This window comes from Moschus berezovskii, chromosome 7 (assembly GCF_049115385.1).
Source record: "Moschus berezovskii isolate FMDL1 chromosome 7, NW_MosBer_1.0, whole genome shotgun sequence".
NCBI lineage: Eukaryota > Metazoa > Chordata > Mammalia > Artiodactyla > Moschidae > Moschus > Moschus berezovskii.
In genome coordinates, this window is record NC_142466.1 from 92,957,175 (window position 1) to 93,079,586 (window position 122,412).

The 122,412-nt window shown below is 40.3% G+C and overlaps 2 protein-coding genes across 3 annotated transcripts; both read left to right on the top strand.

The window, feature by feature from the left end:
* Positions 1 to 4,098: 4,098 nt before the first annotated feature.
* On the top strand, positions 4,099 to 63,566 carry ZNF169 (zinc finger protein 169). Of its 2 annotated transcripts, none has more exons than XM_088838155.1 (5): positions 4,099 to 4,177; positions 15,065 to 15,150; positions 42,956 to 43,082; positions 43,569 to 43,664; positions 61,546 to 63,566. In XM_088838155.1, exons 2-5 carry the CDS (start codon positions 15,073 to 15,075, stop codon positions 63,090 to 63,092), a joined length of 1,848 nt encoding a protein of 615 aa, XP_088694281.1. In that variant the 5' UTR covers positions 4,099 to 4,177; positions 15,065 to 15,072; the 3' UTR covers positions 63,093 to 63,566. The 2 variants fall into 2 exon arrangements, with proteins under 2 accessions (XP_088694281.1, XP_088694282.1); XM_088838156.1 differs by having other exon boundaries at positions 61,549 to 63,566.
* Positions 63,567 to 87,186: 23,620 nt separating this feature from the next.
* LOC129557182 (spermatogenesis-associated protein 31A3) lies at positions 87,187 to 93,424 on the top strand. The gene is made up of 4 exons (XM_088837729.1): positions 87,187 to 87,375; positions 88,128 to 88,185; positions 88,748 to 88,808; positions 89,083 to 93,424. Exons 1-4 carry the CDS (start codon positions 87,190 to 87,192, stop codon positions 93,422 to 93,424), a joined length of 4,647 nt encoding a protein of 1,548 aa, XP_088693855.1. The 5' UTR covers positions 87,187 to 87,189.
* The last annotated feature ends 28,988 nt before the right edge of the window (positions 93,425 to 122,412 follow it).

Sequence of the window (122,412 nt, forward strand, 5' to 3'; positions counted from 1 at the left end):
TGTAGCCTGCCAGGCTCTGTCCATGGGGTTCTCCAGGTGAGGATCCTGGAGTGGGTTGCCATTTCCTTCTCTAAAGGATGTTCCCGACCCGGGAATTGAACCCTGGCCTCCTTCATTGCAGGCAGATTCTTTACCAACTGATCTATGAGGGAAGCCCCTTCAAAGCTTAAGCCACCAATAATGTTTACAGAAATGTCCTTTTCTCTCTAAACAGGAGACTCAGTCACTTCAGCTGGATTTCAGTCCAGACAGATGAGAGAGATCCACCAAGGAGTATGAACATACTTGTTCTGGCACTGTAGTCTTGAGTCATTTGTTTTTCATTGGTTGCTGCTTTAGTGTAATGCATGTAAAGACCTTCCATACCACAAAATGGTTTTCAAAATAATTTACATTTCACATTAGATCTCTGATATCTCTTTTATTTTTTTCAATTTACCAAGATTGTTTATTTTCCAATGTGCTGGTCCATGGCAGTGTGTTCTCAGTGAATTTATTAATCAAGGTACTATCCAATTAAAAACTTTCTCCAAAAGTCATCTTAGCAAAGGTAATTTAAATTCTACATTTCTACTTAACCTAACCTTGCATTGTGACTTGTGAGAAGACCCTGCTAGTGAGAAAAAAAGATCATTAGATGCTATTATTAATCACAGGAAAATAATTCAAATATGCCTTACTTTATCAATCAGTGGGTCAAAAACACATTACTGTGGGTAGATACTAAAGTTCTGTTTAACAAATTTGTAACATTAATTCCCAGGTGTTAAAGCTTTATATTTGTTTTGTGAACTAGCTTAATTTTCCCCAAATAACTATTTTTCTCAAGCTTACCAAATTGATTTGAAATCTCATTTTTCAATTTTCCTCCTTCTCTCCCTTCCTGGTTACTTTATTGACTTTCCCTTTAGTACCATTTAGCTGATTTGCATTACTGTCACATTATCATTGTATATTAAAATGATAATAGTAGAGGAAATTGGGTTTTATTATTAACCACCATTTTTGTTCTTTTTTAAAAATTTATTTTGTTATTGAAGGATAATTGCTTTACAGAATTTTGTTGTTTTCTGTCAAATCTCAACATGAATTAGCAATAAGTATACATATATCCCCTCCCTTTTGAACCTCTCTCCCATCTCCCGCCCCATCCCACTCCTTTAGATTGATACAGAGCCCTTGTTTGAGTTTCCTGAGCCATAAATTCCCGTTGGCATTCTATTTTACATACGGTAATGTAAGTTTCCATGTTACTCTTCCCACACATCTCACCCTCTCCTCCCCTCTCCCCACGTCCATAAGTCTGTTCTCTATGTCTGTGTCTCCATTGATGCCCTGTAAATAAATTCTTCAGGACCATCTTTCTAGATTCTGTATATATGAATTAGAATATGCATATTCTAGATAATAATATTTATAGTATTAAAAATAATGATAGTCTATTATATATAAATAATGTAATATTATCATTATTATAAATACATACTTATCTTTCTCTTTCTGACTCACTTCACTCTGTATAATAGGTTCTGTGTTCATCCACCTCATCAGAACTGACTCAAATGTGTTCCTTTTTATGCTGAGTAATATTCCATTGTGTATATGTATCACAACTTCTTTATCCATTCATCTGTCGATGGACATCTAGGTTGCTTCCATGTTCTAGCTACTGTAAATAGTGCTGCAAAGAACAGTGGGATACATGTGTCTTTTTCAGTTTTGGTTTCCTCAGGCTATATGCCTAGGAGTCGGATTCCTGGGTCATACAGTGGTTTTATTCCTAGTTTTTAAAGGAATCTCCATACCGTCTTCCATAGTGGCTGTATCAATTTACATTCCTACCAACAATGCAGCTTCCCTGGTGGCTCAGAGGTTAAAGTGTCTGCCTCCAATGTGGGAGACCCGGGTTAGATCCCTGGGTCGGGAAGATCCCCTGGAGAAGGAAACGGTAACCCACTCCAGTATTCTTCCCTGGAGAATCCCATGGACAGAGAAGCCTGGTAGGCTACAGTCCACGGGGTCGCATAGAGTCGGACACGACTGAGCGACAAAACGGAACGAAACGGAACCAACAATGCAAGAGCTTTCCCTTTTCTCCACACCCTCTCCAGCATTTATTGTTTGTAGACTTTTTGATGATGGCCATTCTGACTGGTATTTACCACCATTTTTCAATAAGTATCATCAATATAGTCATCCAAATAAATATTAGAATTACTTTGTGCTGTCAAAATATATGCAAATGCTCTTTTAATTGAATTATTTTAAAGTTACTGCTCATTTTATGGAAAACCTTGAATTTAGCCTTCTTTGAGATTTTATTTATATAAGAATATGTATATTTCTGCTTATAGGATTCATGTAAAAATGAAAGTGACAACTTTAAAGATTTCTGAAACATATTTTACATACTTCTCCCCTAAATTTAACATAAAGATTTTCTCAATCAAGCATTTTGGCCTAATTTTGCCCCTGTCATTGTGGCAAAAATCCTTGGGAGTACTTTGATTCCTTGTCATGTGACTATGAAGATTTCCACTCTGGCAGGTACAGGCACTATTCCTGGCCTTATGTGTGCTCAGGTATTTTCCAATAATCTTTTCAGTTTCTTTCCTGGGAGTTGCACCCCTGCATGTTGGTAGGCACTCAACTGATACTTGAGGAAGAAGTTTCTCCACTCTGATTTCCCTTTTCTGTCCTGTGACCTGAAATTTCTCAAGGCTAACCTGGCTCCTTACCCGTTTCTCAGGGTCCATTGCTGTTCATTGTCTTATGTCCAATGTCTTCAGAAGTGTCATTTCACATATTTCATTCTTTTTAAAGTTGTTTTAGGCAAGAGGTTAAATCTGGTTCCCATTACTTCCTTTTGAGTATATAGTAAATAGGAAGTAATTTGAAAACATTTTGGTCAAATTTCTAGAAAAAGCGTATGTCTGTTTATAAATACTTCAAAATGTTTTTAAGCTTCCTACTCTGTTACATCTAATCAGGAGATTTTTTGTATTAGTAAAATAATTTTAATTTTAGTTATTATAGCTTTAAATGTCTTCAAGCTTAGTTTTTCTTCTAATCATTATTATTATTAATAAACTTCAGAATTTTCCTGTTTAAAAAAGGAAAAATGCCAAGACTTTTGGCATATTTGAGAAGTACATTCATTACACGCTGTTATTAAAATATAAAAACATTCGGGCGAATCTGTAGTATGAAGGACAGGTACACATCCAGGTGACTAAAAACTAACAGGACCCTTCATTTAAAAAAACAAAGTTAAAAAAGGAAGGTTTTAGTGCTCACTTGAATAACCCTTATCATATACCTGAAAGTCACATTGACTTTAATTGTGCTAAATCGCTTCAGTCAGGCGACTCTGTGCGACCCTATGGACTGCAGCCCGCCAGGCTCCTCTGTCCATGGAATTCTCCAGGCAAGAATACTGGAGTGGGTTGCCCCATGCCCTTCTCCAGGGAATCTTCCCAACCTAGGGATGAAACGCACGCCTCTTACATCTAACCTGCACTGACAGAGGGTTCTTTACCACTAGTGCCAGCTGGGAAACCCCATGAAGATGGAGGTGCCAGGGATTGAAACAGGGATCTAATAAAAGCGAAACACACACTCCACCACAAAGCCACCAACCACCACCCCCACATCTTGTCTACTCTGTAAACTTGTGTATGGTGCTAAGTCGCTCAGTCGTGTCCGACTCTTTGCGACCCCAGCGCGCCAGGCTCCTCTGTCCATGTAGATTCTCCAGACCACAATACTGAAGTGGGATGCCATGCCCTTTTCCAGGGGATCTTCGGAACCCAGGAATCGAGCCCAGGTCTCCCGCATTTCCGCCCGAGCCACCAGGGAAGCTCTTGTCTAGTTTTTCACAATTTCTCCTAGGGCCCAAGTAACTGTAATTCTGAAACTTGAGCGAGAAAGTACTACATTTGAAGAGCCAGGTCCAGTTGGGAGTCATGCCCTCGCCCGGGGGTAGTGTGGGTAGTGTAGTCCAGCGCCCCTAGCTCACTGAGCGCGGTCTTGAGCTCTGGAGCGTTTAGGGTTGTGACATCTCGCGCCCCGGGGAATTTTGGGTATTGTAGTCCCCGCCCCGAGGTGTTGTGGGTAGGGTATTTCCGAGCCGCGCTGTCGTCTTTTTGGACGTGGTGACAGTCTTTCAGCGCTTGTGGTGAGCTATCCCGCCTCTGGCTGCTGAGTCCGAGGGATAAAGACTCTGGAAAGCCGGGAGAGGGCGGGCGGGTTTGGTACGCCCTGTCCGCGGGTTCTTTGAGGTTTGAATTTTTTTTTCCCACGGGGTCAGGCGCGATCCACCTCGGAGGAGCTGTTGGCAGAGGTCTCGGGTCGCTCAGTGTCCAGCGGTGCTGGGTACTCAGCGCCCTTCCTGAGCGGTCGAGACTGGTGCGGGTGGCTTGGGGGGACACAAGTAACCTTTGTCAGGAGCAGACGTCCCCATTGCTTGAGCGCGTGCCTTGGACATTCTTCCTGGGTGTTAACTGGGGGAGCGCAGCTGGATGATTCCTACCTGGCGATGGAGGCGCCGCTTGGCCCCAAGGACCTAAGTTTTGCGGGGAGGATTCGCATGGGGCAGACACTCAGACTTACTGACTGACGATGGTGGTGGGGGTAACTTGGGTCAGCGGCCTCGGGCCCCACGGGCTCTTGGGGGAGTTGGAAGGGCCCGGTGGGAGTCAGACACCCCGCGTTTGTGTGGGGCACCTTTGTGCTCACATCTGCGACTTCTCCCGAAGTTGTCTGACTCCTCCTCTGGTGCTGGGGCTCTTCCAGCAGTTTGGAGTGGAGCCCACAGGGCAGGAAACTGTTCAAGCCATAGGGGACTGGTGGGCTGACTCCCTGAATTACTGGGGATGAGAGAGTGAGGACGTACAGACTTAAGTTTTATTTTAAATTTTGCTTTATGAAAACATTGTAAACATGCACAGAAGTAGCTGTGATGTCTCCTGAATTCATCACACAGATTCACTTCTTAAGGAAAGCCCTGTTCTTTACTTCCCCAAATCTGCAACCTCAGGTGTATATCTCTTTGGGCATTTCCTCTCCCTGGGGGCCTATGTCAGGCCTGTTGTGGGAGCCCTGGCCTCCATGGGAAGAGTTCACATACAGGTCTGCTTGTATGTGAGTGTCCTTGGGCAAAGTACTGAACCTCCAGGAGCTGTTGGGAGTGTGGAAAGAGGTAAAACAGGGGTCTGGTACGTGTTAATATAATGCTCATTCTGTTTTTACTAACCTTTATAGGCACATAGAAGATTAATGTCATGCTGGATTATCAGCATAACATTAGAGAAAACTTGTTCTAAAACCCATTTCCCAATTCTGTCCCTTGTATTCCTTGTTCTTCTCTTCCATGCCTGTATCTGATACCTTACTTTAGTGAAGTGCTCCCCAGCTGCAGGCTTGGGGGTTTCCAGTCCACTGTCTGAACTGGGATAGAATACTGAGGCTGGAACTACTTTTCTTGTACCAGGTTTTGCCTTGGAGCGGTCTGCTCCCTAACATTCAGAGGGGACTGCCTGTTAGAGAGGAGAGGGTTCCTAGGGGCCTGGCCGACCTGCCTCAGACGATAGCACTTCTTTGTTATATTCTTATGGTGTCTTTGGTAGTAAAGGAGGGTGTGACTTTGATATCTTATGCCAAAGTCATATCTTCTCTCGGGCACAGAGCGGCAGGTGATTTCCCAGGAAGAGAGGCTTGTTCTTGACGGAGTACATTCCTGCACAGCCGTCCTGGGGCACATTCCTCTGCTGTCATTCAGGTCTTTCCATCTTCACAGCTGTTCCTGCATTGTTGCTCTCCCCATCCATTCACACTGCTGTATTCTCAGGACCTTGGAGTGCTGGCAAAACAGTGATGGTGAGAAGTACTGTTTTGAGAGCAACAGTCCTGTGTGGTCAGTGTGCTTTCTAAGTTAAGTGTTAGTTGCTCAGTTGTGTCCGACTCTTTGAGACCCCATGGACTGTAGCCCTCCAGGCTCCTCTGTCCATGGAATTCTCCAGGCAAGAATGTTGGAGTGGGTAGCAATTCCCTTCTTTAGAAGATCTTCCCAAACCAGGGATCGAACCCAGGTCTCCTGCACTGCAGGCAGATTCTTTACCGTCTGAACCACCAGGGAAGCCCAAGTTTTATTTTATTTTTTTTTAACTTAATGATTGTGATTAAATTAAAATGATTTAACTTAGTGATTATGCTTCTGTGTCTCTTTTCTACTCTGTCATTTTTTTTTACTTCATGAATTTTTTCCAGACTGTGACTTGACTTTTTATTTTCTTGCTAGTATCTTTTACAGAACAGAATTTTAAAAATCTTAACAGAATCCAACTTACCATTTTTTCTTTTTTCTTTCATGAATTGTGTTTTTGCTGTCATATGTGAAGAGACATTGCCAAGTCCCCAGTCATCTAAATTTTTTCCCATGTTATTTTCCAGGAGTTTTATAGTTTCATGCTTTACCTTTAAGTCTGTTATCCATTTTAAGTTGATTTTTGTGGAAGACATAAGGCCTGTGTATGTGGAAGTTCCCTTGTTTCAGTACTGCCATTTAATGAAAAGATAGTCTGTTCTCCACTGAAGTTTTTCTTGCTCTGTTGACTTTATTTCTGTGTGCTCTATTCTGTTCCATTGATCTGTTTGTCTATTTTTTTTTAATTTATTTTTTGCCAATACCACACATTTAATTCCTGTAGCTTTATAGTAAGTTTAGAATCTAGTCATGCCAGTCTTCTGACTTTGTTATTCTTCAGTATTGTGTTGTCTCTTTTTGGTCACTTGCCTTTCCATATAAACTTTAGAACCAGTTTGTTGATACCGTCAAAGTAACTTGCTAGAATTTTGATGGATCGAATGTATAGATCAAGTTGGAAAGAACTGATGTTTTAACAATATCAAGTCTACCTATCCATAGTATGGACTATCCATTGTTTTAGAGCTTTGATTTTTTTCAGCAGAGTTTTGTAGTTTTCCTCATGTATATCTTCTACAAAATTTTAAAAGATTTATATCTAAGTATTTCGTTTTTCTGGGTGCTACTGTAATGTTTTTTATTTCAAATTCCATCTGTTCATGGCTGGTATATAGGAAAGCAGTTGATTTTTGTATATTAATCTTCTGTCCTGAAGCTTTGATATAATCATATGTTCTAGAAAGAAATCTTGGATTTTCTACATAGACAGTTGGAGTTCCCTGGTGGCTCAGTCAGTAAAGAATCCACCTGCAATGCAGGAAACCTGGGCTTGATCCCTGGGGTCAGAAAGATCCTCTGGAGAAGGCAATTGCAACCCATTCTAGTATTCTTACCTGGAAAATTCCATGGACAGGGGAACCTGCGGGCTATAGTGCCATGGGGTCACAAAGAGTCAGACATGACTTAGTGACTGAACACTACCACCACATAGACAATCAAGTCACCTTCAGAAAAGACAGTTTTATTTCTTCTTTCCTAGTCAGTATACCTGTTAGTTCCTTTTTTTGTCTTCTTACTTTAGCCTGGAATTCCAGCATGATGTTGAATAGGATTGGTGAAAGGTGACATTCTTGCCTCGTTTCTGATCTTAATGGGATAGCATCTAGTTTCTCACTGTTAAATGCTGTTAGTTGTAGATTTTAACTTTTTTAAGCACAGCAACAGTTATTTGCAGAGAGTATCAGCACAGCCTATCTTTAACCTAAGCCTAACAAAATTAACATTGATTCTTTAATGTCATCTAATATTTCATCAGTGTTCATATTTCCTTGATTGCCTCCAAAATGTCTAAATAAGGTCCACACGTGGCATTTGAATATCTCTTCAGTCTCCTTTTATTCCATAAGACCTTTCTCTTTTTATACTATTAACTTGTTGAAGTCTTAACATTTAAAAAAATTGCAAGTTATGTCATTTTACTCTCAGCACTTCAGCTTCATTTCTTAATAATGATTTGTTTTTCTCTGTATCCAGAATATCATGATCTTACCTAACGATATTCACAATAATTCTCTAACATCACCTAATACCCAGTTCATTTGAATTGGCCTTCAAAGTTCCCAAAATGTTTTTCAGTTCGTTTGTGCAGATCCCTAGTGGCTCAGATGGTAAAGAATCTGCCTGCAGTGAAGGAGACTGGAGTTCGATACCTGGGTTGGAAAGATTGCCTGGAGAAGGGAATGGCAACCCACTCCAGTATTCTTGCCTGGGAAATCCCATGTACAGAGGAGCCTGGTGGGCTACAGTCCATGGAGTCGCAAAGAGTTGGACACAACTGGGCCACTAACACATTCACTTTCACTTGTGTGGATTAGTCAGTCGAGGCTAATAGATGACATCTGAAGAATGATGTTTATTTCTTAAGTTGATTTGTGTTAAGGAAAATCTCCCCTCTAAAAAATTTTGTCGTGAAATTGACTTGCTGAAGACCTAGGGTAGTTTATGACTGTCCATTCTTACGTTCAAATATCACATTTCAAATCTTGGGTATATAAGTGGAGGGGAAGGAAGAGCCAGGTTATGGCTTCTATCTTGCTTCAAATTTCTCTCCAAATCTACATTCTGTCTGAACTGTAGTGCCCTTTCTGTTTTGAATTTCCTAGGCCTTGTCATTAGGGCTGATGTGGATGGAGAAGTTCTGTTTTTACTATGCTAAGTCACCATTTCTCACCATGAATGCTCACCTGTGGGCACTATGAGACCCTTTCCTCTTAATAGAGTCCATAAAGTGACTTAATAGAGTCTTACCCAGTTGGAAGGGCTGTGAGCTTCATTTGCCAACTGGAGATTGGGGCTGAACCTGCCACTGGTCCAGCTCTAAGGGCCTTATGTATAGGACACTGGTTAAGAATGGGCAACTCTCTGGAGTGGGAGCACTGAACTGCTCCCACTCCAGGACACTAGATTGCCAGAGAACTCCTGATCCCAGGGAGTACTAATTACTGAGAACTCCCGCGAAGGCTTCCACCTCTGTCCAAGACCTGACGTCACCTAACAGCTGGCAACACACAGTGCAGGATGCCTCACCCAAATAAGAAGCATGATGAAAACACAAACCCAGTCATCAGCAGACAGGCTTCCCACAGACACTCCCCCCAAAGGCACTTCACATAGCTCTTCCCATCAGAGGGAAAAAAAACTCACTTCCTCCCACCAGAATGTAGGTACAAGTCCCTCCAAATAAGAAGCTTACCCAAACTGCTGGAGCAATCTCAACCACCAAGAGCAGAGACCAAAAGGAAGAAGAACTATGATTCTAAAACCTGGGGAAAGGAGACTTCAAATCAGTAAGTTAGAAAAAAAAAAAGAAAAGACAGAGAAATATTGCACAAATGAAGGAGCAAGTTCAAAACTCAAATAAGGAGGAAATAAGCAAACTACCTGAAAAGAGTAATGGTAATAAAGATGATCCAAAACCTTGGAAATAGAGAAAATGCAAGAATCAGTTAACACATTCAATAAGGACTTAGAGAAAATAAAGAATAAACAGACACAAGCAAAACACTTACTGAAAAATACTCAGGAAGGGATCAATAGTAGAATAACTGAGGCAGAACAACAGATAAGGGAATTGGAAGATAGAATGGTAGAAATAACTGCTGAAGAGCAGAGTAAGGGAAAAAGGATGAAATGAGTAGAGGGTAGTCTCAGAGACACTTGGTCAAATATTAAATGCATAAACATTCAAATTATAGGGGTCCCAGAAGAAGAGAAAAGAAAGGGTCTGAGAAAATTTTTGAAATGATTATAGTTGAACATTTTCCTAACATGGGTAGGGAAATAGTCCATCAAGTCTAAGAAGCCCAGAGAGTCCCATTAAGGCTAAACCCAAGGAGAAACATACCAAGACATATACTAATCAGACTAGCAAAGATTAAACACAATATTAAAAGCAACAAGGGAAAAGCAGTGAGTAACATACAAAGGAAATTCCATATGATTAACAGCTGATCTTTCAGCAGAAACTCTGCAGGGCAGAAAGGAATGACAGGATACACTTAAAGTGCTGAAAGGGAAAAATATACAACCAAGATTACTTTACCCAGCAAGGATCTCATTGAATATTGATGGAGAAATCAAAAGCTAAAGACAAGCAAAAGTTAAGAGAACTTAGCACCACCAAACTAGCTTTACAGCAAATGTTAAAGGGACTTCTATAGGCAGGAAACATAAGGGAAGGGAGACCTACAAAAACCCAAAACAATTAAGAAAATGCCAGTGGGGTATATATATATATAAATAGTTACTTTAAATGGATTAAATGCTCCACCCAAAAGACACAGACTGGCTGCTGCTGCTGCTGAGTCACTTCAGTCGTGTCCGATTCTGTGTAAATGGACACAAAAACAAGACTCATGTATGCGGTCTATAGGACACCCATTTTGGACCTGGAAACACATACAGACTGAAAGTGAGAGGATGGAAAAAGATATTCCATGCCAATGGAAATAAAAAGAAAAGTAGAGTAGCAATTCTCAAATCAGATAAACCATGAAATAAAGAATATTATTAATATAAAAGGAAGGACACTGTATGATGATCAAGGGATCAATCCAAGAAGACATAAAAATTGTAAGTACTTATGTACCCAACATAGGAGCATATTGATACATAAGACGAACACTAACAGACATAAAAGGGGAAATTGACAGTAATACAATAATTGTAGGGGACTTTAACACCCCACTTACACCAATGGACAGATCATCAAAACAGAAAATTAATAAGGAAATATAAGCCTTAAATGACACATTAGACCAGTTGGACCTAATTGAAAATTTTAGGACATTGTATTTAAATACAGAAGAATACACTTCTCAAGTGCACATGGAACATTTTCCAGGATAGACCACATCTTGGGTCACCAATCAAACCTTGGTAAATTTAAGAAAATTGATATAGTATGAAGCATCTTTTCTGATCACACTGCTATGAGACTAGATACTAATTACTGGAGAAAAATTGTAAAAAGCACAAATGTATTCAGATTAAACAATATATTTCTAAATAACCAACAGGTTACTGAAGAAATAAAAGGGGAAATAAAACAATTCCTCAGTTCAGTTCAGTCGCTCAGTCATGTCTGACTCTTTGCAACTCCATGAATCACAGCACGCCAGGCCTCCCTGTCCGTCACCAACTCCTGGAGTTCACTCAAACTCACGTCCATCGAGTCGGTGATGCCATCCAGCCATCTCATTCTCTGTCGTCCTCTTCTCCTCCTGCCCCAATCCCTCCTAGCATCAGAGTCTTTTTCAGTGAGTCAACTCTTCACATGAGGTGACCCAAGTATTGGAATTTCAGCTTCAGCATCAGTCCTTCCAATGAACACCCAGGACTGATCTCCTTTAGGATGGACTGGTTGGATCTCCTTGCAGTCCAAGAGACTCTCAAGAGTCTTCTCCAACACCACAGTTCAAAAACATCAATTCTTCGGCGCTCAGCTTTCTTCACAGTCCAACTCTCACATCCATAACGTGACCACTGGAAAAACCATAGCCTTGACTAGATGGACCTTGTTGGCAAAGTAATGTCTCTGCTTTTTAATATGCTATCTAGGTTGGTCATAACTTTCCTTTCAAGAAGTAAGTGTCTTTTAATTTCATGGCTGCAATCAGCACCTGCAGTGATTTTGGAGCCCCCAAAAATAAAGTCTGACACTGTTTCCACTGTTTCTCCGTGAAACAAATAACAGAGACATGACTCAAAACCTATAGTATGCAACAAAAGTGATTCTAAGAAGGAAGTTTATAGCAATACAATCTTACCTCAAGAAATAAGAAAAACATCAAATAGACAACCTAATTTACACATAAAACAACTGGAAAAAGAAGAACCAAAAAACCCCCAAGTTAGTAGAAGGAAAGAAGTCATAAAGATCGAGTAGAAATTAATGAAAAGAGATGAAGAAAACAGTAGTAAAGATTAATAAAACTAAAAGCTGATTCTTTGAGAAGATAAAATTTATAAACCACGAACCAGACTCATCAAGCAAAAAAGGAAGAAGCCTCAAATCAACAAAATTAGAAATGAAAAAGGAGAGGTTACAGCAGACAATGCAGAAATACAAAGAATCATGAGACTATTACAAACAACTGTATGCCAGTAAAATGGACAACCTGAAGAAATGGACAGATTCTTAGAAAAGTTTAACTTTCCGAGACTGAACCAGGAAGAAATAGAAAATTATGGACAACCTTTCGCAAACACTGAAATTGAAATTGTGAGAAGAAATCTCCCAAAAAACAAAAGCCTAAGGCAAGATGGCTTCACAAGTGAATTCTGTCAAATATTTAGAGAAGAGCTAATGCCTGTTCTTAAACTCTTCCGAAAAATTGCAGAGGAAGAAAAACGTACAAACTCATTCTGCGAGGCCACCAATACCTTGATACCAAAACCAGATAATGACATCACACAGAAAGAAAATTACAGGCCAATATCACTGATGAACATAGATGCAAAAATCCTCAACATAATAACATCCACATATGATAAACCCACAGCAAACATTATCCTCAATGGTGAAAAACTGAAAGCATTTCCTCTAAGACTAGGAACAAGACAATGGGTGCCCACTCTTGCCGTTAATATTCAACATAGTTTTGGAAGTCCTAGCCATGGCAAACAGAGAAGAAAAAGAAAAGGAATCTAGAATTGGAAAAGAAGTAAAACTCTTACTGTTTGAAGACGATGTGATACTATACATAGAAAAGCTTAAAGATACTATCAGAAAATTGCTAGACCTAATCAGTGAAATTAGTAAATTTGCAGGATATAAAATTAAGACACAGAAGTCAGTTGTATTCCTCTACACTAACAATGAAAAGTCAGAAAGAAATTAAGGAATCAATCCCATTTATCATTGCAACAAAAAGAACAAAATACCTAGGAATAAACCTACCTAGGAAGACAAAAGAGCTGTATACAGAAAACTGTAGGACACTGATGAAAGAAATCAAAGATGACCTAAACAGATGGAGAGATATGTCATGCTCCTGGATTGGAAGAATCAGTATTGTGATAATGACTATACCACCCAAAGCAGTCTACAGATTCAGTGCAATTCTGATCAAACTACTAATGGCATTTTTCACAGAAGTAGAACAAAATGTCTCACAATTCATATGCAAACACAGAATTCCCTGAATAGCCAAAGCAATCTTGAGAAAGAAGAATGGAGCTGGAGGAATCAACCTTCCTGACTTCAGACTATACTACAAAGTACAGTCATCAAGACAATATCGTGCTGGCACAAAAACAGAAACACAGACCAATGGCACAAGATAGAAAGCCCAGAAATAGATCCATGCACCTATGGACACCTTAATTTTGATAAAGGAGGCAAGAATATACAGTGGAGAAGAGATAGTTTCTTTAATAAGTGGAGCCGGGAAATCTGGACAGTTATGTGTAAAAGAATGACATTAGAACTCTTCCTAACATCATACACAAAGATAAACTTGCAATGGGTCAAAGATCTAAAGGTAAGACCAAAAACTATAAAACTCTTAAAGGAAAACATAGGCAGAACACTCTATGACATAAATCACAGCAAGATCCTCCATGACCCACCTTCTAGAGTAATGGAAATTAAAATATAAACAAGTGGGGCCTGATTAAACTTAAAAGCTTTTCACAGCAAAGGAAACAATAAACAAGATGAGAAGACAACCTTCAGAATGGGAGAAAATAATGGCAGATGAAGTAACTGACAAAGGATTAATCTCCAAAATGTATAAGCAGCTCAAACAACTCATTATCAGAAAAGCAAACAGCCCAATCAAATAGTGGGTAGAAGACCTAAACAGACATTTCTCCAAAGAAGACAAACAGGTGGCTAATAAACACATGGAAAGATGCTCAACATCCCTTATTATTAGAGAAATGTAAATCAAAACTACAATGAGGTATCATTTCACACTGGTCATCAAAAAAACCTGCAGTCAATAAATGCTGGAGAGGATGTGGAGAAAAAGGAGCTCTCTTGTACTATTAGTAGGAATATAAATTGATATAGCCACTATGGAGAACAATATGGAAATTCCTTAAAAACTAGGAATAAAATTACCATATGACCCAACAATCCCACTATTGGACACACAGTGTGAGAAAGCCATAGTTGAAAAAGACACATGTACCCCAGTGTTCATTGCAGCACTATTTACAGTAGCTTGGACATGGAAGCAAAGTAGATGTCCATTGACAGATGAATGGATAATGAAGTTGTGGTACATATATACAATGGAATATTACTCAACCATAAAAAGGAACACATTTGAGTCAGTTCTAATGAGGTGGTTGAACTTTGAGCCTATTATACAGAGTGAAGTAAGTCAGAAAGAGAAAAACAAATATCATATATTAATGTGTATATATGAAATCTAGAAAGATGGCACTGATGTACCTGTTTGCAGGGCAGCAGTAGAGACACAGACATAGGGAACAGTCTTGTGGACAGAGTGGGGGAAGGAGAGGGTGGGACAAATTGAGAGAGTAGCACTGAAACATGCACATTACCATATATAAAACCCAGTGGGAGATTACTGTGTGACTCATCAAGCTCAAACATAATCTGTGACAACCTAAAAGGATGGGATTGGGTGGGATGTGGGAGGAGGTTCAAGACAGAGGGGACACATATATACCTGTGGCTGATTCATGTTGATGTATAGATGAAATCAACACAATATTGTAAAGCAATTAGCCTCCAATTTAAATAAATTTAAAAAAAACTCTGGAAAATGCCAATATAAGAAATCTTTGATGACAAAATGCAGATCAATGGCAATTGGGGAGGGGAGTGAAAGATTACAAAGGAGCGCATTTACTCACCTCAGTGTTGTGATGTTTTCACAGGTGTATAATATTTCAAACTTACTAAGCTGTGTACTTTAAATATGTGTATAATTGTGTGTTAAATATATGCCAATAAGACATAGTTTTTTAAATTAAAAAAAGAAGGGTGCCTCTGATGCCATCTTCAATCTGCTTTCCTTACCTCCTCCTTGCCTCTGCTAAACTGGGGGCTGGATAGATGGGTACTTCTCCCACACATCCCTTTCTTCTCTTCTCTTTCTCCAGCTCTGCCTATGCAACGAGTCTTCTCTAGGAAGAGCACTCACCAGACTAAGAACATGGCCCCAGGGCTCCTGACTACTAGGGATGAGGTGAGTCCTAAAATTTCTTCCTAGCTCTTATAGGATGGATCCATTTCTTTTATCTTGTCCTGGAGCTGCCTTGATGGTGTTAGGCTGTACCTAGCCCTGATCTTGGACGTGTGACTTGTCTTACCTGGAGCCTTTTCTCGTACTTCTCTGGTCCATTTATGAACTGTACATTCATCAAGTAGTAAATTGTCATCAGCACAGTTGAAACACAATCATGGTTATGTGCCCAGTGATTCCAGGGCATAAAAGAGTGAAGGAAAGCTTTCAAAAGAGGAGCTGCCTGAGCTGCCCCTGACAGATTTGGCAAGTTGAAGAGCTGAAGGAATGTATTTTTGTGAGAATGTGACTGGAAGCCTAGCACATCTCTGAGACCAGGATCTGCAGGCTGTCCCTCATCATATGGGAAGCTTGGAGCAGTCTGCGGTCTTTTGTTACATCAGTTTTCTCTGTGTAGAGGTGAGGATGCTGACCTGTTGTCTGCTGGTGATTCATGAGTAGCTATAATTTGACTGGCCCCATGCTTTATATTTCTCGGAGAAGGCAATGGCAAGCCACTCCAGTACTCTTGCCTAGAAAATCCCATGGATGGAGGAGCCTGGTAGGCTGCAGTCCATGGGGTCGCGAAGAGTCGGACACGACTGAGCGACTTCACTTTCATTTTTCACTTTCACACATTGGAGAAGGAAATGGCAACCCACTCCAGTGTTCTTGCCTGGAGAATCCCAGGGACGGGGGAGCCTGGTGGGCTGCCGTCTGTGGGGTCACACAGAGTCGGACACGACTGAAGTGACTGAGCAGCAGCAGCAGCAGCATGCTTTATATTTAAACGAGTTTTCCACACTTAAAAATTGGAGGAATACACCTAAGTCCTGAGTCCACATTCTTGGTGCATATGACAAATAGCTGGAACCAAACAGCATCCCCATGGTGTAGTTACAGCCTCTCGTGCCCCTTGACCCCGTGGCTGAAGTGCCTGCTTCATTCACTCATTCCTTACCTCGGCTCTGAAGGTTTTGCTTTTACCCACTCTTGCGTCTGAATGGAAGTAGTTCAACCAGAATCCTGAAATCCAGGCTGAGGAGTTTGGGCTTGAACTTGGAACGAGTTAGGTTTGAAGGATTTTGAGAAGTTTATCATAAGTAGTAATTGAATGAATATATGTCCTAAAGGAAAGATTTTCTAATCCCTAAGACTAGGCAGCTTGTGACCTTGACATAATCAAATGGAGTTAACATTTACTGACTGCCTAAGCAAACACTCGGAGAAGGCAATGGCAAGCCACTCCAGTACTCTTGCCTAGAAAATCCCATGGACAGAGGAGCCTGGTAGGCTGCAGTCCATGGGGTCGCTACGAGTCAGACATGACTGAGCGACTTCACTTTCACTTTTCACTTTCACACATTGGAGAAGGAAATGGCAACCCACTCCAGTGTTCTTGCCTGGAGAATCCCAGGGACGGGGGAGCCTGGTGGGCTTCTGTCTGTGGGGTCACACAGAGTCGGACACGACTGAAGTGACTTAGCAGCAGCAAAAAAACACCAGGTGGGATACTTCTGTTGATTATTATCCATTACAAAAAATAGTGTCAGTTGGTCTAATTAAATTTTGTGTTGCCTGTCGTAAAAAATATGACAAGTGTAAAATTTTTCTGTTAGATCTGAACTTGCTCTTAATGCTGAGCTCATATGGTAAGTATTTGCCTGTTATTGTATCAGTTAAAAGTACTTGATTTTGATGTTATCAGATACCACTGAGGGCTGTATGTCCCTCAATTGTCAAATCTTTTATATGAGAGAAAATGTTATGCAGTACATGCAATTCAGAATGTTTTCTAAGGTGTTTGTGGGGGGAATTTCTTTTATAGGTTTCTCTTTACCATTACTGATGTTAATAGAGAAACATTCTTGGACAAAATGGAACATTACTTTCCTGCCCCTTCCTGTGGGATCCTTAGCACACCCTGAACCATATCCTGTCTATGACCATCATCTCTCAATATACATTTTTTTCCTTTTATTCATTAAAAATTGATCCCAGGGCATGAGCATCTGAGAAGCTTTTTTTTTAATTTTAAATTTTTTACTTTTTTTTAATTGTGAAAGTATGATAACACATTCACAGGAGACTTGGAAAATACAGAACAATGTTACATGTAGTTCTACTATATAATTATTTTTTTAAGTAGAGAAGATTTTTAGTTGCAGTTTCAAACTCTCATAAATTAATAGAATATAGAGTAGTAGAGGGCTTCCCTGGTGGCTCAGAGGTTAAAACGTCTGCGAAGGGTATAGTTGACCTGAAAAGCACTGTGAACCAATTCAGCATAATTGAAATTTATACAATTTTCACACAATAGTAGGATACAAATTCTATTCAAGTTCCTATAAACTGTAAAGTTGGAGACATTGGAACATATCCAGGGACATAAAACAAGGTGCCACAATTTCATGGTCTAAAAATTTTGAATTCATGCAGAGTCTATTCTCTTATCACTGTGGAATTATGTTAGAAACTGATATCAAATGATATTTGAAAATAGCATATTTTCAGGTTCCATGTGACATTTATCAGGAGAGATCTTTGACTTAGCCATCAAAAGCCTCAATAAAGTTAGACTGAAAAAAAAACAGAGGATGATTGCAGAGAAGAAAGTATTTACATGAGAAATTAGTATCAAAATGAGAAATTAATATTGAAGATACTTTAAACAAAATCCCATGTATTTTGAAATTGAATGTTCACTTTTAAATGATGGGTATATCTAAGAAGCCATAACCAGGAAAATTAGAAAATATTTGTAATAGAATAAAAATGAAAAGGGAATTTACCAGAATTTTTTGCATGCAGCTGAAGCTGCTCATTGCTGAAGCCTGGCTTGGAGAATTTTGAGCATGATTTTACTAGCGTGTGAGATGTGTGTAATTGTGCGGTAGTTTGAGCATTCTTTGGCATTGCCTTTCTTTGGGATTGTAATGAAAACTGACCTTTTCCAGTCCTGTGGCCACTGCTGAGTTTTCCAAATTTGCTGGCATATTGAGTGCAGCACTTTCACAGCATCATCTTTCAGAATTTGAAATAGCTCAACTGTAATTCCATCACCTCCACTAGCTTTGTTCGTAGTGAATACATGAACCATGAACTTCCAGATGTTCAAGCTGGTTTTAGAAAAGGCAGAGGAACCAGAGATCAAATTGCCGACATCTGCTGGATCATGGAAAAAGCAAGAGAGTTCCAGGAAAACATCTATTTCTGCTTTATTGACTATGCCAAAGCCTTTGACTGTGTGGATCACAATAGACTGTGGAAAGTTCTTCAGGAGATGGGAATACCAGACCACCTGACCTGCCTCTTGAGAAACCTGTATGCAGGTCAGGAAGCAACAGTTAGAACTGGACATGGAACAACAGACTGGTTCCAAATAGGAAAAGGAGTACGTCAAGGTTGTGTATTGTCACCCTGCTTATTTAACTTCTATGCAGAGAACATCATGAGGAATGCTGGGCTGGAAGAAGCACAAGCTGAATCAAGATTGCTGGGAGAAATATCAATAACCTCAGATATGCAGATGACACCACCCTTATGGCAGAAAGTGAAGAGGAACTCAAAAGCCTCTTGATGAAAGTGAAAGAGGAGAGTGAAAAGGTTGGCTTGAAGCTCAACATTCAGAAAACAAAGATCATGGCATCTGGTCCCATCACTTCATGGGAAATAGATGGAAAAACAGTGGAAACAGTGTCAGACTTATTTTTCTGGGCTCCAGAATCACTGCAGATGCTGATTGCAGCCATGAAATTAAAAGATGCTTACTCCTTGTAAGGAAAGTTATGACCAACCTAGATAGCATATTAAAAAGCAGAGACATTACTTTGCCAACAAAGGTCTGTCTAGTCAAGGCTATCGTTTTTCCAGTAGTCATGTATGGATGTGAGAGTTGGACAGTGAAGAAAGCTGAGCGCCGAAGAATTGATGTTTTTGAACTGTGGTGTTGGAGAAGACTCTTGAGAGTCCCTTGGAGTGCAAGGAGATCCAACCAGTCCATCCTAAAGGAGATCAGTCCTGGGTGTTCATTGGAAGGACTGATGCTAAAGCTGAAACTCTAATACTTTGGCCACCTCATGCGACTAGTTGACTCACTGGAAAAGACTCTGATGCTGGGAGGGATTGGGGGTGGGAGGAGAAGGGGGCGACAGAGAATGAGATGGCTGGATGGCATCACTGACTCGATGGATGTGTTTGAGTGAACTCTGGGAGTTGGTGATGGACAGGGAGGCCTGGCGTGCTGTGATTCATGGGGTCGCAAAGAGTTGGACATGACTGAGCGACTGAACTGAACTGAACTGACTGAAGCTGCTCAATGCAATTAAATACAATGTGAAGTCTTGAATAAGGTATGAAAACAAATAATGGATAGTAGCATAAAATTTTGTGAAATTTGAACAAAATCTGTGCTTTAGTTAATAATACTGTATCACATATTCTGTATAATAGCATATCACTTATGCTACATAATCACAATAGTAAAAAATGTTTATCAGTTTTCATAGTCAATAGCCAGACAAAAAATAAAAGATAATTTACAGTTGCAAGCCACAATGGAAACATGATTAACCTAGCAATAGGAAATACTTACATATTTGGTGGGTTAAGTAGAGTGATGTGATAAGTGGAAGTACAAACATGCACATGTTCTCCTCTGTCCTGACTGTAGATGTCTTTTGGTTGGTGCAATTAATCAGTTTACATTTAAGGTAATTATTGGTATGTGTGATCCTATTATCACTTCCTTAATTATTTTGGGCTCATTTTCTGTAGGCATTTTCCTTCTCATGTTTTCTTGCTAGAGAAGTTCCTTTAGTATTTGTTGTAAAGCTGATTTGGTGGTGCTGAATTCTCTTAACTTTTGCTTGTCTGGAAAGATTTTGATTTCTCCGTCAAATCTGAAGGAGAGTCTTGCTGGTAGGTTCTGCCCTTTCATCACTTTAAATACATCATGTCATTCCCTTCTGGCTTGTAGAGTTTCTTTTGAGAAATCAGCTGATAACCTTATGGGAGTTCCCTTGTATGTTATTTGTTGTTTTTTCTTTGTTGCTTTTAATATTTTGTATTTGTCTTTAATTGTTGTCAGTTTGATTACTATGTTGTCTCAGTGTGCTCCTCCTTGGGTTTATCCTGCTGGGGATGCTCTGTGCTTCCTGGACTTGGTTTACTATTCTCTTTCCCATGTGAGGGATATCTTCAGCTGTTATCTCTTCAAATAGTTTCTGAGGTCCTTTCCCTCTTCTCCTTCTGGGACCCCAATAATGTGAATGTTGGTATATTTAATGTTGTCCCAGAGGCTGTTAGGCTGTCTTCATTTCTTTTCATTTTTTTTTCTATATTCTGTTTTGTGGCAGTGATTTCTACCATTCTGTCCTCTAGGTCACTTATCCGTTCTTCTGCCTCAGTTATTCTGCTCTTGAGTTCTTCTAGTGAATTGTTCGTCTGAGTTTGTTCTTTAGTTCTTTGATAAGTATTTCTTGCATCTTCTCAATCTTTGCTTCCATTCTTTTTCTGAGATTCTAGATCATCTTCACTGTCAATATTCTGAATTTTTTTTGGTGGAAGGTTGCCTATCTCCTTCATTTGGTTGTTTTTCTGGAACTTTATCTTGTCCCTTCATCTGGGACAAAACCTTCTGCTTTTTAATCCTGGTTAACTTTCTAGCTACTGTGAGATTGTAATTCTTGTTTCTTCTGTCTGCCCTCTGATGGAAGAGGCTGAGAGGCTTGTATCAGCTTCCTGATGGGAGAGACTGATGGTGAGAAAAACTGGGTCTTGCTCTGGTGGGCAGAGGCATTCTTTCAGTTCAGTTCAGTCGCTCAGTCGTGTCCGACTCTTTTCGACCCCGTGAATCACAGCGTGCCAGGCCTCCCTGTCCATCACCAACTCCCACTTTGGCCACCTCATGCGATGAGGCATTCTTAGTAAAACTTTAATCCAATTATCTGCTGATGGGTGGGGTTTGGCCTGAGGCAGCTCAGCCCTGGGGTCTGTGGACTCTGTTGTAGGGTTAATGGCGACCTCCAAGAGGACTTAGGCCAAAGGACCTCTTACAGGACTCCTGCTGCCTTTGCCCCCATCCTTATGGTTAGCCACTGCTGACCCACACCTCCACAGCAAACCCTTCAACACAAGCAAGTCACTGTTCCTTTTCCCTGGGTTTTGGCATGTACAAGATTTTGTGTCCTCCCAGAGTGGAGTCTTTGAATCCTCCAGTCCTGTGGAAGTCCTGTAATTGAATCCCACTGACCTTCAAAATCAGATTCGCTGCAGATTCCCAGTTCCTTTGCTGGATCCCCAGGCTGGGAATCCGGATGTTGTGCTCAGAACTGTCACAACAGTGGGAAAACTTCTTTGGTAATATCATTCTCCAGATTGTTGGTCACCCACCTAATGGGTATGGGATTTGATTTTGTGTTTGTGCTCTTCCTGCCATCTAGTTGTGGCTTATTCTTTGTCTCTGGACATGGGATATCTTTTTTTGGTGAGTTCCAACATCCTCCTGTTGATGGTTGTTCAACAGCTAGTTGTGATTTTGGTGCTTTGGCAGGACTGAGCAGCTTTGGTTTTAAGAAGTTTCCATACTTGCAGATATAGGGCACTCATAACATACTTGTTTCATAAAGGGACCTGATCTTAACTTACTCTGAAAGAAAAAAGAACAATGGATTTGTTTTGTTGGTTTGTTTTGCTGTTTGTTATTTGAGACATAGAAATTTACATATTTTCAGTTCAGTTCAGTCGCTCAGTCATGTCCGACTCTTTGTGACCTCATGGACTACAGCATACCAAGCTTCCCTGTCCATCAACAACTCCCGGAGCTTACTCAAACTCATGTCCATTGAGTTGGTGATGCCATCCAACCATCTCATCCTCTGTTGCCCCTTCTCCTGCCTTCAGTCTTTCCCAGCATCAGGGTCTTTTCCAAGGAGTCAGTTCTTTGCATCAGATAGCCGAAGTATTGGAGTGTCAGTTTCAGGATCAGTCCTTCTAATGAATATTCAGGACTGATTTCCTTTAGGACTGACTGATTTGATCTCCTTGCAGTCCAAGGGACTCTCAAGAATTTTCTCCAACACCACAGCTCAAAAGCATCAATTCCTTGGCACTCTGCTTTCTTTATAGTCCAACTCTCACATCCATACATGACTACTGGAAAAACCATAGATTTGACTAGACAGACCTTTGTCGGCAAAGTAATGTCTCTGCTTTCTAATATGCTCTCTAGGTTGGTTATAACTTTTCTTCCAAGGAGCAAGCGTCTTTTAATTTCATGGCGGCAGTCACCATCTGCAGTGATTTTGGAACCCCCAAAATAGTCTCTCACTGTTTCCATTGTTTCCCTGTCTATTTGCCATGAAGTGATGTGACTGGATGACATGATCTTCGTTTTTTGGATGTAGAGTTTTAAGCCAACTTTTCCACTCCCCTCTTTCATTTTCCTCAGGAGACTCTTTAGCTCTTCTTCGCTTTATGCCATAAGGGTAGTGTCATCTGTGTAACTGAGGTTACTGATATTTCTCCCAGCAATCTTGATTCCAGATTGTGCTTCATCCATCCCAGCATTTCACATGATGTACTCTGCATATAAGTTAAATAAGCAGGGTGACAATATACAGCCTTGATGTACTCCTTTCCCAATTTGGAACCAGTCTGCTGTTCCCTGTCCCGTTCTAACTATTGCTTCTTGACCTGCATACAGATTTCTCAGGAGGCAGGTTAGGTGGTATGGTATTCCTATCTCTTGAAGAATTTTCCGCAGTTTGTTGTGATCCACACAGTCAAAGGCTTTGGTGTAATCAGTAAATCAGAAGTAGAATTTTTTTTTTGAATTCTCTTGTTTTCTCGATGATCCAACAGATGTTGGTAATTTGATCTCTGGTTCCTCTGCCTTTTCTAAATCCAGCCTGAACATCTGAAAGTTCATGGTTCACATACTGTTGAAGCCTGGCTTGGAGAATTTTGAGCATTACTTTACTAGTGTGTGAGATAGTGCAATTGTGCAGTAGTTTGAACATTCTTTGGTATTGCCTTTCTTTGGGATTGGAATGAAAAGTGACCTTTTCCAGTCCTGTGGCCACTGCTGAGTTTTCCAAATTTGCTGGCATATTGAGTGCAGCACTTTCACAGCATCATCTTTTAGGATTTGAAATAGCTCAACTGGAATTCCATCACCTCCACTAGCTTTGTTCATAGTGATGCTTCCTAAGGCCCACTTGACTTCACACTCCAGGATGTCAGGCTGTAGGTGAGTGATCACAGCATCGTGGTTATCTGGGTCATGAAGATCTTTTTGTATATTTCTTCTGTGTATTCTGGCCACCTCTGCTGGAGGAGAAGGGGACGACCGAGAATGAGATGGCTGGATGGCATCACCGACTCTGTGGACATGAGTTTGAGTGTACTCCGGGAGTTGGTGATGGACAGGGAGGCCTGGCGTGCTGTGATTCATGGGGTCGCGGAGAGTTGGACACGACTGACCGACTGAACTGAACTGAACTGAACTGCTTAATATCTTCTGCTTCTGTTAGGTTCATACCATTTCTGTCCTTTACTGTGCCCATCTTTACATGAAATGTTCCTTTGGTATCTCTAACTTTCTTGAAGAGATCTCTAGTCTTTCCCATTCTATTGCTTTCCTCTATTGTTTTACATTGATCACTGAGGAAGGCTTTCTCTTCTCTCTTTGCTATTCTTTGGAACTCTGCATTTAAATGGGATATCTTTCTTTTTCTCCTTTGCCTTTAGCTTCTCTTATATTCTCAGCTATTTGTAAGTCCTCCTCAAACAACCATTTTGCCTTTTTGCATTTCTTTTTCTTGGGGATGGTCTAGATCACTGCCTCCTATACAAGGGCACTAACCTCTGTCCATACTTCTTCAGGCACTCTATCAGATCTAATCCCTTGAATCTGCTTGTCACTTCCACTGTATAATCGTAAGAGATTTGATTACATATTTTAGGTTCTCTAAATTGCATTTTCAGTTACTTTTTTTTAGGTCAGTTCTGAATTACATAGAATTTTCTGATCTGTATATAATGACATTTAGACATTTTCCTATGGGCTTTTGCCTGAGAGGAGAAATTGGAATATGCATTAAGATTGTGACATAGAAGGGGGCTGTATGTATGGGCTACTAACTAGTAAGAAATTAACAATCTTTTATTTAGTCTTAAAAAAAATTGTTTTGATTATCTATTGTGTGCAGGAGCCTTTGATGGTCTACAGACAGTGTGACCTACAACACATCTTCCATTCTTGCAAGACTCCCAACTTATTTAGGGGTTTACCTATCATGGGAATTAAACATTTTGAAAAGTTTTCATTGAGATATAAATGGCAATAAAATTTGCCTTTTTAAAGGGTGCAATTCACTAGCATTTAGTATATTCACAAAGTTGTGGAACCTTCACCACTGTCTAATTCCATAATGTTTTCAGACCCCTCCCACCTCAGAGGTGGAGAAAGAAATGGCAGCTCACTCCAGTATTCTGCCTAGAGTATCCTGTGGATGGAGCCTGGTGGGCTGCTGTCCATAGCGTCACACAGAGTTGGACACGACTGAAGCAACTGTGAATGCATGCATGCATTGGAGAAGGAAATGGCAACCCACTCCAGTATTCTTGCCTGGAGAATCCCAGGGACAGAGGAACCTGGTGGGCTGCCGTCTATGGGGTCGTACAGAGTCGGACGCGACTGAAGCAACTTAGCAGCAGCACTCCAGAGAAATCCTGGACTCATTAGGAGTCACTACCCATTCTCCCCTCCCCCAGCTCTTGACAACCAATCTATTTTTATACATTTGGTTGTTCTGGATGTTGCATGTAAATAGAATCATATAATATTTGGTGTTTTGTGGCTGTTTTCTTTCACTTAGCATAATATTTTCAAGATCCAGCCACATTGTAGCCCAAACCAGTAATACTTCATTCTTCTTTAAGGTTGAATAATATTCGATTGTATGGATATAAGCCATTTTGTTTACTCATTTATCAATTGATGGATATTTCAATTATTCCTGTCACTAGAATTTAATTAATATTTTTGGTCTGTGTGCATCTGACAAGTTTTAATGATAAAATTATAGTATTTTAAAACTATAATGTAGTGACTACATCACTGCTAAGTCACTTCAGTCATGTCCGACTCTTTGCAACTATACCACTATCATACCTTTAAAGTGAAGAAATCACAAACATTCACATTCAAATCAATGACTACAGGTTAAATCATTAATAGATTTTCACTATTACATCCCACTGTTTCTCAGTCATTAGAAATTTAACCTGTTCTTAATGTTTCAGAATTGTTTCTATGGGAAATTTTATTCATGAAGTGAATTTTGGACTTACCACAAAATATGGCCTGGTGAAGAGAGATGAGTGTTTTAAATCATATGAGTTACAATTCTTTTTTTTTCTTTTTCTTTTTTTTATAAAATTTAATAAATGGTACAAAGCACAATGCCATAAACATTAACAGTTAAAATATCACCAAATGAAAAAAATACTATAGAATACACAGTTGCAAAAAGCTACATTAAGTTATTTTACAACTGCCTCAAGCTGCAAAAAGAAAAAAAAACCAATGCCTTACCTAAGTTATCCCTCTCTCAAAATAATGCCATTTATATTATAAATCACGAACTCCCCATCAAAAGATGGGAACTGCTTTTGTTAATTCATATATATATATGACTGTATCACTTTGTTATACACCTGAAACAAACACAACACTATAAATAAAATATAGTACAATATAAAATAAAAATAAGTAACAGATCTTTGGGGCTTTACACCGAGTTAGAGTTCCTATCAGAGGGACAACAGCACCACAGCCGCACTGAATCCTCATGAAGGAGGCACACGAATGACTGGCTTACAAGAGTTACAGGAATGTGAGCTGCTCACTTCCCAGAAACTACAGCTCACAGAAAACCAACAGAGTTATATAGCAGAGTTATAGCAGAGTATCTGTGGTTTTTTATCTGCTTTTAAAACCATCGACAAGATGCTCTAACACCTCTGCTCTCTATTCTACTACCACTAGCTTTCCTTTCCCTCCTGCCAGATGTTTTTCTCTTCCCAGATCATAGGCTTTCTCCCTTTCCTTCTTAGGGCATCTGTGTTTCCTTTCTCCCTACACGCCTCATCTTGATTTTCAGCCCTCTGCTTTTTCCATGTCTATTCTGAATCTTACTCATGTTTTAAATTTAATTTTTCTTTTACTTAAATATTTTTGTTTTGGCTATACTTGGACTTCATTGTGGTACACAGGCTGTTTGGTGCATTGGCTTTTTCTAGTTGCAGAGTATGGACTTAGTTGCCCTGTGGTTGTGGGAGCTTAGTTCCCTGACCAGGGATCAAACCTGTGTCCCCTGCATTGGGAGGCAGATTTATAACCAGGGAAATCTCTAGATTTCTACTAGACCACCAGGAAAGTTCCTAAAATTTAATTTTTTTTTTTGATATTACGTACCATAATTCACCCTGTGGATTAAAATTCCAGACAAGGACTTTAAAGTCTCTATATTAACTATGCTTAGTGAGGAAAGGAAAATAGCATTATCAACTATCAGATAAAATCAACTGCTAGACAAAGGAAAAGAAGAACATTTTGAAATGATAAAGAGGTCACGTCATCAGGAGGACATAACAGTTATGTGTGTATATAATTATTCAAAATAGCAAAACTTCAAAATAAGTGCCAGAATTAAAGGGAGAAAACGAGTAATTGCTAGGACAACGAGGTAAAATTTAGTAAAGACATAGATAATCTGAAGAAAACTAGCAACTGTGTTATCCTGGTTGATAGTTATAGAACACATCACCCTACAACTGCAGAATACACATTCTTTTCAAGTACATTTGGTATGCTCACCAAAATAGACTACATGGGGTTCTGTAAAGGAAATCTTAACAAATATAAAAAGATGTAAAGAATATAAAATATATATTCTGTGACTAAGAGAATTGTGTTAGAAATCAACAATAAGATATACAAGTAAATTTCAAATATTGGAAATTAATACATTCCTTACTATTCTTACATCAAAGAAGAAATTTTAAGAGAAATTAGAGAATATTTCAAACAGACTGATGATGGAAATACAACTTATGAACTTGTGGGAGGCTAACTGAGTAGTTCTACCTTGCCAGTCTTCCAGCAGTTTCTCCATCACTCTTGGGGCTAGCCCCACGCCTAGTGTCCAACTTGAAGACCCATGAAGTGTCCCTAGAGGGACTGAGAGGAAGACAGTATTGCCAATTGGGCCCCCATATTTTCTCTGCCTTTTCACTTTCTGTTCCTTATTGTGGAAGCTCAGGGTCTGTAATAAGCACTGAGGACATGCAAGTAGGCTTAGTAGTTGGGAATTTACTGGAACAAATACCCCAGAGCCATCACCTGCTTGCTTTCTTAGACTTGGATAGAGGCAGCTTCTTTTAGCCACAGTGCTAGCTTGCCAATCGGCTGATAAGCCACTTTGGACTTCATCTATATTTCTTGTTATCAGGCACATTGGGCCAAAACCCAAGGTCTCCTTTGCTTAATGAGGAAGAGAACTTCAAGACAGAAACATCATAGGCTCTGCCTTTAATGGACTAATATTGAATAGAAAATTCATGTATACAACATAAAACAGGAAATTCTTCAATAAAGATGAAGACAACCATCTTATTTTGTGAAAGAAGAAATCTCAGATAATGAATTTCTTCTTGGTACTACTGGGAATGGTCTTGAGGCATTGTCCTTGGGAGCCCAGTTTGGGGAAAGCTTATAACGCTGGCTTAGGTTATGTTTCTCCAAGACCTTCCCTGAGAAACTCTTTTATTTCTGGCAAGTGACCAGGTCTCCCAAAATTCTTCAGTAACAAGAACCAAGGGATTTGATGAGTGTAAGATCAGTCTAAACTCAGACTTTCCTACAAGGAGAGTGATACTTCAGGAAGAAGAACGCACATTTGTGGAAATGTGTCATTTATGGCAGAGGCTTCAGATTCAGTTATGAGCTCAGGCAACATCAGAAAATTCATTCTGGTGAGAACCTTATATGTGTGATAATGGAAGTAAATGCTTCATTGAAAGCTCAAAACTTACTCAATATCAGAGGATTCATTCTCACTTGTAAAGAGAGAAACTTTACAAGTGTACTGAATATTTTAAAAGCATCAGTCAAAATTCTGATCTTCCACATTAGCAATTTCACACCAGAGAGAAACCCTATGGATGTCACAGTGTAGGAAAAGAAAGGATTCACATCCATCTCATATCTCTTTCAGCACTGGGTGGGCAGGGCCCTTTGAGCTCAAAGGGGTAACTCTGCCTCTGTGGCTCTTTGAGAGGCTCTGATGTAAGCGAAGAGTGGCAGCCTTGTCCCTTGGCCTGTGGTGGGATTGGCAGCCCTGATAATTTATGAATAGCCTTTCTTTCCTTGAAGGATAATGCATGTTCACATTCTTCCTATCCCATCCCATTTTAAACTGCCTGCCTACTGACTCTCCATGAGGAAGCCCTGGCACAAAAACTTTAAATCAACTATCTTAAATATTCATGAAGAACTAAAGGAAGCCGAGGACATGGAATGAAAAGAACTAAGTCAACAATATTTGAACAAATAGAGAATATCAATAAAGAGAATTTATAAAAGAGAACCATATAGAAGTCTTAGAGCTGCAAGTTCAATAACTGAACTGAAAAATTCATTATAGGGATTCAACAACATATTTAAACAAGGAAAATGAAGTCTGTGCCACTTGGAAATACTTCAATTGAAGTTACCCATTCTGAGGAACAGAAAGAAAAGATTAGGAAAATATGAACAGTTCTTGAAAGACCTGTGTGACACCATCAGGTTTACTCTACATACACATAATGGAAATTGCAGAAGGAAAGAAGAGAGAAAATTTCAAGAAATAATATCCAGAAACTTCCCATGTTTGATGAAAGACATAAATCTATACATCCAAGACACTCAACAAACTCCAAGTAAGATAAACTAAAAAAAAAAAAAGAAAAAAAATCCACACTAGGACATATTAGTCAAATTGTCAAAACCCAAAGACAGAATTTTGAAAACAGCAAGTAAGAAGTTGTTTGTTACCTGCAAAAGACCCTAAAATAGATTAACAGACAATTTTTCATTAGAGCCCATGGAGGCCACCAGTCAGTGGGATCACATATTTTAAATCTCAAAAGAAACTCTGTCAACTAAGAATTCTGTATCTGGCAAGTTATTCTTGAAGAATGAAGGATAAATCAAGATGTTAATTTAAACAAAACCTGAGAGAGCTCATTAATGATAGACCTGCTCTATAAAGATCCTGAACCAAAAAAACAAAACTTCAGGCTGAACTGAAAATGCACTAGGTAGTTACTCTAAACCATTAGAAAGAGAAGTGAATACTAGTGCATAAGCTAGTATAAAAGCCAGTATTATTGTGCTTTTTTGTGTATTTTATGACTTCCGCTTTTTCTATATGGTTTCAGGCAAACACAGAAAGTATATATCTTTATTAGTGAGCATACACGGTATAAAGATGTAATCTTGGACAATTACAAAATAAGGGAAGAGGGATGGAAAAATATAGAAAATAAGGGGATAAAGGTGAAAAAAACACAAGAAAATAAATATTTTAAAAGGCAGCAGTGGAGGAATTGAGGAACAAAAGACATACACAGAAAACAAATGGCTAAATGGCAAAGGTAAATCCTTCCTTTTCAATAAACACATTCAATGTAAGTAGTATAAAATCCCCAGTCAGAAGGCCTAGGTTAGCAGTTTGGATTTAAAAAAGAAAAACAAGATCTATGTGTGGCTGTCTATAAGAGACTTACTTTAGATATATAGATATAAAGAGGTTGAAAGTAAAACAATGGAAAAGATGTTTCATACTAATAGTAACCAAAAAAAGAGCTGAGATATCTGTATTGAGACAAAGTAGATTTTAAATTAGGAAAAGATAACAAGATGAAGAAAGATATCATATATTGATAAAAGGTTTACTACAGAAAGAAGATATAATGATTATAATATATATCAATACATACAAAATATATGGAATAACAATGGACAGAATTGAGAGAGAAAATTGTTATACAAAAATGGTTGATGAGTTTAATACTCAGCTTTGTATACTGCATAGGGCAGCCAGATAGGAGATCAATAAGGAAAAATAGAGCTTGAATTACACTATAAATCAATGGCACCTAACATGTATAGAACACACCACCCAACAACAATAAAATATATATTCCACTCAAGTGCACATGGAACATTTTCCAGGACAGACCATATCTTAGGCCACAGGTAAGTCAGTCAGTCAGTCTTAAGTTTGAAATGATTAAAATCTTACAAAGTGACTTTTCTGTTCACAGTGGAATGAAACTAGAAATGAATAACAGAATTTTGGAAAATTCACAAATATGTGGAAACTAAGTAGGACGCTCTTAAACAACTAATGTATCAAAGAAGAAAAGTCACATAAAGAAAATACTGTGGGAGAAAAATGGAAATTAAAACATGACATACCCAAACTTATGGAATATGGTAAAAGCAGTGCTTAGAGGTAAATTTATAACTGTAAATGCATATATTAAAGGAGAACTTAAATTAATAACGTAACTATATAGCCTGTGTAACTAGAAAAAGAAGCACCAAGTAAACCCAGGCTAGCAGAAGGAAGAGAAATAACAAAAGTTAGAGCAAAGACAAATAGAGAATAGAAAAATGACAGAGAAATCAAGAAAACCTAGAGTTGGTTCGTTAAAATGATCAACTAAATTGACTAACAAAAAAGGATAACTCAAGTTACTCTAATCAGAAATCAGAAATTGAAAACTTTATTATCAATTTTTTAAAAATATAAAGAATTGTAAGGGAATACTGTTAACAGATATGCTGCCCAAGGTGAAATGAACACATTTTGAGACATACATATTTCTATCTAAACTGCCTCAGGAAAGAATCAAAATTATGAATAGATCTATAACTAATGAGAATATTGGATCAGTAATTTAAAAAAAACTCCCAACAGAGAAAAGCTCACAATGAGATGGCTTCAGTTATTAATTCTACTAAATATATAAATAAGAGTTAACACAAATCTTTCTCAAACTATTCCAAAATATTGGAGAGGACACTTCATATCTAATTCTGTGACAAATTGCTCTGACTCCAGAGGTCTCTGACAAACAGTCTACAAGAAAACTACAAGCTAATATTCCTTATTAATATAGGGACAAAAATCTTGACCAAGATGCTCTCAAAGTGAATCCAGCAGCATATTAGACCAATAGAGGTTTACAATGTGTTTCAGAATATTAATATCCTATAGTACACTGCATTCAGAGAATAAAGTATAAAAACTGCATGAACATTTCACTTGATGACAAAAAAGCATTTGGCAAAATTCAGCACTCTTTTCATGATAAAAACATTCAGTAAACTAGGAATAGATGAAAACTTCAACATGATAAAGGCCTTATGAAAAATCTACACTAATATTATTCTTACTGGTAAAAGACTGAAAACTTTTCCCTGAAGAACAGTACAAGATAAGGATGTCAGCTTTTGCCACTTCTGTTCATCATAGTACTGACAGTTCTAGCCATAATTAGGCAGAAAAAGAAAAGATCCAAATTGGAAAAGAAGTAAAATTATATCTTCACTGAAGATATTATCTCAAATCTATACAACAATCCACAAAAAAGTTGTTAGAGCTGATAAAGTAATTCAGCAAAGTTTCAGTACACAAAATCAACACACAAAAGTCAGTTGTATCTATTTGTTTCCAAAGACCTATTCAAACAGGAAATATTTTTTAAAATTCCATTTATAATAGCATCAAAAATAATAAAATGTTCTGCTATAAATTTAACCAAAGAGTCAAAATAAGTGTTCACTGAGAAGTGCAAAACATTGCTAAAATTAAAGAAGACCTAAGTAAATGGAAAGACTTCCCATGTTTATAGATTGGAAGACAATATTCCTGCACAGACAGTAATATCCAAAGTGATCTATGGATTCAATTCCGTCCCTCTCAAAATATCTTTCATGTTTTATATAAATAGAAAAAAAAAATCCTAAAATTCATTTGAAATCTCATAGGACCCTGAAGTTGAAAGAATCTTGAAAGGGAAAAGAAAATTGAAGGGCTCACTCTGCTTGATTTCAGTACTTAGTACCAAGCTACAGTGACAAAAGTGTCATACTGCCATAAGTATAAACATATAGATTAGTGGAATAGAACTGAGAGCTTAGCAAAATATCTCTTACATATGGTCAATTGATTTTTGACAAGGATGCCAAGACTATTCAGTTGAAAAAGAACAGTCTATACAAGTGGTGCTTGGACAACTGGATATCCACAACTAAAAGAACACACTTGAGATAAATGAAAAATTAAAAAGCCTCTGCAAAGAAAAAGAAGATACAATGAATCAGCATGTAGAAATTTCAGAACTGAGAAATATGTACCTAAAAGAAAAAACTCAATAGATCGGCTTAACAGCAGGTTAGAGGTAACAGAGAATTATTGAATTAGAAGACAGAATAATAGAAATTACCCAGTCTGTGCAACAGGGAGAAAATATAGTGGGAAAAAGATGAACAGTCTCAAGAACTGTGAGAGTATAACAAAATATCTTAACATTTGTATTACCACAGTTCTAGAAGAAGAAGGAAAGGGCAGGGTTGAAAAAGTATTAGAATAATTAGTGGCTGAAAAGTTCCTAAATTTGGCAAGAGACCTACAGATTCAAAAAGTTGAGTATATCCCAAACATGATAAGCCCCACTGAAATCCATGCCAAGACACATTATAATGAAGCTGTTGAAGACTAAAAATGAAGAAAACATCTTGAAATCAGCTGGAGAAAAATAACACATTTCTTACTTTGCCGACCAAGGTCCGTCTAGTCAAGGCAATGGTTTTTCCCGTGGTCATGTATGGATGTGAGAGTTGGACTGTGAAGAAAGCTGATCGCCGAAGAATCGATGCTTTTGAACTGTGGTGTTGGAGAAGACTCTTGAGAGTCCCTTATACTGCAAGGAGATCCAACCAGTCCATTCTAAAGGAGATCAATCCTGGATGTTCATTGGAGGGACTGATGCTAAAGCTGAAACTCCAATACTTTGGCCACCTCATGAGACGAGTTGACTCACTGGAAAAGACTCTGATGCTGGGAAAGGTTGGGGGCGGGAGGAGAAGGGGACGACGGAGAATGAGATGGCTGGATGGCATCACCGATTCTGTGGACATGAGTTTGAGTGAACTCCGGGAGTTGGTGATGGACAGGGAGGCCTGGCGTGCTGTGATTCATGGGGTCGCGGAGAGTCGGACACGACTGAGCGACTGAACTGAACTGAACTGAACTACAGGGGAAGAAAATCACTGGAATGATAGTGAATTTCTCATCAGAAATGACAGAGGCTAGATGGAAAGTGATGCAATTTTCCAGGTGCTGAAAGAAAAGAATTATAAACCCTGAATCCTATATGAAATAAAAATATTTTTCAGAAATGAAGGGAAATCAGGACATTCTTAGGTAAAGGAAAACTCAGAATTTGTCTCCAGCAGATGAGGAAAGGCAATTTTATAAACAAAAAGGAAACCTTGGAACATCTGTGTGCAGTAAAATGTTAACATAGCAGTCTGTCCTTAGAAAGGATTATCCTTTGGCTAGAATGGGAATCTTGTATTTTAGGTGGATTGGCACCATTCCCAGAGCTAATAGGAATGGCTCTCTGTGCCTGCTGCTGCTGCTGCTAAGTCGCTTCAGTCGTGTCTGACTCTGTGTGACCCCATCGACGGCAGCCCACCAGGCTCCCCCGTCCCTGGGATTCTCCAGGCAAGAACACTGGAGTGGGTTGCCATTTCCTTCTCCAATGCATGAAAGTGAAAAGTGAAAGTGAAGCCACTCAGTCGTGTCCGACTCTTAGGGACCCCATGGACTGCAGCCTACCAGGCTCCTCTGTCCATAGGATTTTCCAGGCAAGAGTACTGGAGTGGGGTGCCATTGCCTTCAGTTCAGTTCAGTCGCTCAGTCGTGTCCGACTCTCCGCGACCCCATGAATCACAGCATGCCAGGCCTCCCTGTCCATCACCAACTCCTGGCGTTCACTCAAACTCATGTCCACAGAGTCAGTGATGCCATCCAGCCATCTCATTCTCTGTCGTCCCCTTCTCCTCCCGCTCCCAACCTTTCCCAGCATCAGACTCTTTTCCAGTGAGTCAACTCGTCTCATGAGGTGGCCAAAGTATTGGAGTTTCAGCTTTAGCATCAGTCCTTCCAATGAACACCCAGGATCGATCTCCCTTAGAATGAAGATGATTCTAAATGTATATAGAAGTAAACACTTAAGAAAAGGACAATTTAAACAGAAAGGACAAGAGGATATAATGGGAGGTAAAGTTTCCATACTTCAAACTGGTAAAATGATAATACAAGTAGACCAATAAGTTATGTATATATATAAAATGTAGCACCTAGAGCAACTACTAAAAAATCTATACAAAGAGGTACACTAAAAAACAATATAGATAAAAGAGAACGTTAAAAAAATAATTCTAGTAACCGACAATAAAGTTATGACCAACCTTGATAGTATATTAAAAAGCAGAGACATTACTTTGCCAACAAAGGTCCGTCTAGTCAAGGCTATAGTTTTTCCCGTGGTCATGTATGGATGCGAGAGTTGGACTGTGAAGAAAGCTGATCGCTGAAGAATTGATGCTTTTGAACTGTGGTGTTGGAGAAGACTCTTGAGAGTCCCATGGACTGCAAAGAGATCCAACCAGTCCATTCTAAAGGAGATCAATCCTGGGTGTTCATTGTAAGGACTGATGCTAAAGCTGAAACTGCAATACTTTGGCCACCTCATGCGACGAGGTGACTCACTGGAAAAGACTCTGATGCTGGGAAAGGTTGGGGGCGGGAGGAGAAGGGGACGACTGAGAATGAGATGGCTGGATGGCATCACTGACTCTGTGGACATGAGTTTGAGTGAACTCCGGGAGTTGGTGATGGACAGGGAGGCCTGGTGTGCTGTGATTCATGGGGTCGCGGAGAGTCAGACACGACTGAGCGGCTGAACTGAACTGAACTGAAGAAAACATAAGCAGAGGGAACAAAATTAAAATGGTCTAAATACACCAACTAAGAGAGACTGACATTAAAAAAGATTCTATATGCTATCTCAATGAAGCATCAAATGTAACAGAATAGGCAGGTTAGAAAAAGAAGGATTAAAAAGAAGATAAAAAAGATTAAAAAGACTTTAATAAAGATAAAGATTTTAATTTTAATAAAGATAAAAAAGATTTAAAAAAGATTAAAAAGAAGATGCAGACATTAGTCAAAGGAAAGCAAGGGTACCTATATTAATATCAACTGGAAAAGACTCTGATGCTGGGAGTGATTGGGGGTGGGAGGAGACGGGGACAACAGAGGATGAGATGGCTGGATGGCATCACCGACTCGATGGACATGAGTTTGAGTGAACTCTGGGAGTTGGTGATGGACAGGGAGGCCTGGTGTGCTGTGATTCATGGGGTCGCGGAGAGTCAGACACGACTGAACAGCTGAACTGAACTGAACTGAAGAAAACATAAGCAGAGGAAACAAAATTAAAATGGTCTAAATACACCGACTAAGAGAGACTGACATTAAAAAAGATTCTATATGCTATCTCAATGAAGCATCAAATGTAACAGAATAGGCAGGTTAGAAAAAGAAGGATTAAAAAGAAGATAAAAAAGATTAAAAAGACTTTAATAAAGATAAAGATTTTAATTTTAATAAAGATAAAAAAGATTTAAAAAAGATTAAAAAGAAGATGCAGACATTAGTCAAAGGAAAGCAAGGGTACCTATATTAATATCAACTGGAAAAGACTCTGATGCTGGGAGTGATTGGGGGTGGGAGGAGACGGGGACAACAGAGGATGAGATGGCTGGATGGCATCACCGACTCGATGGACATGAGTTTGAGTGAACTCCAGGAGTTGGTGATGGACAGTGAGGCCTGGCGTGCTGTGATTCATTGGGTCACAAAAAGTCGGACACGACTGAGCAACTGAACTGAAGATAGACTTCAAAGAAAATTATCAGACACAGAGAACGATAAGTGGATCACTTCACCAGGGAGACATTGGGGTCCTTAATGTGTATTCATCAGCTTACCCCATGGCTCAGTGGTAAAGAATCCACCTGCAATTCAGGGGAGATACGGGTTTGATCCCTGCTTGGGAAGATCCCCTGGAGGAGGAAATGGCATCCCACTCCAGTATTCTTGCCTGAAACTCCCCATGGGCAGAGGAGCCTGGTGGGCTAGTCCAAGGGGTTGGAAAGAGTTGGACACAACTAAATGACTAAGCACCAGTGTATATGCATCAAATAACTGACCTTCAAAAGATGTGAAGGTCATATAACCCTGTATAAGAGACTGCAAAAGAGACATAGGCATTTAGAACAGTCTTTGGGACTCTGTGGGAGAGGGTGAAGGTGGAATGATTGGAGAGAATGGAATTGTAGCATGTATATTATCATAAGTGACCAGTCCAGGTTCGACGCATAAATTTTCCTCTGTTCATTTCTTTGCATTTGTGCTTTTTTAATAAAAAACTGAAAGGAGAAATAGACAAATCAACAATAAGAGATTTCAACACTTTTCTGTCAATGTTATAGAGAATAATTAGGCCCAAATCAGTAAGAGCTCAATGCCATCAACCAATAGAATTGAATCAACATTTATAGAACATTTCACCTAACAATAGCAAAATGCATATTCTTACAGTTAACCTGGCATTTCCAAGGGTTCCATATCCGCAGAGTCAACCAATTGCTGATCAAAAATTAAAAAAAAAAAAATTTTTTTTGGAAAGTTCCAAAGAGAAAAATTTGAATTTTCTGTGACTGGCAACTGCTTACATAGCATTGACATTGTGTTAATCATTATAAGTAATCTAGAGATGACTTAAAGTATATAGGAGGATGTGTGTAGGTTACATGCAAATACCATGCTGTTTTATATAGGGGACTTGGGCATCTGTAGATTTTGAGGGGGTTCTGGAACCACTTCTCCGTGAGTGCTGAGGAATGACTGTACCAACATAGACATTTCCTGGGCTCAAAACAACACATAAGACACAATAATTTGTTTACCTTAAAATTTTTTTAAATTTAAATTGAATGAAATATGTTGTTTGACCACAATTGAATCAAACTTGACATCAATAAGAGAAAGTTAACAGAAAAATCTCTATAAACCCTTAGAAAATAACAACCTTCTAAATAATCTGTTCACCAAAAGTGATGTCTCTGGAGAAATCAAACATGCATAAAAGTGAACGAAAAGGAAAATAGGAGATATCAAAGTATGTGGGATGCAGCTAAAGCAGTCATGAGAGAAAAACTTGTAGCATTAAATGTATATGTGAGAAAACAGGAAGTCTTAAGTTGATAATCTAGGCTTCAAAATGGCTGTCTGAGGAGGCCTTACAAATATCTGTGAAAAGAATAGAAGCGAAAAGCAAAGGAGAAAAGGAAAGATATACCCATTTGAATGCAGAGTTCCAAAGAATAGCAAGGAGAGATAAGAAAGCCTTCCTCAGTGATCAATGCAAAGAAATAGAGGAAACAACAGAATAGGAAAAACAAGAGATCTCGTCAAGAAAATTAGAGATACCAAGGGAACATTTCATGTAAAGATGGGCTCGATAAAGGATAGAAATGGTATGGATCTAACAGAAACAAAAGATATTAAGAAGAGGTGGCCAGAATACACAGAAGAACTATACAAAAAAGATCTTCACGACCCAGATAATCATGATGGTGTGATCACTCACCTAGAGCCAGACATCCTGGAATGTGAAGTCAAGTGGGCCTTAGAAAGCATCACTATGAACGCAGGTAGTGGAGGTGATGGAATTCCAGTTGAGCTATTTCAAATCCTAAAAGATGATGCTGTGAAAGTGCTGCACTCAATATGCCAGCAAATTTGGAAAACTCAGCAGTGGCCACAGAACTGGAAAAGGTCAGTTTTCATTCCAATCCCAAAGAAAAGCAATGCCAAAGAATGTTCAAACTACCGCACAATTGTACTCATCTCACATGCTAGTAAAGTCATGCTCAAAATTCTCCAAGCCAGGCATCAGCAATACATGAACTGTGAACTTCCAGATGTTCAAGCAAGTTTTAGAAAAGGCAGAGGAACCAGAGATCAAATTGCCAACATTCGCTGGATCATCAAAAAAGCAAGAGAATACCAGAAAAACATCTATTTCTGCTTTATTGACTATGCCAAAGCCTTGGATCACAGTAAACTGTGGAAAATTCTGAAAGAGATAGGAATACCAGACCTCCTGACCTGCCTCTTGTGAAACCTGTATGCAGATCAGGAAGCAACAGTTAGAACTGGACATGGAACAACAGACTGGTTCCAAATAGGAAAAGGAGTCAAGGCTGTATATTGTCACCCTGCTTATTTAACTTATATGCAGAGTACATCATGAAAAATGCTGGTCTGGATGAAGCACAAGCTGGAATCAAGATTGCCAGGAGAAATATCAATAACCTCATATATGCAGATGACACCACCCTTATGACAGAAAGAGAAGAACTAAAGAGCCTCTTGATGAAAGTGAAAGAGGAGAGTGAAAAGGTTGGCTTAAAGCTCAACATTCAGAAAACTAAGATCATGGCATCTGGTCCCATCACTTCATGGCAGATAGATGGGGAAAGGAAACAGTGGCTGACTTAATTTTTCTGGGCTCCAGAATCACTGCAGATGCTGATTGTAGCAATGAAATTAAAAGACGCTTACTCCTTGGAAGGAAAATTATGACCAACCTAGACAGCATATTGAAAAGCAGAGACATTACTTTGCCAACAAAGGTCCGTCAAGTCAAGGCTATGGTTTTTCCAGTGGTCATGTATGGTTGTGAGAGTTGGACTATAAAGAAGGCTGAGCACCAAAGAATTGATGCTTTTGAACTGTGGTGTTGGAGAAGACTCTTGAGAGTCTCTTGGGCTGCAAGGAGATCCAACCAGTCCATCGTAAAGGAGACCAGTCCTGTGTTTTCATTGGAAGGACTGATGTTGAAGCTGAAACTCCAGTATTTTGGCCACCTGATGAGAAGTGCTGACTCATTTGAAAAGACCCTGATGCTGAGAAAGATTGAAGGTAGGAGGGGAAGGGGACGACAGAGGATGAGATAACCATCACCAACTCAATGGGTAAACTCCGGGAGTTGGTATGGATGGGGAGGCCTGGCGTGCTGCAGTTCATGGCGTCGCAAAGAGCTGGACACGACTGAGCGACTGAACTGACCTGAATCTAGGCTTCTGCCCCAAGAAAAATGAGAGCAAAATAAAGTCAGAGGAGCAAATGGAAGGAAATGATAGTGAGAAAGGCAGAAAAAAGAATAGAGAAATAAATAATAAAATTGTCAAAACTTGGAAAGAAGACTAAAGGAGTAGACACAAATTGTCAGTATCAGAAGTGAAACAGGAGTTATTACTACATACTCTGTAGCCATCAACAGAATGTCCACCCATACATTTGGCAACTTAGTTGAAAAGGGACTGGTTTCCTTGAAAAACATAAACTATTGTACTTTAACTCGACCAGTATGGAATAGATAATTTGAACAGTGCTATAATTATTAGCCAAACCATGGAAACAACCTCAGTTGTTGACAATCTAAATGTCCATCAATGGATGAATGGACATCCATTCATCCATTGATGAATATATGCATATGTGTACATACATGCAATGAAATATTATTTTCAGCCATAAGAAATCTTGTCACTTGCAACAACATAGATGGATCTTGTGGGCATCATGCTAAAAGAAAATAAGTCAAAGAAAGACAAATACTGTATGCTGTTACTTATATATCTTTAGAAAAGAAGAAAAGGTTACTTATAGAGAACAGACTGGTGTTGGTGGTAGAGGGAAGGTGGGGGGTGGGTGAAATGAGTAAGAGGGGTCAAAAGGTATAAACTTCCAGTTATAAAGTGAATGTCATGGGAATGTACTGTACATCATGGTGACTGCAATTAGTTATGTTGTGTTGTATAAAACACTTGTATGAAAGTTGCTAAAAGAATAGATCTTAAAAATTCTCATCGGAAGAAAAAGAGTTTTGTAACTATGTGTGGTGATGCATGTTAACTAGATTTATTGTGGTGATCATTCTGCAATATCTACAAATATCAAGTCACATTGTAAACCTGAAACTAATAGAATGTGATATACCAGTTATACCTCAATTAAAAAATATGATAAAAGTAAAAAAAAAAACCAAAAAGATAGTTCCGTTTATAATTAAATAAACCCCCACAAAAGAAATGTATAGGCCCAGGTGATTTTACTGCAGAATCTGCCAAATTTTTAAAGGACTCTTAAACACCAATGCTACATGATTTTTTTTCAGAAAATAGGAACATTTCTTAATTCACTTTGTGAAGCAGATATTATGCAGGTAATAAAATTGGACAAAAACAATAGAAAAAATGAAAACTATAGGTCAACATCTCTCATGAATATAGACATGAAAATCCTTAAATTTATTATGCAGATTAAATTCAACAATATGTAGAAATAATTGTATACCGTTATCAAGCATGGTTTATTCCAGGGACACAAGACTGGCTCTGTATTTGTAACTTAATCAGTATAATCCCTCATATTAGCATGCTAAAGAAGAAAAAGCATGTGATTATATCAGTTGATGCATTATAGTCATTTGGCAGAATACAATAAACATTTTGGGAAATGTAAAAAACACCTTACGATAGAAACAGGAACTCCTTTACTTGGTTAGGGACATCTACAAAAAAATTTGTAAGTAGGATTATTCTTATTTTTTTAAATATAAACATATACTTAATATAAAATGTTCACCATTTTAAAATGTCCAGTTCAGTGGCATTGTTTATTCACACCATTATGCAGTCATCACCATTCATTTCCAGAACTTCTTCATCTTCCCAGACTGAAACTATCCATTATATAATAACTACCCGTTCCTAGCCCACTCCCCCTCCCAGCCCCTGGTAACCTCTGTTTTACTTTGTCTCCATGAATTTGCCTATTTCAGGTACCTGCTGTAAGTGGAATCAAACAATATTTGTCATTTGTGACTGGTTTATTTCACTTAGCATAATGTTTTCAAGGCTAATCTCTTGATTTAGCATGTATCAGAATTTCTTTCCTTTTTAAGGCTGAATTATGTACAGTTATGTGTATATATGTACTACATTTTCTTATCTGTTTGTCTGTTGGTGGACATTAGGGTTGTTTCCACCTTTGGGCTATTGTGAATAATGCTGTTATGGACATTGGTGTATGAGTATATTGAATTCTTGCTTTTGATTCTTTGGGGGTATACACCCATGATTCAAACTGCTAGATCATATGATAAATTGAACTCTTTTTTTTATATATATATTTAACTTTTTGAGGAACTGCTAAACTCTTTCCCACAGAAACCACATCATTTTACTTTTCCCACAACAATAAACAGAGGTTCCAGTTTCTCCATGCATGTGTGCTCAGTCATGTCCGACTCTTTGTGACCCCATAGACTGTAGCCTGCCAGGCTCCTCTTTCCATGTAATTTTCCAGGCAGAAATACTGGAGTGGGTTGCCATTTCCTACTCCAATTATACTCCAGTTTCTCCACATCCTCCCAAAATGTTCTTTCCTGTTTCTTTGATAGTAGCTATCCTAAGAGTGTGATGTGGTATCTTTGTCGAGCAGTATTTTTAATGCTTTGAGACATTATGTTTCCTTCTCATATCAAGTACAAGGCAAGGATGTCTGTTCTTACCACTCTTATTCATTATTGTGCTAGAAGTTCTATAGTAAGGCAAGAACAGGAAATAAAATACATATAGATTGTAAGGAAAGAAATCTGCCCCTGTATGCAAATCTTCTGATTTTCTACATAGGAAATCTTAAGGAATCTAGGAGAAAAAAAAACTCCTAGAGGTAGTGAGTTCCACCAGGTTGCCAGATTCAGGATAAGCATACAGTTTATTACTGTATCATGGCAATTGTTCTGTATCATGAACAACTGGTCATTGAACTAAAAATACAGTACCATTAAAATCACTAAAAGAAGAAGAAGGAATTTTTAGGTATCAGTTTTTTAACAAAGTATATGTGAATTTGTATACTGAAAACCACAATAGCTATTGAAAGAAATCAAAGGACATCTCGGTAAATGGAGAGACATCTCATCTCATGTTCATAGATTTGAAGAGTCAACATGATAAAGATGTCAGTTCTTCCTAAATTGATATACAGGTTAATGTAAATCTTGTCCAAATTCCAGAAACATTTTTTAGTAGATACAGGTGAGATTATTCTAAAGTTTTTTATGGAAAGGCATATGCCTTAGAATAGCTAAAATAATCTTTTAAAATGAAGACTAAAGAAGGAAGAATCCATCTATCTGATTTCAAGACCTATGGTATAGCTGCATTAATCAAAACAGTGTTTTCCACAACATCATAGATTTAGAGATTGATAGAACAGAATAGAGAACCCCTGAATAGACCCCCCAGCAATGTGGGAAGAGGTTTAGTAGTCTTGAATACATGGCAAAGGATTCTGGTTGAAAGCAGGGTCTATGGATCTCCCCTAATGTCCCATGCCAGCCTTATTGCTGCTTCAGCCCTGGTTGGAAACTTAGGTTAAGTTGACTAGTGGGCTTGTGTGGTTTCTGGGTGAGCAAGGATATGTTTGTGTTATAGGCATTAATGGCCTTCAGGGATGTGGCTGTGGCCTTCACCCAGAAGGAGTGGAAGCTACTGAGTCCTGCACAGAGGACCCTGTATCGGGATGTAATGCTGGAGAACTACAGCCATATGGTGTCGCTGGGTAAGGATGACCTGTCCCATGTCTCAGACTCTGCCTGTAGGCCTCTTAAGATTTAATGGAGTAGCCACCATGCTTTTGGCTCAGAAAGAAGCATTTGTTTTCTCTATACCTCAGAGAATGTCTGGATTCTGTAGAGCTGGAAATGGTGAAGTTGTGCATGTGTGTGTATTTGTGTGATATGACACTGCATTTCTAGGCCCCTTCCAAGGCCAGTCCCTCCTCCAAAGTGATCTTACTGTGACGGCACAGTATTTGTATTCATTCAAGTACAGGGGAGAATCATATATTGCCTTTAGATCCAGGATTCCTCCCACCCTTTAGTCATCTTTTCTCAGCATTCAGAGAATCTTTGTCCCCATCCATGCCCCCTGCCTGGCTTTCCTACCTGCTTCTGAGTCATTGCATTCCCTGGCTGACTCTGAGTTCTGTGATAGCCTCGTAAGTCACTAACCAAAGGTCCCCTTGATTTTTTTCCCCTGTGAGTAGGAATTGCCTTTCCTAAACCGAAACTCATCATACAGCTGGAACAAGGAGACGAGCCCTGGAGAGAGGAGAGTGACTGTCTTCTGGACCTTTGTGCAGGTGAGTGGAAAACAGCAGGCAGGCAGGGTCAGGGCAGTGAGGTGCTCGGCAGCTGAGGAAAGAGGAGCATCTGTAAACTCCTGAGGAGGAAGCTCTTCCTCAGGCCTGCCTTCCGTGCCGTCCTGCTCAGCCCAGAGAGGGCTTCCCCGGCCCTCCCCTCTCTCCTCCCCAACAGAGCAGCATCCACTCACTTGGTGTCCCTTGTCCAGCACTTCTAGGATCTTCCCATTCTTGAACTTTTGTTAGTTGACCTGATCTTCAACTTAACACTTGTCCTCTGAGACTAAGTCATCTATCCCTGCTAGATTCTGTCCAGTTTTTATTTTTAAACTGGTAATGTTTTCATGCAGCAGTTCTACCGGTAAGTTCCCATAACTTTTGTTTCTTTTATGATGTGTCATTTAATATTATAACAGAGTGTGAAGAATTATACAATGAGTGCCAGTTTGCCTTCCATGCAGCCTAAGTGGTGGTGGTGGTTTAGTCGCTAAGTCACGTCAGACTCTTGCGACCCCATGGACTGTAGCCCACCAGGCTCCTCTGTCCATGGGATTTTCCAGTCAAGAATACTGTAGCAGTGTTCTGCTGAAAGTTTTCACTTTTGTCTCAGGTTCAAAGGATTTGTCAACAAAATAAGCTACTCATTATATACAAATAAATAATACAAATATTTATTAGAGAATTATCTGGCTTACTTTCAATAAACTAACATTGAAAGAAAAGTGAAAGAGAGAAGAGGATACATCACCAATTTGGGTTTTCACCAACATTCAGACTTAAACAGTACTGGGAAGTCCCATGTCACAGCTCATTTGGAGTCCCAGTTGGGAAAAGGTCCTAGGCAGAGTGTCTGCTCCGTGGGTAAGAGTTCAAAGATTGCATTTTGGGGTTCCCGTTTATAATCCCAGGATGCAAACAAGATGCTCATCATCAATCTGTGAGCAAATTGCAGTTCTTGCTTCCTGTTATGCTGTTTGTTTTGTCATGTAAATCTTGGAATGTTGTTAAGGTCAGGGCTTGGTTTGCCGGGCCCCCTCCAGGAGCTTAATAAGTTCCAAGATCTGCTCCCTATCGGTATCTGTCGTGTTTTTCTTCTGACACCCACAGCAGCAGTCAGGGCAGTGTCCAAGTAGGTCAGAAGCAAGGTCAGAGGCCCTCTCTGCTGTTTTGCCTCTGAAGCCTGGACAAGACTACTTCTATTTTATTTCTCTAACAAGTGGGTTGCCATTTTCTTCTCTAGAGTATCTTCCTGACCCAGGGATTGAACATGGGTCTCCTGCACTGCAGGCAGATTCTTTACTGACTGAGCTACCAGGGAAGCTTGCAGACTAAGAAATATACCATTATATAAGACCAGGTGATAGCCGATACCTTTCCTGGTTGTGTCCGGCTCCTTCGCCCCGCCTCTGAGAATCTGACTTCTCCATTAGCATGCCTATGACTGCCCTTAGCTTTTTTATCCCTTCAGTGGATCTTTTAACCATATAGAAAGTTCTTTTGCATGTTTGTAAACTTCTCTGCACATAGTACCATGTTGTATACCTCCTTCACCAGCTATATGTGAGATTCATATTAAAATGCACAAGTTTAGTTTATACTTTTATTTATTTTTTTTGTATCTATCCAGAATTTTTGTTTTATTTTTTTTCTTTCTTTCTTTCTTTATTTTTTTATTGGAGGCTAATTATTTTACAATATTATATTGGTTGGTTTTGCCATACATTGACATGAATCCGCCCTGGGTGTACATGAGTTCCCCCTTCCGAACCCCGCTCCCACCTCCCTCCTCCCTTTATCCTCCCTCTGGGTCATCCCCGCACACCAGCCCCGAGCATCCTGTAACATGCATCGACCCTGAACTTAGTTTATACTTTTAATATTTGTTATATATTGATTTCATTATATGAATATTTTAATGCAGTTGAATTATCATTTCTCTTTTGGACATTTGAGTTATTTCTAATTTTTGTCTATGAAATAATGTTGCTGTATATTCTTATTTCTTCCTTGGAAACGCATGCAAGAGTTTCTCTCAAGATGCATACCTAGGAACACAGAGACTGGTTCATGGGTGTAGGTAGCCTCAAACTGATTAGGTTATACCACATGTGTTCTGAAGCTGTTCAACGCCATATTACACTCCCAGCAGCACTGATGAGTTCCTGTTCCACAGTCTCACATTTTCCACCCATCTGTTTGGTTTGTGGTGAAATATCATAGGGATTTTGCTTTCCAGAGAGCGTGAGCACCTTTTCCTGTGTTGACTTGGTCATTGGTGTTTCATTTTCTGTGACTTGTCTGTTCAGGGTATGTTCCTACTTTTGATTTGGGCTATTTCTGTTATTGAACTATAGAAATTCCATATGCATTCTGGAAACATTTAGATCTTTAATCCAGGTGGAATTAATTATATGTGAGTGTTGGGAGGTAAGGATAAATTTCTGCCTTTTTTTTCATTCTTTTATTTTCAACATTCTTGGCATTTTATTTTTTGTTATTTATTTTTGCTGCTAAATACAACCATATATCTGTACTTGTACTTTATAGCAAACTCAATGCTTTTTTCTTTTAAAAAAAAGAACTATTATTAAACTATAATTATAATATGATAGAAAAACATTATTATGGTATAAGGTATGATACCTTATGCCAGGAGGTCTAAGTTATGATACCTTATGCCAGGAGGTATAAGGTAAAATTTGCTAAGTTTTGATATCTTCACAGTCATAAAACCACCACGATAATTCAAATTCTGAGCATACCTATCACTGCAGAGTTTCCTTGTGCCTCACTATAATTTCTGTCTCCTGCCCCTCCCTGTCCTCCCCTCCCTCCCTTACTCAGACAACCACTGACTGCTTTCTGTCATAGATTTGTTTTCATTTTTAGAATTCATATAAGTTAATCATGTTAATTCTTTCACCCAGTGTAATTATTTTGAATTTTATCCATAATGTTGGATGTATCAACAGTTCATTTATTTTAATTGCTGAGTAGTAATATAGATATCACAATTATTTAGCCATTCATGGGCTAAAGAAATTTCACTAGTCTCTAGTTTTGATGAATACAGATGAAGACTATATGAATATTCATGAAAAGTATTTGTGTAAGCATATGCTTTCATTTCTTTTGGATAAGCACCTGGGAGTGGAATGGCTGGGATGGATGATACAGGGTATATTTAATTTTTAATGAGACTCAGCAAGTAGCTGTACTATTTCACATTCCCACCAGCAGTGTGTGAGAGTTCCAAATGCTTCACATATTTGTCAACACTTGGCATTATGATTTTAATTTTAGACATTTTTATAACTGTGTGGTAGCATCTTATATGGTTTTACCTGACATTTTCTTAATGACTTGTGATGTTGATAGTCTTTTCAAGTGCTTATTTGCTGTCTGTATATCTTCTTTGGTGAAATGTTGTCTCAAATCTTTGGCCAATTTGAAAAGTTGGTTTCTTATGTTTTTATTGAATTTTGCAAGTTCTTCATATAATCTGTATAGAAGTCCATCATTTGATTTGTAAGTATTTTCTTTGTGGCTCGCTTTTTATCTTCTTAGTAGTGTTTTTTAATGAGAATTTCTTAGTTTTGGTGAAGTCCAAGTTTCAATTTTCCTCTCATGAATTTCACTTTTGGTGATTTACTTAGGAAATCTTTCCAAAATGAAGGCCAAAAAGAGTTTCATATATTTTTCCTTTTAAAAGTTTTATAATTTTTACTTTTCATTTAGATCTAAGTCTTATTTTGAGTAAATTTTTTTTATTTGATACCAGGTCTGGATTTAAGTACAACTTTTCTTTGTTTTTTTTTTTCTTTTGTATACAAATATCCAATTTTTCTAGCACTATTTATTGAAAAGACAACCCTTTCTTTGAATTTCCCGTGCACCTTTGTGTAAGTTAACTGTGTGTGGGTCTATATCTAATACATACTCTATTTTTTTCCACTTTTCTCTTTATCCATCTTGGTGTCAGTACCACATAGTCTTGATTACTGCAGCTTTGTAAGAAGTCTGGAATTTAGTATAAATCCTCAAAGGTTTTTCTTTTTTAAAGTTGTTTTACTTGTGCTAGATTCTTTGCATTTCCACGTGGATTTTAGAATCAGCTTGACAGTTTTCAACAAAATTCCTGTTGGAATATTGATTAGGATTGAGTTGAATCTACATCAATTTGAGGATAATATACATGTAAATTATATACTCTGTCATCCAGTACATGAACACAGTCCCTCTATTTTTATGGGACTTAATGTTTGTGTGCATTGTTTTATAGTTTTTTATACAAAGGACTTATGTATCTTATCAGATTTATCCCTGTTTCATATTTTTCATGCTGTTTAAAGTACTTTAAAATTTCAGTTGTTGATAGCATATAAAAATAAAATTAATTTATCTATTCTGATCTTGTATCTGGTAAACTTGCAAAACTTGTCATTCTCATAGTTTTGTAGATTCTATATGATTTTCTACATAAATGACTAATTATTTGTAAGTAAGTATACTTCATTTCTTTCCATTCTTTGTGTCTTTAATTTCTTTTTCTTGCCTCATTGCTCAGGCGAGAACATCAGTGCAATGATGAATTTAAATGGTGGTGAAAGTGGACATCCTTTTTTTGCTCCTGATCTTATGGGGAATGCTTTCCTCCTAAGTGTAAGTTTTATAGCTACTCTTCTTCAGCTTGACAAGCTTCCTTTCTATTCCTTGTTGATGAGTTTTTACTGGGAATGGATGTTGGATTTTGTCATTTTTTGGTGTTATCTTTACAGATGATCATTTTTCTTTTTTAGTCTTTTATTATAATTTAGTAAATTATACATTTTTGTTGTTAAATCAGCCTTTTATATCTGTTAATATAATGCACTGACATTCAAATTTTGTCAGTTTTACCTTCATTTTATGTGTATGTGTATATTTATTTAGTTCTTTGAAATTTTATATATGTACATTCATGTAACTACCACTGTATTCCAAGATACAGGACAGTTCTATCACAAGAATCCCCCTTCTGCTACCCTTTTATAGTCACAGCCTACACCCTCACTCTTCCCCTCTCCTCATCTGGCAACCACTAATCTGTTCTCTGTCTCTATAGTTTTGTCATTTCAAGGATGTTATATAAAAGAAGTCACATCATATGTTACCTTTGGAGATTGCTTTTTTTTTCTTTTGATAGCCATACAAATTGTTGTATGTACTAGTATTTTATTCCTTTTATTGTTGAGTAGCAGTCCATGGTGTGAATGTATCAATACTACAGTCTTTTAAAATTTTTATTTATTTTTTTACTTTACAATATTGTATTGGTTTTGCCATACATTGACATGAATCTGCCATGTCATGACATGTGTTCCCCATCCTGAACCCGCCTCCCACCTCCCTCCCCATCCCATTCCTCTGGGTCATTCCAGTATACCAGTTTGTTAAACCATTCAAGAACATTCGAGTTCTTTATATTTTTGGCTATTAAGAATTAAGTTGCTGTGGACATTTGTGTGTAGGTTTTTGTGTGAATGTATGGTTTTTGTTTCTGGCATAAATGCCCAAAAGTGCAAGTTGCTGGCCTATATGGTAAATATAGGTTTAGTTCTATAATAAAATACCATACTAATTTTCCAAAATGGCTATACCATTTTATATTCCCATCAGCAGTGTTTGAGTGATCCAGTTTTTCTGCATTTGTGTCAGGATTTGGTGTTAACACTGTTTTTTTTTTTTAATTTTAGCCATTTTATCAGATATCTAGCAGTATCTCCTTAGTTGGTGGGAGTAAGAAGTTTAGTACAAGCAGTTCGTCTCTAAGGAGAACTGAGTAGCTCAGCGTATCTGAGTAAGTTCACTGTAGCAAGGCTTTACTCTTCTTGCCAAGAGACTTGTATTCTCCCCATGGGTAGATTAAGAGCTTGTGAGCACCTGTTCATAGGTGGCTATTGCTGTCATTTTGTGAGGTCTTCCTGGCATGTCCTTAGCATCTACTTATTCTCCTCAGACAATCATTTTCCCTGAATGGTTGGCAGGTGTGAGTGTGTTTTAAGATCTAATCTAATCTGATCACCAAGTGGTTCTGGCAAAGACAGTATAACAAGTGGTGAAAGGAAAGGCATGGTTTCTTCCTAGGTTAGCTCATATTGGTGGTGGGCAGGCAGGGACCTACAGACTCAGGTCCAGGGTGTCCACTTGAGCATCTTTGGATACTGCAGTTTTAAAAGGGCCAACTTCTGACAGTTCATTTCAGCCTGGTGGGCACCATGAAAGTTGATTGGCCCAGGAATAATGGGTAGCATGAATATCATTAACTAGAGTTGTTTGTTTCTTTTAAGGTAGAATTTATTTACTGGAAATGCAACATTTAAAGTATACTAGTCTGTGAATTCAAACAACGTATATATCTCTGTAACACAAACTTTATCAAAATGCAGATTACTGTTATCCAGGTAGTTCCCTTGTGGCCCATCCCTGTAAACCCCTGCTCCCACCCCTCAGAGGCACCACTGTTTTTCTGATTTTATTTCACCATAGATTAATTTTGCCTGCTGTACAATTTTGCCTAAAGGGAATCATTTAATACTTTCTTTTTTGAGTAAGGCTTCTTTCAGTCAGTATATTTTTTAAGCGTCATCCATGCTGTGTTATACATCAGTACATCTGTTCTTTCTGTAACATCAAATAATGTACCATCATATGAATATATATTTATATGACTGTTTATCCATTCTCCTTGAGAGACACCTTGATGGCTTCCAGTTTTAAGTTGTTTTGAAAAAGATGCTGTTAATATTCTTATGGTAATTTTTTGCTTATTTTCAACAAACCTTTGTTTTCCATTTTCTTTGGATACATACCTAGGATGTACTAGTTTCCTAGGGTTGATTTAATAAATTACCACAAACTGAGAAGCTTAAAAAAAGAAATTTATTCTTTCACAGTTCAGAATCAACCTGTTGGTGGGGTTGGTTATTTCTGGAGGTTCTGAAAGGGAGTCTGTTCTGTGCCTCTGTCTTCACTTCTGGTGGTTGTTGGCACTCGTTAGTGTTCCTTGTCTTATAACAGCATCACTCTAATCTCTGCCTCTGTGATTATACAGCCTTCTTCCTTCTAAGTGTCTGTGTATCCAGATCTCCCTCTCCTTGTAAGGACACCAGTTACTGGATCAAAACTCAGTCTAATTGGAGTATAACCTCATCTTAACTTGATAACATCTGCGAAGACTCTTTCAAAATAAGGCCACATTCATATGTTCCAGGTTGACATTCATTTTGGTGGGATACTATTTAGTCCAGTACACTGAGTCATAGGGTAACTGTACATGCAGTTTTATAAGAAATGACTAGACCTTTTCCAAAGTGGTTGTACAGTTTCTCATTTCCATGATCAGCAAACACGTAAGAGTTCTTGTCACTTCACATCCTCCCCAATAGTTTTCATTTTATCTTTGGTGATGGATGTGTAGAGTTATCTCATAGGGGGTTTCCATTTTGCTCATGGTTAATACGTTGAGTCCTTCTGTGTGCTTTTTGATCTTTTATATATATCATATACTTTGTGAAGTATACATTCAAATATTTCTTCCAGTTTTTCTGCATTGATTTTCGTAATTAAATTTATGTGTTTTTAATTGAAGGATAATTGCTGTACAATATTGTGTTGGTTTCTGCCAAGCATCAGCATGAATCAGCCGTTGATACACCTCTGTCCCCCTCTTGAACCTCCCTCTCACCTCCCTCCCCGTCGTACCCCTCTAGGTTGTTACCATGCTCTATTTTGGGTTCCCCGAATAGATGGAAAAACAGTGGAAACAGTGTCAAACTTTATTTTTTTGGGCTCCAAAATCACTGCAGATGCTGATTGCAGCCATGAAATTAAAAGACACTTACTCCTTGGAAGGAAAGTTATGACCAACCTTGATAATATATTAAAAAGCAGAGACATTACTTTGCCAACAAAGGTCCGTCTAGTCAAGGCTATGGTTTTTCCCTTGGTCATGTATGGATGTGAGAGTTGGACTGTGAAGAAAGCTGATCGCCAAAGAATTGATGCTTTTGAACTGTCGTGTTGGAGAAGACTCTTGAGAGTTCCTTGTACCGCAAGGAGATCCAACCAGTCCATTCTAAGGGAGATCGATCCTGGGTGTTAATTGGAAAGACTGATGCTAAAGCTGAAACTGCAATACTTTGGCCACCTCATGCGACGAGTTGACTCACTGGAAAAGACTCTGATGCTGGGAAAGTTTGGGGGCGGGAGGAGAAGGGGACGACGGAGAATGAGATGGCTGGATGGCATCACCGACTCTGTGGACATGAGTTTGAGTGAACTCCGGGAGTTGGTGATGGACAGGGAGGCCTGGCGTGCTGTGATTCATGGGGTCGTGGAGAGTTGGACACGACTGAGCTAATGAACTGAACTGAACTGAACTGAATCACACCACAAATTCCCATTGGCTATCTGTTTTACATATGGTAATGTATTTGTTTCCGTGTGACTCTCTCCAACATTTCACCTCTCCTTACCGCCCCCCACCACCCGCATTATTTTTCATGATTGAGTTTTATGAATTCTTTATTAATCCTCGATACCAAGTCCATTGTCATTTGTACGTTTTGCAAACATCCTCTCAGTCTGAAGCTTTTGCGTTCATTTTCTTAACAATAACTTTTGATATTTTAATACTGAGGAAGTCTTTTTCTTTTCTTAAATTTTTTTGCCATTTGTATTTTCTTTTAAATGTTTTTAGTTTTAGCTGCTTGTATACTTAGATCTACAGTTCATCTTGAATTAACTTTTGTATATGGTGTGAGGCAGGAATCAAGGTTTTGTTTTGTTTTTTTTTCCATGTGGCTACGCAGTGGCTCTAGCCCCATTTGTTGAAATGTCTTGTATTTCTCTCATTGGATTGCTTTGTTGAATATCTAATCACTGACTAAAATTGGGTTTATTTTACACTCTCTCTGTTCTATTCCTTTGATTAGTATGTCCATCCTTAAACCAAACCATACTGTCTTTGCTACTGTAGGATCACTGACAATCTTAAAGTCCGGTAGTGTCAGTCTTCTTTTGTTTTTTTTTTTTTAGGGTTGCTTTGGATAGTCCTCTGCATTTCCACTTAAATTTTAGGATCAGTTTCTCATTTGCAAAAAGAAAGAAAAAAAGAAAACCTGGGTAGTGTTTATTTTGAGATTTTACTGTATCTATAGATAACTTGAGGTAGAAATTGCATCTTACCAAAATCAGCTCTTACAAGCCACTACCTAAATCTTTTCAAATTCATCTCAGCAAAATAAACATTTGTGAAATGCAGCTAAAGCAGAGTTTAGAAGAAAATTTATAGCCTTAAGTGCTTATTTTAGAAAAGGTCTATGATCAGTGACTTAAGAAGCTAGAAAAAGAACAAAGTAAATGCAAAGTGAGTGCAAGGAAAGGAATAAAGAAAATGAGAGCAAAAATCTGTGAAATATAACACTTTATTAGCAGAAAAACTTGCCAAGAAAATGTTTAATGTCTGAAAAGAAAATTATATATTGCTACTAAATTATATATTGTTGCATAGACTAATCAAGAGAAAAAGAAGACATAAATAATTCAAGAGTGAAGGGGGAAGTTACTACATATTCTTGATACTTTAAAAAGATACTAAGGGGATATTATGAACAAGTTTATGCTAACAAGTTTAACACCTTATATGAAATGAGTGAATTTTTGAAAAATAGTATGGATACAGGATGGGACAAAATCTGAATATAGTACATTTTTAAAGTAATTAAGTTGGTGGTGGATCCCCAAACCTGCACAAGTGATAAAAACATTCCATATTTAAAAAGAATTACACACCATGCCCAAATGGAATTTATTCTACATATGCAAAGCTCAGCATTAGAAACTCTGTACTATAGATTAGTCAATTTATATATCCTCTGATAGAAGCTTTCTCTCCAGCTCTCTTCCTTTCTTTTTAAGTCCTCAGCAAAGTCACATTTATCATTCATATTTCTTCCAGCAGTCTCTTCTTGCTTTTTCTAGTATGTACCTCAACTCTTTCAGCCTCTGTCACCTAGTTCCAAAGCCACTTCCACAAATTTTAGGTATTGCCTATAGCAGCATCCCACTTTTTGGTATCAAAAACAGTATTCGGGTTATTGAGTAACAGAACTGTTTGGATATGTGTGTACACATGCACACACACACACACACACAAGATGTATTATATGCAGTTGGCTCATGTGACTGTGGAGGCCGAGAAGTTCCAAGATCTACAGTTAGCAAAATGAAGACATATGAGAGTCCATGGTTCTCTCAGGCTCTCAGTCTCAACACCCAGGAAGAACTACTATATCAGATCAAGTGTGGTAGCAGGAAAAACAAAAACAGTTCCATCTGTCTCCTCTCTCCACCCATCCTCACATGTCCCAATTGGAAGGCAGTTAGCCTAGAAGAATTCCCTCTTATTTGGGAGTTGTTGTTCAGTCACTAAGTCATGTCTGACACTTTGAGACTCGTGGACTGCAGCACACCAAACTTCCCTGTCCTTCACTATCTCCCAGAGTTTCCTCAAACTCATGTCCATTGAGTCAGTGATGCCATCCAGTCTTCTCCAACACCCCAGTTCAAAAGCATCAGTTCTTCAGCGCTCAGCCTTCTTCATAGTCCAGCTCTCACATCCGTGCATGACTACTAGAAAAACCATAGCTTTGATGTCAGCAAAGTGATGTCTCTGGTTTTTAATATACTGTCTAGGTTTGTCATTGCTTTTTTCCAAGGAGCAAGTGTCATTTAATTTTGTCACTGTCTTCAGTGATTTTGGAGCCCCCAAAATAAAATGTTACTATTTCCACATTTGCCCCATCTATTTGCCATGAAGTAATGGGACTGGATGCCGTGATCATAGCTTTTTAAATGTTGAGTTTTAAGCCAGCTTTTTCACTCTCTTCTTTCACCCTGATCAAGAGGCTCTAAAGAGGCACTAAAGTGCCTCTTCACTTTCTGCCATTAGAGTGGTATCATCTGCATATCTGAGGTTGTTGATATTTCTTCTGACAATCTTGATTACATCTTGTTGAGTCATCCAGTACAGCATTTTTCATGATGTCCTCTGCATGTAAGTTAAATAAGCAGGGTGACAATATACAGCCTTGACGTACTGCTTTCTCAATTTTGAACCAGCCTGTTGTTCCATGTTTGGTTCTGACTGTTGCTTTTTGACCTACATACAGGTTTCTCTGGAGACCAGTAAGGTGGTCTGTTCTTCCATCTTTTTAAGAATTGCCACAGTTCATTGTGATCCACACAGTCAGAGGCTTTAATGTAGTCAATGAAGCAGAAGTAGATTTTTTTTTGGAATTCCCTTGCTTTTTCTATGATCCAACAGACATTGGCAATTTGATCTCTGATTCCTCTGCCTTTTCTAAGTCCAGCTTGTACATCTGGAAATTCTCGGTTCATGTTCTGCTGAAGCCTAACTTGAAGGATTTTGAGCATTACCTTGGGAGAGGGTCAGTCTTTTGTTCTACTCAGGCCTTTCAACTGCTTTACTCAGGCTTCCTATTTAAGTGTTCAGTTCAGTTCGGTTCAGTTCAGTCGCTCAGTCGTGTTCGACTCTTTGAGACCCATGAATCAGAGCACACCAGGCCTCCCTGTCCATCACCAACTCCCAGAGTTCACTCAAACTCATGTCCATAGAGTCAGTGATGCCATCCAGTCATCTCATTCTCTGTTGTCCCCGTCTCCTCCCGCCCCCAGTCCCTCCCAGCATCAGAGTCTTTTCCAGTGAGTCAACTCTTCGCATGAGGTGGCCAAAGTATTGCAGTTTCAGCTTTGGCATCAGTCCTTCCAATGAACACCCAGGATTGATCTCCTTTAGAATGGACTGGTTGGATCTCCTTTAACTCCAAGGAACTCTCAAGAGTCTTCTCCAGCACCACAGTTCAAAAGCATCAATTCTACGGCGATCAGCTTTCTTCACAGTCCAACTCTCACATCCATACATGACCATGGGAAAAACCATAGCATTGACTAAACGGACCTTGATTGACAAAGTAATGTCTCTGCTTTTAAATATGCTATCTAGGTTGGTTATAACTTTCCTTCCAAGGAGTAAGCGCCTTTTAATTTCATGGCTGCAATCAGCATCCGCAGTGATTTTAGAGCCCCCTAAAATAAAGTCTGACACTGTTTCCACTGTTTCCCCATCTATTTCCCATGAAGTGATGGGACCAGATGCCATGATCTTTGTTTTCTGAATGTTGAGCTTCAAGCCAACCTTTTCACTCTCCTCTTTCACTTTCATCAAGAGGCTTTTGAGTTCCTATTCACTTTCTGCCATAAGGGTGGTGTCATCTGCATAGAACTGTATAGAGCTTCTCCATCTTTGGCTACAAAGAATATAATCAGTCTGATTTCAGTTTTGACCATCTGGTGATGTCCATGTGTAGAGTCTTCTCTTGTGTTGTTGGAAGAGGGTGTTTGCTATGACCAGTGCATTCTCTTTGCAAAACTCTATTAGCCTTTGCCCTGATTCATTTCATGCTCCAAGGCCAAATTTGCCTGTTACTCCAGGTGTTTCTTGACTTCCTACTTTTGCATTCCAGTCCCCTATAATGAAAAGGACATCTTTTTTGGGTGTTAGTTCTAAAAGGTCTTGTAGGTCTTCATAGAACCATTCAACTTTGGCTTCTTCAGCATTACTGGTTGGGGCATAGACTTGGATTACTGTAATATTGAATGGTTTGCCTTGGAAACGAACAGAGATCATTCTGTCATTTTTAAGATTGCATCCAAGTACTACATTTTGGACTCTTTTGTAGACCATGATGGCTACTCCATTTCTTCTAAGGGATTCCTGCCCACAGTAGTAGATATAATGGTCATCTAAGTTAAATTCACCCATTCCAGTCCATTTTAGTTCACTGATTCCTAGAATGTCTACGTTCACTCTTGTTATCTCCTGTTTGACCACTTCCAATTTGCCTTGATTCATGGACCTAACATTCCAGGTTCCTATGCAATATTGCTCTTTACAGCATCGGACCTTGCTTCTGTCACCAGTCACATCCGCAACTGGGTATTGGTTTTGCTTTGGCTCCATCCCTTCATTCTTTCTGGAGTTATTTCTCCACTGATCTCCAGTAGCATACTGGGCACTTACCGACCTGGGGAATTCCTTATTCAGTATTCTATCATTTTGCCTTTTGATACTGTTCATGGGGTTCTCAAGGCAAGTATACTGAAGTGGTTTGCCATTCCCTTCTCCAGAGGACCACATTCTGTCAGACCTCTCCACCATGACTCGTCTGTCTTGGGTGGCCCCACATGGCATGGCTTAGTTTCATTGAGTTAGACAGGGCTGTGGTTCATGTGATCAGATCAGCTAGTTTTCTGTGATTATGATTTCTGCCCTATGATGTGTCTGCCCTCTGATGCCCCCTCGCAATACCTACCGTCTTATTTGGGTTTCTCTTACCTTGGTCGTAGCTCCAGCGCAACTGACCACGCGCAGAAGCGTGGCCAAGACGAGCTACTCCATGTCCAAGGTAAGGTACAGTGGCTGTGCTTTGCTGGAGCAGCTTTGAAGAGATATTTAAGTGTTAAAGTCTTCCAAAAACACCCTCACAGAAACACCCAGCTGCTGCTGCTGCTAAGTCGCTTCAGTCGTGTCTGACTCTGTGTGACCCCATAGACACCCAAATAGTGTTTAAATGTTTGGGCAGCCTGTGGCCAGAGCAGTTAATGCATGAAATTAACTATCACATATTTTAATATTTCTTTTATATTGTGTTAAAATCATAGAGATGGCATATTATGAAAGTTGTCTAGTTTCCAGGGATTAATTCAGATTCTTATCAAAAGTGTTTCCATTTTTCACATGTGGACCAAGTCTTAAAATTCTTTTAAGAGTTTAAAAGCAGTGAATGCACAGCATTCTTTCTTCTATTGTAATCCAGTACCTATGGCATCTGTTTAACTCACTGCTATAATTTTATTCCTTACAATTACAGCTGCAGAAGGAAAAATTTCTTTAAGAAGCCATTAGGCATGGCGTTTTTTTCTGTTTCCTTTGGGATGTTTGTTGAACATCCCAACATGGACAGTTGTTGAAATACTTATTGGTCTGAAAAATCAATTGGCATGAGAGTCAGTTCAGTTCAGTTCAGTTCAGTCGCTCAGTCGTGTCCGACTCTTTGTGACCCCATGAATCGCAGCACGCCAGGCCTCCCTGTCCATCACCAACTCCCGGAGTTCACCCAAACTCATGTCCATAGAGTCAGTGATGCCATCCAGCCATCCTATTCTCTGTCATCCCCTTCTCCTGTCCCCAGTCCCTCCTAGCATCAGGGTCTTTCCAGTGAGTCAACTCTGCATGAGGTATTGGATTTTCAGCCTCAGCATCAGTCCTTCCAATGAACACCCAGGATTGATCCCCTTTAGAATGGACTGGTTGGATCTCCTTGTAGTCCAAGGGACTCTCAGGAGTCTTCTCCAACACCACAGTTCAAAAGTATCAATTTTTCGGTGATCAGCTTTCTTCACAGTCCAACTCTCACATCCATACTTGACCACTGGAAAAACCATAGATGTGACTAGACAGACCTTTGTTGGCAAAGTAATGTCTCTGCTTTTGAATATGCTATCTAGGTTGGTCATGACTTTCCTTCCAAGGAGTAAGCGTCTTTTAATTTCATGGCTGCAGTCACCATCTGCAGTGATTTTGGAGGCCAAAAAATAAAGTCTGACACTGTTTCCACTGTTTCTCCATCTATTTCCCATGAAGTGATGGGACCAGATGCCATTATCTTAGTTTTCTGAATGTTGAGCTTGAAGCCAACTTTTTCACTCTCCTCTTTCACTTTTATCAAGAGGCCACTTTCTGCCATAAGAATGGTGTCATCTGCATATCTGAGGTTATTGATATTTCTTCTGGCAATCTTGATTCCAGCTTGTGCTTCATCCAGCCCAGCGTTTCTCATGATATACTCTGCATATAAGTTAAATAAGCAGGGTGACAATATACAGCCTTGACATACTCCTTTTCCTATTTGGAGCCAGTCTGTTGTTCCATGTCCAGTTCTAACTGTTGCTTCCTGACCTGCATGCAGGTTTCTCAAGAGGCAGGTCAGGTGGTCTGGTATTTCCATCTCTTTCAGAATTTTCCACAGTTTATTGTGATCCACATAGTCAAAGGCTTTGGCATACACAATAAAGCAGAAATAGATGTTTTTCTGGAACTCTCTTTGCTTTTTCAATGATCCAGCGGATGTTGGCCATTTGATCTCTGGTTCCTCTGCCGTTTCTAAGTTCAGTTTGAACATCTGGAAGTTCATGGTTCACGTATTGTTGAAGCCTGGCTTGGAGAATTTTGAGCATGACTTTACTAGCATGTACTGCTGTTGCTAAGTCGCTTCAGTCGTGTCCGACTCTGTGCAGCCCCATGGACTGTCAGGCAAGATTACTGGAGTGGGTTGCCGTTGCCTTCTTACTAGCAAGTGAGATGAGTGCAATTGTGCGGTAGTTTGAGCATTTTTTGGGATTGCCTTTCTTTGGGATTGGAATGAAAACTGACCTTTTCCAGTCTCGTGGCCACGGCTGAGTTTTCCAAATATGCTGGCATATTGAGGCAGCACTTTCACAACATCATCTTTCAGGATTTGAAATAACTCAACTGGAATTCCATCACCTCCACTAGCTTTGTTCGTAGTGATGTTTTCTAAGGCCCACTTGACTTCACATTCCAGGATGTCTGGCTCTAAGTGAGTGATCACACCACCATGATTATCTTGGTCATGAAGATCTTTTTTGTACAGTTCTTCTGTGTATTCTTGCCACCTCTTCTTAATATCTTCTACTTCTGTTAGGTTCATACCATTTCTGTCGTTTGTCAAGCCCATCTTTGCATGAAATGTTCCCTTGGTATCTCTAATTTTCTTGAAGAGATTTCATTAGTCAGGGCTATTTCACCGGATCCTCTAGATTATCATCACACACAAACACAATGAAGTTTACTGAATAGTTTGCTGAGGAGGAAGTGTAGGGCCTTTTACATGTTAGGCAGGACTTTCATGGCAGCTATTATTGTTAGTATTAAAAGCTGGCATCTTAGACAAGACGGAATGAGTAACTTTCTGTAAAAGGGTCAGATAGTAAATAATTTAGACTTTGTAGTCTATATGTTTTTTTGTTGCAACTGCTCACCTTTGCTTTTGTATGTGAAAGCTGCTATAGACACAACATAAAGATTGAATGTGGCTATGTCCAGTAGACTTCTTTACAAAACACGTGGTTGGCTGTAGTTTGCTGACCAATGTTGTTGATTCTTTGTAAAATACATCTCAATTTTGATTGGTGAAGAAAGAAACCTGTATGTCTGAAAGGCCTGGTGTACTGAGTTTATTTAAGGTTCATGGTAGTTTTAATCAGCTTCAGGTGGATAGAAGCAGGGTGATAGAACAAGGCATCCAAATTTGATATCTGCAAAAGTTATTTTAGGTGGAAAGTTTCCATTTATAACAATTTGTATTAAGAAAAAGCAAAACACTGAGAAGAGCAGGTCTTAGATTGATTGGGGTCACTGGGAGCCAAAATCATTTAAGGGGTTATAGCCCTAGACTCGGAGAAGGCAATGGCACCCCACTCCAGTACTCTTGCCTGGAAAATCCCATGGATGGAGGAGCCTGGTAGGCTCCAATCCATGGGGTCGCTAAAAGTTGGACACGACTAAGCGACTTCACTTTTACTTTTCACTGTCATGCATTGGAGAAGGAAATGGTAACCCACTCCAGTGTTCTTGCCTGGAAAATCCCAGGGACAGGGGAGCCTGGTGGGCTTCCGTCTATGGGGTCGCACAGAGTCGGACACGACTGAAGCGACTTAGCAGCAGCAGCAGCCCTAGACTATGTCTCCGTGTTTCACTGCCAAATCCACACACCATGTTAGAGGACCCAGCACATAACCCTCTAGGAAATACTTGTTTAGGACAGGGGAAACACCTTCCAGTTCACTTCCCACATGGATCTCTGACCTGTCCTCTATACTGCCTCCACTATGTAGTTCAGTTCAGTTGCTCAGTTGTGTCCGACTCTTTGTGACCCCATGAACTGAAGCACGCCAGGCCTCCCTGTCCATCACCAAATCCCAGAGTTTACCCAAACTCATGTCCATTAAGTCGATGATACCATCCATCCAACCATCTCATCCTCTGTCGTCCCCCTTCTCTTCCGCCTTCAATCTTTCCCAGCATCAGGGTCTTTTCAGATGAGTCAGTTCTTCCTATCAGGTGGCCAAAGTATTGGAGTTTCAGCTTCAACATCAGTCCTTCCAGTGAATATTCAGGACTGATTTCCTTTAGGATGGACTGGTTGGATCTCCTTGCTATCCAAGAGACTCTCAACAGTCTTCCCCAACACCACAGTTCAAAAGCATCAATTCTTTGGTGCTCAGCTTTCTTTATAGTCCAGCTGTAGAGTGACTCCCTTTTTGATGCCATCTTTTCTTATAGGAAAAGTCCCTAAAGAAATTTTTAATAAGTTATGTATTTCAGCTCTCAGTAAAAGCATATATTTGTAGATATTGTTTACACTGGTGTTAATGACTGTGGCTTATAGGATAATTGTATTGGGGGCACATGTATAACTCTGATGGCAGTGATGTATAGGGCTAGAGCTGCCTGTGATGCTTTCTTAAAACTCCTTAAGCTGGGCTGATACTTAGAGCTGGCTCATTATGTGGGTTTTATGTGTTGTAAAAGGTATGCATTAATATGTCACCATGGGTTAGAAGGAAGGTCTTTGAAGGAAGTCTTTGTGTGGGAGCACCTGAGAAATGAGAGCTAGACAAGTGTTAACCATCCACAAGATACCTTTGGTGATTTTGACTGACACTTTCTATCCAGCAGAACGAAGAACAGAATTCCAACCATGTCTCTCCTGCCCGGTGACTTTTTCCAGTCCACAGATCCTCCATCAGTATGTGCTCTGTGGTCACTCCCTTCAGATCTTCCCAGATTCATCTGCAAGCCACTTCCTACTAGAAGCTCCAAGCTCCTTGAATGACAAAGCAGAAGATGGAGAGAGAGAAGGCTCTGGCACTGTGTTTGGGAGGCTGCGGCTGAGTGGCACTTCAAGGGCATTTTTCAGCTCATCTCAACGTCAGCCAGTAGACCAGGGAGGCAATAACAGTGGAAAAATAGACCAGGGGATGATCTCTGATGAGGCAGATGCAGTATTGACAGAGACAAACATCTCGGAATCTGGAGCAGTCATATGTGAAAACTATAGACTAGGATTTAGCACAAAATCAAGCCTCTTTAGCCTCCAGAAGCATCATGTGTGCCCTGAATGTGGCAGAAACTTCTGCCAGAAGTCAGACCTCGTCAAACACCAGAGGACTCACACGGGAGAGAAGCCGTATAGTTGCAGAGAGTGTGGGCGAGGCTTTGGCCGCAAGTCCTCCCTCACCATACACCAGAGGAAGCACTCAGGGGAAAAGCCCTACCTGTGCAGGGAGTGTGGGCGACACTTCAGGTATACATCCTCCTTAACTAACCATAAGAGGATACACTCCGGGGAGAGACCCTTTGTATGTCAGCAGTGTGGGAGAGGCTTTCGCCAGAAGATCGCCCTCATCCTGCACCAGAGGACACACTTGGAAGAGAAGCCCTTTGTGTGTCCAGAGTGTGGAAGAGGCTTTTGCCAGAAGGCATCACTCCTTCAACACCATAGTTCGCATTCAGGTGAGAGGCCCTTCTCGTGCTTGGAGTGTGGGCGTGGCTTCAGGCAGCAGTCACTGCTCCTTAGTCACCAGGTCACACACTCAGGCGAGAAGCCTTATGTCTGTGCTGAGTGTGGGCACAGCTTTCGCCAGAAAGTCACCCTCATCAGACACCAGAGGACACACACAGGGGAGAAACCTTACCTGTGCTCCGAGTGTGGGCGTGGCTTTAGCCAGAAAGTCTCCCTTATGGGCCACCAGAGGACACACACAGGTGAGAAGCCTTATGTGTGCTCTGAGTGTGGGCGTGGCTTTGGTCAGAAGGTTACCCTCATCAGACACCAGAGGACACACACAGGGGAGAAGCCTTTTCTGTGTCCTGAGTGTGGACGTACCTTTGGCTTTAAGTCACTTCTCACCAGACACAAGAGGATACATTCAGGGGAGGAGGCTGATGTGTACAGAGTATGTGAGCAAAGACTTGGTCTGAAGATCCAACTTACCTCTGACCAGAGGACACACTCAGGAGAAAAGCCATGTGTGTGTGATGAGTGTGGACGCGGCTTTGGCTTCAAGTCTGCCCTCATCAGACACCAGCGGACACATTCAGGAGAGAAGCCATATGTGTGCAGGGAGTGTGGTCGTGGCTTTAGCCAGAAGTCTCACCTCCACAGGCATAGGAAAACCAAGTCTGGCCATCACCTCCTGCCACAGGAGCTGTTCTCTTGACATTTCCTTTCCTTCCCCATGAGTGTCTAGGTGGAAGAAATCACTAGGAAATGTTCCACTTCCCTTAAAATGGAGTTGAGAAAAAAAAGTTGCATTTTTTCAGTGATCATAAGATAGTTGATTTATGGTTTACTTCCTGCACTGGCAATGTGTTTTAATTTGCCAGGGCTGCCATAACAAAATACCACAGACTTGGTAGCTCAAAGAACAGAAGTTTATTTTCTCATAGTTCTGGAGACTTGAAGTCCAAGATCAATGTGTAGGCAGTTTGGCTTTTATCAAAGTCTTTCGCCTTGGCTTGCAGATGTTTGCATTCTTGCTGAGTCCTGAAATGGACATTTTTTGCCCTGTGTGTGCACTTTCCTTGTAACTCTTTCTCTTCTTTCTGAGGACACCAGCCATACTGGGTTAGGGCTTCACCCTATGACCTTGTAAAGGCCCTGTCATCAAATAAACTCATGACTTTATGTGTTATGTTATGACTTCAATATGTTAATTTGGGGGAACAATTCCGTCTTAACAACTCAGTCCTCTGGGCCTCCTATATTCACATTCTTCAAGTACAAAATACATTCACCCCAAATTAACAGCAGCAAAAGACTTAGCTCAATTCAACTTCATCTCTACATTCAAAATCTCACGTAAGTTTCATCTAAGTAGAGTGTGGATGAGACTAGAAGTGCATTTCATCCTTTCCAGCTGTGAACCAGACAAGTTATTTGCTTCCAAAATACAGTGATGGGACAGGCAGAGAATTCACATTCCCATTCTAAAAGTGGAAAGGATTGATTGGTCCCAAGCAAGTTTAAAACGTTACAAGGCAAATTCTATTAGTTTTTAAGGCATGAGAATGATCTCTGGTTGTATCTTCCGCCCTCTGGTCTGGCTGGTGTGGTAGAGGTGTATGTGGCCCACTGAAACCATGACCATACTGGCTCCCCAGACTTATAATGTCTGGGCCTATTTTGAAAATGGCAGACCTGCTGGTCTCTGTTTCACCTTTGGGGTCATTCTTTCCTCTTCTTGGTGGATAATGTAGTCAGATAGTTAGCTTTATTCTCCCGTCTTAGAATCCCAGAAGTCTAACAGCCTGCCTTCATTTTTTCCCATCTGTGTCACCTTTAGTTCTCCATCTGAGATGGCTGATTGCTTCCAAACTTAACTGTTTATTAAACCATGTCTAACTACACCATAGTATTCTTTACAGAACATGTTTCTCATTTTCTGCAACATAGATATCCATAGGCTGAGAATTTTCCAAATCTCCAAATTCTAGTTCTCAGAATTTTGTTTAACAGTTCCTTCATCTTTCTACTCTCACAGTTTACTGTAGCACTTTGCTTAGAAATCTCCTTAGCTAAAAATTTGTTGCTTATGTCACAATTTCTACTTTCCACAAAACACTGAAACACAGGCCAGGTTCTTTGCCGCTTTATAACAAGGATTGTCTTTCCTCCAATTTCCAGTAATATGTTCCTTATTTCTGGGACTGCACCAGAATCACTTTTAATGTCCATATTCCTACCAACAGTCTCTTTTAGACAATTAAGGCTTTTTGTAACAAGTACCTCAAACCTCTTCCAGCCTCTGCCCATCACCCAGTTCCAAAGCTATTCCTTATTTTCAGATATTACCCTCAGTACCAAAATTGTATTTGTTTGCTAAGACTGCCATTACAATACCAGAGGCTGGAATGACTAAGTGACAGAAATTTATTTTCTCAGTTATGGAGGCTGCAAGTCCATTAAGGTGTTGACAGGGTTGTTTTCTATTTAAGCCTCTCTCCTTGGCTTGCAGATGGCTGCCTTCTTGCTGTGTCATCATGAAGGTTTTCTTCTGTACATGTGCTGGAGAGAGAAAGTGAGCTCTGGTATCTCTTACTCTTATAAGGACACCAGCCCTATTGGATAAATACCTCATCCTATGCCACTGTTTAATCTTAATTACCTCCTTATAAGCCCTATGTCCAAATACTGGAGAGTTAGGGGTTCCCAGCCTGAGATGCTTGTACTGGCACTTCCTATCCTGAGACCCTTGTATGCACACTGACCGTGGCCAGTGAGGGCTGGGTATCAAGTCTTAGGCTTCAGAGGTCAGTCTCCAGGGAGAAGGCTGGGGTTGACTACCTTGAAGACAATCTGAGGGGGCTAGTATAGCACATTTGCAGCCCACTCCAGTGGGATTTCTCTTGCCTGGAAAATCCCATGGACGGAGGAGCCTGGTAGGCTGCAGTCCATGGGTCGCTAAGAGTCGGACACGACTGAGCGACTTCACTTTCATTCTTCACTTTCATGTATTGGGGAAGGAAATGGCAACCCACTCCAGTGTTCTTGCCTGGAGAATCCCAGGGATGGGGGAGCCTGGTGGACTGCCATCTCTGGGGTCCCACAGAGTCGGACATGACTGAAACGACTTAGCAGCAGCAGCAGGAAAAAGCTTGGCCCGCCAGAGAGGCAAAAGATCATTGTTGTTCAGTTTAGTTCAGTCACTCTGTCGTGCCTGACTCTTTGTGACCCCCATGGACTGCAGCACACCAGGCTTCCCTGTCCATCACCAACTCCCAGAACTTGCTCAAACTCATATCCATTCTGTCGGTGATGCCATCCAGCCATCTCATCTTCTGTTGTCCCCTTCTCCTCCTGCTTTCAATGTTTCCCAGCATCAGGGTCTATTCTAATGAGTCAGCTGTTCACATCAGGTAGCCAAAGTATTGGAGAAACATGCAACAGATGAAGGAGCATGGTAAAAGCCCACCAGACCAAACAGATGAAGAGTCTGTGGGTAGTCTACCCACAGGTAGAAGGCAGTCTACCTGAAAAAGAATTCAGAGTAATGATAGTGAAGATGATCCAAAGTCTTGGTATTAAAATGGAGACACAGTTATGGGTTGAAGAGATACAAGACATGTTTATCAAGGATTTAGAAGAAATAACAGACAATCAGCAATGAACAACAAAATGACTGAAATTAAAAGATACATTAGAGAGAACCAATAGCAGAATATAGCAGAAGAATGGTTAAGTGACCCGGAAGATAGAATGATGGAAATAATGGAAACAGAACAGAATAAAGAAAAAAGAATGAAAAAAAAATGACAGTCTCAGAGACCTCTGGGACAACATTAAGTACACCAATATTCAAATTATAGGGGTCCCAGAAAGAGAGAAAAAGGGTATGAGAAAATACTTGAGGAGATTCGAGTTGAAAATTTATCTCACATAAGAAAGGAAACAGCCAGCTTAAGTCCAGGAAACCCAGAGAGTCCTATAAAGGGTATACCCAAGGAGACACATGCCAAGATACATATTAATCAAACTAACAAAAATTAAATGCAAAAAAATGTTAAAAATCAACAAGGGAAAGAACAAATAGCATACAAGGGAATGCCTATAAGGTTAATAGCTGATATTTCAGCAGAAACTATTCAAGGCCAAAGGGGTGTACTTAGAGTGATGAAACGAAAATACCTACAAACAAGATTACCCAGCAAGGATTTCATTTGGATTTGATGGAGAAATCAAAAGCTTTACAGACAATCAAAAATTAAGAGAATTCAGCACCACACAACCAGCTTTACAACAAATGCTAGAGGAACTTCTGTAGATGGGACACATAATAGAAAAGACCTACAAAAACAAAAAACAATAAAGTAAATGCTAATAGGATCATACATATGAAGAATTACCTTAAACATAAATGGATTAAATGTTCCAACCAAAAGACACAGACTGGCTGAATGACTACAAAAACAAGACGCCTATATATGCTATCTACAAGAGACCCATTTCAGAGCTAGGGACCCATGCAGACTGAAAGTGAGGGACTGGAAAAAGACATTCCATGCCAACGGAAGTCAAAAAAAGAGGAGAGTAGCAATACTCAGATAAAACTGACTTTAAAATAAAGATCATTACAAAAGATAATGAAGGACACTACATGATGATCAAGGGATCAACAGAAGAAGAAGATATAACAATTATATACGCACAGGAGCACCTCAGATACTAGCAGTGGAATGCTAAAAGGGGAAATTGACAGTAACACAATCATAGTGGGGACTTTAACACCCTACTCACACTAATGGACAGATCATCCAGACAGAAAATTAATAAGGAAACACAAGCCTTAAATGACACACTGGTTCAGAGAACCTAATTGGTGTTTTCAGTATATTTCATCCAAAAACTGTAGAATACATCTTTTTCTCAAGTACACATTGAACATTTTCCAGGATAGATTACATCTTGGGTCACAAATCAAGCCTTGGTAAATTTAAGAAAATTGAAATTGTATCAAGCATTTTTGTCCGACCACAACAATATAAGATTAGATATCAATAATAGGGGGGAAAAGACTGTAAAAACACAAAACATATGGAGGCTAGACAATACACTTCTAAATAATCAAGTGGTCACTGAAGAAATCAAAGAGGAAGTTAAAAAATTACTGAGAAACAAATGACAGTGAAAACATTATAACTCAAAACCTAAGGGATGCAGTAAAAGCAGTGCTAAGAAGGAAGTTTAAGCAATAAAATCCTACCTCAGGAAATGAGAAAAATGTCAAATAGACAACCTAACTTTATGCCTAAAGCAACTAGAAAAAGAAGAGCAAAACCCCCACAAAGTTAGTATCAGGAAAGAAATCATAAATATCAGAGCAGAAATAAATGAAGAAATGAAGGAATTATTAACAAAGATCAATAAATCTAAAGACAGTTCTTTAAGATGATAAACAATATTGACAAACCATTAGCCAGACTCATCGAGGCAAAAAGGGAGAAGACAATAAAATTAGAAATTAAAAAGAAGTTACAACAGAAAAGGCAGAAATACAAAGGATGATAAGAGACTACTACAGGCAACTATATGCCAATAAAATAGACAACCTGGAAGAAATGGACAAATTCCCAGAACCACCTTCCTAGACTGAACCAGGAAGAAATGGAAAACATGAACAGACCAATCACAAGCACTGAGATTGAAACCGATCAAAAATCTTCCAGCAAACAAAAGTCCAGGGCCAGATGGCTTCACAGGCAAATTCCATCAAACATTTAGAGAAGAGATAACACCTATCCTGCTCAAACTGTTCCAGACAATTGCAGAGGGACAAACACTCCAAAACTCAGTCTGCGAGGCCAATATCACTCTGATTCCAAAACCAGGTAAAGATAAAGATATCACAAAAAAAGAAAATTACAGATCAGTTTCATCCATGATGAACATAGATGCAAAAATCCTCAACAAAATACTAGCGAACAGAAGCCAACAACACATTAAAAGGATCATTTACCATGATCAAATGGGGTTTATCCCAGGGATGTAAGGATACTTCAATATATGCAAATCAATCAATGTGATATACCATATTAACAAACTGGAAAAAACCAAAAACATATGATCATCTCTATAGATTCAGAGAAAGCACAAGACTATTATTCAATCTAATTTTGGAAGTCTTAGCCACAGCAATCAGAAATGAAAAAAAATAAAAGGCATTCAGATTAGAAAAGAAGTAAACTTCTCACTGTTTGCAGATATAGTTATACTATATGTAGAAAACCCTAAAGATGCCACCAGAAAATTACTAGAGCTGATTAATGAATTTAGTAAAGTCACAGGATACAAATTTAATACACAGAAATCCCTTGCAATCCTATACACTAACAATGAAAAATCAGAAAAAGAAATTAAGGAAACAATTTCACTTACCATTGCATCAAAAAGAATAAAATACCTCAGAATAAACCTACCTAAGGAGGCAAAAGACCTGTGTTCAGAAAACTATAAGATACTGATGAAAGAAATCAAAGATGACAAATAGGTGGAGAGATATACCATGTTCTTGGGTTAGAAGAATCAGTATTGTTAAAATGACTACACTATCCAAAGCAATCTACAAATACAAGTGCAATCTCTATCAAATTACCAATGGCATTTTTTTTTTAGCAGATTTAGAACAAAAATTTTATAATATATAGGGAAACACGAAAGAATCTAAATAGCCAAAGTAATCTTGAGAAAGAAAAATTGTGCTGAAAGAATCAGGCTTCCTGCCCTCAGATTATACTACCAAGCTGCAGTAATCAAAATTATTTTGTACTGGCACAAAAACAGAAATAAATCAATGCAACAAGATAGAAAACTCAGGTAAACCCACACACCTATGGTCACCTAATCAATGACAAAGGAGGCAAGCATATAAATGGGAAAAAACAAAAAGCAGTCTCTTTAATAACTGGTGCTAGGGAAACTGGACAGCTCCATGTAAAAGAATGAAATCAGAACATTCCCTAATACCATACACAAAAGTAAACTCAAAATGGATGAAAGATCTAAATTTAAGGCTGGATACTATGAAACTCTTAGAGGAAAATAGAGGCAGAACACTCTTTGATGTAAATCATAGCAAGATCTTTTTTTGACCCACCTTCTAGAGTAATGAAAATAAAAGCAAATGGGACTTAATTAAACTTAAAAGCCTTTATACAGCAAAGGAGACGGTAAACAAAATGAAAAGACAACTGTCAGAATGGGAGAAAATATTTGCAAATGAAGCAACCAACAAGGGACTAATCTCCAAAAGATAACAAATAACTCATGCTGCTCAATATAAAAAATACAACCCAATCAAAAAATGGGCAAAAGATCTAAAGAGATATTTCTCCAAAGATATACAGATGGTCTAAAAACACATACAAAGATGCTCAACATCACAAATTATTAGAGAAATTCTAACTAAAACTACAATGACATACCACCACATACCACCCAGAATTACCATTATTAAAATGTCTACAAATAGCAACTTCTGGAGGTGGTGTGGAGAAATGGGAACCCTCCTATAGTGTAGGTGGGAATGTAATTTAGTGCAGCCACTGTGGAAAACAGTATGCCTTAACAAAACAGAAAATACTTAATCCAAGGCCAGCAGATGGGAAAAAATAATAAATAATACAACATACATAAACAAAACAGAAAATAATAAAAGTCAATGAAAGCAAGAGTTGGTTCTGAGAAAATATCAACAGGTACCTCAAGATTGTGACACAAGAGACTCCTGAATTTCCCTCCTTCCATGGATGCACTGAATTTACAGCTACACACAGATCAGTTCCCTCTGAGAGAAGTTTAGAAATTGATTGAGTGACTCCTACACATTGGGCAACTGAGAAAATACCCACATGAAAATGTATAGTGGAGGGCAAGACACTGTAAACCCCACCCCAGAATAATGCCTTATAATCTTTCTGAAACCATCAACTCTCAGCCCCTTCCTGATCAGTAAAGTGGGCACATTTATAATGCCCCAGATTTTAAGCCTGTCACCTGAGGGACGGGCCCTCAAATCATCTAGCTCTGAGAACCAAAGGGCTTCCATTCAAAAGTCCCACAATGTTATAGCAAAGAAGCAATTGTTATTAGGTGCTTGAGCACTCCCTGTGGCTATTTCCTCAAATTTAGGGCAGAGGGAGCAGATTGCATTTGAGCTGAATCCTCCCCAGAGCCCCAAAGAGCCAGTGGGTACTTACCCTGCCCTCTTCCTCCATCTTGCTCCAACAATGAAACCAAATCTCCTGCATGTCCCTAAAAGGAACTTTCTACACGTTTATAATCCTGACTTTTAAAACTGCCACCTGAGGGATAGACTCCAAAATAACCTACCTCTGAAAGCCAGTGGAGCTTACATTCATGAATCCTATAGTACTGTAGCAAAGAAACAGTTTTTGAAAGGATGCTTAAAGACTCCCTGTAGTTTATACACCCAGGCCCAGCATGGAGGGAGAAAACAAAAATGCCCATCTCCCAGTTAGTCCCTGGAAGGAGTTTGTATATTTTTCTAGCTGCTGCTTGTGGTTTTGGCTTCTAGTCAGTCTGCATGTAGAAACTGACTGGGATCCTCCTGTAAGCCTGGTAAAGCTAGTGAGCTGTCTCCCCCAGCTCCAACAGTAAGACCAAGTGTTCATTTTCACTCCTGAAAGCTGGTCCACACATCTCACACCCCAATTTTCAACAACCACCGAAGGGACTAGCCCCCAAATCATGTAGCTCTGGGAGCTGACAAGGCTCATCATTCTTGAGTCCCTGGGACCACTAAAAACAAAGGCTATTTTATTTGGACACAAAAGCACTTGCAGCAACCATTTACCCTGGTTCAGCAAAAACTAAAGTGAAAGTGAAGTCACTCAGCCTTCTCCGACTCTTTGTGACCCCATGGACTGTAGCCTACCAGGCTCCTCAGTCGATGGAATTTTCCAGGCAAGAGTACTGGAGTGGGTTGCCATTTCCTTCTTAAAAACAAAGTCTATTTTATTTGGACACAAAAGCACTTGCAGCAACCATTTCCCCTGGTTCAGCAAAAAGTAAGTAAGCAAAAACGCCCAATTCCTGGATTCTTCTTGATAGAGGATAGACTGCACATATAATGTCCTGATTTTCCCAGTGTCTGCCTGATAATTGGGCTTCCAATTAACCTGCATCGGGGAGTTAAAGGGTCCAGGAGCCTAAACAGGCATAAGAATGTTTCCCACATCTTTGGGGACACTGATGAGTGTTGGCACACTCTCAACTATGGGAAGCCACTAAGGAAAAAGACAGGATTTGGTCATAAAACCTTTAGAGACAATCAGGAGCTCAGGCCAGGCTGATTATGGAGGTTCATCTCCTACACAAGGCCAATGTGTTAATACTGGGAAAAGTGGCTGTTTCATACAGAAACCAACACAGAAAATCAAGAAAAGTAAAGAAATGAGGATGTTTCAAACAAAATAACAAATCTCTAGGAACTCTCTTTAATGAAGCAGACGTAAGTGTTTTACCCAATAGAGAGTTCAAAATAATGGTAATAAAGATGCTTACTGAGGTCAGGAGAATAATGCATGAACAAGGTACGAATTTCAACAGAAAGAAAATGTTTTCAAAAAGTACGAAAAATAAATCACAGACATGAAAAACACAATAAATGAAGAACTCAACAGAGATGTTCATAAGTAGACCAGATTAAGTGGAAGAAAGAATCAGACAAGGCAGTGGAAATCATCCAATAAAAAGAGAGAAAAGAAAGAATGGAAGAAAGCAAAGATAACTTAAAGGTCACCGATTAGTGAACCAATGTAGGTATTCTAGGTCTTCAAGAAAGAAAAAGAGAGAAAAGGCAGAAAGCATATCAAAGAAATAGTGCCTGAAAATTTCCTTAATATGGAAGAAGAAAGAGATATCCAGATTAAGGAAGTCCAAAAAACTTCAAACAAGATTAATTCAAAGAGATCTACCCAGAGACACAGTATAATGAAATTATCAAATAGATGTGGAAACAGTGTCAGACTTTATTTTTGGGGGCTCCAAAATCACTGCAGATGCTGATTACAGCCGTGAAATTAAAAGACGCTTACTCCTTGGAAGGAAAGTTATGACCAACCTAGATAGCATATTAAAAAGCAGAGACATTACTTTGCCAACAAGGTCCATCTAGTCAAGGCTATGGTTTTTCCAGTGGTCATGTATGGATGTGAGAGTTGGACTGTGAAGAAAGCTGATTGCCAAAGAATTGATGCTTTTGAACTGTGGTGTTGGAGAAGACTCTTGAGAGTCCCTTGGACTGCAAGGAGATCCAACCAGTCCATTCTAAAGAAGATCAGTCCTGGGTTTTCATTGGAAGGACTGATGCTTAAGCTGAAACTCCAATACTTTGGCCACCTCATGTGAAGAGTTGACTGACGGGAAAAGACTCTGGTGCTGGGAGGGATTGAGGGCAGGAGGAGAAAGGGACGACAGAGAATGAGATGGCTGGATGGCATCACCAACTTGATGGACGTGAGTTTGAGTGAACTCCAGGAGTTGGTGATGGACAGGGAGGCCTGGAGTGCTGTTATGGGGTCGCAAAGAGTTGGACATGACTGAGTGACTGAACTGAACTGAACTGAAAGATAGAATCTTAAAAGCAACAAGAGAAAAGTGACTTTATACAAGGGAAACCTCATTAAGCCTATTAACAGATTTTTCAGCAGGAATGTTGCAGGCCGTTGGGAATGGGATGATTTAAAAAAAAAAACCTAAGAATACTCTACCCAGTAAACTTGTGCTTCAGAGTTGGAGAGACAGAATTTTCATAAACAAACAAAAGCTGAAAGAGCTTATATGAAAGTTGTTAAAGGGCATTCTTTATTCTGAAATGAAAGCATGTAAGTTAGGAATTTGAAAGCATATGAAAGTATAAAGCTCATGGGCAAATAATTAAATTCAGAATGATATTGTGATGGTTATGGTTAAATTTCTTAAAACTTGAAAGGTTAAAATACAAGAACAACTATAACTACAATACTTTGTTAATAAATACACAATATAAAAAGATGTAAATTGTGACATCAAAAGCATAAAATGAAGAGAGTGTAAAAATGTACATCTTTTTTACGTATTAATTTTCAAAATTAAGCTTATCATCTTAGCCTGTCATAAATATAAGATGTTGTATGTAAGCCTCATGATAACAAAGAATCAAAAACCTTTAGTAGATACCCAAAAGACAGGGACAAGAATCAAGGCATACCACAATAAAATCGTCGATTCAGAAAGGAAGACAGCAATGGAAGAGTAAAAGAATTACAAAAACCCAGAAGCAATTAAAATAATGGCATAAGCCCTTACCTATCAGTAATTCCTCTGTATGCAAATGGGTTAAATTCTTCCATTAAAAAATTTAGAGTTATTTTATGAATTAAAAAACAAGACCCAACTGTACAATGATAACAAGAGACTCACTTTAACTTTAATAACAGTAAAGGATGGAAAAAGATACATGATTATAATGAGAAATAAAAGAAAGCAGCGATAGCTATAATTAAATAGACTTGAAGTCAAACACTGTAACAAGAGACAAAGAAGGTCATTACATAATGATAAAGAATAAATTTACAAATTTTTACTCATCCAACATCAGAGTACCCTAAATATAGAAAGCAAATATTATTTCCTGACTTGAAGCAGGAAATAGGCAGTGATATAATACCGTGGGACTTCACTACCCAACTTTCAACAATGGACAGAACATCCCCCAAGAAAATCAATAAGGAAAAATTGGACTAAAACTACACATCAGATCAGATGAACCTAACAGACATATGCAGAACATTTCGTCCGATACCCCTGGAATACACATTCTTCTCAAGCATACATGGAATGCTAACCATGATAATGTGTTAGGTCACAAAAAAAGTCTTAACAAATTTAATATAATTGAAATTACTCTAACTTTCTTTTCCAACCACAATGATATGACAATCCATAACAGTAGGAAAGCCAGACATATCACAAATGTTTTTGTTGTTTAGTTGCTAAGTCATTTCCAACTCTTGTGACCCCATGAACTGTAGCCTGGCAGGCTCCTCTGTTCATGAAATTTCTTAGGCAATAATAACTGGAGTGGGTTGCCATTTCCTTCTCCAGGGGATATTCCTGACCCAGGAATCAAGTCCATGTCTCCTACATTATAGGTGGATTCTTTACTGCTGAACCACTAGAAAGCCCATCACAAATATACGGAGATTAAGAAAACATGTTCCTGAATGACAAAAGGGTTAAAAGAAAAATCAAAAGGAAATTGGAAAGATATTTTGAGACAAATAAAAATGAAATACAACATACTAAAACTTAAGTTCTAGAAAGCAAGTTTATAATGATGATAGTATACATTAAGAAAAAAGAAAACTCTCAAATAAGCAACCTAAGGACAACAACTAAGAACATCAAGGAACTAAACAATGAATTAAGCCGAATGTTATCAGAAAGAAGGAAATAAAAATCAAGGCAGCTGTAAATGAAAAAGGACTAAAAATACGAAGGGAAAGACTACTGAAGCTAAGAGCTGTGTTTTACAATTACGGTGTGTGTGTTGGCTTTTCAGACATAATTCTATTGCATATCAACAGACTGCAATATTGTATAAACATATCTTTAATATGCACTGGGGAACCCAAAAATTCATGTGGAGTGTTTTGTTGCAGTATTCACTTTATTTTTGTGGTCTGGAACCACACCTGTAATATCTCCAAGGTATGCCTGTACACAACGGAATATTATTCAACCTTTAAAACAGCAGTGCCCAATCTTTTTGGCACCAATTTTGTGGAAGACAGTTTTTTCACAGGCTGAGTGGGGGATGGTTTCAGGATGATTTAAACACATTACATTTACTATGCACTTTATTTCTATTATTACATTGTGATATATAATGAAATAATTATACAATTCACCATAATATAGAATCAGTGGGAACCCTGAGCTTGTTTTCCTGCAACTAGATGATCCTATCTGGGGGTGATGGGAGACAGAGACACCTGAAAGTGTGTTGCTTATGTCCAGTGTACTCCATGATCTTGTTTTGGTCGCTGTCACTGCAGAAAGCCCTGCGTCACAAAGATAGGATGTTGGAAATGGAAGCAGACTTTTCAGTGCTTTTGTGGCAATCTCAGTATATTCTGCCTTGACTTTAATCCAAAATGTATAGAGATTTGAAGTTGTCCCAAACATACATTTTCCCCTCTCTGGGTTGGCAGTTTATTTTTAAAAAGCACCCCAGTTATCTCATTGTCTTCCTTGTCCATTATTTTTCTTAACAGAACAAGTTACAAAAAATTGGGGAGGGGGTATAAATTATCTTTGCAGACTGACATACTTGCAGAGGACTCTTGAATAATGATGATGATTCAAAAGCTACTAGGTTTACTCTTGAATCAGGTGAAGAGCAAAGAACAACATAAGAAGGAATTTTGTTAACAGCTATCTTTTAATACAATATTGATTATGACAGTCCAGTGGTTACAATTACATTCATCATAAATCACTAAAATCACCTATTTGCTTATACACTGGAGATATCAGTGCAAGGAGTCATCTGAAGAGTGAAAACCAGAATTGGTAAGGCTCCTCTGGCAGTGTGATTCTGACACCAGTGGCTCCTGGCTCGGTCACCCTCACTTTGAGTCCTAGTCTTCTGTTTCCTCCAAGAGGGCAGAGCAGATCCCCAGCTTTTTCAGTTCTTCCACTAGCTCCCCGGTTCTGGTGCATCTACAGAAGAATGTCACCACCTCCCGCATGAACTTGCAGTTGAGGTACACTTGTGGAATGGTGAGCTGGTTGGAATTGTCTAATGCTTTGTGGGAGCTGGGGGTCGTCTAGCACATTGTAGGTTGTGGGATCTGCACCATGGCATTGCTGAAGTGGCACTGGGGCTGCTCTGGCATCCCCTTGAGAAAGACCACCACCTCGTCCTTCACCAATGTGTCCAGGTGCTCTGATGAGCTGCTGCCACCTAAGCTCATCACCTGCACACCTGGGGCCCTACAGGCCATCATCCACGCTGTGTACCCAGCGAAGCAGAGACTGCCTGGCTCAGGGATCCTCTCATCCCCACATGCTGGCCAGAGCCCTTAACTGCCCCAAACATACTTTTAAGGCTACTGTCATTTGTAATCTCAAGCAACTGATCCTCTTCTAGCATGGCCAAAATCAATTCAGCTGGTTTATTTACAAATGGACTGCAGATCCATTCCTTCCCAACTTGGGGATCATTTGTGGTTGGGAAATAATGCTCAAACCCTTTTGAAAGCTGAGATAGATGATCATGCACCATTTGGGAGAAAGAAGCCCTTGGCTCAATCTCTTTCAAAATCTCTGCTAATGTTTGAAACATGTTAAAAAAAAAAACCCGAAAAACAAAAACCAAATTTTCACCCCCATAACTGCTGTTGAACTTTGAATGCAGCCACTTTATCTGCTGACTTGAACAAGTTGTCATGCTCCCCTGAAGGGACAGATTGAGTTCATTGAGCAGGTTGAATATGTCACACAAGTGAGCAAGTTTTGTGGTCCATTCTGTGTCAGTGAAATATGCTGCCAGTGGTGACCATTTTTCTAAAAGAATTATTTGGAGAAGCTCTCATAACTCAAAAACTCTAGCCGGTGATATAACTTTAGAAAACCATCTCACATTTGTGTTTTAGAGAAGACATGTGTGCTCTGTGTCCGTCTCCTTACAGAGGTGTGTGATGTGAGTTAAGAGCCTGTATTTTAATATGGTTGATAATTTTAATCACATCCTGAAAAACACTGTTAATTTCAGGTGACGTTTTTCGGCTAGACAGTATTTCTTTATGCATGACGCAATGCTTAGGCTCACATTGAGAAGTGACCTTCTGACCGGAGTAGTGAAACCAAAAAGCCATCCAGTCACGGCAGCCACCCTGTCTGTGCCTGCATGCGTGAGTGCTTAGTCACTCAGTTGTGTCCAGCTCTTTGCAATCCCATGGGCCATAGCCTGCCAGGCTTCTCTATCCATGGGATTCCCAGGCAAGAATACTGGAGTTGGTTGCCATTTTCTACTCCATCTGTCTGTGCAAATACAGACACAAAATGACCAATTCAGTTTTCCTAATACATAATCAATCAAAGACTTGAATAGTTCTGCAGCTGTGGTGTTCATTTGCAACTAAAGGGCACATAACATATCCCCCTGCACATCCTCCTGAGAAACTACACAAAAACAAATGTTCTTGCCCAGCTGTCAACATCAGCCTACTTGTTAACCTGGGTTGTATACCACAGTGACTCATTGACCCTCTCTAACAACTGTACCTTACTATCCTCTGCTATTTCATCAATTCATCTAGTTATGGTGCTAGATGAAGAGGAATATGTGCCACATTTTGAACTGCATCCTCTCCTCAAACTTCATGACAAATGTCCTTAGCAGCAGACATGATCAACTCTTCACCAACAGTAAAGACCCTCATAACTTTAGCCACTAAGAATGATGCTCTCAGTGCAGACACATTTGATGAAGTGGTGGCCTTCAATAACTGCTTCTGTCCTTCATGCTCACATTTTGTTTTCTTTTGAAAAACTCCAAAGGCGTGTCTTTTAATGCAGAGTACTCAGTCTCCATTTGGCAAAGCAATTTTGAGGGTTTCATAGCTTTTTTGGATAGCCGGCCACTACATATTATACAAAGCAGGCTTGAAGAATGTGGACTGCCTGTTTTGCAATGAACCTGTAATTTAAGTAGGACTCTTGGTATTTTCTTTTAAATGTAGCTTTCTTTTTGTTGGCAGTCCTATTCTCTTCTGCCATCTCATCATTGGATCTTCCCCCTTCAAAGAAACTCCCCAGTAAATTTGTTTATTTCTCATTTTGGCTAGGGTTAGCTTCAGGGCTTAAAAAAACTGTGACTGAGACAAGTGTGCAGTGTGGGAAAGAGGCACGGATAGAAGTGGTAAATAAAATAATGGGTGGGATCCACATGAACTAAAATATGTGTCAGATTCTGACTTAAACCTGCCACCAGATGCAGCTGTATAACTGAAGTACATCAATTCATTTGCCACAGCTTAATTGCCGCTTGCTGCTCACTAATAGGGTTTTGGCATGAGTCTGCAAGCAATTGATTTAATATGGCCTCTGTGCAGTCAAAACTCTCTGCTAATGATAGGCTGTGTTTGTAGTTGCTCCCCAGCACTAGCATCACTGCCTCTGATCATCAGGTATTGGCTTCTCATAAGGAGCATGCAACGTAGATCCCTCACATGTGCAGTTCACAGTAGGGTTCTCGCTCCTATGGGAATCTAATGCCGCCACTGGTCTGACAGGAGGCAGAGCTCAGGCAGTAATGTGAACAATGAGGAGCAGCTATAAATACTGATAAAGTTTCTCTCACTCACCTGCCGCTCACCTCTCACTATGCAACTTGGTTCCTAACAGGCCACAGACTGTCTGGTTTGTGGCCTGGGAGTGGGAACCCCTGTTTTAAAAAGAAGAAAATCCTGCTATTTGTGACAGCTTGGATGAAACTGACAGAGATTATATTAAGTGAAATAAGCCAGATACAGAAAGACAAATACAAATACTGCATGATATCACTTTAATATGGAATACAAAACAGTCATAGAAGTGGGGTGCAGGATGGTAGTTGAGAGGAGACAGGGGATGGCAATATGGGCAGGTATTGATCAAGGAGCACAAAGTTTCAGGAAAAAATAGGTTCTGAAAATCTATTGTACAATGATATAGTAAACAATACTGTATGGTATACTTATAATTTTCTAAGACGGGATCGTAAGTGTTTGCACCAAAAATAAAGAAAATGGTGATTATATGAGATCAGTTGGCTTGATTGTGACGATTATTTTTAAAATGTATGTTTACATCAAAACATCAAGTTGTGTGTCTTAAATATATATTTTTATTTGTCGATTATACCTCACTAAAGATAGGAAGAAAGAAGAAATGAGGTACTGATTTATACTGTAATATGCATGAACACTGAAAATTATGCTGTGAAAGAAGTCAGACATAAATGGTCACATACTATGTGATTACATTTATCGATATATGAAATATCCAAATAGATGTATCTGCACAGACAGAAAACAGATTGGTGATTGCCCAGATGTTAGGTGAAAGAAGGAACAGAGTGTAACTGCTCCATGAGCAGGTTTCCTCTAAGGTAATAAAAGTGGTTTTGAACTAGAAAAAAGTAAGGATTACACCACACTGTGAATGTACTTGAAGCCATTTAACAAGTTGAAATGGTTGATTTATCTCAGTCAAAAAGTAAACCCTCTCCTCAAGTTACTTTTAGTTAGTTTACTGTGTCAGTGCAAGTTTTGCTATGAATTATATCTTTAACGGAACAAACAGCCTCCTTTCACTCCAAATAGAAGGTGGCAGAGCAGGAGGATGTGGAGTTTGCCTCTCCTCACAACTGCAGCATTAATGCATCACAGCAGTTCTCACAGAGCATCTATTAGGCACTGGAGTGGGGGACCTCAAACACCTAAGGGAGTGGGAGGGATCCCTGCACAGCCAGGCAGGATGTGGGGTAAAAGAGCGGAAAGAAAAGTGGAGGCAAGACGGGATCGGTGCCCGAGCGGTGCTGGGGAGGAAGAGAGGCTCCCACACCTGGAGGGGCCTTCTCACAGCAAAGGGGTCAGCAGGGAGTGAGAGGGACTCTGGCGGAGTTGTGGGGATCAGAGCGGAACTTGGAAAGTGGCTCCCCCCGACTGCTCAGGCCCCAGTGAGACTGCTAGGGTCCTGGGCCTGAGCCTCTTCTGGCCCTGAGTGAGAAAACTCACTCAGAGACCAAGGACCTGGCCAGCACTCCTATCCCAGGGGCTTTATAACCACCATGAGTGGTCTTGGAGGGGTCACACTGAATGCCTACCACTTGCTCAATATTGTATTTGATTTTACAGAGAAATAAGAGTCACATTAACATCCCTATTGCAGAAGGTATTCTTGTGATTTTGATAGTGAGCTTGCACTTAAAGAGCATTTTTAAAGTAAATCTTCCCAAATGTGATTATGAAAATGTGAATGTTTTTGGTCTTGTACATTCAATAATATGAAACTACAATGACTTAAGTAGTATGATTAAGGTAGGAAAAAATATTTCCTTTCTCCCTAAAAATGTGTCAGATAATTTGGGTTATAAAAACCTGGAATCATAAAGGCTGATGGTAAAAAACATGGATTGGGATAGCTCTAATTAGGTACTTTCTAGAATATTTTTCTTTCTTCTTTCTGAAGTATTTTAAGCTACAGAGAAGCTTGTTAACTATAATAGGGCTCATTGAAGGCAGATTATTCAGAAATGAGCAGGGCCCTGCCTGCCCTCAAGTGCACGTGTAGGAGAGATGTTCTCAGTTCAAGCCAGGCTCTCTGTGCCCTGAAATCTGGCTAAAGCTGCACAGTGCTATGAAGACAACTTATCAGGAGAGGATTGTGTACAGGAAAGCAACAGCGCATGGCTCTTAGGGACGATCACATTTCAGAAGCCAGGTAGTCTGGATTTGGCCTGGTCCCCAGTCCTGAGCAAGTTTGGAAACATCACAGAGTCTCTCAAATAATATGTTGTTTAAAAGTCTTTAAATTCTTATTTTATGTTTATTTTTAATTGGAGGATAATTGCTTTACAATATTATGTTGGCTTCTGTTATACAGAGTGAAATAAGTCAAAAAGCAAAACAATTTTCATATATTAGCACATATATATGGAATATATAACATAGAAAAATTGTACTGACGAACCTATTTGAGGGGCTGGAATAGAGATGAGACATGGAGAATAGACTTTGGACACAGTGGGGTAAGGAGAGGGTGGGACATTTTGGGAGAGTAGTATTGACATATTTACACTACCATGTGTAAAATAGTCAGTGGGAAGTTGCTCTGTAGGCACAGGGAGCTCAACCTGGTGCTCTGTGAAGCCTTTAAATTCTATACCAGCTCTGTAATTCTTTATTTACATTGTTGAATCAGTTTGCCACAATTTATTGTGTGACCTTTTGAAATCCTCATTAGGTTTCAGCAGCTTTGAACTTTTCACTTACCTTGACAGCAGAGCTCTACAAAGTTGTCTAATTAATGAAAAAGTCCATATAGAATGATAGCAGGTATCTTAAGAGACTGCCTATCTTAATGTTATTCATTGATTACTAAATTTATCTACCTGTGGTTAACCTTGTCAATGGTTAGCAAATATTATTTAGCAGAAAACATTCAGAAAACTAAGATCATGGCATCTGGTCCCGTCACTTCATGGGAAATAGATGGGGAAACAGTGGAAACAGTGTCAGACTTTATTTTTTTGGGCTCCAAAATCACTGCAGATGCTGATTGCAGCCATGAAATTAAAAGACGCTTGCTGCTTGGAAGGAAAGTTATGACCAACCTAGACAGCATATTAAAAAGCAGAGACATTGCTTTGCCAACCAAGGTCCGTCTAGTCAAGGCTATGGTTTTTCCCATGGTCATGTATGGATATGAGAGTTGGACTGTGAAGAAAGCTGATCGCCGTAGAATTGATACTTTTGAACTGTGGTGCTGGAGAAGACTCTTGAGAGTCCCTTGGACTGCAAGGAGATCCAACCAGTCCATTCTAAAGGAGATCAGTCCTGGGTGTTCATTGGAAGGACTGATGCTGAAGCTGAAACTCCAATACTTGGCCACCTCATGCGAAGAGTTGACTCACTGGAAAAGACTCTGATGCTTGGAGGGATTGGGGGCAGGAGGAGAAGGGGATGACAGAGGATGAGATGGCTGGATGGCATCACCGATTCGATGGACGTGAGTTTGAGTGAACTCTGGGAGTTGGTGATGGACAGGGAGGCCTGGCGTGCTGTGGTTCATGGGGTCGCAAAGTGTCAGACACAACTGAGCAACTGAACTGAACTGAACTGAATGTTTCTAATATAGTGCTTCAAAAATTACATTAAATTTCTGCCTTAGACCTTAAATTTATACCTTAAGGTATAATTTATACCTTAAATTAAGGTATAGTCTCCTGGTATAATTATTTTAAAATATTTATTTATTTGGCTTCATTGGGTCTTAGTTGTGGCACGCACACAAGATCCCTGTTACGTCGTGCAGGACCTTTCACTGTGGTGCACAGACTCTCTAGCAGTGGTACCAGGGCTCAGTAGTTGTGGCACACGGGTTTAATTGCTCCTCACATGTGCGATTTCAGATATTCAATCAGGTGTTGACCCCAAGTCCCTGCATTCCAAGGTAAATTCTTAACCACTAGACCACCATGGAAGTCCCCTGACATACTTTTTTTTCTGTTATTATTAAACTGGAGCAGGGCCTCATGTCCTCCACCTGCATTTTTTTTCTGTAAAAACAAAACAAACTTGAACTAAATAATAAGTTTAATCAGAGAAGTAAGAAAATGCAGAAACAAAGAGAAGTAATCCCAAAAAAAAAAAAAAAAGGACAAAATAACTATAGTTTAGTCAGTAAGCCAAGTCAAGTACTTTTAGTTTCTTCTCAAGGGCCATAGATAACATTCTGAGCCATATCCTGTGAGCTGTCTTATAAATACTGAAACCACTGCCAGGTAGAAGAAATCAGCTACATGATGACCAGACTGTAGCAATTACATAAGCTGCCACATTTCCGAGAATTGGCCTGAAGGGAAATGGGAACAAACTGATGCTGTAACTGAAGATTAACTGCACTTAAAACAGTCAAGATGACTCTGGTCGGACAACCACATGACAAATTTGAAGATGACTGTCAGAGCTGGCTGTCCTGTTTCTGCTTGTAGTCCCCTGCCTCTGTCTATGAAAGCTGTTGTCTACCGCTTGTCTGTGGGTGGGGGTGCCAGCCTTCAGACAGTAGTCCATCTTCTCCTACCCCTCTCCCCCCACCACCACCCTGGTTGCTGGCATCCAAAATAGAGCAAACTTTCCTTTACACTCATGTTGCATCTTTATTGGCTTTTGAGTGGCAAGCAGCTGGACCCCACTTTCAGTTACATTATGTTACCAATGATAAAATGACTGCCTCAAAGTTGAAGTAGTCTTGAATGGTTGAGCACTCTCAAAAAAAAACAAAAACAAAAAACCACACTTCTATATAGATTTCTTTTTCTTATTCGAGCACATTATTTTTTAATGATTTGTTTTGGAATAATTGTAGACAGACAGGAAGTTGCAAAATTAGGACAGAAAGGCCCCAAGTAATCTTCATCTAGTTCTCCTAATTGGTTACATTTTATGTAACAATAAGACACTATCAAAGCTAGGAAACTGATACTGAGACAATGTATGGGTGTGTTTTATAACATGTGTATTTAATAATATGTGTAGCCACCACCATGGCTTCCCTGGAGGCTCAGTGATAAAGGATCCATCTGCCAGTGTAGTATATGTGGGTTTGATCCCTGGGTCAAAGAGATTCCCTGTAGTAGGAAATGGCATCCCACTTCAGTATTCTTGCCTGGGAAATCTCATGGACGAAGGAACCTGGTGGGCTGCAATCCATGGTGTTGCCAAGAGTCGGGCATGACTGAGCACTTGATAAAGTCAACAAATAGAGAAACTCAATGAGGAACTGCAAATTATAAAAAAAGGAAACAAATATAAATTCTGGAATTCAAAACTACAGTAATTGAAATGGAAAATTGACTAGGGGTTCAATGGTGCATTTGAGATGGTAGAATAAAGACTTGGGGTTCAACAGTGCATTTGAGATGGTAGAATAAAGAATCCATAAATTTGAAGATGGATTAATAGAAATCAATGTAAAAAACAAAGAGAAAAGACTGAGGAAAAATGAGCTATGGGACCCATTAAGCACAGTAGCAAACACGGAAACAATCTCAAAACACAGAGAAAGAGGAAGAAGAAAAAATACGTATAGACATGCCTAAAGTCTTACCAAATCTGATGGAAAACATTAATCTACAGACTCAGTGTTTACCTCCAGTAAAATGAAAGCAAAAAGATACATCTAAGACACTTCCTGGTCAAAGTGTGGGAAAACCAAGGTAAACCCTTGGAGAAAAACTGTTCTCCATATACAAGAGAACCACAGTAAAATTAAACACTGACAGTCAGAAAAAGTAGAGGGAAGGCTGTGTGATGAAATATTCAAAGAGCTGAAAGAAAAATATTGTCAACCTGCGATTGCATGTCTAGAAAATCAACCCTTCAAAAAATAAAAATATTCCCAGATAAAAAAAGAGTTGGAGAATTTGAAGCTAGCAGTCCTACTTATAAATACTACTGAAGAAAGCTTTTTGAACTGAAAAAAAAAGAAGGTTGATTCTTAGATTTGAAAATGCTGGACTAGGCTTCCCTGATCCAGTGCATGGGATACAGATTTGATCCCTGCTCCAGGAATATCCCACATACCATGGATCAACTAAGCCCATGTGCCCCAACCTATTAACCCTGTTCTCTAGAGCCCAGGAATCACAGTTAGTGAGCCCACACACTGAAACTGAAACCGCAGTGCCCTGGAGCCTGTGCTCCACCACAAGAGAAGCCAGTACAACGAGAAGCCTGTGCAATGCAACTAGAGAGTAGCCCCTACATGCTGCACCTAGAGAAAAGCCCACGCAGGAACAAAGACTCAGCACAGACAAAAGTGAATAAATAAGCAAAGAAAATGATTAGAAACGAGAAAGTGATAGCTTGATTTGTTAAAGGTTATGTGTATATCAGTAGAGAATGTTCCAAAATTTTTTGTGGACTTTATTGATTTTAGAAATAAGGATGTTGGAAACGTATGAAAAATTTATTTGAAAGCTTAACTATTTTAATTTGTTTTATACTTCAAAGCTTTGTAGATTTCAAGAATTTTTTTTGTTTAATTTTTAAGTTCCTGTGGCCGAATATAGTGAACATTAACTGAAATTTTTAAAAAAATTAATGTTTTCAAAATTCACATGGCTTAAAAAGTATGATTAGATCCATACCAGAAATAGATACCAGAAGTAGAAGATATTAAGAAGAGGTGGCAAGAATACACGGAAGAACTATACAAAAAAGATCTTTATGACTCAGATAACCACAATGGTGTGATCACTCACCTGGAACCAGACATCCTGGGATGCAAAGTCAAGTGGGCCTTAGGAAGCATCACTATGAACAAAGTTAGCGGAGAGGATGGAATTCCAGTTGAGCTATTTCAAATCCTGAAAGATGATGCTGTGGAAGTGCTGCACTCAATATGCCAGCATATTTGGAAAACTCAGCAGTGGCCACAGGACTGGAAAAGGTCAATTTTCATTCCAATCCCAAGGAAAGGCAATGCCAAAGAATGTTCAAACTACCGCACAATTGCACTCATCTCACACACTAGCAAAGTAATGCTCAAAATTCTCCAAGCCAGGCTTCAACAGTACACGAGCTGTAAACTTCCAGATATTCAAGCTGGATTCAGGAAAGGCAAAGGAACCAGAGATCAAATTGCCAACATCTGTTGCATCATAGAAAAAACAAGAGAATTCCAGAAGAACATTGACTTCATTGACTACACCAAAGTCTTTGACTATGTGTATCACAACAAACTGTGGAAAATTCTTCAAGAGACAGGAATACCAGACCACCTGACCTGCCTCCTGAGAAATCTGTATGCAGGTCAAGAAGCAACAGTTAGAACTGGACATGGAACAACAGACTGGTTCCAAATTGGGAAAGGAGTACGTCAAGGCTGTATATTGTCATCCTGCTTATTTAACTTATATGCAGAGTACATCATGTGAAATGCTGAGCTGGATGAAGCACAAGCTGGAATCAAGATTGCAGGGAGAAATATCAATAAGCTCAGATACGCAGATGACACCACCGTTATGGTGACTGCAGCCATGAAATTAAAAAACTCTTGCTCTTTGGAAGAAAAACTATGACCAAACTAGACAGCATACTAAAAAGTACTGACAAAGGTCTGTCTAGTCAAAGCCATGATTTTTCCAGTAGTCATGTATGGATGTGAGAGTTGGACTATAAATATAAAGAAAGCTGAGTGCCAAAGAATTGATGCTTTTGAACTGTGGTGTTGGAGAAGACTCTTGAGAGTCCCTTGGCCTGCAAAGAGATCAAACCAGTCCATCCTAAAGGAAATCAGTCCTGAATATTCATTGGAAGGACTGATGCTGAAGCTGAAGCTCCAGTACTTTGGCTACCTGATGCAAAGAACTGACTCATTTGAAAAGACCCTGATGCTGGGAAAGATTGAAAGAGGGAGGAGAAGGGGATGACAGAGAATGAGATGGTTGAATGGTATAACCAACTCAATGGACATGAGTTTGAGGAAGCTCCGGAAGTTGGTGATGGACCAGGAAGCCTGGCATGCTGCAGTCCATGGGGTCTCAAAAAGTTGGACATGACTGAGCGACTGAACTGAACTGAACCGAAAGAAGTATGATAGAAATTTAAGTTCTATGTCTGGGTTGATGCAAAGCACTAATATTACCATGTGGAAAATTTGGAGTTACAAACAAGGGCATCCTGAGAGTAAAAATATCTGGGAACACTGTCTGAGTTCCAGATGGAATGAACTGACACTCGACTAAAATCTCTGCCTAACAGGATGAGAAGGTAGGATGCAAAGGCTCAGAGAAGGTAGATACATAAAGCTGAAAGGCTCAACGTTTGGGGAGGGACCAGGGTCCAGCCTCCTCCCCTCTCACTCCCTCCTCACCTTCAGGAGCCCTTTGTGACCAGACCACAGCTCTGTGATGTGGGCCTAGGACTTAAGTCCTCAAGCGCACACCCTGTGCTCAGTTGCCTGAGGGCAGCAGTGTGATACAGATGATGGAGAATGCTCTCTTTTTTCTGAAAAGCACTTTTGATATTTGGCTGAGCTCCTGTTCCACTGACTGGGTGATTGATACCATCCTTGCCTTTCTGATTGGACTGGGGATCTTTTTCCTGTTCCTTCCCTATCTTGAGAATAATCCATCCTTTCCACCTCCCAGGAAACATGGAAACATAAAGGTAAGGAACCCTTGGCACAGCTTCACAAGCACATGGTTCTCTCTTCTATTACTATTTCCACTTTTCTGAATTAGAGAGACCCCTGAGATGGGAAAGAATATGACATCTATTCTCAAGGAAGTATACAACATCATCCCTCTAGGGACAAACCAGGCTGGGAAGGGGATACAGTGAATACTAGGATTTCTAGCCAAAAGGTCTCAGACCAGTTGTGCAGGTGTGGTAGAGGGTCCAGGGAAAGTCCCAAACACAGTGACCAGGGGCTGATGGTTGGATACTGAGTTTACTCTAAACCAGAAGACAGACTCCTGAGCACCAGTTCATCAGCCGTGAACAGGTATCTTGGACGAGGGCTGATCTGAGGGCAGTGCCGAGGCCCTGAGAGCCTCAGAGAGGGGGCTGGAGTAGGGCCCTGGACTTGGGAAGCAAAGACCTACCTGATGGAGCTCAAATTCACCAATGGGTCTGAGAATGTGTGTTTCTTGAGTAGAGGAACAGTGACAAAGGAACCACGGTGAATCTCACGTTGAAAATCCTTCTTTATGTTCTTCAAAAAATTTATTTTTATTCCCTTTAAAAATGAGTAAAAGGAAAGAAAAAACAGAAAAAAACACAAACACAAAGAAAAAACACAAACTCTGCTGGTTAAATGTATAAAGTCATATTACGTATGGACACTGAGTGTCTGATGTCTGTCTAGAAAGGGGAGGATGAGAATGGGGTCCCAGGTCCTTGCTTTTTCTGTCTCTCAGCCTCAAATTGAGCCAAGGAGAAGGAGGAGGAGTCGGAAGAAAAATGGAGCTGTGAAGGGTAGGTTATGCCATTCAGCCCTGTGTGCCCTGGGTGTTACTCCCCACCCTCTCTGGCCCTGAGGGCCCAGCTCAATGGGTTCTGAGGAAACCAGTGGGCCCGCCCACCCCTCAGGAAACAGAACCCCCATGGAGGCTCCAGAGGAGCAGAGCAGAACACAGATACTTCCCAGATTCCATATGCAGAATGAAGCTGTGAGGGTCCTGGAAATGGGTGTGGCCCAGCAGGGATGTGTGGCCTGCGTTGGACCAATAGCACCTGGATTGGGAGGTGGGACCTCCAGGTCCAAGTGTGGACATATTAACTTTGCTCAGATTCATCTGCGAGGTGACCCCTGCCCATTCTCCTCCACGGAGGAATTGTGAGGGCAGCAGGAGGCAATGGATATGGAAGCATTTCCTGAGGTTCACCATCACTGTCAGGGACCCTTAGGCAGCCTTGGACCCTGCTGCCTGGACTCCAATCTCCCATGGTGTCCCTTTAAAGGAACAGTGCCCTCAGCCTCCTTTAAGACCCCTAGGCTGCTGCCTTCACCACCGTGACCCACTCTGCTGATTTTCAGCTTGCAGAGATTGCCGGAAAGAATTGGAAGAGGTCCGGGACCTGACTTCACTTCTGCAAACGTAAAGACTCTTCCCCTTCTCTCCTGGGTTCTTATTCCTCCCAGATCCTATGGTGTGATCCCAGGGCCACAGGCAGCCTGGGGCTGAGCTGGGAGGGGTGTCCTAGGGTGGGGGTATGGCAAAAACCCTAGTGTGATTGACAGCGGGAGCATTATGAAGTCAGCAGGGGGCTAGGGAAGGCTGTGGGCTGCAAATGTCCACCCTTGCCTGGCCTGCCCAGTCCTCCTGGCCCCAGGGGCTCCTGGCTGCAACTTGTGCCTCCTGTCTCCTGCAGCCACGTGGGGAGGTTCCCTGAAAAGGGTAACTTTCATCAGCTCTCCTCTCAAGATGCCCCTGGGAAGGTGTGCAAAGCACCTACTGGAGCCCACCAGCCATGCAGGGAAGAGACTACCCCCGCCATGTCCCCGGCTTCTCTGACTGAGCAGCCGCTACTTCAGGCCTCCACCCTTTCTTCAGACTCAGCTCCCTCCTCATTTTCTGTTCACTCCGATTCCTCCTTGAGTGCCTCTCGAATACCAGAGCCTTTCCTTCCCCTGGACAGACTTTCACCCCAGCCACTGGCTCTTTTTCCTACCCCACCATGCTCCCCTGATGCAGTGGCCTGCCCTGTACCTCCGACAGCCTCCTCTGTCCCACAGCCACCAGCCGCCATGCTGAGTCTCAGTCAGGGCAAATCCATGGCACTCCCACTGGGCACCATCTCATACAGGTCATCTCCACCCTCCCCTTGGAGACCAGCCATCTCAGGCCTAGTCCAGTCAAGCTGCCCCCTTTCAGCCCTATCTTGGTGGCAGGGGGCTGAAAAAACCTGGAGCTCCTCCACCGTGACACATTTTGAGTCCCAGCAAGAACACCTTTCCGGTCACCCAGCGGAGGCCTCATTTTGCGGAGACCTCACAAACAGACAAGTAGAGGCTGGTAGCCTCTCTTTTGTGAACCCGGATGTCCAGAAGCTGCTGGAGGTACTAATTACAAAGAGAGTAGAATTAAAGATTTGGAAGAAGAAAGGAAAGGAGGTGGAGGCAGGCTTGTGGATCATAAAAGGCAAACCAGAACAACTGGTTGGTCCCGAGAAGGCCCCATATCCTGGCACTTTGAGGGACCATCTACAGAAGACATGCAGCCACCTCTTCTGGGGTTTTCCTTTTCTGCACAGTGAGTCTCTGGTGGCTACTGTCACAGTACCTGGGTCTCCTTTGGAGTTACATCCTATCTTATTCAATGAACGCTCTAAGACCAAACCACTCCAAATTCCAGCTAAAGTAACATCACAACTGTCATTGGCCCAGCCCTTGACCTCCATTGTGGCCCAGGCACAACCCAGAACCTTGATTCCAACCATGGCCCAGTTTCAATCACCATCTCAGGGTCACATGGAGGCCCAGGCCCAACCCTTACCCTTGACTTCAAACCTGCCCCAATATCAGCCACAACCTTGGGTTTACTTGGAGACTCAGACCCGACCCCTACCCTTGACTTCATCTGTGCCCCATTGTCAAGCACAAACTCGGGCTCACATTCAGACCCAGGCCCAACCCCAACCCTTGTCTACAACCATACCCCAATGTCAACCATCATCTCGGGCTTACACGAAGACCCAGGTCCAACCCCTACCCTTGACTCCAACTATGCCCCATATTCAAGCACAAACTCGGGCTCACATTCAGACCCAGGCCCGACCCCAACCATTGTCAACAACCATACCCCAATGTCAACCATCATCTCGGGCTTACATGAAGACCCAGGTCCAACCCCTACCCTTGACTCCAACTATGCCCCATATTCAAGCACAAACTCGGGCTCACATTCAGACCCAGGCCCGACCCCAACCATTGTCAACAACCATATCCCAATGTCAATCATCACCTAGGTTTCAGTTAGAAACCACTGCTCATATCTCACCATCTCTTCCAATCCAACCATCTTCTTCTAAACCACAGATGAGGTACGGTGAAGTATCTTATACAACAGTCCAAAGTAAGGGACAAACTTCTGTTCCAAATGCAATTCAAAACCTGGAACATCACTTTTTGATAAAGCAATTAGAAAGTAGGAAAATTATACCCTCTGTGGCTAAAAGATATCAGCATGTCTTTAGTCAAGTCACCCCCAGCCGTTCCCAGGAGAGCAGGCCTTCCCAGGCCCACATCTCTGTTGCCACCCCTTTTGGGGATTTGATCAGCCCTGAGGTTCGGGAGAAACTGGAGCACCACCTTTCCAAAAGGTTCATGCAGCAACAGAGTGACCTGCCCTGCAGAATCCAAGCTTCTCAGAAAGTGATGCAGCCTCAGGGTGAATTCCCAAAGCTTTGTCCGGTACAGGCTAAGAAGGGGCCCTCAATACCCTCTGCAGTTCTAGGCAAAAGCAGCCAGGACACACAGAAGATGAGGTCCAGATCCTTGGCAATGGTCCCACCAGAGAAGGACCTTTGCCAGGATATACAACAAAGTGTGGGGAAGATCCTAAAAGATCTATACATGGTCTCAGCCAACACCACAGTGAAGGTTCCAAGAGTGAAGGCTGAGTCACAAAGAGAGTTGAGCCCAGACAGGAAGCATCCAGAAGATTTGGGAGTCCTTATGGGCGTGAACACTAAGCAGATTCAAGAGAGTCCAATCCCTGTGGGTGTCCATTGTTTGAGACTTGCTGCCAACCGCGTCGTAGACCTTTCTGGAGAGTCAAATGCTTATCAAGAAACAGAAAATCTAGATTCATCTCAGGATGGGGAAGCCTCCATGAACACCTTCCATGAGTCTCTTGTCCTCAGTTCTTATGTCCGACAGGAGTTGGAAGCATATCTTCTAAAATCTCGGGTGAAGCATATGTGGGGCTTACTCTTCAAGGTCCTCAAGTTCATCCTTTGCTTTAAATTGAGAAAGGCCCACTGCATACCCCTTCCAGGATCCACCTTGAAAGCTACTTGTGAATCTGGGGACCACTCAAAAGCCCAGTCTACAGATATCTTTGGAAAGCCACCTCAGCCCCAAGCTGGAAAGAGAATGGTAACAACTGAGGCAGCTGCCCCCATGGAGACTGCCGTCTGCACTCCCTCATGGGCCAGCGGGGAAACCCAGGGAGTCATGGGAGAACCCCTACCTGGTGGCATCCTTAAGCCCTCAGAGGTCCCTCTGACTAGACAGGGAGACAAGCCGCCACCTCAGACCCCTATGTACAACTTTGTGGGTAGAATCTGGCACAATGAGTGTATCATGGGGGCTGACAAAGGCAGCCTGGAGCCTTGGAGCAGTCCAAGTCCACCAATGGCCAGGAATGTGCCACAGGAGGAAGCTGGGGGATGGGCTTTCCCAGACTCCTACTCTAACGTGACAGTAGTGGAACTTGATGAAAGGTCCCAATCTCCCATGGAACAAGAGGCCATAGAGGGGGACTCTGGTTGGAAAAGTACTTTTGAACCTTGTTTGCTGATCAAATCACAAAGTAATAATATGGATTTGAGAAGATCACAGTTTCCAAAATTGAATAAATGCTTCTCATTGAATACACAGTCTGTTGCCTCAAGTCTAGAAGATCTACACTTTGATGCACAGTTTCCTAAGCTTGAGTGCCAAGGTTTCACAGAGAGGCAGAAACAGGCTCAAGGCCAGGCCACTGGCGTGCTCCTTCAAAACTGTGAAACTGGGGCCACTGGCACGCTTCTCAAAAACTGTCGCTCAGATATGTTCATTGCTGCAAACAACTTGGCTTCTCAGGAATCCCTGTCCTGTTCCCAGACCTCATCCAGTGGAGGCATGACCAATTCCCAGATGCTTGATGATGTTTCATCAACCGGAGGGAGCAGCCAGGGGCAGCAGGAGGCCCTAAGGTTGCAGCCCCAACGTACGTGCCAGAGCAAGAAGTTTGTCCCCACTGATGAAAGAGGGAATTACAGGAGGTCCAAACTAGGACAGCGTAAAAAAAGATTGGCAGAATGGAGGGCCTACCAGGCCCGCAGGATGAACCACTCTGGCCAGAAAAACGAATCAGCAGAGTCACTAAAAGGGAAGTCCCACCAGTTTACCTTGAAGAAGGGACAGGTTCCTTTAGAAAGCCACTTCAGAATATGGATTAAGCAGCTTCTGCAGTGGATTTCCCCCAATAAAAGCAAAAGACCTGAAGAGCACCTGCAACAAGGCAAGCCTGTAGCAGCCACTACAGACCACAGTAGCCACTACAGCAGCCACCAGACCCAGGAACCAGTCAAAAGGAGATTGATTACAGAGGACAGGACTGCTGAGGCTCAGGTTCTCATGACAGCTGTTGGAAATATCCTAAAGGAGAAGATGGTACTTCACTATAGACCTCATGCCTCAGAGTTAAATTGGTGCCAAAGAGAACTCTGGGCCCCTCTAGGTCCACATTACTGCTACCACAGGTTTTCCTCCTACAAAGAGCAAAGGAGAGTGGTGGGAGATACATCCTGCCATCACCAAGCTACCCCCATGGGCCACAGCTGTGCTAAAAACAGTGAGTGGACCAGTGCCAAGGGCATCACATGGGCCGTCCCACCCAGGGAGCCAGGTCCCCCTCTAGGCAGAGCTTGCCAGCATAGATCAAGAATGACAAGTGTCTCCAGCCATAGCCTCCACTGTCCGAGGCATTGTCTTTTTCAGAAATAAACCTCTTCTGATAAATCAGAACACGCTTGTCACAGCTTTCCTGGTAGGAAATCTCTTCTCCAAGAAAAAAAAATGCATACCATTCAGATAAAAATTTTTTCTCTCATGTTAGTACATCGTCTGTGTGCTAACGGCTTCTTCCTACCACAAATTTTATTGCTTCCTGAAATAATTATTGTTTCTCATGAGAAGGGGTAGCCTGTCTGTGCCGTTGGGGGAAGGAGAGGGATCAGGGTCCACTCTTCCCAGGTGCCAGCTTTATCTTCCAGATGGGACAGGGCCATGGAGGGAGGGTGACCGCAGTGTGGAGGCTCACCCTCATCCCAATTCCCTCACCGCACCTTCAGTTTCCACAATACCAGCGTTACGGAAATAAGCAACAGCATTCAGGACGTGTCAATGTGAACCAAACCTAAAGCCCTCCCCCTTCTCAGGATCCAGCTCAGTCCTCTCTCAATCTCTCTCTACCCCGAACTTGTGCAGCTGTAGGTGGGGCTTGGTCGAGGCCGAAATTCCCCCCAGGCTCCAGAAAGTGTCAGAGATAAGTTCACCTGTCAGAATGAGAGAGGAGTTTGGGGGCAGTGCTGGCTCTGAGACCAGGCTGTGAGAAATCTCTTCCCTATGTCATGGGGGGATAGATGACACTGCCCTGAAATCCCCTTCTTTCCTGGAAGGAGCTAGGATTGAGATTGGCCAGGAGCGTCACCCTCCCTCTGCCCTTCTTTTACTCTGGAGCAGTGGTGAGGACAAAGATCGTACATTCCCAGCTCTGAGGGTGTGTGGTGGGGAGCATGCATGCTCCTGAGGGTTCGTCCACCCCTGCCCTGGAGGAGAGGACAGCCCTGCTCACGGGACCCACCTCCCCTGGGGAAGGGAGGAAGTGTGTGTGTGCAGTCCCTTACCGTCTGGGGGGGTGGACACTGTGCCCCTAGGGTGGGCTACAGAGGAAGCAGGCTGGTGGCAGGGATGCCCACAGTGTGCAGTGTATTGCTGATCAGGCTCACAGTGTCAATTGATTTGCTGTTCTCACTGTTCACTGAACCCAGGGTATGCAAAGCTTGAGCTAAGAGGTTGGAAGAAGACTCGAGGAGCCATAGGAACTGCAGACACGTTTATTCTCTCCTGGCTGGCATGACAACCATAGCACAGCCTCTCTCCTGGCAGCTGTAGTGGCAGCCATAACACAACCATAACATCGCCATAACATAACTTCATATAACATAACCATGATACCACTCCAATGGAGCTCCAATACAGCAGCAGCCAGGGCTCTTGGTGAAGCTCATACTGGTGTACTGCACACAACCCTCATATAACATAACCATGGTGTCACTCCAGTCTAGCCCCCTGTACAGTAGCAGCCAGCGCTTTCATGGTAAAGCTCATACAAGTGTACTGCACAAAGCAGCCTGTGACTAAGCAAGTACCTCATGATGTGCATGCGCAGTGCTGTAAGTGATCTCAGCCATTATATAACCATGCAAAGTCATTGTGTACAGAGCATGGGGTAAGAGGGCTTGAGAGCATGGGGTGAGAGCACCTGATTGGTGCCATCTTGTTAATTTCTCCACATGCAGTGATCCAAGAGCCCTGGCATTCCACCACTGCCTACAGGCCCAGAGGAAAGAAGTTAGGAGCCTGGTGGCTCCTGGTGGCCCCACCCCAGAGTCTCCCCCTACTCCAGCTCCCAGAGGGATAGAGGGAGAACATATGGAGCTCCTCCACAGAGGGCCAGGCTCCCAGAGGTAGTGGAGCCTCCGAGAAGGGAAGCTTCACTTCTCCACAAATATAAATAATCAGTGTTCACAAGACCGGAAGCTTGGGACAGACTCTTGGTCTGTGACCTCTACCTACATGTGTGGCCCAAGGAGGCTTCCAGGGGAGAGGTGGGACTCAACAGGTCCAGGTACCATGCAAGAGTCATAGGAAGTCTCACCTGCTATCAGCCTTGCTCACCCCAGAGCCTGGAGTGGGAGGAGGCCAGCAGAGAGGATATGTCACCCACTGAGTGGAAAGTGACCTGTAGGTAGAAGGATGCCATCAGCTTACTTCCTTGGGCCTGTCCACACTGGAAAGTGGGGAGGCAGAAGCAGTTCCCTAGAGCAATTCATGACTGTGTCACAGTCATTCCTGCGATGGAGATACCTGCTCCAGGAGAGGCCCCTGATCCTTGAGGCAGCAGGAATGGCCCTGCCCTTATGCCTGTCAGGACCCCAACATGTGGGTCCTGGACCTGAGGTGTGGGGATCACTGGGAACAGGCCTGCTTGTGCTGCGGTTTCTCCCAAAAGCCAGGTCCTGCCTCTGGATCCCATCCTTTAGGGAGAGCACAGCAGTGGGGACTTAGCCAGTGCCTGAGGGAGGGGCTGGGACCCAGGCCACAGAATGCTCCCCCCAACTCTGGAGCTCAGGAGACAGTCTGGAGTTCCCCAGCATGGACCTTGTCTGGCTGCTGCTGGGTCCTCTCATAGGCGCCAAAACATGAGAGCTGGGGGTTGGGGGAGCTGGACCCCCAAGATACTTGTCCAAAGAAGTGACAAAGAAGGAACACAGAAAAGCAAAAAACAAGCAGGGGCAAGTCCCTTCATCCTTCTGCTGTCGTAGGGGAAGAAAGGCGACCAGTGGAGGTCCCCACACTGACCCCACACGGGGACCTCCCACACACCCATTCTGAGAAATCCCCCCCAGAGACTTCTCAGATCATCCCACAGAGACCTCTCTGAGACCTCCCACACACACCTAAGAACACAAGTGTTCTTTAGGCCTTGAGGATCCACCCCTGACAGGTCCTTCATGGTAGGTCTGATGTCACTTAACAAACTGACAGCACAGAAGAAGGACCATCAGCTGTTCCCTGACACCCCTTCCCCGAACTCTAAGACATCCAGGCACTGTTAGCATTTCCCCAAATGGGCTTCTGTGCTGGAGAAATGCTCATGATTTTTGACCTTTTGTAACCATTGCCTCTGAATAGAAGAATGACAACAGACCTGCACGTCTGTCCACAGATCTTCATTAGCCAGAGCTCTACCCCAAGACTTGTTGTTGTTGTCTAGTCACTAAGTCATGTCCAACTCTTTGCAACCCCATGTACTATAACCTGCCAAGCTCCTCTGTCCATGGGATTTCCCAGGCAAGAATACTGGGGTGGGTTGCCATTTCCTTCTCCAGGGGATCTTCCTGATCCAGGGATCGAAACCAAGTCTCCTGCATTGGCAGTCACTGAGCCACCACAGAAGCCTGCCCCACTGCTTAGTGAATCACAGATTTTAACTATGAATAAAATACTGTCAAGCTCCAATGAGAGAAAGTATCTTAGTCACTCCAGGGAGACGGGGTCAATATATATGTATATATATATTATTTCTTGGGATATCTGAACTGAATTTGGCAGATTTCTTTACTTGGAAACAAGGTAAAGACTTGCAGCAAATGCGCTCTAGGAATAAACCAACAAAGCATGTGGAGTCTCGCTCACCTCCAAGGGGGCTGTGCGACTAACACAATATTTTGTATGTAACAGCTTGTGTCAGGCTTGGGTTTTGTTTTATTTTTAAATGAAACAGGCTAAAGATTATGTGAAGATTTTTCAAAGGAATCATGTATCTGGCTATATTCTTTTTTTTTCCCCTCTGACAAGAATATACTTTTTTTTTTTTTCTTAAAATGTGGTAATGCCCTCAAATGGAATTAGGCCTATTTCCAAGATACGGCAAGGTCCTAATGTCCAGGTAACATAGATTAAACTGATGAACTATTTAGAAAGATTCATTTTTAAAAATAATTCTTTTAAAGTGTAGTTTCCAAAAGTGAAGCAGGTTCCATTTTACATTCACTACAGGGCTAAAAAAGGACGTTTTCTTTTAAATTGTGTGGAATCTTACAAAAGGTATCATTTAATCTAAGATTGATATATGTGTGTATGTGCTCAGTCATGTCTGACTCCTTGCAGTCCCATGTTCCATAGACTGTCAGGCTCCTCTGTCTGTGGAATTTTCCAGGCAGGAATACTGGAGTGGGTTGCCATTTCCTTCTCCAGGGGCTCTTCCCCCACACAGGGATTGAATCTGCATCTCCTGCCTCTCCTGCGTTGGCAGTGGATTCTTTACCAGTGCACCATCTGGGAATCATATGCTTGATATATACACATGACCTGATAAAATTGCCAGAAGGGACTTCTTCACTTCTGAATTGAAGAAAATGTACATAAATAATCAAAGTGTGCATTATAGTAAAAAAAGTGTACATAAATCACCAAAATTCTTACTTCGTATATTCAACCCTTTCCAAAGAGAGCATGTTAGTGATAATACATACATATTTCTTGTTGCTCATAAGCAACTAGATTTCTTTGCCTTGTTAAAATCTACTTTAATGATAACTGAAGAGTGTTAGTCATTGGTTAAGGCAGATTATCCATCAGGATGACAATATCACAATATCACAGTCCTTCCTCTAAGAGAAGCAAAGCTGACATGAGGGCTCTTTTGGCCTATTTATTTCAACAAAAATTCCCTTCTTGTATTTTCTATGATTTGCAAATTTATAACTAACGTTCTATTTTACTTCTTTACTAGCTCATTGAATCACAGCATGATGGAATGTGGTTGTTGATGTCCTTTAGTATTCTACTAGGTGGTATTTGTTTTGCAGTGAAAATTATGCAGTTAAGTTTCATGATCATAATAAAATGGGACAAAATGGAAAAAAATCCATATAGGAAATGCTTACAAAGTATATTATTTCCTTTTCAAGTTGACTGTCTTAACATTATTAGACTGATTATGATTCAGTCCTTTGAATTTAAGTTGAATAAACTGAAAACTGAAAACAGGCAAATGTTCATATTAAATAGTTCACTGAAATGACGTGTGAATGTGATTTTCCCTCCTTGATAATTCACAATTCAATAAACTGTGCAAAACTGCAATGAATAGTTGTGCAGTAAAGAAACATACCCATCAATAATTACATGTACCTCTGTCATATGTCGCTTCAGATGATTTGTGTGTCCGACTGCCATGGCATAAACTTGCACCTTTACCCTGGATGAAACCTTCAAGGGGATTTTATCAATTAAAAAAAAATTGTCAGTATTGCCAGACTTTATGGTCATCCATATTTTATTTTTAACAAGATTCACCTACATCAAATATTATAAATGTTTTACCATTTATTTTACCAAACTGCAAGTGATGCTAAAAAGCAAGATAATGGAGAAGATAACAAGTCTTTTGTTTTTGACATTTTTCACATGAAAACATGATTTCTAATCTACAGATAAAAGGCTGTCTCCACGACATTCAGAAACTCTTAAAAGTTTGGTTTTTAAATTGATTGATATTTAAAACAATTCTCACGGTGATTATAATGAACCAGGAATTCTAGGAAAAAAAAAAGCATGGAGGGTGGCAATTATGTGATGACCTCTTAATACTCTAAGGGGTAAATTTTTTCCCCCAAATTGGCAGAAAAGAAAAAAAAGAAAAGTAGTCGGTCTATCATATTAACCCTGAAGAGCTCCCCTTGATTGACTGCAATGCTATTTTCAGTTTCATACTTTTATTTTACCATGAACTCCCACAGGAAGTAGTTTTGGCAATGTTTCCAAATACATACAAGTACATTTTCTGCTCTACTCACACCATGGATACAATAGAGAACATCAAGGTCTGGATGATCCAGAAGCAAAAGAACTGCCTCTGTGAGGTCGGTCAGATTCATAATCTGGTGACTTTCATCCCCGAATTCTTCTGGGTTTCCAAAATATTAATTATGTTGTGACTTTTTAGTAAGTCCTTTCTAAACACCTGACATTCAGGTTTTTCAGGTCTCCTAACTCACGCTCTCCCATCTTCCAAAAGTTGTTGACTTATCTGTGTACTCTCTCTTTTTAGTTGGCTTTAGTTCAGTTCAGTTCAGTTCAGTCGCTCAGTCGTGTCCGACTCTCCGCGACCCCATGAATCACAGCACGCCAGGCCTCCCTGTCCATCACCAACTCCCGGAGTTCACTCAAACTCATCTCCACAGAGTCGGTGATGCCATCCAGCCATCTCATTCTCTGTCGTCCCCTTCTCCTCCCGCCCCCAATCCCTCCCAGCATCAGAGTCTTTTCCAGTGAGTCAACTCGTCGCATGAGGTGGCCAAAGTATTGCAGTTTCAGCTTTAGCATCAGTCCCTCCAATGAACACCCAGGACTGATCTCCTTTAGAATGGACTGGTTGGATCTCCTTGCAGTCCAAGGGACTCTCAAGAGTCTTCTCCAGCATCACAGTTCAAAAGCATCTATTCTTCAGCAGTCAGCTTTCTTCACAGTCCAACTCTCACATCCATACATGACACGGGAAAAACCATAGCCTTGACTAGACGGACCTTTGTTGGCAAAGTAATAGCAAGTTTCACTGAAACGCAAAGTTTACACATTCTTGATACGGCAGTGTAAACCGGAAGTCTCCAGGAGAAACGGAAGGAAGGGCGGAGGGAGAGAAGGAAGGAGGGGAAAGAGGGAGGGACCGAGGAAGAAGGGACGGAGGACAGAAGGGAGGTGAGGGAGGGAGGAACGAAGGGCTGGGTGAGAGGCCGAAACCGGCTACTGTCATTTTTCAAGGATCTGCCAAGTTTATAACTGAATCAAGTACCTTAGGAAAGAGGATTCTACAAATGATATTCCTTTCTCCTTATTACTGGCGTGTGAAACTGAAGAGTGCAGAATCTGTGATCTGAATCAAAAAGATAAAAATAAAGTTACCCATATCACTAAAATTTTATACAAGAACTAAATTGTTTCTTAAGTAACGCCAAAAAATTATATTTGTTAGACAAAAACATAGTAAAACTTAAATTCTCACAGTGCTGAAAAAATATTTTAGCATATTTAATAATATGCTAATAATTTATAATATTTAATAACTTAATAACATTAAAAATAATTTAAATCTATACTTTCAGTTTCTACAAACAAAATATAGGTATAGTTCATATACTTTACTTCGATTTGGTTATTTTAAAATCTGAGCCATAGCATACAGACTGCATAAAAGGAGAATATTAATCATGAACATGAACCATGAATTTGAAAGATATTTTCAGTAAATAGGTACATGAACAGAATCTTCAAAAGATTCTTTCTAACTTGTGCTAGAAATGTAGAAGAAGGGATGTAGGACTATAAATATGTAGAAATACATTTATTTTAGAGGGTTCAGCAAGATTTTGTGAATACGAATAATCTAAAAATAGGCTCAGGTAACTTAGATTACATTTCTTAAATTAGACTTAACAAGCATATAAAATTTAGCAGCCTATATGATATAAAATTTATATTTCCTAGGAAATAGTGGAAAACACATTTTTGAAATGGAAAGACTTGGGTGCTTACAGATGTTACTGAGGAATAAAGTTTGATTGTAAATGAAGGTGCTGCACAGTTGAGCAGAGCATATAAGTATGTAGACCTGAAGAATGGCAAACACCATGGAGAAAAAATTACAAAAAGAAACTGTAGTTCTCTGTGGCTCTCTTCTCCTGCCTTCAATCTCTCCCAGCATCAGGGTCTTTTCCGATGAGTCAGCTCTTTGCATCAGGTGGCCAAAGTATTGGAGCTTCAGCTTCAGCATCAATCTCTCAAGAGTCTTCTCCAGCACTATAATTCAAAAGCATCAATTCTTTAATCAGCCTTCTTTATTATCCAACTCTCACACCAGTTCATCGACTTCTTTTTTATTCCTGCATTCGATCCATCTGCTCTTTGGAACTCAGAGAAGGTCTAGGAGGATAAAACTTTTTTCCCTCAAATAAGAAACAAGAGCACAGAAATGATTTTTTATCTGGGAGGGCCCCATAGGGTTGTGCTTGGACCACTCCATCTGTCCGGTATTGTGATTTATTCAGGGCAGGCATCCCTCCCTATCAATGGGGTGATCAGAGTCAACTGAATCCCTTCCCAGGGGATTCAATATTGAATATTATTAGCTTCAATTGGCAGCCACAAGGAGTCTGATAAACCTAAGTCACGTGCTCTGTTGAGAGCTCTCCAGGGTCTTCTCTCCCTAGCCAGCTGTCAGCAGCCACTTCCTGCTCCTGGGAGCCCCCTCCCGCCCCGCCCCCGGCGCCCCGCCCCCGGCGCCCCGCCCCCGCATTTATCCCTGCTGTAGCCTTCCCCGCACACTCTATAGATCCCCGCTGCACACTTTCCTTATTCCGTATATGTTTTGGCTCAAATGTCAGTTTTCAGCTACTTTTGCCAAACAGTCTACTTAGACTTCTAAGCCTCACTGCATATCCACCCCTTCCTGTCTTCTCTTTGTAGAACTCACCAACATCTGTGTGCTTATTTGTTTGCTTTTCTGTCTCCCCATGGGAAGGAATTTTGTGCTCAGTGAAGTTTTGTGTGGTCAGCAGAGTATGTGGTCATGTTTTAACTTCTCTTTGCCACCTGGCCTGGGTGGCTCCCTTTGCTCACTTTCTAGCTCGGTTGCATGTTTAAAAGGTGGTTATCTGGGTGCTAGTCAGGGTGGGACTGTGTTTGAATAGTCCCACTGTGTTTGGACCCAGAAATCCCCAAACGTGGGAGTCATTCCTATTGCCAGTGAGAACTTGCTGGGGACTTTGTGACATCATCTCCAAGAGCTAGTCTCAGGGAGATCTTAGGTTGCCTAGGCAGTAACTGTCAACATGGCTTTTCGAAATTCTAAGCTGGACGAAAAGTGCTGACAGCCTGTTTGCTAAGGTACATGGGGTTATGACCATTGTAGGTCTAGTAACATCATCTTTGACATAAACAGTATTTTCACTCCTAAGAGCTACAGTTAGACATATGTATACCTATGGCTGATTCATGTTGATGTTTGACAGGAAACAATAAAATTCTGTAAAGTAATTATCCTTCAATTAAAAAAATAAATTAAAAAAAGATCTACAGTTAGATATTATGTTTTTGACTGCTACTCAAATGTTTTATTTCCTGGACTCTAAGGAATAGCACTGGTGGCAGCTTTAGCTCTCTTTTAATTTGGAGAAGACATCACTGCCCCATGAATATGACCCAGTAAAGCCTGAGCAGTGAAAGTGAAAAGTGCCTGACTCTTTGCCACCCCATGAGAATTCCAGCCCATGGAATTCTCCAGGCCAGAATACTGGAGTGGGTAGCCTTTCCCTTTTCCAGGGGATCTTCCCAATCCAGGGATCGAACTCAGGTCTCCAGGATTGCATATAAATTCTTTACCAGCTGAGCCACAAGGGAAGCCCAAGAATACTGGAGTGGGTAACCCATCCCTTCTCCAGTGGATCTTCCTGACTCAGGAATTGAGCCAGGGTCTCCTGCATTGCAGGCGGATTCTTTACCAACTGAGCTACGAGGGAAGCCCAAAAGAAAGCCTGAGCAGGCATGAATGGAATTCTCATTATGCAGTGCTTTTAGTAAAATTAAATTTGGAGTGGGTGAAAGTTGTAGGTGTGTGTGGTAATTGCTATGCTTCCAGCAAAGAGTCAGACATGACTAAGCGACTAAACTTTCACTTTCACTTTCATGGCAAGCAAATCACTGAGTAGTATCAGTTTGCGAAGATAAATCAGAAGTTTATATTTCCTCTCCTTTTTGTGTGTTTGTTAGTGTTCACTTTGTCTCTGATACTTGTGGTTAATGATCATCGAACCACCTTAGCGGTTACAACTCTAGACCCCAAACTGTCTTATCCATCTGTATCTTAGACATAGTTTGCTAGGAACTCACCAAATATTTGTTGAATGAGTGAATGAATCCCACTTCAGCTTCTTGCCAGCTCTAGTCTAGTGGTCTGTGCCTTTCCTCTCTGAGTCCTGCATAGACCCAGTGTCCTAGTCTGGGGCCAACAGGCTAAGTGTGGAGCAGCCTCTCCCTTGTGCTTTGGAAGCCATTGTCACCCCTCATTTATTAAGAGAACAGGCCAGGCTCAGATGCAGGGCTGAAGCTGGAGGGTAGTGTGGAGGGTGCAAGGGACTGAGGCAGGGAGCATCTCCAGTCTCCTCTGCCCAGCCAGGGCCTTGAGACCCACCGTGAGGAACGCCAGTGTCCAGGGTGTCCTGAAATCATCACTTCCCATCTCTGTCAATACAGGAAATGCTCCTGATGGACTTGGAACCAGAAGAATAAAATTCTGTAATTGTTAAGTTTTCTGAAATGAACACGCATAGCTTTCTAAACAAAACAATGGTTAAAACACACCACACACATAGCATCCCGTGAGTCTTCAGAAAGCGGAGTTGGCAGGAAGGTTAAGAGGTATTTGATTTTTTTGTTTCTATGTGACTTAGTTAATGTTTTTTAAAAACCTGTCAGAATTTACCTTCAGGAAATGGAATGCTTTAGATTGTTCAGGAATGTAAAGAGTCACACATCGTAAAATGTTAAAATGTATTTGATGTGTGATGAACATATAAATAGCTCAGCCCTTGCATCTTTGGTTATGGGTTGTATATATTTGATTGTTTCAATGGTTGCTAATGATTTTTTAAAAAATTGTATTAATTTATTTTAATTGGAGGATAGTTACTTACAATGTTGTGATGGTTGTTTGCCATACATCAGCATGAATCGGCCACAGGTCCCCTTCATCCTGGACCCGTCTCACCTCCCTCCCCATCCCTCAAGGCTGTCACAGAGCATTGATTTTGGGTGCTTTGCATCATACATCAAATTCGCACTGGCCATCTATTTTACATATGCTAAGGTATATGTTTCAATGCTATTCTTGCAAATCATCCCACCCTCTCCTCCTCCCATTGAGTCCAAAAGTCTATTCTCTACGTCTGCATCTTCTTTGCCGCCCTGCACGTAAAATCACGGGTACCATCTTTCTAGATTCCGTACATATGCGTTAATATACGGTATTTGTCTTTCCCTTTCTGGCTTACTTCACTCTGTAAAATAGGCTCTAGGTTCATCCACCTCATTGGAACTGACTCAAAGTTAATGATTTTTTGAAAGATCTTTAATAGGAATTGAATTTGGGATTACTGTGTAATGAAGTATTTAGCCACAAGGTAGCAGTGTTACACAATGCAGACCTGGTCTAGGTTCTGATGAGACTAAAAACCGATAATCAAATTGGGATTTCGTGGAAGTGAACACTTTGGAATATGTTCATGTTAACGCTGATCGCCGAAGAATTGATGCTTTTGAACTGTGGTGCTGGAGAAGACTCTTGAGAGTCCCTTGTACCGCAAGGAGATCCAACCAGTCCATTCTAAGGGAGATCGATCCTGGGTGTTCATTGGAAGGACTGATGCTAAAGCTGAAACTGCAATACTTTGGCCACCTCATGCGACGAGTTGACTCACTGGAAAGACTCTGATGCTGGAAAGGTTGGGGGCGGGAGGAGAAGGGGACGACTGAGAATGAGATGGCTGGATGGCATCACCGACTCTGTGGACATGAGTTTGAGTGAGCTCTGGGAGTTGGTGATGGACAGGGAGGCCTGGCGTGCTGTGATTCATGGGGTCGCGGAGAGTCGGACACGACTGAGCGACTGAACTGAACTGAACTGAAAGCTCTACAGCAGTAAATATGACCAAAACACTCAAAAAATAAAAGTAAAATTTCCAAATAGGAGTTATTCATTCTTCGTTAATGCTTAGTATTTTTAGTTTCAAATTCCAAGTGTATGTTCAGTATTTAAAAATTACATTAAAAGGAGATTTCAGTACTATCCAAAATCAAAGAACACACATATATGTATACACACATAAATATATCAATCTTGCTGTTGTAGTTATGGCAGGAAACAAGACGGCATTTGATTTTTCTACATGTATTTATCTTTTCTCAGCTATCAAAAAAGTAGCAGTGAAGTTTATTTACTTATTTATTTTGTCTATACAGTTGCTAATTGCAAAATTGATAACTTGGACCGGCAGGAAAGGTAAAATTACATGTCAAAATGTCTTTTGAAAGTTCTGTCATGTTAATTATAGTTCTGTTGTAATGCAAAACTTAAAAATCCTTGCTCTGAATACATTGTGTTAGTATTTATTTGCTTGTTTATTCAAATAAAAAATAACCCCGCAAAATCATACACGTTTTTGTGGTGTTTCTTTTTAAGAAAAGTGCTATCTGTGATATTTCTGTGGAAATTCAGAGCAGTTATTAGTCCGTGAAAACCAGGTTCGTAGGCGCCATTTCCCTGAATAGGGAATGAATGATGGGTGCTGTCCTTCTCTGTCTGTGGAGACAATTGATACCATTGCTCTGATCCCATCTGGGGCCAGTGTGTGGGAAGGAATGAGTTTACTTTGCTCCTCAGACAAGGTTTTTCTCACTCTGCCAGTGGGTTGCTGTAGGAAGAAAGGTTCTCTGCAAATACCCAGGAAGCACAGGACCCGAGAATGAGCTTTTCTGCACCACCCCACTCTGCGATGATGTGCAGATTCAGAAAAGCTTTGGGAACTGGTTCCCCAGGCCCAGAGGGATGATGCCAAGCCCAGGGAAACTCCCTCGGATGGGAAATCCTGAGTGGTCCTGCAGAGGTCAGTGCCCATCAGGCTTGGAAGAGCTGCCCAGAGTCCTGGAGTGCTTAGAACCTTAGTCATCCATTCCTTATCCATTCATCCAGCTGTCCCTCTGACTCACATTTATGGAGTGCCCGTGTGTTTTGTGTCTTCTGCTTACAGAGGAGGGGACCAGGCAAGGGTGTGGATGGAGGGTGAGCCCAGGACTGAGCTCTGTAGGGAATTTAGGCTCCGTGGTCTGTGGGAGTTGAAATATTCCTGCTTTAAGAATGAGTGAGCCATCACAAGTGTCCCTGCTGCTGAGATGTCAAGCACAAGGTGCCTGGAATCTATCTTCTGGGAATGGCATACAAGGCTAGGGCAGCGTCATGAGGGCTGCTTAGTGGAGCGGGTATATATGCATTGTGAGTGGGTGGAGAGGTGAGTGGAAGGTGGGGAAATAAGGATCCTCCAAGACTTTTTGACTGTGAATAGTGGCAGGGAGATGGGTGCTGCTGCAGGAAGGTGACTCAGGTTGGCAAAGGAAAGTAGCTGCAGGTCCCTTATGACATCCGCAGAGTCAGAAAGCTCGCACAGTCTGAAAAAAGAGGCCCTTCTCCCTCACTCTAGTGGAAAACTCTGACCTCTCCACGGAACCCCCAGAGCTAGGGGCCTGTTGTCTGAATCCACATTCTCTCCCAGGCATTTTCACCTGGGCTCAGGACAGAGATGCCAGCTCCAGTCATGGAGCTCCCCATGTTCTTGTCTACAAATGAAGACGAACTATGAAATACCAACACAAAGAAAATAAGAAAAGAGTCATTAAAGTGGAAAGAAAGTGAAGTTGCTCAGTTGTGTCCAACTCTTTTCGACCCCGTGGACTGTAGCCTACCAGGCTCCTCCGTCTATGGGATTCTCCAGGCAAGATACTGGAGTGGGGTGCCATTTCCTTCTCCAGGGGATCTTTCTGACCCAGGGATTGAACCGAGGTCTCCCGCATTGCAGGCAGATACTTTACTCTCTAAACCACCAGGGAAGCCCAAAAAAGTCATTGCAAAAAAAAAAAAAAACACAGAAGAAAAATGAAACCAAGCCAAGGAAGACAGGAATAGAGAGGGTGAAACCTGATCTAAAATGGTGTTTGTCTGCTTGGTACAGCTGTGCCTGATGCTTGATATTAGTTGGTTACACAGGTTGAGACTGTCCCTCCTGCTAGAGCAGGTTTGAATTGCATCTGTCCTCTATAGTCAAAATAGTCCATGTTCACCGATGGATCGATTCTTTGAAAATTCAGGAACATTTCTATGGTTGCCTGGACTTTTAATACATCAGTTTCAAGAAAAGAAATGTTGACATCCTCTAGTATTTTTTGTTCTGAAATTTATTCATAACATAAAGAAATAAGGGAACTGAACAGAATGAAAAAATTAGGACAGGACCAAACATAATGTTTAAGACGGAAAAAGACAATTGCTTTATAATCCATTGAATAAACTACTAATGACAATGATGACCTGCAGATTTTCATAATTTTCTCCAAATAAATTAGTCCACTATGAATCTGTTATTAGGTTATCTGTATGGGATTATTTCATTCATTCAGTACAGTTCAGTCACTCAGTTGTGTCCGACTCTCTGTGACCCATGAACTGCAGCACACCAGGCCTCCCTGTCCATCATCAACTGGCAGAGTTTACTCAAACTCATGTCCATTGAGTCTGTGATGCCATCCAACCACCTCATCCTCCATTGTCCCTTCTCCTCCCGCCATCAATCTTCCCAGCATCAGGGTCTTTTCAAATGAGTCGGCTCTTTGCATCAGGTGGCCAAAGTATTGGAGTTTCAGTTTCAAAATCAGTCCTTCCAATGAATATTCAGGACCAATTTCCTTTAGGATGGACTGATTGAATCTCTGAATGTCCTTGCAGTCTAAGCAACTCTCTAGTCTTCTCCAATACCACAGTTCAAAAGCATCAGTTCTTCAGCGCTCAGCTTTCTTTGTTGTCCAACTCTCACATCCATACATGACCACAGGAAAAACCATAGTCTTGACTAGATGGACCTTTCTTGGCAAAGAAATGCCTCTGCTTTTTAATACGCTGTATAGGTTGGTCATAACTTTTCTTTCAAGGAATAAGAGTCTTTTAATTTCATTGCTGCAGTCACCATCTGCAGTGATTTTGGAGGCTCCCCCCAAAAAAGGTCTGTCACTGTTTCCACTGTTTCCCCATCTATTTGCCATGAAGTGATGGGACCAGATGCCATGATCTTAGTTTTCTGAATGTTGAGCTTTAAGTCAACTTTTTCACTCTCCACTTTCACTTTCATCAAGAGGCTCTTTAGTGCTTCTTCGCTTTCTGCCATAATGGTGATGTCATCTGCATATCTGAGGTTATTGATATTTCTCCCAGCAATCTTACTTTCAGCTTGTGCTTCATCCAGCCCAGCGTTCCTCATGATGTACTCTGAATATAAGTTAAATAAGCAGGGTGACAATATACAGCCTTGACGTACTCCTTTTCCTATTTGGAACCAGCATGTTTTTCCATGTCCAGTTCTAATTGTTACTTCTTGACCTGCATACAGATTTTTCAAGAGGCAGGTCAGGTGGTTTGGTATTCCCATCTCTTGAAGAATTTTCCAGTTAGTTTGTGATCCACACAGTCAAAGTCTTTGGCACAGTCATTGAATCAGAAATAGATGTTTTTCTGGAAATCTCTTGCTTTTTCGATATTCCAACAGATGTTGGCAATTTGATCTCTGGTCCCTCTGCCTTTTCTAAAACCAGCTTGAATATCTGGAAGTTCACAGTTCACGTATTGTTGGAGCCTGGCTTGGAGAATTTTGAGCATGACTTTACTAGTGTGTGAGATGAGTGCAATTGTGTGGTAGTTCGAGCATTCTTTGGCATTGCCTTTCTTTGGGATTGGAATGAAAACTGACTTCATCATTCCCTGTTTTATTGGGCTGGCAAAAAAGGACATCACCAGATGGTCAATACTGAAATCAGGTTGATTGTATTCTTTGCCAGCTGAAGATGCTGAAGCTCTATACGGTCAGAAAAAATAAAACCTGGAGCTGTCTGTGGCTGAGATCATCAACTTCTTATTGCAAAATCCAGACTTAAATTGAATAAAGTAGGGAAAACCCCTAGGCCATTCAGGTATGACCTAAATCGAATCCCTTATGATTATACAGTGGAAGTGACAAATAGATTCCAGGGATTAGACGTGGTGGACAGAGTGCCTGAAGAACTATGGACAGAAGTTCATAACATTGTACAGGACGCAGTGACCAAGACTATTACCAAGAAAGAGAAATGCAAGAGGGCAAAGTGGTTGTCTGAGGAGGCTTTACAAATCGCTGAGGAAAGAAGAGAAGTGAAAGGCAGGGGATGAAGCGAGAGATGTACCCAGCCGAATGTGGAGTTCCAGAAGACGCCAGGAGAAAAACGAAAGCCTTCTTAATGAAGACTGCAAAGAAACAGAGGCAATGAACAGGATGGAAAAGACCAGAAAACTCTTCAAGAAAACTGGAGCTATCAAGGGAACACATCATACAAGAATGGATGTGATAAACGACAGAAGCGGTAAGGACCTAACGGAAGCAGAAGATAGTAAGAAGAGGTGGCAAGAATACACGAAAGTTCTACGCAAGAAAGCTCTTCATGACCCAGATAACCACGATGGAGTGATCACTCACCTAGAGTCAGACATCCTGGAGTGTGAAGGCAAGTGGGGCTTAGGAAGCATTTCTACAAACAAAGCTAGTGGAAGTGATGGAATTCTAGCTGAGCTATTTTAAATCCTAAAAGATAATGTTCTTAAAGTGCTGCACTCAATATTTCAGCGAATTTGGAAAACTCAGCAATGGACACAGGACTGGAAAAGGTCAGTTTTCATTCCAATGCCAAAGAGAGGCAATGCCAAAGAATGTCTTAACTACAGTACAATTGCATTCATTTCAGTGCTAGTAAGGTTAAGCTCAAAATCCTTCAACCTAAGCTTCAGCAGTATATGAACTGAAAGCTTACAGATGTACAAGCTGGGTTTAGAAAAGGCAGAGGAACCAGAGATCAAATTGCCAACATTCATTGGATCATAGAGAAAGCAAGGGAATTCTAGAGAAATATCTATTTCTGCTTCACTGAATATGCGAAAGCCTTTGACTGTGTGGATCACAACAAACTGTGGAAAATTTTTAAAGAGATGGGAATACCAGACCACCTTTACCTGTCTCCTGAGAAACCTGTGAGATCAAGAAGCAACATGGAACAACAGACTGGTTCAAAACAGGGAAAGTAGTACGTCAAGGCTGTATTTTGTCACTCTGCTTATTGAACTTATATGCAGAGTACATCATGAGAAATGCTGGGCTGGAGGAAGCACAAGCTGGAATCAAGATTGCCGGGAGAAATATCAATAACCTCAGATATGCAGATGACACCACCCTTATGGCAGAAAGTGAAAAGGAACTGAAGAGCCTCTTGATGAAGGTGAAAGAGGAGAGTGAAAAAGCTGGCTTAGAACTCAACATGCAAAAAACAAAGATCATGGCATCCAGTCCCACCACTTCAAGGCAAAAAAAAGGGGAAAAAGTGGAACAGGTTTTATTTTCTTAGGCTCCAAAATAACTGTGGAATGATGACTGCAGTTATGAAATTAAAAGACGCTTGGTCTTTGAAATGAAAGCTATGACAAACCTAAATAGTGTATTCGAAAGCAGAGCCGCTACTTTGTCACCAAATGTCTATCTAGTCAAAGCTATGGTTTTTCCAGTAGTTATGTATGGATGTGAATACATACTAACGAATACTGAGCACCGAAGAATTGATACTTCTGAATTGTGGTGCTGGAGAAGACTCCTGAGAGTCCCTTGGACAATAAGGAGATCAAGCCAGTCAATTCTAAAGGAAATCAGTCCTGAATATTCATTGGAAGGACTGATGCTGAAGCTGAAGCTCCAATACTTTGGCCAACTGATGCAAAGTGCTGACTCATTGGAAAAGACTCTCATGCTGGGGAAACTTGAAGGCGAAAGGAGAAGGGAGCAGCAGAGGATAGAATGGTTAAATAGCATCCCTGACTCCCCTGAGAGCAGGAGGAACAAAGGAAGAGGTTGGTGTTTTCACAATCAGAAAGCTTGTAAGAGGACCCTAAAGAACTGAGATCCAGACCTCTGAGAAAAGGGCACTGCTTTCTTGGTGTTGATACCACTGAGTGGAATGCATCATTCTGGGAGTGAATGGAAAGAAGATAGAATCATCTGCTGTTAGAATCCACTCTTGCTACCTGGGAGAAGAGCTGATGCTGGAAAGACGGAAACAGATGAACAAGGAGGGTCTTTTGTCATTTCCTCTTGCTTGACAGCCTCACTCTGATGCCCACTAGTCACAGGTCCTAACAAGGAAAGAAGTGGCCAAAGGCAAAGAGTTTGCAGAATACCAGCCCAATCAGTGTTTCCAAGCCAGATGTGGAAGAGTGACCTTGGAGCCCAGAAGCAATATTTAATGCCCAATGTCACTGTAACCAAAGAAGTATACATTACAAATATATTTACATATCCAATTTACACGGATCTGTAAAACAGTTTGGAGAAGGAAATGGCAACCCACTCCAGTATTCTTGCCTGGAGAATCCCAGGGACAGAAGAGCCTGGTGGGCTGCTGTCTATGGGGTCGCACAGAGTTGGACATGACTGAAGTGACTTAGCAGCAGCAGTAAAATAGTTATTGTCACAGATTCAGTAAGCATGCATTCTTGTACACTACTGGTAGATGAGTAAATTAAGTCCTAAAGTGTTTATAACTTTTCAATCAATAGTTTTGTTTTCAGAAATTTATCCCCAAAGACACAATGAAAATTATGATGTAAGAGTTATGTACAAACAATTTACAAGGGTGTTGCTCATACTAATAAAAATCTTAATAACCCAAATAAGAAATGGTTAAGTACATTAAAGAGTATAAATATTATTTCATGCAATAGTTTAAATTAGGTTTATGATGCAATTTATGGACAAAACATTTATAGTATAATGATTGAGATATCATCTTTTCACTTAATAAATTTACCACAAGCATTGTTATTACTTTTTATTTTCTTTTTATTTGTTTTTATTTTCTCCTCTCTATTGCTATATATCGGAGAAGGCAATGGCACCCCACTCCAGTCCTCTTGCCTGGGAAGTCCCATGGACAGAGGAGCCTGGTGGGCTACAGTCCATGGGGTCGCGAAGAGTCGGACATGACTGAGCGACTTCACTTTCACTTTTCACTTTCATGCATTGGAGAAGGAAATGGCAACCCACTCCAGTGTTCTTGCCTGGAGAATCCCAGGGATGGGGGAGCCTGGTGGGCTGCCGTCTATGAGGTCGCACAGAGTTGGACATGACTGAAGTGACTTAGCAGCAGCAGCAGCATTGCTATATAGTTTCTTATAATATATTCTAATAATAATAAAATAATGCAAATGATAAAGTGAAAAAGTAGCATCACTGACTCAGTGGACACGAATTGAGCAAATGCCAGGAGACAGTGGAGGAAAGGGGAGGCTAGTGTGCTGTAGTCCATGGGATCACAAAGAGTCAGATATAAGTTAGTGACTGAATAACAACAAAAATTCCTTTGGTTTTTAAAATAAAAATAAAAGACATTTTTAATTTTCACAAAGAACTCTCCAAATAGTATTTCAATTTCATCAACTACAAAATGAAAAGAATGTTTTACTGCTAATAGGTCTTAAGGATTAAATGATGGAATATAACATCAGCTAGCTGTGAAAAGAGCAATAGCCACGAACATATATTGACAATCATTATGTACCAGAAATTATCCTAGATATTTTCCTGTCTATCCATGTGTTATATATACTCAGGAGATTTGTCTTAAATAGTTTCCTAAAACATGAGAGACACAAAAAGTTTAGAGGAGCTTCTTGAAATGTAAAATTATAGAAGCTCTTTTATATCATTATATGAAGTGTGGTCTTTCTATTCAAAGCAACAGAGTCTGAGAGCTTTTAAGCAAGGTTATAACTGCAATCATATATTTTTAGAGAGTTTAGAGGAAATTCCAGTAAAAGTGAATCAATAGATTACCACATAGATGCAAATCTTCTGTTCCCAATATGCCAATATTTTATGGATAAAATACATAAGAGAAAAGCAAAGAGAAATAAATAAGCTCTTAAGCAAAATCCACAATACTGTGGACGAGAATGGGGCAAAAAGCAGTGAGTGAGCCTGAAGCCAGGAAGCTAATGCCTGCCAGGTTCTGGGCATGAGGTCAACACCTGCAGGGAGCAGGGGGAATGTGTTTTACAAAACAATGTTCAGCTCTTGAAACCAGAACCGGAAGTGGGACTTTTCACTCCTGGAATAAGAAGAAAAGTTACTGATGCCATCTGAGCTTCTATGGAACAACTGATGGGAGAAACAGGGATTCAAAGACCAGACCCCTGATCAGGACCTGAGCCAAGCCAATGATGGTCTGTGGTGTCCCCAGCATCCCCAGGGGGCAGGAGCTCTGAATCAGTATGGAACCTGATCCTGGACTGAGAAGCCTAGGAGCCTGGTGGAAACAAGGCCAAAACCATAAATACACCCATACACTGCACACACACATAGATACAGACACATGCACACACTCACACATGGTCCCTCACACCATACACACACACATATACAGATACAGACTCATTGTGTACACACTCATGCACACGTACAGACACACACCACGTAGACTCTACATACACACATCATAAACATATCACTCACCACACATAGAGCTTGCAGGCTGAACATCACTCTGCTCAAATGAGCCTACAAATTAAATTGAAGTGTTTTTTTTTTTTTAAGTTTTTTTTTATTTTTATTTTTTAATTTATTTTATTGGAGGCAAATTACCTTACATTAATATATTGGTTTGTTTTGCCATACATTGACACGAATCCGCCCCGGGTGTACATGTGTTCCCTTTCTTGAACCCCCCTCCCACCTCCCTCTTCCCCATATCCTCCCTCCAGGTCATCCCCGTGCACCAGCCCCAAGCATCCTGTATCATGCGTCGAACCTGGGCTGGTCACATATGCATGCTACAATGCCGTTCTCCCCAATCATCCCACCTTCACCCTCTCCCACAGAATCCCAAAGACTGTTCTATATACCTATGTCTCTTTTGCAGTCTCGTATACAGGGTTAAGGTTACCATCTTTCTAAATTCCATATATATGCGTTGCTGCTACTGCTGCTGCTAAGACACTTCAGTCGTGTCCGACTCTGTGTGACCCCAGAGACGGAAGCCCACCAGGCTCCCCCGTCCCTGGGATTCTCCAGGCAAGAACACTGGAGTGGGTTGCCATTTCCTTCTCCAATGTGTGAAAGTAAAAAGTGAAAGTGAAGTCGCTCAGTCGTGTCCGACCCTTAGCGACCCCATGGACTGCAGCCCACCAGGCTCCTCCACCCATGGGATTTTCTAGGCAAGAGTACTACTGTATTGATGTTTTTCTTTCTGGCTTACTTCACTCTGTATAATAGGCTCCAATTTCATCCACCTCATTAAAACTGATTCAAATGCATTCTTTTTGATGGCTGAAAAATACTCCATTGTGTATATGTACCAAAGCTTTCTTATCCATTCATCTGCAGATGGACATCTAGGTTGCTTCCATGTCTTGTCTATTATAAACAGTGCTGCAATGAACATTGGAGTACATGTGTCTCTTTCAATTCTGGTTTCCTCGGTGTGTATGCCCAGGAGTGTGATTGCTGGATCATATGGCAGTTCTATTTCCAGTTTTTTGAGGAATCTCCACACTGTTCTCCATAGTGGCTGTACTAGTTTGCATTCCCACCAACAGTGCAAGAGGGTTCCCTTCTCTCCACACCCTCTCCAGCATTTATTGCATGTAGACTGAGCGACTTCACTTTCACTTTTCACTTTCACACATTGGAGAAGGAACTGGCAACCCACTCCAGTGTTCTTGCCTGGAGAATCCCAGGGATGGGGGAGCCTGGTGGGCTTCCATCTATGGGGTCACACAGAGTCGGACACGACTGAAGTGACTTAGCAGCAGCAGCAGCAGACTTTTGGATAGCAGCCATTCTGACTGGTGTGAAATGGTATCTCATTGTGGTTTTGATTTGCATTTCTCTGATTATGAGGGATGTTGAGCCTTTTTTCATGTGTTTGTTAGCCATCTTTATATCTTCTTTGGAGAAATGTCTGTTTAGTTCTTTGGCCCATTTTTTGATTGGGTCACTTATTTTTCTGGAATTGAGCTGCAGGAGCTGCTTGTATATTTTGGAGATTAATCCTTTATCAGTTGCTTCATTTGCTATTATTTTCTCCCATTCTGAATGCTGTCTTTTCACCTTGCTTAGAGTTTCCTTTGCTGTGCAGAAGCTTTTGATTTTAATTAGGTCCCATTTGTTTATTTTTGCTTTTATTTCCAATATTCTGGGAGCCAGACTCATCAAGAAACAAAGGGAGAAGAACCAAATCAATAAAATTAGAAATGAAAATGGAGAGATCACAACTGACAACACAGAAATACAAAGGATTATTAGAGAATACTATCAGCAATTATATGGCAATAAAATGAATAACTTGGAAGAAATGGACAAATTCCTAGAAAAGTACACCTTGCCAAAACTGAACCAGGAAGAAATAGAAAATCTGAAAAGACCCATCACAAGCACGGAACTAGAGGAAGTAATTGGAAATCTTCCAGCAAACAAAAGCCCAGGTCCAAAACAGCTTCACAGTTGAATTCTACCAAAAATTTAGAGAAGAGCTAACACCTATTCTACTCAAACTCTTCCAGAAAATTGCTGAGGAAGGAAAACTTCCAAACTCATTCTATGAGGCCACCATCACCCTAATCCCCAAACCTGGTAAAGATCCCACAAAAAAAGAAAACTACAGGCCAATATCACTGATGAACATAGATGCAAAAATCCTTAACAAAATTCTAGCAATCAGAATCCAACAACACATTAAGAAGGTCATACAGCATGACCAAGTGGGCTTTATCCCAGGAATTCAAGGATTCTTCAATATCCACAAATCAATCAACGTAATACACCACATTAACAAACTGAAAAATAAAAATCATATGATTATCTCAATAGATGCAGAGAAAGCCTTCGACAAAATACAACATCCATTTATGATAAAAACTCTCCAGAAAGTGGGAATAGAAGGGACATATCTCAACATAATAAAAGCTATATATGACAAACCCACAGCAAACATTATCCTCAATGGTGAAAAACTGAAAGCATTTCCCCTAAAGTCAGGAACAAGACAAGGGTGCCCACTCTCACCACTACTATTCAACATAGTTCTGGAAGTTTTGGCTACAGCAATCAGAGCAGAAAAAGACATAAAAGGAATACAAATTGAAAAAGAAGAAGTAAAACTGTCACTGTTCGCTGATGACATGATCCTCTACACAGAAAACCCTAAAGACTCTACCAGAAAACTACTAGAGCTAATCAATGATTACAGCAAAGTTGCAGGATATAAAATCAACACACAGAAATCCCTTGCATTCCTATACACTAATAATGAGAAAATAGAAAGAGAAATTAAGGAAACTATTCCATTCACTGTTGCAATGAAAAGAATTAAATACTTAGGAATATCTCTACCTAAGGAAACAAAAGACTTGTACATAGAAAACTATAAAACACTAGTGAAAGTAATCAAAGAGGACACTAATAGATGGAGAAATATTCCGTGTTCGTGGATTGGAAGAATAAATATTGTAAAAATGAGTATACTACCCAAAGTAATTTATACATTCAATGCAATCCCTATCAAGCTACCAACGATATTTTTCACAGAACTAGAACAAATAATCTCACAGTTTGTATGGAAATACAAAAAACCTTGAATAGGCAAAGCAATCTTGAGGAAGAAGAATGGAACTGGAGGAATTAACCTGCCAGACTTCAGGGTCTACTACAAAGCCACAGTCATCAAGACAGTATGGTACTGGCATAAAGACAGAAATATAGATCAATGGAACAAAATAGAAAGCCCAGAGATAAATCCACGCACCTATGGACACCTTATCTTCGACAAAGGAGGCAAGAATATAAAATGGACAAAAGACAGTCTCTTTAACAAGTGGTGCTGGGAAAACTGGTCAGCCACTTGTAAAAGAATGAAACTAGAACACTTCCTAACACCATACACCAAAATAAACTCCAAATGGATTAGAGAGCTAAATGTAAGAACAGATTCTATAAAACTCCTAGAGGAGAATGTAGGCAAAACACTCTCCGACATAAACTGAAGTTTAATTAAGGTTAACTTTAATTTTAAACTTATAAAGAAATCCAATACTAAGAAAAACAGCAAACTTAAATTTTAAAAGAGTATCGTTTCCAAATTTTGTAAGAAAATGGATCTCATTTTCAATGTTACACATTTCACAGTGTGCATTAACCCTACGCACTTTAAGTGCTATGCATATTAAGTTCATAGCTTTCTATAATACAGAAAAAAATGTGTTTGGTATTCCTTGCAACTGAATTGAGAGGATAAATCTGCAAAAGGATAATGTGCTTTCCTAGTACCCTTTATCTCTTGTGAGATATTACACTTTAAATGCATTAGTTGTTGATGGCAGTGGTGGAAAATTGTGACTAATGAAAAAAAAGATGCTTGCTTGATAGTAAATGCAAGAGATTCGGGACATTTGTCAAATTTTCAAAGATATTAAGAAAAAGTTACGTCTTTACAATGCATTCCAATAAACAGACTTTTTCATGTAGATTTATAAAATCACCGAAGTGATTCATTTGTGCATATGCATATAACCATTCTTTTTCAGATGCCTTTGGACCAAAGATCCCATAAAACAGGTGGTTCATTAGCTCCTGCGTCTCCAGCTCAGAACAAGGAGACTTTTGTTGGCTGTGAGTTTCTCTATTTGGTAAGTGTGGTTTCTACTGTGAGCACTTCGTTGTTGTCAGTCACTCAGTTGTGTCCAACTCTTTGCGACCCCATGGACTGCAGCACGCCAGGCTTCCCTGTCCTTCACTATCTCTCAGAGTTCGCTCAAACTCATGTCCATTGAGTCAGTGATGCCATTCAACAATCTCGTCCTGTGTCGTCCCCTTCTTCTCCTGCCTTCAATCTTTCCTAGCATCAGACTCTTTTCCAGTGAGTTGGCTCTTTGCATCAGGTGGCCGAAGTATTGGAGCTTCAGCTTCAGCATCAGTCCTTCCAATGAATATTTACAGTTGCTTTCCTCTAGGATTGACTGGCTTGATCTCCTTGTACTATAAATAACTAAAAATCATAAAATGTGTAATTGTGTACCTAGAGTATGTAAAGGGATCTCTTTCTTTGGTGGTGAAACTGATAACACAGAAAGATTTGAAACTCAAATGAGAAAACTGCTCCTGAAAATCAGTGAAAGAGGACAAGTCTACTTGCACTTGAACAAAGAGCTTAATGATGGGGTCTATTATGAAGCGAGGATTTGAAGGAGCAGAAAGCACAGTTAGGTGAATGACGAAATGGTCAGTAAAACTTGTGGTACAAACCATGAGAAAACATGATATGGCAGGGACAATTCTCTCATTATTTTCATTGCTTTAATTAACGTTAAGGAGTCATGCTATAACAGGAGTGTTTTGCATAAATCAAAACATAACATCAAGTCTGGTATTAAGTAAGGTATTAAAATACATTTGCCAAACAGACTCACAGACTTTAGAAACAAACTTACTGTTACCGAAGGGGAAACATGGTGAGGTGGGATAAACTAGGAGTTTGGGATTAACAAATACACACTACCATATATAAAATTGTAGTAGACAATTGCAGCCCACTCCAGTACTCTTGCCTGGAAAATCCCATGGATGGAGGAGCCTGGTAAGCTGCAGTCCATGGGGTGGCGAAGGGTTGGACACGACTGAGTGACTTCACTTTCACTTTTCACTTTCCTGCATTGGAAAAGGAAATGGTAACCCACTCCAGTGTTCTTGCCTGGAGAATCCCAGGGACGGTGGAGCCTGGTGGGCTGCCGTCTATGAGGTCGCACAGAGTCGGACACGACGGAAGCAACCTAGCAGCAGCAGCAGCATATATAAAATAGATGATCAACAAGGACCTATTATGTAGCACAGAGGACTCTACTCAGTACTCTGTAATAACCTATATGGGAAAAGAATCTGAAAAAGAATGGTTATATGCATATGTACAAATGAATCACTTTGGTGATTTTATAAATCTACACGAAAAAGTCTGTTTATTGGAATGCATAGTAAAGACATAACTTTTTCTTAATATCTTTGAAAATTTGACAAATGTCCAAAATCTCTTGCATTTACTATCAATTTCTAGTTGCATTTTTTCTCCATGGTGTTTGCCATTCTTCAAGTCTATATACTTATAAGTTCTGCTCAACTGTGTAGCATCTTCACTTACAATCTAACTTTATTTCCCAGTAATTTCTGTAAGCATCCAGTTCTTTCAATTTCACAATGTATTTTCTATTTCCTAGGAAAGAAAAGTTTTTTATCATAAAGACTGTGAAATTTTATATGCTTTTGAAGTCTAATTAAAGAAATGTGATCTAAATTACCTGAGCCTATTTTTAATTTTAGATTTTATTTTTAATTTGAGGATAATTGCTTTACAATATTGTGTTGGTTTATGCCATATATATACATGTATATATATATATATATCCCCTCCCTTTTGAACTTCCCTCCCTCCCCACACCCCATGCCACTCCTCTAGGCTGTCTAAGCCTATTTTTAGATTATTAGTATTAACAAAATCTTGTTGAACTCTCTATAATTGATTTAATTATATTTATGTATATTCAAAGGCACACATTTCTTCAACAATATTTATAAGACAAGTAGTTCAAAGAATCTTTTGAAGATTCTGATCATATATCTACTTATTGAAAATGTTTCAAATATCTTTATGATTAATATTCCTCTTTTAATGTGACCTACATGCTATGACTCAGATCTTAAACTAGCTAAATTGAAAGAAAGTGTATGAAATCTATATATAATTTGTTTGTTGGTTTGTAGAAACTGAAAGTATAGATTTAAATTACTGAAGATATATTTTCAGCACTGGGAAGATTTTGTTTTATTATGCTTTGGTTTAACAAGAATAATTCTTTTGCCTTACTCAAGAAATAATACAATTCTTATAATTTTAGTGATATGGGAAACTGGCTTATATTTATTTTTATCTCTTTAAAAAGATATCTCTTTATCTCTTTGAAATCTCACAAAGATTCTGCTCATTTTCAGGTTCACACACCAAAAATAAAGAGAAAGGAATAGCATGATAGAGTCTTCTTTCCATTAAGGTGCTTGGTTTAGTTATACACTCAGAGGTCCCTTGATAAATGACAATAAGCTAGTTTTGGTCTCTAACCCATCTCTTCTTTCCTCCCTCTCTCTCTCCCTTGCTCTCTCCCTCCTTCCTCTCCTACCTTCCTTCCTTTTTTCCTTGGAGACTTCCGATAAACATATCATACAATTTTTGCTTTCTAATGAAACTCACTAAATCAATTAGAGAAGAGAATAGACAAATAAGTCAACGTAATTTTGAAGATGGAAAAGCCTGAGCAAGAGGTCAGGAGGGCTGAGAAATCTAAATGTCATGTGCTTAGAAAAGACTTGCCAAAAAGTCACACTATAATTAATATTTTGGACACCTAGAAGGATTCAGAGATGAGGGACATCAGATCATGAATCTGACTTCAAAGAGGCAGAAGCAGTTATGAAGATTCTGGATCATTCAGATCTTGATGTTCCACACTGTGTCCCTGCTGTGAGTGTGGCAGAAAGTATATACCTCTATATATGTGGGATCACTGCCAAAACACTTCCTGCGGGAGTTTGTTATAAAGTAAAAGTGAATGAGACTGAACACAGCATTGTAAACTATCAAGAGGAACTCTTCTTGAATTACAGAAGTCCCAGAAGAAGAAGAAAAAAAGAAAGGATGTGATCAAATATTTGAGAAAATTATAGTCAAAATTTCCATAACATTAAAAAGAAAATAGTCACCAAAGTCCATGAAGCTTAGAGAGGTACATACATATCTCCTTGGATAAACCCAAGAAGAAATATGCCAAGACACATATTAATCAAACTAACAACTTAAACACAAAGAAAAAAATATTAGAAGAAGCAAGGGACAAGCAACACATGATGTGCAAGGGGATCTCCATAAGGTTAACAGCTGATCTTTCAGCAGAAACTCTGTAGGCCCGAAGGGAGTATCAGGATATACTTGAAGTGATGAAAGGAAATAAACCTACAAACAAGATAACTCTACCCTGCAAAAATCACATTCAGATCCCATGGAGAAATCAAAAGCATTACAAATGTGAAGAGATAAGCAAATATGAAGAAAATTCAGCACTACTACATCAACTTTGTAATGAAAATGTTAAAGGAACTGCTTTAGGCAGGAAACTCAAGGGAAGGATAAGATCTACAGAAACAAACTCAAAACAATCAACTAAATGGTAATTGAATCATACGTATCAACAATTACTTTAAATGTAAATGTATTAAATCCTCCAGTGAAAAGATACTGCTGAATGAATCCAAAAACAAGACCCCTACATATACTGTCTAGAAAAGACCCACTTTGGGCCTAGGGACACATTCAGACTGAAAGTGAGGGGCTGGAAAAAGATATTTCATGCAAATGGAAATCAAAAGAATGTGGGAGGAGTAATACTCATATTAGATAAAATAGATTTTAACATAAAAACTTTTATAAGAGACAAGGGAGGACACTGCATAATGATCAAGTGTTCAATCCAAGAAGAAGATATAACAATTATATATGCACACAACATAGGAACACCTTAATACATGAGGCAAATGCTCATGGCTATAAAAAGGGAAATCAACAGGAACACAATAATAGTGGGGACTTTAACACCCCACTCACACGAATGGACAGCTCATTCTGACAGAAAGTTAATAAAACTCACAAGCCTTAAATGACCAGATGGCTGTAATTGCTATCTATAGGACATGCCATCTAAAATCACCAGAATACACGTTTTTCTCCAGTGCACACGAAATATTTTCTAGCATAGATCACATCTCGCATCACAAATCAAGCCTTGGTAATTTTTTCTTTATTTTTATTGCTTAAGCTTTCTCATTGTTTTTTTTTTTTTTAAATCCATTTCTATATATTCTCTGTTTCCAAGTTCCAAAAAATAATTAACGTTTTGCTTTTTGTATTTAGATTCTTAAATCAACAGGAAATTATATCTTTGCTTGCCATAAAGTAGGAATCTATCTTTTGCCACCATGATGCCATGATAATTAGTTGTCCCACTCCCATTATTGAGTAGTCCCTATATCAAAATATTAACTGTAAGTTTAACATTTTTTTAGTATTTTCAAAATTCTTATGGCTGAAGAAGTATAAAAGAAATTTAAGTTCTATGCCTAGGTTGATGGAAGGCACGAAATCCTATGTGGAAAATTTGGAGTTACACACAAGGG

Excerpts from the sequence above, each read along its gene's own strand:
- ZNF169 (XM_088838155.1), top strand. The coding sequence starts at position 15,073 with ATGCAACGAGTCTTCTCTAGGAAGAGCACTCACCAGACTAAGAACATG. Across the intron at positions 15,151-42,955 it reads TCCTGACTACTAGGGATGAG|GCATTAATGGCCTTCAGGGA; the intron begins GTGAGTCCTAAA and ends TTTGTGTTATAG. Across the intron at positions 43,665-61,545 it reads TCTTCTGGACCTTTGTGCAG|CAGAACGAAGAACAGAATTC; the intron begins GTGAGTGGAAAA and ends CTTTCTATCCAG.
- LOC129557182 (XM_088837729.1), top strand. The coding sequence starts at position 87,190 with ATGATGGAGAATGCTCTCTTTTTTCTGAAAAGCACTTTTGATATTTGG. Across the intron at positions 87,376-88,127 it reads GGAAACATGGAAACATAAAG|CCTCAAATTGAGCCAAGGAG; the intron begins GTAAGGAACCCT and ends TCTGTCTCTCAG. Across the intron at positions 88,186-88,747 it reads GAAAAATGGAGCTGTGAAGG|CTTGCAGAGATTGCCGGAAA; the intron begins GTAGGTTATGCC and ends GCTGATTTTCAG.